Source organism: Eschscholzia californica, unplaced genomic scaffold (genome assembly GCF_041429995.1).
Source record: "Eschscholzia californica isolate CP2 unplaced genomic scaffold, dmEscCali1.0.p SCAF_2, whole genome shotgun sequence".
NCBI lineage: Eukaryota > Viridiplantae > Streptophyta > Magnoliopsida > Ranunculales > Papaveraceae > Eschscholzia > Eschscholzia californica.
This window is the reverse complement of record NW_028238309.1, coordinates 53,266,005-53,410,183: the sequence shown is the minus strand read 5'-3', so window position 1 is coordinate 53,410,183 and position 144,179 is coordinate 53,266,005. Positions and strand designations below refer to the sequence as shown.

Here is a 144,179-nt window from a genome sequence, read left to right as displayed (position 1 = left end):
AATGTTAAAGTCATTAAAGGTTTATTGAAAACTTTGTTGAGTATAACATAGATAAAATGTGCCCTAGCGAGCAATCTTCCTTCTCCTTCAATAGAAGGGGTCTTGCTACCACATGATGAGTGGTGATTTTTCCAACTTTAACAATTTAAATCGAAACTGACATCACTAACAATATGGTTTTAAAATTTCAAATTAAAAAGTAACGTATAAGTTAAAGAGCAGAAGATAGAATATTTAACAAAATAAATGGTGAACTGAGTTGAATATTTAACTCAACGAGTATTTTGGCTAAAGGTGTGAAAACCATAATGTTGTAAGCGGGTTAACCAATTATCCTTAGCAGATTGAATTATATATTATCAACGTTATCTTTTGAAAGAGTTACCAAATATTGGGTGGTTGGTCACAAAAATTATTTTGAAATTTAATGAGAGCATACTTTGTTTCATTATAGCGTTTCACTTGCTTTATATCCCCGTTTGGATTCGAAAACTTTAAGAAAGAACTTTCACTTGCTAAAAAGGAATCTTCCGTGGTAAATAAACTTTATAAAGAAAAACAAGAATTTAAAGTGTGAGTGTACAAATTGTTCTTTCACACGTTGACTTTAATGTGTATTTAGGTTTCTTACGTCTTCTTCGATTCTACCATATACTTATATCCTAGTTGTATTAATTGAATAAAATAACAAACCAAATGGGGCGGGCAACAGCAAAAATTTTAATCCGTGAGTTCAAAAGTCACAACACGATTCATTTCCCTTGCACTTTACATTCGAAGGTTCTGTGTAGAACTTACTTATGTAAATCTCATGTAGTTCTCAGAGGAATAAAAATTCTCATATCATGTAATGTTGTGGATTGTTTTCACTTATGAATGTAATTGTGGTTTTAATTAAAAAAAAAAAACGCAATTTCTTTCCTCGGGACTATCGTGGCCCACAGATGCCCAAAGTCGAAAGGGGAAAGGGGGTAAGCCGACCACCCCGACAAATTAAATGGGCCAAGCTCGAACATTAGTTGGTGCTTATAGTAAAGTTCATATCTTTAGGCCTACAACCCATTACCAAAGGAAGGCGGTGTTTTTGTGTGTATTCAAGACGTGCCCAACTGGCCCCCGAAGCCCCGAGCATGCAATATGACCGGCCCAAAAAATTAAATGGGCTTGGGCTCGGGTACTCGTTGGTGTGTACAGTAAATCCCAAGGAAAAGAACCCTAATAATCGAACGATCGAAAAAAATCTTATCGCAGGATTGATGCGCGATATAAAAAAAAGAAAAGAACCCTAATTTCAATCTGTGAAGAAAAACCTCAGTCTCTCTTTCTCTCTCTAACTCGTTCTTTAGATCTTCGAAAATGGTAAGTCATACTAGTTTTTTGATTGATTTTTCTCTCTCATTCTATCAGTTTAGGGTTTCAGTTAGATCTTGAGATTCTAACTCTGGTTTTTGGTTTTTGTTATAATGAATATAGCCGTTCAAGCGATACGTGGAGATTGGAAGAGTTGCTCTTGTGAATTATGGAAAGGATTATGGTCAGCTTGTTGTGATTGTCGATGTTATCGATCAAAATCGAGTAAGATTTCATAATCTCCCCAACTTTATCACTTAAAGAAGATAGAAATGAAGCAAAAAGGCTTGTTTTTTCTTAGGTTTCTGAAAAAAAATGGAGTAATTTTGATCAGGAAAAGCTTAGGTGAAGGTTAGGTTTTGATAAAAGGTTGTGTCTTGTTGTCGATTAAAATTACTCAAATTTTCTAGGGTTTGATTATCATCTTGATTTGTCTGCTGCATTTTGCCATAGGTAGTGTTTGTTTTTTTTTGTTAAATACAGATCTGACTCGGGTTGATTTTAGATTACTTGTTTTATTGTCTAACTTGTTTGTCTGCCACATCTGAATGGTCTGACTTGGGTTGATTGTAGAATGCTTGTTTCTTTGTCTAACTGTGTGTGGTACGTCTGATTGGTCTGACTGGGGTTCGATTTTAGGATGCCTGTTTTTTGTCTAACTCGTGTATCTGCCACATCTATTGGCTGATTTGGGTCCTGTAATCATCTTGCAATTACAGTTGTACCCCTAACTAAAACAAGTCAGATTCAGACTTATTAGATCCAGATAAGTCAGACGTAGAGAAGGAAACGAACACCACCGTGGTTTATAAGCTTCATTTTCTAAGTGAATCTATATTTACAGGCTCTTGTTGATGCACCTGATATGGTGAGAAGCCAAATGAATTTCAAGAGGCTAACACTTACCGACATCAAGATTGATATTCCCCGAGTTCCGAAGAAGAAAATTCTTAAGGAGGCCATGGAAGCTGCAGGTAGCAAGGGACTCTTTTTTTTTTTTTTTTCTTACTGAAGAATTTAATCTACTTTAACATGATCCGTTATATTTTGTTTATCTGAAACAAATTGTTTTGTTATTACTAGATGTCAAGAACAAGTGGGAGAGTAGTTCTTGGGGCAGAAAGTTGATTGTGCAGAAGAGAAGAGCTGCTCTTAACGACTTCGATAGGTTCAAAATTATGTTAGCAAAAATCAAGGTACGTAATGAAAAGTTTATGTTTTCTGTCAGCGCTGACGTAAACTAACTTGTTTTATAATTCGAACACCTTCACATGTGAGCTAAACTGGTTACTTATTGCAAAGTGCTCCAGGAATGGGTACTTTGCATCTGACTTCGCGAGCTTCCACTTTGGGAGCGTGAGTGCTGGTGTTTTTGTGTAAGAAGTAATGTGATCCTGAGTTCGACACCAACTCGTTAATATTCTATTCTATTGTTTTTTCGGTAGGAATATTTTCATATAGTGGGTCAATTAAAACTCAATTCCTTGTGTTTCTATTCCGAAGTAAAACACAAAACAATCCTTATTCAGTTGATGGCATTTAGTAGCTGAAAATGAAATTATAATGATTCATCTGTTAAGAATTGTTTGCGCCATGAATTGTTCTTGTGACAGATGCTTTTTTTGTCCTACAATACAGAGCCAACTGAATATTCGAGGAAAGCTAGCCCTTGACACCCCATAGAATTTTTGTGCAATATCATAAATACCGCTTATGCATTGTCGTTTTAATATGTCAAATTAGTAGATCATAATTAGAATTTAGGGGTTTTAACTAAGAGGAAAAAATGAAAGGTTATAGACTTAATTGTTTTTTTTGGGAATGGTAAGCTGGCAGGTGGCCCGTGGCCCCTGGCCCAGACCCTAAATTTAACCAAATATCTATAATTCATGGATATTCACTTTCACTGAGAATCTGATCACAGACTTCATTGTTTTGATTGCTCTAAATATCTTGCTAGGAATTTCTTTATCTTGATACTAGTAGTAAAGTTAAAATTTTCACCAGTTAACGAGTTTTGTACTGTTTGGCAGAGAGGTGGAGTGATCAGGCAAGAGCTATCAAAGCTGAAGAAGCAGAGTGCTTAGACATTTAACTTCTCTAAATCTTTTTTTGTTTCGGATATTTTGTCAATTGTTATTTTGACCAGTTTTGAAATTAACTAGAGCAATTCAGTAAAACAGTTGAGAGTTTCTAACAATCTTTTGGATGCTGATTCTTGTAGCTGGGTCTTTGTTAATTACTCTGAGATGTGGTGGTAAATGCGATCTGCAGAGTTTTTGTTGTCATCAATTGCTTTGATTCTGTATTGGTATGCCGAAAACTTAGTCAAGGGACTAGAAAGTATTTGTGGATACTAGGCAAGTCAATTAGTTAAATGTTGCAAGATAGGACTAGAGGTTATTCGTCTATACTCTTTGCAAGTGAATTAGTTAAATGTTACAAGAAACCCTAACATCCGAGGAATCACAATCTTTTCTGAAGTCTCGTGCTTGTTTTGGTGAGGACAAGTTCTGAGTGGCCCTTTACTACTTTTTTTTTTTTGATGAGAGCCCTTTACTTTCTTATATTGATGTCTTTTTAAGTAGTGAAAAGTACATGCCTATTTATTTTTTCGCAAAGCGGCAGTGGACTAGTATTGAGGTTAAGTTTGAACATTGTTGATTTTAAAATAAAGTCTTTGGGTTTATAGTCCAAAAAACGGGTCCTAATAGTAGATATAATCTTCTCTAATCCTATAAAGGGTTTTAAAACCAAAAAATATTATAAATGGATATCTAGTCCATTTGGTCTCATCTAGAGAGAAAACACAAATCTCTAGAATAAATATTATTTCATAATCTCTAATCTAATCTTTCCATATTTTATAACTGATTTATCTTCGAAATCTATGCATATCTTCTTCCATATTTATCTCTCATATTTCTCACCAATCATGTTTCTATTCAAAGTAAGGATATTTTCATTATTATCTCCCATATTTCTCTCCAATCATGTTTCTCTTCAAAGTAAGGATATCTTCATTATTTTCAGTAACGGAAACTCTTTATTTGATCTCTCTAAAATCGATTTAGTTGACAAACCTCCATTAAACTCAGAAAATCTTCTTCTTCTACATTATATTGCTGTCCAAATTCATCATTTATCAGGTTTAATACTTTCGAAATCTTTATAAACACCATTGTTAATATCTAATATTTCTTCTTATAACAAAAACCCTAATTATTTCGCTCTATTATAAAACGTATCAGATTTATGATACATATCTATAAGATCTGTTTACTAATTCATTAACTTCGAATGTATGATGTTTATTTTCTCTCTCTAAAATTTTCATAACTGTTTAAGATCTTTATGTTTATTCCTTATTCAATGATTCCTTCATAGTTAGTATGTTATGTTTGCATCCAGTGATAATATCATATTTCTTTAGATCTATGTTTAATCTTCTGTTGTTTTTGATATTTCGTGAGATCAGATTATCAATCATCAATCGAATGTTTGATGTTTATTTTCTTCTCTTTCTTAAAATTTCATTTATGTTTTTGATCTTCATGTTTAATCCTTCAACGCGAGTTTGACATTATTGCAATCAATCATCATAGCAGATATCTTTAGATTTGTAGTTTAAGCTTAATGATATTCTCATTTTTTTTTTTTTTTTCAGATCTGGTTTTCAATCCGTACGGATTTATGAAACATTTGTTCTTTCGTACGGTTACTCATAACAAAATTTACAGTACATATACTTTATCGTAAATTACCACAATTTATAGTAAATTATGGGTAATTTATAGAACATTACCCGTGCTTTAACACCAAAACAGTACTCATTTCATTAGTAGAAATACTTCGCTTTACTATCAAATCTCGTGTACTTTGCAATAAAGTATATATAATTTACGTATATCTTCATGTTCTTACCATTATGTATATAATTTACGTATAAGTACACATAAATTGTGTATTATTTATTTATCATTACGTGTACTTTTCACTCAAAACAGTAGCCTTGATAAGTTTACCAAACTACTCAAAACCTACAAATGTTGTCAAAATTTGACAAACATTATATATAATTTACGAAACTGTACATGTAGTTTATAATAGAATATATGATTTTTTTTTTCTTTAATGTATGTGTATTTATGTGTGTAGATTTGATATACCAGATGAAATTTCAAAGAGAATCATCAAATCAAAGTGAGTCAACGAAACTAATGGAGAGTACATGGATGGACACCATTTTTGAACCAAAGAAGATTTTGTACTTTTTTTTTTTTGTAACAGAATGTAAAGGATGTGTAATGTAAAAAAAATTATGTGTAATGTAAAAGAAATTATGTGTAATTTATTGAACAAGACCCACGTACATTTGATAAATTATGTTGTATACTTGACAAATGATGATTTCCTCGACATAAATAATACATAATTTACGTATTTGTTTTATAATTTGTATTCTATGTGTATTTATGTATGAGTAAAAACGAAAACATATGTTGCTTTAATGTTCCCAGAAAAATGTACTATTTCCAAAACTGAAAGTTAAGTGAGAGAAAGTGATATATATGTTTTGTATATTAACCTCCAAATCACGCTAAATTGATCCTAGAAAATATACTATTTCCAAATCTGAAAGTTAAGTGAGAGAAAATTGATTTGAATCGAAAAAAATTTACATAGTAAGAGAGAAAAAATTGATTTGGTTTCCAAATCTGTAAAGAGAGAGAAAATTGATTTGGTTACGATTTTTGTTTTGAATTGATTTGGAAATAGATTTGCTTTCAAAACGGTTAGAAGATATAAAAAAATCAATTTCGGATTTATACGTTAGTTGCTTTAAATCCCCTAAATCACGCTCACATTAGAAACATTCCAAATTCACCCTAGAAAATTAAAAATCCCGTGATTTTTGTAGGAGGGACATGGACGGTAGTTCTCTCATAAAGAATGGATCATAAACCTTTTTTGAATATTATTTTGGTCTATATACCCACGGACCCTTTAAAATATAAAAGTTTAAGTGAATATTATAAGCTTTCAACACAAAATATGTAAATTTTATATGATTTTGAGATTAAATTCGTTGATGTAATATTTTTCCAAATTATCTAACGTTACATATTTAAATATCGAATTTTATAATATTGACGAATAAATGATATGAACAAGATATATTTATGTTGAATATAAAAAGTAGTTAAATTTTAACTCCGCCTAAAACATGACAGTGAAAAACTGAAAACGTACAAAGATAAACCTAAAATTTACTCTGGTCAATTGAGAGAGTTAGAAAGTCTCAGGAATTGATTAAGTGTGAAGAAGATTCATAAAAATTTTTATCAATACAAATCAGCATAACGAAATTAACTGTTCATATTGCGTGAAGTTAAATCTAAACATTAAACAGTCATGCTCCTTTCGCAAAACCCGATACTTATTTACCAGCCTTTCACAAAATATCCGAATCTGCCACTAGGGTCTAGGGACAATCAGGATTTTTTTTTGATGAAATAGGGACAATCAGGATTTAATGAGGAAATATTTGGTTTCTATATTCTATATAATTATCCATGCAAATAAGAGGGCACCTTCATCATAAACCAGGAAAATAAAGAAAAAGCAGAAAGCCTTTTACTTAAATTCTGATATTCTGCTCTACTGAATTTTTATATCCACAAGCTTGTTAGTTCAAACACTTCATTAGATTTCTTGTAATACTGATTTGTTAGATAAAAAACCCTAACAAATTGCAGTTAACTTTACCCTAACAAATCAGTAGCTCTGATGGAGATTAACTATAATTAGCCTGCAAAATAAATGTTAAGGCCGAAAAAGAAAACTCTCCCTCAAGAAAGACTTCTTCATTTCCGTCCGTTGAGATTAGAATATAATCGAGCGACTAGATAATTCGATCCTTTCACCCAAAAAAAAAAAAAATCGATTCTATGTCCTCTCCGTAGAGTATTGATCCATAAGACTGTTCAATTCAGGGGTGTCTATGGGACTTTCTCCAAGTTTTCGGTATAGATTCTGCATGAGAGAGCATACCTGTCTTCTTCCATCTTGATTACTCCAGAGGGCTTGGAGTATTTCAACTGGAATTACAGTTGCAGGTTGAGCAATCCACTTTCCGTTGTTTACTACTAGTCCATTTAAACTGTTAAATACATAAACAAAAATAATTAGAAAATCATTCGATAAAAGTTCAAGAACAATACGTATGTATTTTTGTGTTATACCTGTTGAGAATTTTCACCATGTTTGGCCACTCGGCAAGTTTGAATTGCACATCGAAGGTATGATGACCTCTTCGAGTTAATCTTTTGACTTCCCCATGCAAACTGCAAGTCATGTGAACATCTGATTCTTTAGTTTCTGACGTACTATTAGTGATCCTGACGACTGTAGTGAATGGCGTATCAATTCTAAGAAGAGAGATCCCCTTTCCCGATACAATTACAGAAGCTTTCGCTAGTGCTTTCTCCTTTGCATCCTCGGTCTATCAAAGAAACAAATGTGTTAACCTGTTAGTACTTAAAATGAAACTATAAAACCCTAATAAACTATTATCGTGTTCAGGATGTTAATGTTCTATGTCCCAAATAAGATAAGATATATTTGTGAAACCATGTGAGTAGGAAAGATAATATCCGAATGTACTAACTAATAATCGCTTACTTTTTAGCAAATGCAAATGGAACCCAAACCCTGTCAGTTTTAGGCACGCCTTGTATCCTGTCAACTTTTGCAACTATTCACGTCCCTAATTATACCTTGGTGGTGCTTATTTAACTTATCTCAAAATAACAAGAATAACATTATTTTTACTTCACAACCATCAGCGCGTGTAAATGAGTGCATAACAAACACATTGACCGTATACAAGAGAAACAGTATGGAACAAAATCTAAATGATTTAAGTTCATGAGCCCACAATTACTCTAACTACGACCTAAGTTTTAAGTCTTAACTTGAACGAAAACACTACGAAGGTCATACGTAAGCGTACCTCGAATTCAAGATAAGCAACAGAAGACGAAGGATCGACATAAAAGCCAGAAATTTCCCTCCCACAAAAGGAGAAAGTTTCTCTCAACTGGTGTAATGCAATATCAGGAGGTAAGCTTTTGAGAGCAATGGTTCGCGTTGGGTTCCCGAGTAGTGTAATTGGAACTTCAGGATCCCCTACAAGCTCCGGGGCTATGATTTTATTAGCAAAACTTGTCGATGGATCTGGAAAACTCACGGCAACATCTGCATCACCCACAACTACACCAGTTTTATCACGAGCTATTTGGAAGCCTTCCTTGTTCTGCACCCAAAAAAATGGCAGTCAAGCAATTGAACAGAGCCAAACAGAGAGCAATATTGTTAAATTGCAGAGTGCTCACCTTGAAGCATATATAAGCATCCTGAAACTTGCTTTCTTTCTTCGACTGAATAAAGCGAATTTCAGCAATGGGACCGTATCCTTTGAAAGCATTCCGAATCTCTGTTGCATTTACTGATTTTGGCAAGAACCTGACCAATAGATTGGTTTGATCCTTTCTACCCTTTTCTGTAAATAGGACTGGGATTGTGCTCCTCTCTTGTGGTGCTCCCTTATTCAGATCAGGAGTTCTAATACTTAGTTCAGCTTTTCTGCAATCGGGAGCTTCTTTATCCGGTCTACTTGCCTGATCAGAACCACTCAAGGACTCAAAAACGAATGCCTCAAATGGTGTTGGGTCCGCGGGACTTTTTTCATTCACATCCAGTGAGTTAGATACGTTCTGGTTAACAAAATCATCCTTCTTAGTTGAGGTGCCGTTATCCTTCTCTTGTGTTACGTGAGATAAATGAATGTCCTGTGGTTCTGTCTTATGTATTTTGTCCAGGATACGGTTCTTAAGCATGCCAGTTTTATAGGTTTCACCGACTGACTTTTGTTGTTTTTGGGTATCTAACTTTTTCAAACCTCCATGTAGATGTGATTCAATACTATTGTTTCTCACAAAGCCTCCATTTGTTACCTGATTTTTACTTTCAGATCTAATATGTCTCAGAGAGTTGATGTCCGACGTTTCATTGAGTCCCTTGACTCGGTCAAGCAAGCCCTTTATGACATCTTTCCTAGTAACATCTCCTGATGAATCCTTTGAGTTATCGGAAGCCGTGTCATGTGCTATTGATGGTTCCATTTTCTGTTTCACAAAAATATCAACTGACTGCCCAGATTCTACCGTCCCGGAGTTTGATGAGTTTATGTCATTGGGAGTCTGAGAAGTTTTAGCCTTATTTCTCGATGATTTTTCTCCATTTTCAACTAAAGTTCTCTTACCAAAAGGTTCTGCATTAAGTCCCTCGGCTTGGGCCATCAAACCCTTTAGGTCATCCTCTAAAGTAACATCTCTTGATGAATCCTTCGAGACATCTGAAGGCATTTCATGTGTTATTGATGGTTTCCTTTCGTGTTTTGTAAAAAAATTAACTAACTGCACAGGTTTTACCGCCCTCGAATTTGATGTGTACATGTGGTTGGGAGACTGAGAAGCTTTAGCCTTAATTTTGAATGAGTACTCTCTATTTTCAACTAAAGTCCCACCGCGAGAAGGTTCTGCATTGAGTTCCTTGACTCGGTTGAGCAAACCTTTTATGCCATTTTCTGTAGTAACAGCACTTGATGAATCGTTCAAGATATCTGAAGGCGTTTCATGAGTTATTGATTGTTCCATTTCCTGTTTCCTACAAAAATCAACTAACCTCACAGGTTTTACCGCCCCATAATTTGGTGAGGGTATGTTACTGGGAGGTTGAGAAGTTCTAGCATTGCATTTTAATGAGTTTTCTCCACTTTCAGCTGAAGACATCTGACGTAAAGGCGCATATGCTGTAATTTCTTTGCTTGTCTCAAACTCACCAACATCTCCAGACTCAACAAGTTTAACACTATAATCTTCAGATTCAAGTATACTCCTAGAAGATCTATCCTCTGATTTATGAGCAAAAACCGGATTGAGATTTGTCTCATACCCACTTCCATCTCTGGACTCAACTAGCTTTACACAATCTGCTTGATCTTCAGATATAACATTAGACCCAGAAGACTTATCCTCTGCGATATGAGTTAGTGTTGACGAAGTATCTTTTTCAAGGAGAGGTTGGGTTTCACCTTCCAATGGCTGAACTCGACTTTTCAGCTGATCGATATCCGAAGTTTGGACTTCGTTTCTAGTCTTAGAAGCCGGTGTATCTTCCACCACATCTAATTTCTCAAGTGAACTTCGTTCCTGAATCTTGAAACCGCTAAGCACCCTTCCTTTCAGTTCTTTAATGATGTCTTTCAGAAGGTAATATGATACCCCCACTCCGTTTTGGACTTCTGTTGTTTTCGGGAAGACCCCTGGATGTCTTTGCATGTACCTAGGTATATGTAGCAAGGCACACAAAATTGGAATCATTGTTTAACCCAGATATGTGCCTGTTGGTTTATCAAATGATAAGATATTGTAGGAACCCTAACATTAAGTCCTTAATTTACTTCAATTGTACAACTTAACAAAATCAGAGAAATATAAGATAGTTCCTTTAATATAAGTGCACAATGTATAAAAAGCATTTTTCTGCCTCAGCGGTTTCTTTACAAAAAAATAACGAGGCCTAAGATTAACTTCTCACATAACTCTCTCTACATGGCAAGTCCTAAATGGCCTTTCAGGTAAACAACTACATCGATCACTCAAGCTTGACACTTCACCACCTTACAAAATCGTCATTTGAAATGTATAGCTTGGTAACTGAGAGTGTTGTATAGATTATAATATTAGTCTGTAGACTCTGTACTGCTGTATTAGATACAAAACAAAGGATAAAACTGCATACAAAATTTCTGCAGTTTAGAGCATCGGTGCAATTGGTTATTATTAAGTTGATTTTAGGACACTTGTGGGAAGATGTAAGAATGCCCGCGTTCTTCGATTAACCGAAGAGTTTGCCTTCATAACTGGAATGTTTGAAATGACGCCTTGCTACCACAGTTAAGCAATTCGGGGTCAGTCACTTCTATGTGAATGTTTCCAAATATCTCTCGGGAAAAACCTTAGACTTAGGTTTGCAACCTAACATGATCCGATAAAAACTGCAATATACATTGATGGAAATGTTCAAGTAACAACAGTTAAAATGGAAACATAGGCACGTGGTTATGTTGTGAATACAAAAATCGGTAGGAGCAGTGTCACTTTGAAGAATATACATTTTTCTCAACACCTTTTTACTGTATGTGCTTGCGACTTACTAGAAGACAGATATTAAACACTATAGAACAGGCACCGGTATGGGTATCTTATTTGCCACTAGTATAAGTTGCCACATAGGGTGAGTGAAAGAGGCCAATACTGATATAGCCGTACACGTATATCTCTTTCATTGACATTGTTACCAAGTTCATCATTTTTTACTTGTAACCCACCAAACCTCTCAGATTGTACCTATTGAAGGCGCCAACCTAGAGTGTTACTCTTTCTTCCTTACATGCACAAGATGTACATAAAATTACGCGCGTCATACCTACTCAAGTGAAAAGAAAATTGACATTTGACAGGAGTAACATATATTAGTATCCTAGTATCGAAGTACCCGAACAACGATAAGTAGTGACTAATGAAAAGGAGTATCGATGTTTTACAAGGAGCAATTAGATTTACTTCATTGCTACAAAGTAGTAACTGAAACCCTAATTCGAAGAGGGATATGTTCTCCTGCCCAGCCGAGTAGGCTATAAGGAAGCTAAAATGAACTTATTCTTGTTCTTATAAATGAAGTATAAGTTTAGTTGAAGAAGAAGAACTACTTAGTTATTAATGAAGTATAAGTTAATTCCAAATGACTGCAATTAATTTCATTTCATTTCAAACTAACAAAATAAAAATTTCAAAAGTGGAAAATTTCCAAAACTAGAGGAAGGGCATAAACTAAAACCCCAACTCATCATATTTCACAAATTCATCATCAAATTTGTTTGGGTACCCGAGAAAGGAAGTGATGAAACTTGTACAAACTTATTATCTATGAAAAAAAACAAAGTGGGTACAGGATTAAAAGAAACCCTTACTTTTTGACAAAAGATTCAACAGCTGATACTCTCTGTTCCTTTGCTTCTGCTGATTTCTTAGATTTATCTGACTTTCCAGTCTTTGTTGAAGAAGAAGAAAATTTAGTGAAAAACGAAGAGAAAGAAAAGAAATTCCTTCTTTGTTCCAGAAATCCTGTTCAAATTACATAATAAACTCAGTAAGAAGTTGAAGATATAAAGAAGTATAAAAATGGGGAGGAGAATGAAAAGTGAGTTAACAAACCGATTTTGTGAAATTGAATTCTGGGAGATAGAGCCATTTGGTGGGAGTTTTTCCCCCTTTTCTCAGATTGAGCGAGAAAAGGGGGTGTTGGGTTTTAGGGAGGTTTTAGGAAAGGAACCTAGCTAGGTGTGCGAATTCAGCAAGGTTCGGGTACCTGTTTCCTATGTCGGGCCGGGTCGGGTTGAGTCTTAGTTGGGCGTCTAAGACCACCTCCCCTTGGACCCCTTCCACCACCCCATCTTGCAGCTCTCCTTCCTCCACGACCCTTCAACGGTTAGTTGAAGGTACTACGGTAGAACTTGAAGCTACACCATTGCTAGTCTGATAGATGCAGTAGAACTTGAAGTTGCTCTAGATGTAGTTGTAGCTGAGCTTGAAATTGCATGACTTCATGTTGTGACCATAATTCCCACAAGTACTGCAAGAATGTTTATTGCCGCTACTCTCATCGGATTCCCTCCTTTTTTTCTTTCCTAGGTCGACCTTCCAGCCTTGACATGGTTGGGGGCTTAACAACATAAAATGGTTGCAGAAAAGGAGAAATAATGTGTTAAGGGGCCAAATGAGAAAAAACACATAATAAGATTGTTTGATACTGGGGGCAAATGGGAAATTACCTCTCCACAAGCACTTTCATTAGGAATTGGATTCACATGATTCCCATATGTCTTGGAATATACTGCAACACTAAAGAATGGACTACAAAAGCTACAAAAAAAAAAGAAAAAAAAAAAAAGAAAGGGTTAATTCTGTTTGGCCCCCAATTTGTGACCAACTCACCGTTTTTCCAGAAGTGCCCTTGGGGTCCAAAATGGAATTATTTCTCAAAAAAAGTTAAAGGCATAAATGTCACATCACCTTTTTCTTTCTCTTCCACTTCACCCTATCTCTCATTAGTGTAATCTTGTATCTTTGATATTTAGGAATTACCTTTAATCGACGATTCTCGATAGATTCAGTTTTCGAGTTATTAGATCTTTAGGAGATGTTTCCTCCCTTGAAGACTCTTGAAGCCCAAGTTACTTAAATACTCAAGATCTTAACCGACTGAGATCTTTGATCAGATTCGGGATTAAGTCGATAAGCGTTTGGCGCGCTTCTGCCTTCCCATATTCAGGGCTTAAGGCATTGACCTCGCTTACGTGAACTATCCTAGCCTTCTCGCGAATCACAGGACAACCCTGGTTGTATTTGAGTCAGGGTCGAGGCTCTTAAGATGATCATGCCGACCTCCCAATTTTTGGCTTATAAGTTACATTACCCCACGATGCGCCCAAACACATGCCTAAATTACCTTAACCTTCATGTCTTGATTTCGAATGTATTCATGTATGAGTTCTTGAGCTCTTCACCTTTGAGCTAACCATTGGGTTCTTGTCTCTGCATTTGCACAACAAGTATCCAATAAATTGCTTTTTCCAAGTCTTTATGTGTGTTTATCGTTTGTTAGTCCCACATATACATCCCAATCGCATGTGTCGTCTTTACATTTTAATTTCAACCTTCTCTTCTCATCCCTAACTTGTTTGCATGAAAACTTGTTTGAGATGGCATAAGATTGAACGAATGTTCTTGCCTCTTTAAGAGTCACCCACATCATTCCTATCTCGAGATGCTGCTCTAGTTCACGCTCTGCTCCTGCTTCCTCGTCTATGTACACATTATCAGTCTCATCAACAAAGTTCTCAAACTCTTTGAATGTTGGATTATTCATCTAGTTCATCAAAATCATATCCCCTTTCATTATCTGATGAAGTAGAGGTATGATAATTGTCTTTTGGATCAACATCCCCCAGTTCACCATTATCTTCATCATTGTTCACTTCATCTTGCTCGTTAACTGATGTTTGGATCTCAATCAGAACCTCAGGAATACCCACCATGTCTCTTAGTGTAGCGCTCCATGAGACATCATCTTGAGCCATAAATTCATCCCAATCAAATGAAGACCAATCGAACGAAGTAGTTTTCCCTGTAACTCTTGATTGACTCCTTTCATTTGTTGTCGACATCTCAGTATTATTTCCCATTTGACCCCCTTCCACTATTGTTGGCATCTCAGTATCTATTCCCATTTGGCCCGACCCCTTCAAAAGTTGACCCCATCTCTGTCTCTGTTCCCAATTGACCCCTTTCAAAAGTTGACGCCATCTCTGCCGATGTTTCAAATTGGCCCCTTATTCTTCATTCCCCATTAAGCCCCCTTCAAAAGTAGACCCCGCCCCTGTATCGATTCCCAATTCTTACCTTAGTTCTTCATTTCCCAATTGGCCCCCTACAGAAGAACATCCCATCTATGTATTAGTTCCCAATTGGACCCTTGAATCTTCAAATTTCATATCAGTTCCATCTGGACCTCTGAATCTTCAATTCCCATTTGGGGGTTTTAACGGTTGTTCCGATTTCTACATGTGTTCCTGCTTCTTCAAGCCCTAGCATGAGAATTGCACTTTGTTCCACCCTTCTTTTTCATTGTTCTAGAGTAACAACTATGTTCCTCACCCTATCACCCATAATGGTAGAGATATTCTCGATTCTCCTTTGTTGTACCCTATTATCTCGTCTTATTCTTCTTTTCTCCGTCATTTGTCTTTAGTATCTTGAACAATAACCAAACAACTCTGCCCTAGGAAGTTTTCCCTACTCATGATAGAGAATGAGTTGAGGTGAGGGAGGAAGAGAGAACTTAGGATATTAAATTTCCACGAAGAAATGAAGGTATTCCCCTCCGTCTAGATGCACTCTAGCCTTCTAGAACATCATTTCGAATTCAAAATCTCACCATAAAACCCCTTGCTCTGAACAATAGTACCGCTCTCTAGCAAGAATTCTCCTTCTGGTAATTTGAACGCCTCACAAGCAATTTCCAGTATCTTCTTGTAAGATCGTTTGAAATGGTATCGGCAACAAAAATTACAAATTCTTCTCCCTTGAAGTGCTCTCGGCAAGAACATAGAGAAAATTTGTAATTTGCAGCCATTTACCACCACAATGGAGCTTCACATCTATAACTTTTTCGACTGGCCAACCCATAGGGAAGATTTCGAATTGAGAGAAAAAAACAGTCGAAGCAGGCGATTGAAGATAGAGCAAAGAATAAAAAATACAGGAGATATAGAGAAGAGATAGAAACAAAAAGGGATTTGAGGAAAGTTTACTTTTTGAAAATCAACCGGGACTTGGGATCACAACCATTGGATTTGTAAAGGCATTTCTCATAATATTTGGTAATTATTAGCATTGGTAGGGGATGCTACCAAACGAAATGATAACCTGACAAGACGCTTGACAGCGTAAGGGTAAAATAGGAAGTGAAAAAGTGACAGTAACTACTCGTGGACGGAAAGATGGAAAAAGATGTCAGTTCGGCAATTCTAGTACTTTTGGGGACCACGCAGGAATCCGATCACACTTTAGAGGACTAATCGGGAAATAACCCTTATCATTAACCCTCTTCAGTATAGATTGGTGTAAGAAATCTTGATTATTGGCAGGGGCCGCCCAATCCCCGACATACTGGAGGGGCCGCTTGTATAGAGTTTAATAGACTAGTCCGATTCAAATAGATAAAACTAGAACTAAATTTTCAAAAAAAAAAATCAACCTGTAGCTCAGTGGTCAGGGACGTGGATTGGGTGATGATAGTACTAAGTTTGAATCTGCCCTCAAGCAAAATGATTTATTTTGCTTCTACTTTCCATTTGTACCCTAAAAGGGCTGATTCTTAACTTGGTTTGGGGCCTCGAAATTGTTTGGGCCGGTCCTAAATTTTACTGGAAACAAAAATTATTCAAGAATGAAACTACTAAGTACAGATGGTAGTCCTCCCTGAGAACTCTTCTATTTCATAGGTAATGAAAAATCATCATCCATCCAAACTTTTGTCAATGGAGATGGGTAAGTGTCATGGTTTTGTAGTTTTGTTACCCAGAACCTTATCAATAAGGCTAAATGCCATAAACAGTTCAACAGTTTCTGTAACAAAAAATCCAGGATTTTGGAAGTATGTAGTGCCTCAAACTTCATGTTTTCTTTATCTTCTTATCTTCTTCTTTCCAATACTGACTGTATTGTCAAGAGCAATATGTCAGAATTAAGATGTACAACTTATTTACTATAATTTTACCATCATAATAAGTTATAATAAGGGAGATAAAAGTCAAAATTAAAAATTAAAAACAAAAACATTTAGCGTAGTTTAGAAAAAATACATAACAATTCACGCGTGAAATTGTTGAAAAAGAGAATCAAACTATGAATTAGACAAATCAAGGGGCGAAAAAGACATTTATTTTTAATTAGCTAACATGACATTTTGTTCTTCTTCACATTAACAATTAGATGAACCTATTTGCATATTCTATTCTAATACAATATTGAATATCCTCCTCTTGTTGTAGAGTTAAATATTTACATATGTAATGTTAGATATAAAAATGAAGATGTTTATCCCCACTAATTGTGACTATTATTATTTAAAGAGAATAACTATTATTATTTCTCCATTGATTCTTCCTCCAATTATGAAGGATACAAATAGTTATGGAAGTTTGGTGGAAGAATCAATTCAAGATTGTAAGTTACAAATTGACAACTCATAGTATATATTTTTCTCACAAAATTTCATGAAAATACTGTCGAAAAATATGGAAAGTTGTATGATAAACTGTGAGTTTGTTGTATAAAAATTTACAACTCGTTGCAAGAGATTTGCAACTAATTTGCAAAAGAGATGCAACAAATTATAAGAATATTTGCGTTGGTTGCATTTGAATTTTTAACCTAACAAACACAAATATTTAGGTTTTTAACCAAACATGTATAATTTTTTAACGAATTAATATATAAGTTGTTTTTTAACTTTAAAAACTTGAAATTGGATCTTCGACCGAATTTCTTAAAATTTAATTAGCCAACTACGTAGTAAACATATATGTAATTAACAGATACTCAACTATCAACTCTAAAAGAATGACAAAATACTCAATTATCAACCACAGTGTTGTAAAATGATATCTTCGGTTCAAATTTTATTGAAAATATTTCAAAGTGAAATTGTTTGAACATTTGATCTTGATATATACATTTTAACTGCATATGAACAGAGATAACGAATGGAGTCGTAGCAAAGCAAGAGAGAGAGAGATTAATAAGTATGAGTGGTTATAGACCTATAGTCTTTTAGACAATAAAAAGAACTCTTAATCCATGAATGAAAATAGGCAAATTGATTTTTTATTTGAGTTAATTTGGCCCCCTACTTTGTGACCAGCTTCCTTTATGACCCCTATTTTCTGTAAATTCAAATATGGCCCCCTATTTTTATGAAAATGTCCTAACTACCCTTCCTTTAAATATCTTTTCAAAATAAAATTAAAAGAAAATATAAATTCCACCTCACTTCCCTCTCCACCACTTATCTCTCTCCAACTCACCTCTCTCTCCAACTCACCTCTCTCTCTCTCCAACTCACCACTCTCTTCTCCAACTCACCACTCTCTTCTTCGATGAAGGTCGCTAGCCGAAAAATTTCCGGCCGACAACCTTCAAACTAATTTTCTTTTTCTCTCATCTCTCTCTCTCTCTCTAAAAACTCCGGCGAAGGGGGTTCTCTTGGCCGGAGTTCTGGTCTGTTGAAGAACATACCAGATAAGTCTGTTCTTCAACAGACCTGAACTCTGACGAAGGGAACTCCCTTCGCCAGAGTTTATAGAGAGAGATATGAGAGGAAAAAAAAATAGTTTGAGGGTTGCCGGCCAGAAAATTTTCCGGCCGGCGACCTTCATCGGAGAAGAGAGTGGTGAGTTGGAGAGAAAGAGAGGTGAGTTGAAGAGAGAGAGAGAGGTGAGTTGGAGAGAGATAAGTGGTGGAGAGGGAAGTGAGGTGGAATTTATGTTTTCTTTTTAACTTTATTTTGAAAAAATATTTAAAGGAAGGATAGTTAGGACATTTTCATAAAAATAAGGGGTCATATTTGAATTTACAGAAAATAGGAGTCCATAAAGGAAGCTGATCACAAAGAAGGGGGCCAAATAGAAATTAACTCTTTTTATTTAGGGTTATTTTCTGTTTGGCCTCCTAATTTGCCCGTTTCTCATTTGACTCTATAGTTCATCAAAAATGTCAATATAGTCGTCTTCTTGTACTGTCCAATGTTTTTTTTTTACTAAAAGACTATTTTTCTTTTTCTTCTTCTCTTTAAAAGAACCTCTATTAATGGAGATTATTATTTTTTTCTTTTAAATTCAATAATAAGACAATATTAAATTTCAAATTTTTTCTTTTTCTCTAGGAGGACCTCCGTTAATAGAGATACTCCGGAAATTTCAAACAAAATCAGAGAGAAGACGAAGATCGATTGAAATTTGAAGAGATTAAGACAAGGGGCTCAATCGAAAATAAAAAAAAAAGACAAAAGAGATAATTTAGGAGAGATAAAGCTTGATTTTTTTATTAAAACACTGAAAACTACAAAAGAAGCTCATTTTAGCCTTTTCAATAAATTAGGGAGTTAGACAGAGAACTAGTCACAAACTAGAGAGTCTAACGAGAAAAAACCCATTATTTTACATGACCATATCTTACAAAATATCTGCTTAAGGTGTTACATCTCACCCACAAATCAATTAAATCATAATTTATGTAGTGGAATGATCTTTGTGCATAGCATAAATGTATTAAAAGATCAACCCTGAAATTGTAGAAATATAGATGGTGTTAGGGCATCATCATAAACAAACTTATAGAAAAACCAACTAATTTATTTATTGAGATAGTCCCACCTTGGGAGTGAGTCCTACTTTGGGAAAGACTCTCAATTTGAGAGAAAGCCCATAGTCCACACTATAGGTATTAGCTCAAACTTAACAACTGGCCAAGTTTTGTTGGATAAGCTGGGAAAGATTTTGTTAGAAATAAAAATGTGTACTTACAGTTAAGAGTCTGCGTGTGTAAGACGACGATAATATTAATTAATACCGAGACTCTGAGTGTCGCAAAAAGTACTTCTTGTGAAGAACAACTAGGGGATACATTTGATGAGGATGGTGAATCTGATTTGAATGATGCTGATGATGATGTACAATCAGATTTATTTGATGATGATGATGATGAAATTTTCAGATTGGAAGAAGAACAAATTTCAGTTTTTTTGTTCTTGATTCGTAAATCGAGTTTTGAAAAATCTAAAACCCGATATTACAAACTGCGATTGCAAAATAAAACTTGCAAACTGGATTGCAAAATAAAACTTGCAAACTGGATTGCAAAACGTAAATTCCAATCTTGATTTGCAAACTGGATTCTAAATTACAAACTGCGATTGCAAAATAAAACTTGCAAACTGGATTGCAAAATGTAAATCGCAATCTTGATAAGCTAATATCGTTCAGCCTAGCTTGCAAATCAAGATTGCAATTTACATCTTGTAATCCAGTTTGCGAGTTTTATGTTGCAATCGCAGTTTGTAATTTACATTTGCAAACCTTGTTTGCAGAAAAACGGTCAGATTTTTTTTCTTGAAATAGGTATTGAATGTGGATCTTGTAGAAAGCTAATGAAAAACCCTTGCTAAGTATATGAATATCATACCAATCTAACACCTCAAGAAAAAGTTATATAGATTTACAATTTAAAAGAAAAATTAGTTATACAAAATGACAAAAGGGTATTTTAGTCTTTATATATTCTTTGACATTCAATAATAATTATGAAATGTTTTGTGTTTTCCTACTCATTTTCAATATTATTTTAACTATTTAGTTAAAACCTCAAAACAAATTTACATTAGTGTTATTACTGAGAGTTTATGTCAAACACTTTTAACCACTTGGACAACCAAATGTTGACTTGATGATGTATTATAAGAGCAAGTCCAACCTGGGGCGTCTGGGGCTGGAAATTTGAATTTTCAGCCCCCAAGTCCAACCCGAGCCGACCCTTAATCTCTTTCAACCTTTATCTCTTTCAATTTTTTCTCTCCAATGTCTTCCAATTTTTGTTTAAGTTTCTCATTCAATTTTGATTATTTCAGCTACAAATAGCACTTCAAATTTATAAAAATAAAAAATAAAAAATCACACCGGAAAAGACTTTAGATTCCAACATGTGTTACAAAATTTTGATGCCACATAACAAGTGGATGGCAGACATGCCAGGAGGGTCAACATCCGGAAAAAGAGATTCTACTACCAATCTATCGGAGGAAAGACCAATTGACCGTAAACAAGCCAAAGTAAATGCAAGAGTCGGTGAAAATTCCACACATTCTACTGCTAAAACAAAGAAGTCAACAGTTCGTCGATGAAGGAATATAGGGAAAAGAGACACACAAAGAAGTCCAACTGAGAACAACATCAATGGAAGAAGCTATACGGATTCAACAAAAGGTTCTACAATTAGATAAAGAACACAAGAACCGAAAATATGGGATGGACCAAATGAATATTGATGATAGGTCTCTCGACGAAGATGGTGCACGAATGCTTAGGGCAGCGCGAGAAGTTTGGTTGAACGGTCAACCACGAGACCTAAGAAACCCCTTCTAGAAATCTTTATTTCTTTTATTGTTGTTTAGTCGTATTTAAGTAGATTAAAATTTTAAATCAATTATTAGTTATAATTAATGTTGTTTAATCGAACTTACTAAATAAATTAGGAAATTTTAAATTCGAATTTAAGGTCTCAAAAGAGGCTGAGGTTATAGCTGAATTTTTATGTTGAACTCAGACTAAAAAATTTTTCATGAAAAAGTGAATGTTAGGATCTAAAATAGTCTTGAAATTGGACTAAGCTCTAAATCACCCTATCTCTATCTAATCTCTCTCGAACTTCCTAGATTTGTGTGTCCTTTTCTTTCCTTATTATTACTACAAGTCTCATAAATTTTATCTACTTTACAACCAAACAAATTTACGGCTGATATTACATACTTTTTCCACGTGTCACTCACCCAATACTCTATTGCCAACTAATTTTAACTATTTAACATTAAAAAACTAGACCCCAATTCAATCCTACTCCTCTTTGAACTATTTTTGTTGTTTTAAACACCACCATCTCTTGAGATTGCTATTTCTTAATTCTTCTAGTTTTTAGCTTTTTATAATCATCCTCGTTTTTCTCTCTCTCTATACAACTAAATATTATCTTATTCAGGGTCCAACCCACTTACCCACCTCTCTCTCTCTCTCTCTCTCTCTCTCTAGTCTCTCTGTTTATGTACTTATATAGACCAATCAATGATATCTCAATTTGATATCTGAAAAGGAAGAAGACCCATAACTAATACTCCAACAATGGATGAAGAGAAAGTAGTAAGAAGAAGAGAACCTCATCCACTATTAAGAGGAGGGAAGAGAAAAACTTCTTACAATCATGGGTTTTCTTCATCTGAGATTCAATCATTAACTTCAATCTGTGAAACTTTAATTCCTCCCCTTCCATTAGAATCCCAAAAATTGTCAAAACCCATTGGAAAAGATCAACCAAGCTTAGAATCTCTTCAATCCTTTTACCTTTCTTCTGGTTCTAAACAACCCATTCCTGATGAGGTACTAATTCTGTTTTCTAAAGTTCAAATTTTTTATTTCTTTTGGTTCAATAATGAATACTGTAAGTTATCTTCTAATTGTTTGATGTTTTGCTTGAGAGAGAAAAATAGGTTGCAGAAGTATTGGTGAAGAGAGGACTAAAAGAAGCTGTTTTTATAGTGAGATTGGTTTTGAAGTTACTTTCAACTAGATTGGGGACTTTACTTTTATGTGGGTCTGTTTGTTTTGGTTGGGATTTTCCTTTCATTCACCATTTCTCTGAAATTTCATTAGAAAATAGAGAGAAGATTTTGCAAAGATGGACACAAGGAAAGTGTTTGAAACCTCTAAGGATTGTCTTTGTCTTGATAAAACTATTGAGCTTCTTGACTTTTCTCTCTATGGTATGTCTCTCTTTACTCCTCAAATTTTAATTATCATAACTTCTAATCTTTTTTGCTTGAAAGTCAACATAATTTGGTTTACTTCTTTTGCTTTATTTACTAGTTTTCATGTGAAATTGGGAATTAAAGACTTGAAGTAGGTAGCTTTTTAGATAATCATGAACTCTTTAGTGGAAGTTAGTTTATGAATTATTACTAATATATTGCTAATTGTGATACTTTAGTGGGTAATTTTGCTTTTTGTTTTCCTGGTTGTAGTTTATTCTTGAGTTCTTGCTCCTCCCTCAATGCTTAATTTATAATGGATTCTAGAGCCTCTTTAAGAATATCAAAAGCCCATTTATAGTATTGGTTAAATTTCGAAAAATCACGAGTTCTATTTACGTTATTTTTAATTTCGAGATAAGAAGGATTCTTATCATTGACCAAATACTCTAACCAACAGTGGAATAACTTACAATTATGGTATTGTTGATGATAACATCATGAGTAATTCGAACGCAATTTTTCAAAAGATGGAAGTAGGAATTTCTACTTTTAGGTGTTAATTTCTTCTATGTGGCATTTTCTCGAAAGTTGTTTGCGTGACGTGTTAAGTTTCGGTCTCATTAAGAAATTAAGTGTAGTTAGAAATTGAAAATTTTGGTTGAAATATTTTGGTGTGGAAATAGTATAACTTCATCCGCAATTTTGTGTGGATGGTCTATTTGCAAGAAGAAAGTATCCTCCTAAAAGAAATCATACTTTGGGTCCATTTCATGTGGGTTTTACATGTAAGTTTGCAATAGAAGTCTAAGACACGACATACTTTTGTATTATGAAGAAAACATGGGTTGTCTCTTTAATAGGGAGAGTGTCTACCAATCTTCTTTGTAATATGATAACCAAATTGGGGTTCTTCTATTAAGACTTCATTAGAATATCGTTAGGACTTAGGAATATGATAAAATAGCAGAAGGTTTACACGTGCTTCGAACCTACAAGGTTTGAAGTGATTTGACCCCTGATATCCCCAGTGGAGTTTGGATATTCTTGAAACTGTTTCCGGATGGAACAAGATTTGAACCCTGGTATCGCCTGTGGAGAAACATATTACATTATTACCACCCAACCAAAGTGGGTTTCGCTGATATTTTACAAATAAATTTTGTGTTTGTGTATATATATTTATCATGGTACTTTTGTACACTATTAGGTGAATTACAAGTTTCTGAATTAATTTTTTTTCTTTCTTCAACAGACTGATGAAAATTCAAAGAACCCAGCATGGGAGGCAATGGGATATAAAGTAGATAACAATGAGAACATATCAGAACCCAAAAAGGAGAGACCTCTTGAGAAGGGAATCGTAGAAACTTCAAATGAATCAAATGATACCCTTATCCAATCTCTTAACAAAAAAGGCCTCAAAGTTACAGAAGACAGAAAAAACTACAAGATTGAATGTGATGTCGTTATTGTTGGTTCTGGTTGTGGTGGAGGAGTTGCAGCTGCAGTTCTTGCAAGTTCCGGACGGAAAGTAGTTGTTCTTGAGAAAGGGGACTACTTTTCTCCCGAAGAATATTCATCCTTGGAAGGTCCTTCCTTGACTCAACTATACGAATCAGGAGGAGTCTTATCGACCGTCGATGGTAAATTTATGGTATTGGCTGGATCAACAGTGGGTGGTGGATCAGCTGTGAATTGGTCTGCTTCCATTAAAACACCGAGATCAGTGCTCAATGAGTGGGCTTTGGATCATAAGATTCCACTCTTTGGAAGCTCAGACTACCTTTCTGCCATGGATACTGTCTGTAAAAGAATTGGTGTAACAAATGACTGTAAATCAGAAAGTTTTCAGAACCAAATTCTAAGGAAAGGGTGTGAGAATCTTGGATTGGATGTTGAGTCAGTGGCCAGAAATTCCTCGGCGGATCATTACTGTGGATCTTGTTGTTATGGTTGTAGAACAGGTAACAAACAGGGAACTCACTCTACTTGGTTAGTCGACGCTGTCGAAAATGGTGCAGTTATCATAACTGGATGCAAAGCTGAGAAATTCATATTTGGAAGCAACAAATCTAGCAATAAAAAGAAAAAATGCTTAGGAGTGACAGCAAAGGCATTGAATACAAACATCACAAAAAAACTTCAAATTCAAGCGAAGGTAACGATTTCAGCATGTGGGTCTCTCTTAACACCACCATTGATGATATCAAGTGGATTGAAGAATCCGAACATCGGAAAAAACCTTCATCTTCATCCAGTTCTTTTAACGTGGGGATATTTCCCAGAATCCCCGACAAGCTTACAAGGAAAAAGTTTCGAAGGAGGAATAATCACATCACTACATAAAGTTTTATCCGAAGACTCCAATCTTCAAGCCATTATTGAAACTCCTGCACTTGGGCCGGCATCATTTTCTACATTAGTTCCATGGGTTTCAGGTCTAGATATGAAGGAAAGACTCGCTAAGTACTCAAGAACTGCTCATTTATTTGCTCTTGTAAGAGATATAGGATCAGGGGAAGTTAAAGAAGAAGGAAGAATAAGTTATAGAGTAAACCAAACTGATAAAGAGAATTTAACAAAAGGTTTACGACGAGCATTAAGGATCTTGGTAAGTGCAGGAGCAGTTGAAGTCGGAACTTATCAGAGCGACGGGCAAAGAATTAAATGCGAAGGAATTAAGGAAGAAGATTTAGAGGAGTTTCTTGATAAGGTAATGGCTGTGGGTGGACCGAGTTCGAGAGGAGAAAACTGGACCATTTACTGTACTGCCCATCAGATGAGTAGTTGCAGAATGGGATCTAAAGAGGAAGACGGAGGAGTTGACGAAAATGGTGAGAGTTGGGAAGCAGAAAGTTTATATGTTTGTGATGGAAGTGTTTTACCAACTGCAGTTGGAGTTAATCCTATGATCACTATTCAGTCTACCGCTTACTGCATTTCCAAGACGATAGCCGAATCTTTCAACCAGGAGTAACTCAAGTAATATAACTTCTCTTTTATTTTTGTATTTTATTTTGTGATTAAAGTTTATGTTCTTATTTATCTATAAATAAAAGCTTGCTGCTGAACTATTGTATGGTTGTTTATTTCTTCAATGTGGGCTTCGACTAGCATCGAGTTGTTTGTCTTCAAATAAACAAGCGACGTTTCATTTTTGTGTACCTCTAGGTCTGTTATCTCAAAACTCAATCTGGTGTCCCCAATTTAGCAAAGCTCCTCTCAGACTTAGGTGGAGTTTGTTTTCTGTATCATCTGAATCTGACTTGTCTGAGCCTAATTTGTTTTGGTAACGGCTACAATAGTTAGTTTATGTTATTTCAGATAATGAACTCATTATTCGGACTTATGTTAATTTGTTATGTCTGACTCTAATGAACCCAAAAATCCAGCTCGAGTCAATCATTCAGACGAGTCAAACGAGTTTGTATTTAACTCATCATAGTATAGAAACTTGTTATCATAATGAAACCTATTAAAGTTTAGAACTTCATTACTAAAGACGAAGATTACAAAAATAAAGTTTGCTAATTATAGATAACTTAAAAATTTCTATATCTTTTGATCCATGGATCTTAGGGTCACACTAAACTTAATATTTTCATAGATAAGGCAAATAAGGGAACACATACAAACATTACGATTATTTCGGGCAAGAACTCAATGCTGTTACATTGATCGAAGAAATGTTAATGTCGACATACTGGATCCGCTGATAATGATAATATAACTAATCAAATTGCTTTAAGGAATGACTGACTTTACAAATGATTTTCATTTGGCTTGCCTTTTCGATCCATTGATTTGTATTTTGATGAGTGAACTTATGTCAGAACTAGTGCTACTTCATATCCATTCATTGACATTCTGTCATTTACTCTCTCTATTAGACTAGCTAGATTGGATCAAACATCGAAAATACACAAGAATTGCAGCTTCATTTCCTTATATCTGATCGCTTAATGGTGTTAGTCGTCTGAGTCGATATCACGAAACGGTAATGGAACTGTCTTAACAGCTCTAAACTTTCCGACATTGTTCAAGTGTTCATTCTCCAACCTATTTTCACAATAACAAGTAGAATAAGTACTCAAACCAACTTGGAACTACTACATTATGAACTCATTTTCATAAAAATAACAAGTTCGAGTTTGAAGTGAGTACCTGTAAAAATTCCAGTGCCCACGACGGATTATCTCTAACGAAGCAAACGAAAAGTCTATAAACCGGGATTGCATAGGTTTAAGACTGAAACGCATAATGCTTTCAACCCAAACTAGTCTTAGTACTAGATTCAAAACCTGTAATCCATATTCAAATGTTAATATAGTTATATGTAGAATTGAAAGATGAAACTTTAGGTCTTGATGAGAAATATATATACCATCGATGCGTAGTAAGTATTCTTGCTTTTTAAAATAAGCTCGTCTCGGAGCCATGGGTTTTTGGAGTTTGGGTTGAGAAATCCCCAATCTTTGACGAAATCCCAATACAACTGATAAACAGTTGCTACTGAAGAAGTAACAACAACGATGAATAGCCATAAGGTGCTAGTTGGCTGCATAGCGAATGTTAATCTCGCACCCGCTGCTAACATTGCCGAAACATACTTCCCTAAGTTAGCCAAATGGTTAATATCTCCCTCATCGAACCATCTTCTTGCACACTTTGCTCGTTTCAATAAACAAAAAACTCATGTTAGTACTTGTCAAATATCGGGTTCATGTGACTCAAACATAAAATAAGCCTGAATTAAGCAGTCGTTGTTCGAAATAACGTGAAATGACTATTGTGTCCCTGACTAAGAGAAGTCATATTCAGACGATTTAGATATAGAAAAAGTGGTAACTGGTGCATCTATAAATACCTGCATTGCACGCCAATAGTACGGCATGAACGAGATAACATAAGCAAGTTCTTTGTAAAGCTTGCTAGAATGGCAGACTTCAAACTGGTGAGTTTTGAAGCTTCCTGCTAGGAAGTAACATGCTGTAGTTTCCATGTGTCTCATCAATGGAATCTGAATTGAACCAATTGACATCATCAACAAGTTTAAGTGAGAAACAGATATAGGTCGATCGGAAAAATTGGTAATTTTAGCCTGAAAGTTCAAATTCAAATTTTGTAAGAACAGATTGATCTTAACCTGGCTAGTTAGCTGGTCAGCCATGAAAAAGTCTACCATCAGAACCTGAGTGATACAGTAAATTACTTGTCAGATAAAAACACTACAGGATTAAGAATGGAGACGTAACTAATGACTTAGATCTGAGAAGATATCTTGATTTTTACCTTATAAAATGGGGAGAAAACGATATTTCGAATAACTCGAAGGAAACAGTAACGACTCGACCGGTAAAAAATGTTGAAAGGACAAACGAGCAATCCTATGAAAATCTGAAAATTGATAGGATATAAAAGATTAGGTAGATTCAAAGTAATGAGGTCTAGAATGAAATGGAAAGATGATATGAAAGAGTTCACTTACAAGAAGGAGAATGCCCGGGATGGCGTCAACGTTTTCTGGTGGGACGAGACTTGACCTAAGGATGAGGTGGATAACCATGGCACCGACAACGACGCTCATGAAAGAAGTGCATATCAAGAACACATCTCTATACTTGAGGGTTGTAGAAGGAGAGAATTCAAATATGAAGGTGTAGTTGATCCTACTACTCTTCCACCAGAATAGGTTGCACCCATACAAAAATAAGTGCAAACTGAGCAATGCAAACATGCTGGTTGCACACAAAAAAAAATGCAAGTTAGTTAGTTACTATCATGTCAACATTGAAATCAACCAAATGCCGTATCGGTATATACACGAGGAATTGTAGATTGTAATCCTTGCGCTCATGGTTTGTTAATAAGAAAGGTTGAGATCGACCGACGAGAAGAAGTCACTGTTACCGTCTGAATAACTAAACATGCCTCAAGGCGTATTGGCTTTTGAGATCTCATTCTAGCAGGCCCATGATATAAAATTAGGCCCATCAACCCTATACCCTTAAACTATTATTGTGTCACTAATTTACTAGTTCATATAAGTTCTTATGATCCAACTCTTAGTATGTAGATGTTGTCTCTGATTAATCGCTATTCTTTTGTCCGCGATTTTGTTTATGGCATGACCCCTCAAGCCTACCTAGAGGCTTTGACATCCCAAGATACTTGTTTTCCACCTATACCCCCCCAAGGTTTGAACACTTGCCTAAGCGATGTGGGATTAAGTGCGGTCTCTTTCACGAAAGTAAGACAAGAGGGCTTAACAATTTGACATAATTCAAATGGCGTCTTTATGTGACATGTAAAAAACAACTAAGGACAACACTGGCATACATATCGAGCGAGATCGACATAACTAGCGACGACCAACGTCGATCATACAATCAAACATTGTAGTAGTAAGTTTGAAGGGATTATATGTATACCTGAAAACAGGGTAAACAGTCTCCATATAACTAGATTGGTTGTTAGCAGAGAACATGCCAGAAATATGTGCCAATATTGCGTACACACTAAACAGAGACAAGAAACTCCCTGTAAATAACCCTGAAAATAAACAAAAAAGGTTACTTAAGAAAAGATTTTTCATTTTCTTCCTTTCAAAGTTAACTATTAAAATCTAACAATTGAGAAATGTTTCTTTTCTTTACTTGGTTAATTTAGGCCAGTTTACGTATACCTCGATCAATCTACAAAATCTTAATGAATAAACATCTAATTAAAAAGTACTAGTGATGGTAAAAGGAGTCGACTCGTGTTATGAGGAACAAATTTACAATCTCATAGTAAAATCAACTTAGATATCTCGTAGTATTATTATGTCTAATCATACATCTTATGATATGCTAATTACTTTCTTTTAATAGCCCAAACCAACCACCTTCTAGTGGTTAGCTTCATGCCTTCTTATAGACCAGTAGTGGGGATACAATGTCAATGCGCCCGTGTTTTCCTAACGTCATCCTGATCAACTACTTTTACGAGAATTATCTGAAAGTGTCTCTCTTGAAATTCTCTGTATAATTCGAGTCAAAGTGATTCATATACCTATAGAAGTTAAACATGGTAACCGAAAGTAAATAGCACTCACATTCCACTAACTTTTTTTCTTTCTTATTTGATGAAGGCATTCCACTAACTCTTACTATGTTAAAAAGAAAAAAATATGTTTCTTTTTTACTTACAAATTGCTTGTTATATAATTTACATGTGGGCCCCACATGCACTAGCATTTTAGGGTTTTTTTTTTCTTATAGGACATGTCATGGTGGATAGGCAAGAGTGAAGAGTGACTCATGTATTGTACTACAACAATGCAAATCTTGTTCCTTTAGTTTGATCTTAAATAATTAGATTCTAAATGAGTACAATAGAATAAGAAATTAATGAAATGCTTACCGACGAAGAAGGTGATCATGTGAGAGGCTTTCTGTTCTTGGGGTTTCAAGAACTTCATCGCCTTTTTTCGATCGTCATTTGTGAAGTTCTTTGTGAAAATTGATTCCACTTCGTCACAGAGTCTAACCGCCTATGTTTGATTATCAATTAATTAATTATCACTGGATTAGTTAGGTTAGATAATTAATGATGAATGTAAGTATACACTATGGATCATGCAATCTACATTGATAAAACTTCCACCCAGGGGTCAAGGGTTACAAACGCTGAAGAATTAAAAAAAACATTGGTATAACTATAATAAATAAATAATATAAAATCAGATACAATATAACAAATTCATATTTTAGAGAAGATACACATTTTCACACTCTTAATTTATCAAAAAATTTCTTAATCCATTTTACCAAAAATAAATCTATTCAAGATAATCGGGTCTAGTTATCAAGACTGAGTCTGTCAGAATATACATAAGAATACTACATGACACGATCTCATTACGTATAATAGTTTTGCATCGAGTTAAATATGGTGAAATTTTGAGAACTAAGTAGATTTTGTCTAACATTTTCATTATTTTATAGAAATAACTATAGTAGTTATCAAGACCATGTCTGTCGGAAAATATACTTAGGATTACTACATGACACAATCTGATTGCGTATAATAGCTTTGCATCAAGTTAAATATGGTGAAATTCCGTAAACTAAATAGATTCCGTCTAACATTTTTATTATTTTATAGAAATAACTATAGTACGTGCGTGACTTAGAATATTTAGAGCTACTTGACCTTTGCGAGTAGAGTACTAATTATTCGTTTATAAATATTTTATAGAAACATAAGTATTTACTAATCTAGAGAATTTTAAAAGTAGAATTTTAAAATTAAAGCATGAATGGATTATAATAAGTGAAAATTTTGAAAGAAAATAGTTGATCAATGGGAGACAAAATGAAAGGAAACAGATTGAGAACTTTGGTATGTAGTTAGTAGATTCTCCTAAATAGAAATATATTTACTCATCTAGAGGAAAGTTTTTTTTTATGAAGACATCTAGAGGAAAGTTAGAATTTCAAAATCAAAGTATGAAATGATTATAGTTAAGTAATTGAGAAGTCGGCTATGTAGTCGACAGTACTTTTTTTTTTTGTTGAACTATGTAGTCGACAGTACTTACATATTATAACCCTAAGGGCGAGATATGTGCATATTGCCCACGTTTGTACTTTGTAGTGGGAAAGCAACCGGTATTACTTTATTTTATTTTATTTTGAACGAAGGGAAATAACTATTATTAATTAGAACCGAATAGATTACGATACTTGGCTGACTATGAGAGAGAATCTAGAAGCTAAAATCCAAAGCCCGAATATGTACGGTCTATGCGTGTGATCGCTTAGGTGACCTTCCCTGTTTAGTTCAAGACGTGATTTTGCCCATGTCCTTCTACATGACCATTACCTAGGCTCATATGGTGGTGCGGAAATCATTTTCTAAATTATTTTTCCTTAAAATAAGGTATGCAATTTTCAACAACAAAAAACATACATAATATACCTTATCAGAGCTGATGAAATGAGATCTTTTCACCACTTTCAAATAACTTCCCGATGCTCTTTGGTTTGCCACCTGTTTATATTACACCATTTATTATTATTATTATTATTATTGTTATTATTATTATTATTATTATTATTATTATTGTTATTATTATTATTATTATTATTATTATTATTATTATTATTATTATTCAATTTCTATTGAAAATACTTGCTTGAACGTTCCAAAAAGGGAGATGCTAGGGTGCCCAGTAAATTGCCCACTAAAATGCCCAGCTGACGTGAATCACTAAAAGACAAAGTTTTTTCAAAGTTTGACCAAGTGGGGACCGCTTTTGTTTCTAAATAAGGAAATTTAGGCAATTTACTGGGCATTGTAACTGGGCTCTCTATCATTTCCCTTCCAAAAAAGAGGTAGACTCGTGGACAGAGGGTTGACCCTAACGCGATTCTATTTTCAAGAGATGGAGAGGATAAAAGAGAGGGAGAGAGAAAGGAATGGAGACGAGAGAGTTTTGAAAGAAAGGGTAACGAACGAATTCTAAGTTAAAAGTTAACTAACAAAAAAATCACAAAATAATTTCACTTTCTATCAAAATATAGGGTTCAAAATAGATAATTGATTGCAAATCAAGGACTAAATTTTAATTAAAAAACGAAGCACATAATTATAATGACGAAAATACCCTTGTCATAAAAATACCTTGTCAAACTTCTTTAGTATTTTTGTGAAGGCCATCATGTTGAGCGAGCTACAACCAGAAGCAAAAGATGATGACAATATCAGTACTTGAGACACAGATTCGAATTTTGCTCTCTCGAAAAATTTACCGAAACTAAAAACAAATATGTTTAAATGTTTATTTCTATAAAGTAAGAAAGATACACTTGGTAAAAAAAAAATGGTTGTTGCATGGGTTATTTCTAGAGGGAAATGAAGAAAGAAAAACCTGTAAGTCTTGAGAAGGCCAAGGCCTCTATAAAGCTCAACAAAAGCTCCCCTAATCATCTTTTCAGCACACTGAATCTTCTTCCTGTTAATGGAATCTCCTGTTCCTTCTTTCTTTGGATTTTTTATTTCATCCCATAACATTGCTGTAACTGCTTTTATTGTTCTTGATGGTGTTGTTGCTGGTATATCAATTCTTGTTGATATCAATTTTGGTTTCGATTTCTTATTAGTTTTCGTACGTATTGTTGATCCAATAAATCCATTCTCAATTGAATCTTCTCCGGCCGGAGAACCAGAACTCGAATTGTTATCGTCTGCTTCTGTTCCACTTTCTACATAAAAGAAGTAAATTTCACGACTATATCAAAAAAATGTACTATGTAAGAATAAAAGTAAGTCTAAAATGAAAACCCATTATCTATAATAAGTTATAATGACTATTTTCGTCTGACAGACACATTAAATTCATTCAGATAAGTTAGATTTAGACGACTCGAAGTCTGCAGGTAAGAAAAAAAATCTACCTACCACATGCTCGTAAAATATTTCATTTGTATGCAAAACTTAGTTTTCAAAAACAATTTTAGCATGAAACTAACATGTACTTTTGTGACATTAAAAACTATTTTAGGACGAATATAAAATCAATTTTGTCTAACAAATTAAGAAAACGTAATAAAATAGTAAACAAGTACACGGGATATATACGATATTTCACTTCAGAAGTAATATTTCGTAACTTGCTTTTTAGAAGAGATCCAAAATTTTGGTATTATATGGTAAACTCATTATCAAATTAAGAAAAAAAAAAATATATTTACATATTAAAATATTAATACAAATAATAAAAATGGAAAAATTATAGTATTAATCTTAATAAAAATATTAGTTTTTTTTTCAAAAAATAAATTGAAAAGGGAAAGTGGGTATCAATGTATCACACAAATATGAAATATGTAGAGTAGTTGATGAAGGTGACATGTATATTTAATGAACCACAAAAATAACATGCAAAATAAAAAAGAATAAGAATTAAAGAACCAAACCAGAAAAATCAGATCCTCTTAGTGAGGAGGAATTCGATCGAGGTAGAGTAACATCGTCGGATCTTGATTGATGGTTTTTCCTCCGTCGATCACTTAGAATCTGCTTGAGCTCTAATAGAGTCTGTAATTGTTTCTTCAAATCATTCCCTCTCTCTAAAAATTCCCTCTCTTTTATAACATAGAATTGATTCACTTTGTTTAGTTCTTCATCTAGTCTCTCAAAAAATTCCTTCACCTTTAATTTCAAATCACACAAATTAATTAATTAATTAAAATATTAATTATCTTATTAAATAAATCAATAAAAAAGTTACTAAAATTATAAATAAGTTTTTAACTATGGGTTTTGCTTAGATTTTCAAATTTCCTAAAAACGGGAACACTTAAAGAGTCATATAATATATAGTTACTTCATCTTCTTCAGAAAATAAGTGAAGAAGCTCAGTTTGATAAAGCGTTTCTTCATCTCCTTCTCCATTTCGGTTCACCTGCAATAAAAAAATTAAACAAAGTTCATTAAATTAAACCAAAATTGATTTATATTTTTCAAAAAATTTTATTTTATTTATTTTTCAAAAAACAATAACAAATAAAACAAAATATTTTATCTTTTTGGGTTTGTTTCCCACTCACGATGGTTTCGTGATGGAAACAACCAACGGTTTCATTGCTTTCGTGTCATCCACCTATAAAGATTTTCCTAACATACTGGCCGGAATCTGACACATCCCACTTTTCCGGCAACTTTTTCCCTTTTAAAACGTTAAGACCCTAATATTGAGAAAGAAGATGACAAAGAAAAGATTGCATGAAAGTGAAGTTAACATATCTTTCTCATGAAAATTAGACCTAATTCACAACTGAAAAAAATCAAAAAGAAAAGAAAAAGTTTTCTATTAAGAAACAGACAAGATAGAACAACTCTGCCCTAAAAAAAACAGAGCTTTGGCCGGAAAACTGACACCCATTACCTGAAAATCATACTAAAGTTTGAAAAAATTGAAATTTGATTAAGACCCAAAGATCAAATGAGAAATTTAGTTAGATGGGTGTCTTTATTTCACCTGGATAATTTCCTTTTGGTCTGTAGAATTGTGAAATTTGGAAGTAAGTTTCTTGTAAACATAACGAAATGGGTCAAAAATTGAGACCCCAAATTGAGAAATTTCTTGATGATGATGGTGATGATGAGAATTTGTTGACTTTCTTGAAAGTTTAACTTTCTTGACATTTTTCTTCAATTGCCAGTAATTTACAAAAGCATCTTTCCATTCTGGTATTAATTGAGCTTCTAGCTCTTTTGAGAACTTAACCATTTTCCTTCAATCACTCTTGTGTTTTTGAAGAAAATGAAAATCAAGAACCAAATGAAGATGAAGTACAAGAGCAGAGAGAGAGAGAGAAAGAGAGATAGAGATGGTCTAGTGAGGTTGGTTATATATAGGAGAAACAATACTATAGCTTAGAAAGAGAAAGAAGAGTTTTAGAGGGAAAGAAAAGTTTGTAACATAATTGGTCCATTAAAAAAAAAAGTTTGAAACAAATTATTAATAAATTACTTAATTGGTTACTAGTATGATATTTAATGTTGTGTTTTGATATTTCCTAAATAATAGAGACATACTGGACCTCCTTTTATAGGATTTTGGACTTTCCTAAATAGACTCAAACTGGACTTCCCTAAATATTAGAAATACTAGAATAAGAGAACTTCCTAAACCTGTATTCATTATGATTCTTATTAAACTAAGGCTTTCGTAAAACTAATCATTACCAAACTAGGACTTTCCTAAAACTAATGGTATGGCCGACTAGCCTATTTGGTCGAGATGCTTGCAGTTAACTGGCCCGGCCCGGGTGCTCCTGCATCAGCTTCCTTTTCTCCCACGAGGTTCGTCCAGAAATGTTTGTGAAGTGTGTTTAAATTCTTCAGAACCTTCTTCAATCGGCAATAATGTCACAATCTTCTTATTTCATAGAAATTCATAAACGTTCAAACGTCCACAATAAATAGCATCCACATCCGACTGCCATAGTCGTCCTAAAATAATGTGGCATAAATCCATATTTGTAACATCACAAGTAACTTCAGACAAGTATGTTGAACCAATAGAAAGAGTAATAGTACACATGCGATCCACTCATGTAGTAGTACCAGATTTAATCCATGCAGTTCGATAGGGGTTAGGCTTTGGTACCATTGGAATACCCAAGTAATCGACAAGTTTAGAAAAAATAAGATTCTTCACACAACCGTTATCGACAACAATAGTACAAACCTTATCTAGTATCGTACCTCGTGTAACAAACAAGTTCTTTCGTTGAGATTTTTCCTACTCAAAAGGTGTGAAAAGAACTTTTCGAGTAACCAACATAACACGATCGTCGTTGTCAGGTTTGAGGCTTACATGTTCTATCTGCTCGTCGTCGGAATCGGAATCCGATTTCTTTTCCACAATATTTGCTTTACCGCGAGAAAGGCAAGCATTAAAATAGTGCCCCGTTTCATAACAACGATAACACTTAACCGAAGGAGGTCTCTTATATGGGTTTTCGGCCACGGATTTGGTCCTTCATCTGTAGACTTCGCGTGATCCGGTTCACCCAGTGCCGTTCGAATTGATTGACCACGAGTGTTGTGTCCCCGATAAAGGGATCGAAAATCCGAGTCAAAAGATCGAGCCACATTGATACATTCAAAGATTTATGAAAAGGATCTGAGATCGACGAGGTCTTTAATATCTTTTCGAAGACCGTCTTTGAATTTTTCCAATTTCATAGATTCTGAATCGGGTAGATTAAGTCGAGTACTAAGTCGATGAAATTCTGAAGCGTACTCTTCAACTGATCGTCTTCCTTGTCGACAACGAAGATATTCAGAACATAGTTGATTCTCATAGTCAGAAGGGAGGAATTTAGCCAACATGAGTGGTTTTAGTTCAGACCAAGAAGAAAGAGGTGGAAGGCTCAATAAACGTCGACGTTCGGATTCCAGTTTCCACCAAGTAAGAGCAGTTTTCGGTAAATAACCTGTAACACAACATACATGTTTTTGGCCCTCAACCTGCATGACGTAAAAAAATCTCTAGACGGGAGACATAATCTAGGAAATCCTCAATATTGATTGACCCGTCATAAGAGGGAAGGTCCATTCAAATACGATAAGAAGAACATGATTGTGTAATATCGTTCTCTGCGGAGGTAGGTTGCTGTTTGGTTTTGGTTTGTTGGTGGGGGTTTATGGATGAGGATCGGGTGCTTGTTTGTCGTGTGTTGGGTCGGTTATATGGTTGCTCGGTTTCACGGTGTTGTGGTGCGGTGGTGTGCTCGAGTTGGTGGTTGTAGGTGGGAATGATGGGGTCAGCTTCGTTGTTGCGTGAGAAGTTCTGGTTCTCTAATGGACGGGTGTGGGTGTTAACTACGGATTCTGCTAAACGAGTTCGGGTGAAAGGTGTGCTCTCGGGTGCACGGTTCTGTCGGGTGGTTAGGTTGAAGTGATCACGTAGTGGTTGGGTTGGACCGATGGAGTAGGATGTATATGTGGGTATTGGTTCCTGGGAGTATTAGGATCGGTTTATTAGGTTATCAGTTTGCCGAAAGTGGAATGTACTAGTGGTGTAGTGCATGCGAGTCCGGGTAGGTTGGTGTTGTTAGGGAACGGATGTACTCTAGCTGTTGGGTGTCGGTCTTAGTCATGGGTTGTCGGTGATTGTTACTGGTTTGGGTATGAGTGGGTGGTTCGAACGGTGTTTCGATTAATGCCGAACTAGGATGTTGTTGGTCGGCCCAAGAGTGGTGAGGTTGTGTGTGTGGACCGACTACAGTAGGATTTGTGGATTATGCGAAGAGTATGAGTGTTGTGGTTGAGTGGTTCGGTTCGGTGGTGTTGTATGATTAGCGAAAGGAAAGTGGTATGGGTGTATGATGTAGTGGAGGTAGGCTTGTGTGCGTCATGTGGGATGGTGTAGGTGTAACGGGGCATGGCTTTGTGAAGGTGTGACCGAAAAGGTGGGTTGTATGAGCCTCGAGTGGTGAACTTTGAGGGGGAAACCGTGTAGGTCGTTGTATGGGCTTGTGTTCACTGGGAGTGGTGTAGTTGGTGGTTGTTGTGAAGAAGGGTGATTGATGACAGTGGAAATCTGATTAGAGTTTCGGAGAGTATTATAAGCAATCGTGTTTCTTGTTGTCATATTTTTTATCTTTCTGTTTCGTTAGTGCCTTCTCGTTCTAAGTTCGACTTTACTAGCTCGTTTACCTTTTTTTCTAATTTTATTTAAATAACCTTCACTTGGTATACATTTACAAAAAATTAATTCTTTTTTGTTGTGTCTTTTGATGTAGTCATAGAGGAATTTAAAGAAGATAATAAAAGTAAACGAAGAACGGTTAAATAACTCGAAATAACTATAAACTTGATCAAAATCAATTGGTTTTTCTCTTCAATATTAATAATAAAGACATAGTGGACCTCCTTTTATAGGATTTTGGACTTTTCTGGATAGACTCAAACTGGACTTACCTAAATAATAGAAATACTAGAATAGGGAACTTCCTAAACCTATATTCATTATGAATCTTACTAAACTAGGACTTTCCTAAAACTTAATCATTACCAAACTAGGACTTTCCTAAAACTAATGGTATGACCGACTAGCCTATATGGTCGAGATGCTTGCGGTTAACGGGCCCGTCCCGGGTGCTCCTGCATCATCTTTGTTTTGGGTTATTTGATTATTTATTTATTTTGTATGTTATTACATAAGAGTAAATTGAGTCGGACTACTTAGGCCTCGACTGGACTTAGTTACTTGGACTAGGCTCTGGTTGTGTAGCTATGTCCAGCTTGTTTGTTTGTTTCATGCCTGAGTAGGCAAGTAGACCCATTGTCTGTCTCAGCTCCGCCTAATTAACTACGGTGTTGTTTGTTTTTTAATATGCGTCTGAATCTGAATTGGCTGAGCTAAATTAAATGAATCTGGATTAATTGAATTAATTTTTTCAATTAGATGTTTGTTTTGTAATCTGAATCATTGGGTCTGAATTGAAATTTTGAAAATTTTACCCCGGTTACCAAACAAACCCTAATCATTAGTCTAAATAAAATGATAGAAACCCTGGGGTTTTTATCTTTCTCCTCGCAGACAATCCACAAATCCATCTCTCACCCGATGAAATCTCTCGCCGGAACTATATTTCGCCGGAATTATTTCTTTCTGGTCGATAATTCTCTCTCTCTAACCAATGATAAAATCTCGTCAGATCTCTCTCGATCTCCCCGACTCTTTCTCTCTCACTTTCTCTCTGACTCTCTCTCTCTCTCTCTCTCTCTGAAGGTTTTAGAGAAATGGCTAGATGACCCTATCAGATCTAACGAGGGTCCGATGAAGATAACCCTCGCCAGATGGTTCATGGTTGTGGTGTTTGTTATGGTTATAGTCGCAGTGTATGGTGTTCGTCTTATTCTTGATGTGGTAGTAGCGGTGGTGTGACTCTCGTTTGTGATGGTGGTACGGTCTGGCTGGGGTGATGTGGCCTTTGGTGGTGGTGGTGTTGTGATTTGAGATGGTGGTTTGGTCCATGGTGGTGGTCGTCTATTTTGTGGAATGAGGTGGTGGTTTTGTGGTTAGGTGTGGCTGTCGGTTGGTGTTGGAGGTGGTTTTGTGGTTTGGTGGCGGTGGTTATGGTGTTTTTGTTCTGGTGGCAGTGGTGGTGCCCTTGTTTGGAGTGGTGGGTGAAATATTTTAATAAAAAAAATTCTAAATGTAGGGGGTATAAGCGTCATTTGTCACTTTTCAACATTTGAACCCTTATTTTAGACTTGTTTTGAAGTCTGAAATTTGTGAGTTATTTTTCAACCAAATTCAGATATGACCGAATTCAGATTGAGTTTCAGATTTCTTTAAATTATAAAACAAACATCTTAAATTTGAATTGGATCTCAATTAAGAACCAATTCAAATTTCAGATCTGAAAAAATTAAAAAAAAAAAAAAAACATCCCCTGCGTTTATAGGCTATTGAGTAAAAACCTTTGGTGGTTCTATGCTTCATCTCCTAATTTCACTTTATTTTCATCATCTCCATCGTGCACGGTTCCATTTTAATTAGTGAGTGTTTGAGTCCTTGGTACATGTGCATGTATGTTAGAGAAAACCCTAAGTTACCCTTTGAATAAGGCAGCTCTTGGTGCTAATTGGGAGACACCCTTTTACTCATTGGTTCACAGTCTCGTTACAGACAATAATCCAGTAGTTTGTTTTAACAATCCAATGGTTCATACATATTGATTTTAAAACAATAATTATCTTTGGTCACGACTCTATAAGATGGCTCGTTTTATTTTCTCAACTTGGGTAATGAGTATGGATTCTAGATCAGAAGATTGTACTAGTATGGATTCTACTCTATTATCTATGTTTATGACATTTTACTAAACTCTATAAATATTTTGTATACAAATAGAGGGCCTTTATTTTGCCACTTCGAGAAAAAATCAATCAAATTATCATTATCTATTTCATTTTTTTTGTCTATTTGCGTGTAATTTATAGGTACAACAATTTCACGACCTCTATAATTTTTTTTCATACCCTTTTAAACTATTGGTATAATCCCGGTAGAAATTTTTTTGGCTAGAGAATTCTCCGTCTAAAAGAGGCTTTTATCATTATTCCTCGCTTAAAGGCTATCGGCTCTTGTGTCTTGAAATAACATGTTTTTTCTTCTTTAGTTTGCTTATAGTTTCAAAGGATTAAATATAGACAAAAGAAAAACTCTTTTTCAATTTGTTTGCAAAGAGAAGTTAGTTCAAATGAAAATGTATGTATATATCCGCATAAATTGTTACAAGAAAAAAAAACGTTTCACTTGAAAAGTATTAAAATTATATCTCCTCCGTCGGCCAAATTAAAGTGAAAAATGAAATATCTTCCTCCTTCCAAAAGATCTAAATATTTGGCCTTTTGGAAATATCTATGAGCTTAGGAAGATTGAGTTGCTCAATCTAACTAAAAAAAAGGCCCAATCATTACCAGAAATACCAACAGAAGACCAAAAAAATGGGCTAAGGGAGATTAGGAAAACAGATCACTTACTGTGTTAGGAAGAGATTTAATTTGGTGGAAAAGAACACCCAACTTGTTTCAAATAGGTATATGTGGTACATTTACTTGCTTAATTTTTATATTTTCACATATTTAATTGGTGGGCTTGGACAATTTTTGTAAACATGTAATAATAAATGTCTCCCTGACTATCGACGAGGTCGCTCATCAAGTATAGTATAGCGTCACCTACAATTGTGTTCATACCACATACGTACGTAGAAAATTCCCATTTGGATATCTAGCATAAACGACTGGAAGTAATGGGGAATGTAAATTGAGAATTTTTGTCTTAAAATTTCATATTTTGTTTTATTTAATGAAAAATGATCACTCAATTTTTTCTAGTCTTCAACTCTCTAGGTATTTTCGCAATTTGCAACAGGTTGGAAGAGGGTTGCAAAAATAATTTGCATTGCACTTGAGGTTTTAACCAAACAAAATACAAATAGTTGAGGTTTTAATCAAATAAAATATTAATCTGTGGGTTTTCTTGAAATTGGGTCTTCGGCCAAATTATAGCGTTTGGAGTTAGTCTCACGTTGGTTGTTGGAGAAGTTGTTGGTCAATTTATAAGTATGAGGAAAGCCTAACGTCTTGAACTAGTTTTTCGAGTGAAAAAAGACGTAAGACCATTTGATATTTAGAGGGCAAGAACGACCGAAGACCACACGTTCGACAACCACACACTGTGATCCTCTAACTCTACAAAACTGATAATCAATTCATAATGAAATATTTTTCGAATTCCATACTCACTACCAAGACCTTATTCGACTTGGATAGATACATAGTCATGAAAATATTCAAGCTCACTATATACTCATCAAAATGGATAAAATTGAATATATACCTAGTATAAGTATAATTAAAGTAGTGGTTGTTGATCTATCATAACTTTTAACTGAAAGCTCTTCCTCCTCCTAGATCATTAGAGACAGGGTATCTGACCTAATATTATTCCAGTCAATATCGAATTTTCATGTTTCCTCTCTAATCTCCCTGTCATACTATATATTCCCCATCTATTTCTAGGGTTCATTTGATAATAGAATCTGGTACTCCTGTACTTACAAAGTTGCAAACTCTTTGGAGGTCCCTGCTGGAACCGGATTTTGTTCTGATTTTCTTCCCTTTAAATTCATTTTCTTCAACTTCACTTAAAATGTGCCCAATTCATCATAAAGAAGTGCTACAATCACTAGAGGGTTTGATTCGAAGTCTCACTCTACCATTTGTTTAAGAATAATTTGTACCTTCTTTTCTAAATTAGTGCAATTCTTAAAAAATAATTGATAAAGTATGTGGTCTGAAACATGTTACATCTATTACTCATTCAAACTATGAGACAGACTCGAAGGGATAGAACACATTAATACGATCGTTTGTACGTTTTTTTTGCACTGGAAGCACATATTTGTGAATGAACATAGAACTCCAATTAATATACCCTTTTTCTAAGTGGAGGGTTCGATTTTTTTTATTGGTTATCGTTTAAAGAAATTGACGATAAAGTGCTATGCCCTATTATGACATTATGAGTTTTTGATAATTTTGACGATAAAAATGAAAGGAAAGAATAGGATAAAATTATTTAATCTCATCTTTCTACTTTATTCAATAAAAAGAATTTGATTTGTGCTCCCACCATCTTGTTCTACTAGTGGTACAAAATGTTCATTATATGTTGTAAAGAATATTCCTAAAATTAGATACCTTATTCTACCACTAGTTAATCATGATAGTTGATTTTTTTTTTTTCGAAAGAATCATGATAGTTGATGGCATTGTACAAATGAAAAGAAAATTATTAATCACCATTTCTCCTAAAAAAAGAAAAGATGTTTTGGTCAATCATAACATTAGAAGACCCGCTCTGAATGTCCATACAATAGAAATTAGACAATTTAAAACTTTAAGGAACGAACTAAACAGAACAATTGTATAGCATAAAAGAAATGTTAGACGATAACAACCTAAGTTGGTATGACTAGAAAGTAACTAATCTTAGAGATTTAGGTGTACTAGTAAGAAGGATTTTTAGATTACAAAACAGTTTTTGGGAGTTCCATTGAAAATATATCATAGGGACCTTAAGGCATTGATAATATTTATTTCATCAAGTGTTTGTGAGCGACAGCCCATGATCTCTCATGACAAAATGATATAGGGAAATGTTAAAGTTACAAAAGATTTTGATAAAAAATAGTTCCCAGCTGATGTGGCAGTTGTGGTTTGAAACTTTGACCAAATCTAGGCCGTTGAGAGATGAATATCACAACCGCCACATCAGCTAGAAACTTTCTTTTGTCAAAATCCTTTGTAACTTTAGCATCTCCCAATGATATATTCTCTATTTTTATGTCCTCCAACTTAGTAGGTCATTAGGATTTCTAGAACTTACTTATTCACGAGCCAAACACACCACTAGAAGTACGAATGCCTGTACGGATTCTTATAACCATTAAGTTATTTATTTAGGCCAGCGCTTTGGGGAAAGCTAAATAGTTTCCGGGGTGTGAAATTTTAAAGGGAATATGCAAAATTTCGAAAAGTTTCCGGGGAAACATATTTTATGGGGAATATGGCTCAAAATAAAAAAATTTCCCCCTCACCTCCCTCCACCTCACCTCACCTCCCTCCACCTCATCTCACCTCCCTCCACCTCATCTTCTCTCTCTCTTCTCCGATAGGTCGCCGGCCGGAATTTTCCGGCCGGCGACCTTGAAAAAAAAAAAAAAAAAAATTTTTTTCTCACACCTCTCTCTCTCTAAACTCCGGCGAAGGGGGTTTCCCTTCGCCGGAGTTCCGGTCTGTTGAAGAACAGACCAGTTCCGGTCTGTTCTTCAACAGACCGGAACTCCGGCGAAGGGAAACCCCCTTCGCCGGAGTTTAGAGAGAGAGAGAGAGAGAGAGAGATGTGAGAAATTTTTTTTTTTTTTTCATGGTCGCTATCGGAGAAGAGAGAGAGAAGATGAGGTGGAGAGAGAAGATGAGGTGGAGGGAGAGAAGTGAGGTGGAGGGAAAGAGCTGAGGTGGAGAAGCTATTTTGCTTTCCCCCTACATAAAATTGTCAAACAAAATTGACCAATTTTTGACCAAATCTTCACACCCCGGAAACTATTTAGCTTTCCCCAAAGCGCTGGCCTTTATTTATCCTAACATACCACTTGATTTCTTTTCATTTTAGTGTTAATTAATTAGAAACAATATTAAAAATGCCTAAAAAGTAATGGTGTTTGCTTAAGTATGAATGTCCACTTTACTTTTAAAAAGGAAGGATGGACTAATTAAACTTCTTAAACTTTGAAACTATATGTGTAAAAGTGTATATACAAAATGAATCTATCTAGCTCACCTTTTTCCATTAAAGTGTGCCTAATTCAGTTTTGTAGTAAAAGCTACATATACTTTGATGCATTCTTCACTAAGTGGTGTTCGTTTGTTATTCTTTTCCAACTTAGTTTTTTCAGATATATTTTATTAAGTGCACAACGTTGGTATTTTTAGAGAAAAAGAAAAAAGTGTCTTAATTACCAGTTGTCGTGTAAGCTTTACTTGAACTCAGAATTTTATTCCAATCATTAAACTTTCATGTTTTTACAAACTCTTATTTATAGAAAAGAAATAACAACAATAACAAACAATGTGATATCAAGAAAGTTAGTTACTAATCCTAACTAACTTTCCTTTCTCAGGTGATTCTGTTGAGAGTGCCTTTAGCAGAAGCAATAGCATTGTAGTTGACTGTTTGACTTGAGTAGAAGACCAAGACTTGACTCTTGACCGAGACTTCACCAAAGCTTGACCAAGACTTCTGTTGACTATATAAGTACCAAATGAAAACCCTAAATCACTTTACCTTCTCTCTTGTAAACCCTAGTTCTCACAGCCCCCCTCAAACCGATGAGGAAGAGAGACGATGGATCATCAGTTTGTGTCGAAGATTTTGAAAAATATCAAGTGGTAAACCCTTAGTGAAGATGTCTGCTAATTGCTCTTTCGTTGGAACATGATGAACAGTGATGGTTTCATCTAAAACGAGATCACGAACATAGTGAAAATCCACCTCGATGTGCTTTGTTCGTGCGTGAAAGACCGGATTTGATGCTAGATATTTTGCACTAAGGTTATCACAGTAGAGATCGAAGGGTTTTTGCAACTTACAGTGGCGTTCCTCCATCAGGTATGATATCCATACTACTTCTGTTGCCATATTCGATAATGCTTTGTATTCAGCTTCAGTAGATGACCTAGCTACTGTGGCTTGTTTCTTAGAACTCCATGATACTAGATTCGACCCTAAGAAAATGCAATACCCTTCAGTAGATTTTCGAGAATCTGGACAGCCTGCCCAATCTGAGTCTGAGTAGGCAGTAAGAGTTGATAGACTACTTGAAGTAAGTCTAATACCAGAACCCATAGTACCTTTGAGGTATCTCAAAATCTTTTTGACCACCATTAAATGAGTTGAAGTTGGTTGATGCATAAACTGAGCTGTATAATTTACAGCAAAAGATATATCTGGTCTTGTTAATGTCAGATACTGTAAAGCACCTACAAGGCTTCTGTACTCTGTTGGGTTATCAAGTATATCACCATCATTGATGGAAACTCTCTTTCCACTGCTTACAGGAACCTTAGAAGGTTTAGAATCAAGTAGATTTGCCTTGTTTAGTAATTGAAGTTTATACTTGTTTTGTGATAGAACCATAGCAGTAGAATTTGGTTCATACTTTACTTCAATACCCAGAAAGTAGGCTAAGGGACCCAACTCCTTCATTTTGAATTTATTGCTCATATCACTAATAAGTGTAGATAATTGGGCATCTGAATCTCCAGTCAGAATAATGTCATCAACATACAATAAGAGAATCATAGTTGATGAAGGAGAATGTAATACAAACATTGATTGATCACACCTGCTCTTATGAAACCCATAATCATATAGAAAGTTGGCAAATTTTGTGAACCAGGCCCTTGGTGCCTGCTTAAGACCATAAAGAGCTTTATGTAAAGCACAGACATGGGTTTCTTTTCCTTTTTCTATAAACCCTGGTGGTTGGATCATATAAACTGCCTCAGATAAAGTCCCATGCAAGAAAGCATTAGAGACATCCAACTGTTTGATATGCCAAGACCTAGTAATGGCAATAGAGAGAACTATTCTGATGGTGTTTGCTTTGACAACAGGACTAAAGGTTTCATCATAGTCCACCCCCTCTTTTTGATGAAAACCTTTAGCTACTAATCTTGCTTTATATCTCTCTATGGTTCCATCACTTTTCTGCTTTAATTTGTACACCCACTTGCACCCAAGTACATTCATGGTACTATGAAAAGGTACAAGAGACCATGTTTCATTATTTTGAAGAGTTGTATATTCCTCATTCATAGCCTGAACCCATTCACTGTGTTTTGCTGCCTCTTTATAAGATGTGGGTTCAGTGGGCAATTGAAGTATGGATAAGTAGGCTACATTTAAACTGTGAGGTGATGAAAAATGAGCAACAAAATCAGCTGGAAGCTGTTTTGGTTTGATTATACCATTTCTAGCTCTAGTAGTAATAGTCTCTGTCTGATCATGGTGTATAGGAACTATTGGGGCTGCTGGTGTACTAGTAGGATTACTAGAAATGCCCTCCTCATGTGAAGCCAGACACCTAGACACTGAATTAGTTGGTGGGTTGGTGATTACACTAGATGTCCCTAATTCAGTAGAATGAGAGTGAGAACTGTCTACTGCTGGAAATGGCAATGATATAGACTGCTCATTTGTCTGATCACTACCAGACTGTACTTGAGTGATGTTGGCATAAGGAAAATGGCCTTCATCAAAAGTGACATGTCTGGAAATATAAATTCTCTTAGATGCTGAATCATAACACTTATAACCCTTGTGCTCATTACTGTATCCTAGAAATATGCACTGAATACTCTTAGGACTAAGTTTATCCTTTCTCAATTCTCCTAAGTGTGGATAACAAGCACACCCAAAGGTTTTGAGTGTAGTGTAGTCAGGAGAAACATGGAAAAGGGTTTCAAAAGGTGTAGAACCTTGTAGTGTTGGAGTGGGTAATCTATTTATGATATAAACAGCTGTATTGAAAGCATCAAACCATAGGAATTTAGGTAAGGAACAATGAAAAGAAATTGTGTTACCTAATTCAGTGATATGCCTATGCTTCCTCTCAGCCTTGCCATTTTGCTGAGGTGTATAGGGGCAGGAACATCTGAATAGAATCCCATTTGTATCTAAAAAACTTCTGAAAACCCCTTGCTTGAGTTCTGGAGCTCCATCAGATTGAAAATAAACAATCTTCTCTTTTAGTAAGTTTTCACATGTAGCTTTGAAATGTGTAAAACACTTCAAACTATCAGATCTGACTTTCATGGGATAGATCCAACTGAATTTACTGAAATCATCCAAAAAGAGAATATAATACCTAGCACCATTAGGTGTAGGTGTGGGAGCAGGACCCCAAATATCACAATGGACTAGATATAGGGCAGTATTGGTAGTTGAGGAAGAGTTAGCAAAAGGTAGACATTTGCTTTTGCCTAACTCACATGACTTGCAGAACTTTTGAGCATTTATATTTGATACTGCTATCTTATTTTCAGAATGTAACTGTTTTATAACACCATGATGAGAATGCCCTAGTCTAGCATGCCAAGTATCATAGGAAGACACTGTTTGAGACACATTAGCTTCAATGTTTCTATCTTGTAGAGAATTAGTATGTACTTCTATTGGATAGAGATTATTCTTGACAGGACCCTCAGCTAAGACCTTCTTTGACCATATATCCTTTATATTGTATCCCCAAGGTAAGAACTCAACAGAACAAGAGTTGTCCTTGGTAAACTTTGAAATGGAAAGAAGATTTCTCTTTAAGTGGGGAACACACAGTACCTTATTGAGATTAAAATCATGATTAGATGTTGATAATGTTGAAGAACCTGTACTAGTGATTGATAGAAACTTTCCACTTCCTACCATTACAGCCTCTGTACCTTGATAAGGAGTAATGGCTCTTAAGTTGTCTGGAGAGTGAGTCATATGACTGCTGGCTCCTGTATCTGCTAACCAAGACTTGTCCTTGTTTCCCTCAGTGACAGAGTTAGATGCCATATAACATGTATTACTATCATCACCATCATCTGATAAGCAATCTAGAAATATATCAGCATCATCATCAATACCATTTTGACTTATGATAGCAGTGTGACACTCATGGAACTCATCTTCATTAGAATCCTCATAAACATAGTCATATAGAACAGCATTATTACATTCTAAAAGAGTTTCATCTTCATAGAGATATGATTTTGGCTCAATGGGTGATGTTTTTGAATCTGTCCCTTGTTCTTCTACTTGAGGTTTGGAGTCTGTGAAATAACCTGAGTGAGGTTTGTTTGGTTTGTATCTGAAATAGCACACTCCAGCTGAATGACCCCATCTCTTACATATGCCACAGGGTACAGTAGAAAAATCAAACTCATCTGCCTTCTGATTTTTGTGTTTAATCTCTATATTGGTAGAATTTTGAGAATTTGATGTTGACCCATCTTTTCTATATGCCTGATTTCTATAATAGGATGGAGAAGGCTTGTTGTACTGATTTGAGTTTGTTCTTTTAACATAATATACTTCTTCATCTTGCTGTTTTGATAATAACCATTGTTCATGCATAACAAGTCTTGACTTTAGTTGTGCTAGGGTAAGATGTTCATTATTTGCTCTTAAAGCAATAGTGAACTGATCATAATCAGAATTTAGACCTTGAATAGCAATCCTAACTATTTCAGTATCACTAATCCTATCATGAACAGAGATAAGAGAATCTGCTAGCATCTTTAATTCTCTTAAGTACTCAGTTATAGAAGCAGTACCCTTTTTGATAGATTGAATTTTCTTCCTAAGTTGGTCTTTCCTAGATTCAAGACCTTCATTATAGGTAAGGTTTATACAGTCCCAAATTTCTTTTGCAGAATTTAGACCATAAGTGTCATAATAGACAGATTTAGAAAGAGTACTTTTAAGATAGGATTTCACAAAACTTTCTTTACTTCTCCATATTTGGAAGTCAGGGTTAACTTGTTCAACCCCATGAATGATCTTTAGTTGTGGTGGAATATCAATAGACCCATTGACAAAACCTAAAAGATCATAAGTGCTCAAAAGTGTCTCCACTTGGTCTTTCCACATCAAGAAATTGGTATCATCAAGTTTCTCAGTTATAAAACTAGTTACAGCAGAAATTGGTGGAAGATTACCTATATTAGAAGCTGCCATGATAGTTGCAGACAGAGAATGCTGGTGGATTGCTCGAAAAAACAGTAAGTAACTTCTTGAAACCTAAAAATTCTTATATTTGATCAATTTGTTGAATGAAGATGATCAATCTTCTGAATTTTAACTCTATTCCTTCTGAATTTTAACTATCTCTTTGATTTTAATGAATTTTGCGAGATGATGATGCTTGATTGTTGTTGGAGTTCATAGAAAAAGCCCTAATATCTTGGATCTAAGCTGAATCTGATACCATGTAAGCTTTACTTGAACTCAGAATTTTATTCCAATCATTAAACTTTCATGTTTTTACAAACTCTTATTTATAGAAAAGAAATAACAACAATAACAAACAATGTGATATCAAGAAAGTTAGTTACTAATCCTAACTAACTTTCCTTTCTCAGGTGATTCTGTTGAGAGTGCCTTTAGCAGAAACAATAGCATTGTAGTTGACTGTTTGACTTGAGTAGAAGACCAAGACTTGACTCTTGACCGAGACTTCACCAAAGCTTGACCAAGACTTCTGTTGACTATATAAGTACCAAATGAAAACCCTAAATCACTTTACCTTCTCTCTTGTAAACCCTAGTTCTCACATGTCGTATGTCAACAGTTGGTAGCCCAAGTGGTTCCAAGGTGTTGACATAAACTCTAGAAAGTCCTGGAGGTCCTAGGTTCGAATCCTAGAGAAGGTGGAATCTTTGGTTATTTGAATTGGGATTATTAGGGTGTAAATAATGTTGTTGGGCTATAGGCCCGGTTCTGTTAGTGTTTGAGTGGGGCAGTTATCGAGCTTATCACATCTATGATGTATCAAGTGTCAAATGTAACGACATACTTCGGTTACCCCTCGCCTTAATGTGACCAACTCAACAATATTCAAGCCTCCCTATGGCTATCTAACGTTGGCTTTATGACCCTTTGCTATCGGTTTTGTTTAACAAAGACTGATTACATTTTGACCTTTAATCTTTTGATACTCATAATTCCCCGAAACTGTGATATTTAAAGATTTTTCGCATCACTAGTACGTGCAACTCATTTGGATGATAACTAACCATTTCTTGGTGGGTTTTTTCTTGGCATTTGACAATATTTGGGCCATATTCATCATACTTAAAGAGTTTGAATAGTAATTTCTTGCATAGTTGGAGTCTTTTTGGTGGATATATACGCCGAAAACCCGAACTCCTTGAATGTAGTGTAAATGTAAAACATGAGGGCCTCCATGAGATTAACCTAAAAGAACACGTTCCATGTGAAAGTGAGTCAATCCACAGCTTGAAATACTCAATGTTTTCATGTTCATCTAAAGAAAAAATAAGTAATATGGAAGTGTTGGAGTTATATACATTATTCTAAAATACTTCTTTCTTTTCGTAACTCATTTAACTACGTCAACTAATACCTAGCTAGCTACTATTAGTTCATGGTTTTCATGCATATCTCTTCGGCCAAGAATTTTATAGTGGAATGAATTGGATTCCCATTTCGAACACTATTTAATTTGTTTTATATTATTATGACTTCATGCGTTCCCACTAATTTAATAAAAACTTACTTACTGTATAAGTTAAGTAAAACGTTAATTGTCAACCTAATTATTGTTATTATTGACATATAAATCTACGTAATAAACTCTAGCTTACGAATGGTTGGTGTATTAATAAAACATCTTATCTTTAGCTTATGAGTGTCGCAGTTGGGAACCATAAAATTGTGAAAGCTAGATTCTTATCGTATATCATACAATATAAATAAATCAAATTCTATACATAGATATATAAATATATATCTATTATATAAAACAGAAGGGAAAACGATGACTGGGACAAACATCCTTATTTAATTATGTATATTGTCTAGAAGCCCTTCTCAAAATTTCAAATATAGTCCTTCGTAGAGATAAAGTTACCTATTTAAAAAATAACAATCATTTCCTTCTTAGAAATAAAAATTCTAATTTAACAAGAAAAGAAACAAAATAATTTTCAAGGGTTAAAAAAAGAAATTAAAATCTCTCTCTCTCTCAAAAAAAGAATAACTAATTTAAGAGAAAAGAAACAAAAAAAATAATACAAAAAGCCCTTCTCAAAGTTTAAATGACTGGGATAAACATCCTTTTTTAATAAAGGATATGGTCTAAAAGCCCTTCTCAAAATTTAAAATATAGTCCTTCGTAGAAATAAAGTTACCTATTTAAAAAACAATAATCGTTTCCTTCTTAGAAATAAAATAACGAATTTAAGAAAAAATGTAACAAATAAATTTCAAGGGTTAAAAAAAGAAATTAAAATCTATCTCTCTCTCAATAAAATAATAACTAATTTAAGAGAAAAGAAACAAAAAAATAATAACTAATAAAAATATCTTTATCTCAAAAAAAATATAACAATAAATTTCGTAACATTTGATTGATACAAGTGTCCGTGCCCTAGGGCACGGGATATACCCTAGTATATATATATATAAGATTTTTAATTTAGTTTGGATAAATCTGTTTATCAATGTATTAATCTATAATTAAGATGGGGCATATCAATGGACTTAATCGTTTGGCGTCTACGAGTTTGCCACCTTTTATAATGAGGAGAAAAATGAATGTGCACAATTAAAAAATAATTAACCCTCTTCCTAATTATAATAATTTTTTGTGAGATTGCCACAAACTTAACGTGATATAAGAGTTGGTCTCACACGTGACAAAGTCCAATAGCTGCACGTACTTATATCAGACAAAAAACACGTACTAGGATTGAAAAACGTCACACGTGAAGAGGCGTGTAAGTATAGTTTGGCATAAAAAAAAATGATTCTAGTAACAAAAATATAACACCGGCATATGTCTTCTCATTGTCAATTGTCCTTCTATTTGGTGGCTACAAACTCTTAACAACTAGGGCAATCAAGATGAAGAACCATGTTTTCGACGAAATAAAAATTTAAAAACCATGAGACATAAACTAGTTTCATAACCATGTTCTCATGTATAGCTTGAGACTAATAGATTGTTTAGCTAGGTGAGCCAACATTCACCAATTACCTATGAAGTCGTACACAAAGATATGTTCACATATGATTTCCTTTGGATGATAGAGAGGACAAAATGTATATGAGAGTGCAAACATATTGCTGGTAGTATAGTGTAATTGTAATATTTTTATCTATACTATAGATACAACTCTATACTTTAGGGTATCTTGAATCCAACAAATTACATCACTAGGGTTATTCTTTTGACTTTGTGTACCTCTCATCTTCTTCCTTTCATTGTTGTCTTGTCTTCTTGGTCTCCTCAATCTTACTCTTTCATTCATGGTTGACTCAACAGTTTAATCATCTGATCGTTTCTACTATTTTGTCTTCCCATACTAATGGCCACCACCATTACTGTGTCAACTTTACCTTCTCTAGCCAACATTGCCAATCTTGTGAACCTAAGACCTCCCAATTCACTCTTAAGATTTGTACAAGTTCCTCAATGGCACTTTCCCACCTTTCTCTGAGTTTCATCGTCCTCCTTCTTCTGATTCCTCTTCTCCCCTCCTAAATTCAGACTTCGTATTTTGATAGCGTGTTGACTAGATGCTCTTTTCATGGTTAAATGTCACTCACACTTAATCAGTTTTTACTCATGTTCCAGGACTAATTGTTAAAGTATGTGAGAGATGTGTTAGAGGTATAGTCCCACATGAGAGAATAGGTATCTAGCAACCAAGAATATAATGTGTAGGTCCTCTCCACTCATTGTCAATTTTTTTTGAATTAGATGACCACACACTTAACACTAACCTACTCTCACCTCCTAGTGCTGAGTTACAAAAATACCAACCAACGGTTACATTATTTTTTTGTTGAAAAGCTAATGTCTAGTTATCCCGCCTAAAGAGAACGACAAGAATACAACTTTTAGCTATTCCAAAGAGCAAATTGCTTGATTGAAAAGGTCATCATGTGTATGAAACTATTTTTTTTTTTTTGTGTGGCAAAGGTCAATGAAACTATTGATTAATATTTGGAGTAGCCCATTCAAATGTTTGTTTGTTGCAAAGCCCATTCAAATATGTCAAGGATTTTCATTAGTTAGTTATGTTCAATTTTTTGGGAGGCCATAGCTCAGTCGCTCTTGGGCCTGCCTCTTCACGTATGAAATCACAAGGGTCTTTCTCTTTCAATCAATTAGTATACTGTTTCATTATCAATATGAGCTCAAGCATCACTAAGTATAAAAGTTTTTCAACTATACTATCTAATCCACCCTCATAATTGCCTATTTTCCTTCAAAACTCTCTCTCTAGCAAACAATAAATACAAAAGATTATTTCTCCAATTGTTGCAATCAATCAAAATAGCTTCTCTTTGGGGAAAATAAGTGGTTCTTATTGAATATTTTTCTAGCCTTACCTTACCCGATTATATTGTGCATTGATGAAAGATTATATACTTTTATGGATGTACTTTATGCTGTGACACGTATTTTGTTTCAATACATTAAAGTTAACATTTCTTAGACCAATATTTTGAATTGACATCAAAATACGTCTAAAAATTCAACATATAGTGTTAACTTTTATTAGGGCCTTTAACAAGATGATAACAAGGAAAAGTAAAATTTGTTACTCATGACATACTAGTGAAATTCCTAAGTTTATTTATCACTACGTTGAGAAAACTATAAACAAAAAAGTGTCGATATGTTGTGTGGTTGTGTGAGCCAAGTTGCAAAAAAAGTAAACCTGATAGGCAAATCTGCGAATTATACCTTTACCAAAAATTGACATTATTTATGTTCTAATTGATCGAAATTCAAATGAAAAGTCACTTTTTATATATTTCATGGCTTTGTACTAGATTATCTTATGAAAGTAATCTCATCTGTTTCACTTGAATCTTCACAAAAATATGCAATCTTCCTAAGGTAATTAAGCACAAATGAATTTTTTATAGTGTCTAGAAGTGAATATACCCAAAAAAAAAAGTGATATTCAAGCCTTTCCAATTTATCCTCTTAGATAAGACAGGTTGAATCAATGTTAAGAGCAATATCAACTCTATTGAGTAATTACTTCAATGTTAGGGTGATGGTCACAATAAATTTGGCAGCTTTTGTAACACAATTCATATATCATCATCGAGGACTTTTGAAATAGCACAAAAACAAGTCGAACCCAACCATTTATCGAACTTTATAAAAGGGAGCAAGCTATAATTCTACCTAACATTTTTCTTTAACCATTTGAGACCATGCTTACATCTTTGTCACTAATAAGATCAAAATTATCTTCTCTCTTTAAATATATATAAGTAGAAACACTTTTCTACTAGTCCAGACAAGAGGGTCTCCACCAAAGGAGAAAAAAAAATTAAGAAAGAGACATTAGAGAGGTCGAGAGATTTTTAGTGGGGAGCACTAATGTTTTAAATGCAACAAATATACATTTTTATTTAAATCGAAATTAATAAGGGAGAAGGTAATGGCCACTTAGTATTTAGTGGAAGCATCATTTAAGCCATGGAAATGGAAAATGAGTCAACCCTAAAAAGAAAATTTAAGTACCTAAAAACATATACTAGTTATAAGTTATCATAAAGTGGTATAAACCTTTTAGAGTCGGCATGGATATGGGCTAGACCGTGTGGGGCAAGGTAATGGTATATGTGGCCACAATCTTACGCCCCGAAAAGTGTCTTGAACATAGTTTGCTCTCGAATAATCAGAAGTGTGATCCAGAGATCGGCTCCCCAAATAATGTTATGATCCAATACAATTACTTTGTGGTGTCCTAGTCTTATAATATTGATTCTTAACTACAGAACACGTAATCTTTTATAATTCTCTCAATTAAGTTTCTATTGTTTTGATGTAGAACGCAGCGGAAATAAAGAAGACAATAAATAAACGAAGAACAATTAAAAGAAAGATTAAAATAACTCTAAAACTTGATAAACTTTATTAAACTCAAGAGAATTTTCTCTTCAACATGAGAATAATGGACAGACTAGATATCCTTTTATAGGATTTTGGACTTTCCTAGATAGACTTGAATTAGACTTTCCTAAATAATTAAAAGACTGCAACTTCCTAAATAGCTAAACTCAAATCTGGACCTTTCCAATTATTGGAAATACTAAAATAGCATAAATTCCTAAACCTAAATTCTCTAATAATCATACTAAAATTGGGACTTCCTAAAAACTACTCTTCATGGCCGGATGGCCTATGGCCCGGTTTGGTCATGGAAAAAGCCTCCACGCCGGGTGCCCCTGCATCAGCATCCCCTTCCCTCAAGAGGTTCGTCCCGAACCGTTTCGATGAAGAAAATAATTGGATGCACTCGCATACGATGAATGTCGTCATGGCGATCCTTAATTCCCACTTTGCACGAAAAGTGCATGAAACCCGACGAATAGAGAAAGGGACCAAGTTACGAACGATAAACTGAAACCCATAATGTGAAGAATATCGCGAAATCGATTGTAGTGAATAAACGTCCAATAAATTTCTACACCTGCCATCATCTTGTAGTTTGATGAAGAAGATTGTAATGACTATATTCTTCTTTGTGAAAAAATTGATTTTGAAATTCATCTTCCAACCCATCACCTTTCTTGCCTCTTTTCTCTCAATAATAACTAGAATACTTTTCGCGAGGTTTTGATCGTCATATGAAGAATGAAACTGTAGAGAATGAATAAAGACAAACGAACCACCTGGTTCCCAAATAAAAGTATGTAAATTTTCAGAAATTGCAATAATCTGAGTATTGTTTTGAGTATCCTCTTGTAATGTTGTATAGTACTCAACTAAGTTTTTCGTAACCATTGCTTGTACACTTCTCCCATAATTCTGCAATTCGATGTTTCGTTGGTTCTTTTCACTTCCTTGAAGAATCTCTTCCACATTAAGGGTACCACCAAGGAAGAATCCTAACGTTTGGGTTCTAATATTGGGATCATTCTCAATGGACTTGGAACCCAATTTTTCATTAAGTTTGTTCTTGCGTAATCTGTCTTCGAATTCTTTATGTACTTGAACCTCAGTTTCCTCCATGTACATATCTTCAATCACTGGCTTCCATAACCGAACTTGATCATTGATGAACCAGTTAGATACCTGACTCTTAGTAAGACGTGTTTGTGTAGCAAGCATAAGAATAAAATCTGTGTATGTTTTTGCAGAACCAAGCCCAACTGCTGGTTCAATTGATGAAACTACAATCTGCATTTGCTGGTAATATCGTCGGTACCCATATACTCTAGTATCAGATGAAGAAGCTGTTGGGTTTTGCACCCTTCTACTAGTGTTTATAGCGGAATAAGACATCTAATGTCTACACTAGTATTCCCAGGATCACATGCATAAGCCTATGATAATCATTAATTAAAACTAGAAAGATAAATACCTTATTCGCTAGTTTTCCCTCGAACCTTTCCAATTGCTTATGAGAAGATCAAGAGCTTCAAGTGTAGCTCCTCTACTTGGGACACGAGCAATCAATTTGATCTCCCACCTTGTTGTATAGCTAGCACACCAATGGTGGTTGGAAGAAGAACTCCTTTCTTCTTGACTAGATAGATAGTTAATGGGAATTAGCTCACTTTCTCTTCTCTACTTGATGTGGTAGAGTAAGAAAGCTTAGAGAGAAATTCCACACCTTATTCTCTGCCCTAAGAGTGTTTATATAGAACCCTAATAAGAATCCACCTCCTTTTAGGTTTCCCAAAACACCCTTTAGAATAAGATTTAGGGAAATAGTCGAAAATAGCAACTATTGGTATTTTCTCAATTCCCTAAGGAGATGACGTCCAAACCCAGCCAAAATTGGCAGATTTAATGTTCATAACATAAGGAAACGTCCCTCCAAAAATCAGCCCAATCCGAGCCCTAAAAGTGCCCGAATCGGCCTAGGCCCAAAAACCCTGCTTTTGGCCTTTTTGTACTATCTTTGCCTAATTCCTTTTTAGGCCTATGAGATATGTTTATGGGACACTCCCATGATTATATCTCACTCCCACTAGTCATATCCTAGATCAATTTGTCACTCTTATGTGTAACCCGTTGTAGGATCCGATCGAAGTTAGCCGCGAATTACTTCGTAATTCGACGATCGTAGTTGGTCTCTAGCTACAACTCTACGATCCCTAAATCAATCGGACTTGATGATCTTCCACATCAATTGTCCTATCCGACAAATTGTTCGCATTGTCACCTTGGTCGAAGGACATCTCCTTCAACTCCTTCAGACTCCCACTTGGACTTAGAACAAGTACAATGCTCGATTCCCATGTCACTTAGTATCCCATCTGATACGTCACGTCATTCAGACTTTCTTGATCTCGAGTACAACTGTCAAAACAAATGATTAACTTTTAATCCATTTGAGCACGGCCATGCATTTTCAGTTGCTGCTCGTCAAGTGGCCCGAGGACACTGCATCCTAACATGGTTAGGAGGACATAATCCATTCTTGCGCTCCCACTCAACTTCATGTCTATCCTGTCCTTCCCAGTATCCGCCTTTATAACCTCCTTTTACGGCGCGGCGTTTAACGGAACCAAAGTCAGACATTCCTTACATAAGATGAGCTGAGCACTCATGTTTTGAGGAATCTCTTCAATCTTGTCTTTATGAGAAGTTTGACGATTTCATCATTCTTTGGATGAACTTCTCATGTTGAGGGTTATTCCAGCGCATAATCTCTATTATGCACTCACGTAGTCGAATCGAATACACTATTCCTATAGCCCATGAAACTGCGCTATCCCATCGACTCCCGTACTAGTCTTCGTGAGTCATTGTTGTCCATGCAATGACCTGGACTAGGGAATTGATAATGAATCACTCCAAGTTCACTTAGTAGGGTTTCATTCATCAGATCACGTATCTGACAAGCCTACTCGGAGCGTTTTCTTTATCGTGTGGACTGTCTCTTAAAATACCAAACCAAATTCTAAGGACAAAATAAAATTTCTTTTATTTTATTTATCGAATGTAAGTAATTAGGCACATAAACTCTTTTATGAATCCAAATTACATTTGTTGCCATTCCCCAATGCGCTTTATACCAATGTCCCTCATGTGTGAATCATGTTTGGACTGAGGTAACGGTTTGGTCAACGGATCTGCAACGTTATCATCCGTATGAACCTTGCAAATTACCACATCTTTTCTTTCTATGATTTCTCTAATCAAGTGGTACTTCCTTTGGATATGTTTGGATTTTTGGTGCGCTCTTGGTTCCTTGGCTTGGGCTATTGCTCCGTTGTTGTCACAATAGAGAGTCACGCCCTCTTCCATGCCAGGTACGACACCAAGTTCTATCATGAACTTCTTGATCCAAACTCCTTCCTTTGCAGCTTCCGAGGCCGCTAGGTATTCTGCTTCAGTGGTAGAGTCTGCAACTGTGCTCTGCTTGGAACTTTTCCAACATACCGCTCCTCCATTCAGACAGTAGACGAACCCAGATTGTGATTTGAAGTCGTCTCTATCAGTTTGAAAGCTTGCATCCACATGGCCTACAACTTTTAGTGTATCTTCCCCGCCATATACCAGGAAATGATCCTTAGTCCTTTTCAGGTACTTTAGGATATTCTTGGCGGCGTGCCAGTGCGCTTGGCCTGGATTTGATTGGTAACGGCTACACATGCTCAAAGCATATGAGACGTCTGGGCGAGTGCAGATCATGGCGTACATGATTGATCCTATTGCCGAAGCATAGGGTACTTTCATCATGTGTGCTAGCTCATCAGGACTCTTAGGACACTGATCTTTGCTAAGCACCATACCATGTGACATGGGAAGGAATCCTCTTTTGGAGTTTGTCATCTCGAACCGTTGAAGAATCTTATCTATATAAGTTTCTTGACTAAGTCCGATCATCCTCTTTGATCTATCTCTATAGATCTTGATTCCCAATATGTATTCTGCTTCCCCTAGGTCCTTCATAGAGAAGCATTTCCGAAGCCAGTCTTTAACTGATTCCAACATCGGAATCTTGTTTCCTATGATTAATATGTCATCGACATAAAGGACTAAGAAAACTAGGTCGCTCCCACTAACCTTCTTGTAAACACAAGATTCTTCTGCATTCTTGAGAAATCCAAATTCTTTGATTTTCTCGTCGAATCGAAGATTCCAACTCCGGCTTGCTTGCTTGAGTCCATAAATGGATTTCTTAAGCTTGCAAACTTTTCCAGCATTTTTGGAATCTACAAAACCTTCGGGTTGTGTCATGTACACATCCTCTTCCAAGTGTCCGTTTAGGAAGGCGGTTTTGACATCCATTTGCCAAATCTCATAATCATAATGAGCTGCAATTGCTAGAATGATCCGAATGGATTTAAGCATTGCGACAGGTGAAAAGGTTTCATCATAGTCTATACCATGAATCTGTTTGTATCCTTTCGCCACGAGTCTAGCTTTGAAAACGCTAACGTTTCCATCCTTGTCAGTTTTTACTTTGAAAACCCATTTGCATCCGATTGGTTTTGCTCCATCGGGCAAATCGATCAAGTTCCATACTTGATTTTCTGACATGGAATCCATTTCCGACCTCATGGCTTTTAGCCATTTTTCGGAGTCGGGGCTCGCCATAGCTTGGTTGTAGGTACTCGGCTCATTATCTTCTAACAGTAGGATATCTGTTTTCTGAGATAATTCCTGGAGCCTTTGAGATCTACGAGGGGCCTGAGCAACTTTTGGAGTGTTCTCAACTAGTTGAGATGTCTCCTGCGAATTTAATTCGACTTGAGCGGGAGGTACTCTCTCGACCTCATTTTCCTCTTCCATACTTTGTGTATAGATAGGAGCCGCTAAACCTCTTGATATCTCTATATCTGTGTTTATTTGTTGCTCATATCGAATTTCATCGATATCTACATTTCTCCCACTTGTCTGTTTGGAAAGGAATTCCTTTTCAAGGAAGACACCATCTCGAGCAACAAACACTTTGTTCTCAGATTCGTGGTAGAAGTAGTAACCCCTTGTCTCTTTTGGATAGCCCACAAAGAGACATTTGTCTGATTTAGGTGCGAGTTTGTCTCCTTGTAAACGTTTTACATAAACTTCGCATCCCCAGACTTTGAGAAAAGACAGCTTTGGAACCTTTCCAAACCATAACTCATATGGCGTCTTTTCTACAGCTTTTGACGGAGCTCGGTTAAGTGTGAAAGCAGCCGTTTCTAGAGCATACCCCCAGAACGTGTTTGGAAGATTTGCTAAACTCATCATAGATCGAACCATGTCTAACAAGGTGCGATTTCTCCTTTCAGAAACACCATTCATCTGGGGTGTTCCTGGCGGAGTGAGTTGAGATACTATACCACAACTCCTAAGATGATCGTCAAATTCTTGACTCAAATATTCACCACCTCGATCGGATCGAATGGCTTTTATTTTCTTGCCAAGTTGATTCTCTACTTCGTTCTGAAATTGTTTGAACATGTCAAACGATTCGGACTTATGCCTCATCAAGTATATGTAACCATAACGAGTGAAGTCATCCGTGAACGTGATGAAGTAGCCATAGTTACCTCTCGCCGGAGTACTCATTGGTCCGCATACATCCGTATGTATGAGTTCCAAGGGTTCTTTGGCTCGGTCTCCTTTTCCTTTAAAAGAAGACCTCGTCATTTTACCCATTAAACATGATTCGCATGTGTCATATGATTCTAAATTATACGAACCTAGAAGTCCATGCTCATGGAGCTTCTTCATGCGTGTCATGTTAATGTGACCCAAACGACAATGCCAAAGGTAACTTGGATTTGAATCATCTGACCGTAGCCTATTGGTTTCTATGTTGAAGACTTCGTTCTCAATATTCGTAATATAGAGACCGTTGTATAGCTTAGCACTGGTATAAAACATTTCACCTTTGTATAAAGAACAACGCTGGTTTTTAATTAATAGGTGATATCCCTCTTTGTCTAATTCTGAGACAGAGATAATGTTTCTAGAAATAGAGGGTACATAATAGCAATTATGAAGTTCTAAAACTAGACCAGTTTCTAAAGGTAGACTGAATGTTCCTACAGCTTTTGCAGCAACCGTTGCTCTATTTGCTACTCGTAGGACAAGCTCCCTTCCAGATAAATACTTGATTCCCTTAAGGCCCTGCACATCATAAATGATATGAGCACCACATCCGGTATCGAATACCCAGGATTGAGAATCAAATGTATTTGCTAAGTTAACTTCGATAACATAGATACCTTGGTCGGAATCGCGAGTTCCTTCCTTTTTCCTTTTGTTCTTCTGAATCAGTTGAAGTTCTTTCTTTGATTCAGACATTCCAATGCCTCTCCGGATTGCCTTGGAAGTCCCGTACTTCCTCAACCGTGATTTGTTTCGGGACATGTCCCTTAATCGACGGATGATTGTGTGCGCATCCATTTTCCTGAATCTCTTTTGAAGATTAGGTTCCATGGTTGCCAACATAAGGCAAGTTACTGAAATTGATTTCATCCGGATACTTTTGGCCTGCTTTTGTTCCTCAACCTTTGAGTTCGCAGTTATTCTTGGAATAGGGGTATCCAGTACGCTTTCTTTGTTTGTAGACTTGAGAACACTTCTCAATCTCTTTTCCCAATCAAGGAAGTTATCCATGTTCAATTTGTCCTCATCAAGGATTGAACATAGGTTGAAAAGATTGATTTTTGCCATAGTAAAACTACATGAAACAGAAAAAGGATTTTGCTAAGTATTACATTCGATAATTTTTGCAAAAAAGTTCTACGTTTTTGCCACATTATTCAAGATAAAACATGTCCCTAGATGAATAATGCGATTCCGAGATCCCATCTCTCAAGGATTAAGCGGACTAGGGCCCTGCCCTTAATTCCCATTGATTTAGGTGAGTGAACACTTTCACTGATCATACCGTATGATTCTCGGTTGATGGATTACATGTTAAGTGTAAAATCCATCCTTTTGCCTCGAGTATCCAAGACTCTCTTGCTGATCTCGTTGAGTAGAACCATTTAGACATGTAGGCCTCTTCTATAGGCCTACCCGCAATGTCCCAAGGTAGAGGAGGTACTCTGCGAAGGCCGACCCACCTTCCTCGAACAAGGGCGCAAGGAGTGTCTTAATTTGGATAGGCACTGTACTCAAAATTACTTTTAGGGACTTTTACGCTAGTCTGGCGTTCGTTTCAGTGAACTAATTAGCCTAACTAACATCCACGACATAAAGCGTAAATAAGTAAGTAAATGCGCGCGAGAAAGTAAATCAAGCACATATGGATCCTAGTATGGCCTCTAACCTAGAAGATCTAATCTCCTTTGGTTTGCTTCTTGTTTCGTCTTTTGGTTCGTCTAGATCTCCATCTTTGAACCTCCATTGATTTCTCCCACTCACCTTAGGACTCCTTCCTTGAGCTTCTTCAATGGACTCATAAACCCTAAACTCTAATTACAAGACTCAAACGATTCGCAGATCGTGTAAACTTGAAAATTAAAATTATTACAAATTAGGCACCCATCCGTGCTCAAAACAAAAATAAGAAACACTTTCTATGGCCATACTAGTTTCCGCATTCACATCACATGCAATCATATAATATATTTCAAGGCTAACAATTATATATGCATGTATATCCGGGAGATACTTTTGTCGACATCTATATGTCATGTACGTACCTTAAGTCTACATCAAAGGATTAGACTAATGGTGCGTCTTGGTTTGATTTTAAAATCTGATTTTAAAGAGAAATTCCGTTTAGGCTTTGAATGGCCCGGGTTTATTTCGGAAATATTTGGATTGGAATTTTGGAGAAAATTTGGATAAAACTCCCACTCGAATAGTGGTCCCTTTTCGTGGTCCGAAAAGCCTTGAAAAGACCCGGGACAAGTCCTAGACAAGTCCCGGCCCAAGCCCAAAAAGGGGCCCGGACAAGGTCCGGACATGGCACGGCCCATAGGGCCGGCATGTCCGAGCCGAGGCCAATAGGCCTGATCTCGTCCTGGCCGGAGCCAGGACGCTAGTCCAAGCACCAGACGCGTCCTAGACGCATCTGATGCTGGACCGGACCAGCACTAGGTGTCTCGGACTTAGTCCGAGACACCCAGGACCCCAGACGCGTCTCCAAGACGCGTCTGATGGTAGCTACTGGACGCGTCCCAGACGCGTCCTGGTTAAGCTACTGGTCGCGTCTGGAAGACGCGACCTGGAGTACCCGGACGCGTCCCCAGACGCATCCACCAGTAGTCTGGGACGCGTCTCCCAGACGCGTCCTCCAGACTACTGGTCCGGCCAGGAAGCTTCCTGGCCGGACCTATTGAGTTTCTAAAAAACTCAATAGTCTTTCCCCTTTTTTTTTTGTGTTGCAATTCTAAATTGCTATTTCCAAAATTTGAAACACTTCTAAAATATTTCAAATTCTTTTAGAACAATTCTAAATTTCCAAATTTTGTTTTTCACAAGTTTCCAAAAACTAAAAAAAAACAACTCTTACTCAAACTATTTTGGATCAAAATTTCAGGTTTTGAAACTCTTTTCAAGAACAAATTTTGAAATCTTTTGACAAATACTTGAATCTTATTCAAAATTAATCAAAATTTTGTGTTCAAAACACTTTTAAACACAATATTCTATCTAGAAAAGCATGGAATTGGTCCAAAACTTAGATAAGATAGGCTAATTGCAAGAGGCTCTGACGCCACTGTTGGGTTTTGCACCCTTCTACTAGTGTTTATAGCGGAATAAGACATCTAATGTCTACACTAGTATTCCCAGGATCACATGCATAAGCCTATGATAATCATTAATTAAAACTAGAAAGATAAATACCTTATTCGCTAGTTTTCCCTCGAACCTTTCCAATTGCTTATGAGAAGATCAAGAGCTTCAAGTGTAGCTCCTCTACTTGGGACACGAGCAATCAATTTGATCTCCCACCTTGTTGTATAGCTAGCACACCAATGGTGGTTGGAAGAAGAACTCCTTTCTTCTTGACTAGATAGATAGTTAATGGGAATTAGCTCACTTTCTCTTCTCTACTTGATGTGGTAGAGTAAGAAAGCTTAGAGAGAAATTCCACACCTTATTCTCTGCCCTAAGAGTGTTTATATAGAACCCTAATAAGAATCCACCTCCTTTTAGGTTTCCCAAAACACCCTTTAGAATAAGATTTAGGGAAATAGTCGAAAATAGCAACTATTGGTATTTTCTCAATTCCCTAAGGAGATGACGTCCAAACCCAGCCAAAATTGGCAGATTTAATGTTCATAACATAAGGAAACGTCCCTCCAAAAATCAGCCCAATCCGAGCCCTAAAAGTGCCCGAATCGGCCTAGGCCCAAAAACCCTGCTTTTGGCCTTTTTGTACTATCTTTGCCTAATTCCTTTTTAGGCCTATGAGATATGTTTATGGGACACTCCCATGATTATATCTCACTCCCACTAGTCATATCCTAGATCAATTTGTCACTCTTATGTGTAACCCGTTGTAGGATCCGATCGAAGTTAGCCGCGAATTACTTCGTAATTCGACGATCGTAGTTGGTCTCTAGCTACAACTCTACGATCCCTAAATCAATCGGACTTGATGATCTTCCACATCAATTGTCCTATCCGACAAATTGTTCGCATTGTCACCTTGGTCGAAGGACATCTCCTTCAACTCCTTCAGAAGCGACATCTCTAAAAGCAACTGAGCCCATTGAAGAAACATCTTTAGAAGCGAAATCCATTTTCTCCTCATCAACCTCAATCATTCTATCTGTTACAATACGAACTTTGGACAGTTCACTGACCTCATAACCGAGATGTCTATGATCCTTCTCCATGGAAGTAAATTCTGGTATTGGTTCAACACTTTCAATAGATCTCGCTGTATCTGATCTATATGTTGTCCATGTCTTAAAAAGTGATAAAAGGGGGAAGGGTTGAAATCTGCAATCCTTGTGGTATATCATTAATGTATCTGGAAGATATCCATAATGATGCCACGAAATTATTTCTGCAAGAGAATGTGGACCGCGTTTCCTTCCCTCGATATCATCGAGCACCCAACATGATTCTTCATATGACAGTGGCATGTCAGATGAGGTCCAATTGACAGCATCATATTTCGAACTAGTTTGTTCAATACCAGTACTACTATTATTCAATTGCGGTTTCGTAGACGTCGCTGGTCCAAAGGAAGTAGTAACTCCACTAGTTGGCTTACATGCTAATGTAATTGGAAAGTTTGCATTCAAGTAAGCAAAACCCGTGGCAACATGCTCCGGATACTGCGTAAAATACTTCAATGGCACAGAGTTGATTAGACTCCCGTTAATGACAGGATACACAAGAAGTTCTTCGGGCAAAAATCCAGTGTACAAACCCTCAAATAACTGTTCTTGAATATACGGACCACACATCTGCCTAGATTGACTCACGTACATCCACTCACTAACATATACCGGTTGGTGGAATTGGGGTAAGATGTGTTGAATGTGTGGGGATGGAGTTTGGGCGGTGCTTGTAGTTGGGACAGCAATATTGGGTATGTGTAAACCCGGGGTGCCTAAAAAATTTGTGGTATTGAATACATGGCTAGGGTTTTCATATGGGTGGTATAGCGGGCTAGGATTTTCTTCACGTTTCAGGGTATGAATTGGTGTCACATAATGAGGTGAATACGATGGTGGCGGTGGATATGGTGGAGGAGAATACGGTGGTGGTGGTGAATATGGTGTGGTCGGCACGGGATTTCCAAAAGACTGGTTATGATTTGGTTGGTCTATAGAATGATAGTAATATGGAGGGGAATGAAAAAAATATGACTTACTTGGCTTGTTGCCGGGTTCCCAATCATACGAACATGTCGAATTCTTCTTTTGATGATTTTCTTCAACTTGGATTTTGTCTTCATTGTTATGTTTTGAATAGTCCCATTCGTCTTCGGGTTCCCAATCATACGAACATGTCGAATGCTTCTTTTGGTTATGATGATTTTCTTCAATTGGAATTTTTTCTTCATAGTTATGTTTTGAATAGTCCCATTCGTATCCAAAATCATCCATATTCGACTCATCGAATTTTTCTGCCTCATAGTAGGAGAAGTTATCTTCTTGCCGATCATTGAAATAAATATAATCATCTTCCTCGCAATTCGATCTTTCTTCAAAAAAACTTTCATCACTATAAGACGAAGAATCCATTGATATACAAAAACTAACCTTCACGAAAGAAAAAAAAATCCAGAATTTTGATGGCTCTGAATACCACTTGATGTAGAACGCAGCGGAAATAAAGAAGACAATAAATAAACGAAGAACAATTAAAAGAAAGATTAAAATAACTCTAAAACTTGATAAACTTTATTAAACTCAAGGGAATTTTCTCTTCAACATGAGAATAATGGACAGACTAGATATCCTTTTATAGGATTTTGGACTTTCCTAGATAGACTTGAATTAGACTTTCCTAAATAATTAAAAGACTGCAACTTCCTAAATAGCTAAACTCAAATCTGGACCTTTCCAATTATTGGAAATACTAAAATAGCATAAATTTCTAAACCTAAATTCTCTAATAATCATACTAAAATTGGGACTTCCTAAAAACTACTCTTCATGGCCGGATGGCCTATGGCCCGGTTTGGTCATGGAAAAAGCCTCCACGCCGGGTGCCCCTGCATCATGTTTCTTCTCTGATTTCATGTGATCCGTTCGTAAAAAGAGTTGTGTGCATAGGCTAGATTTGGTCGGGCATGTATTAAACCTCGATTTCACATGACTTTTTTCGGGTTAAGATGTTAATTAAGTGGCCACCAATTTATGATTAAATGAAGAAAACATTCTTGTTTGACCATATGGTAGTTGTGGTGGTTTTTGTTAGGAGATGAATAAGTACAAAATATTAGGCCAATGCAAAAGATAATTTCAACTTTAAGACAGCATATAATGGGAAATGATCACAATTTTTAGAAGACCAATTAAGAAGCTGCAAAAAAAGAAAAGAAAATCAGACCACAAAAGAATTCCACCCACTAAAAATTGATATGAAAATTCACAAGTTTCTTCTACTATATAGTCTATTGGGGGAAACAAGTATTAAGATCCAATCTTCATAAAGTGATAGTGCTCAATTGTTGATTATAATCTTGGTTTAGTTGTCCTATGAAGTAGTTGAAGAGTCATTCTTATTTCTTAGAGAACCAGCTGATAATTGTTCATAGGAAAATACCTTTTCTTCCCTTCCTATGCTGAAACTAGTGGCGTAAACTGGTCCGAGCTATCCGAGCCCCGTCCAGAGAGGCCCACCTAAGGGGATCCGGGCTAAACGAGACAGGCCTGACTACGGGCCCTGGCCCATGTTAAGATGGGTATGCTGATCCGGGCCCTATACATCACACACACACCCACAACACAATGGTGAGTAGTTGTGAATAAATGTTAACAGTCAATGAATTGCTTGCCCATTGGTTGAGACAGAGGCAGGGACGGATCTACATGCAGGCCAAAGGGGGCCATGGTCCCCCTTGACTTCCCGTAAATTGTTTTAGAAATGCTGATTGCTCTCTGGTTTTTCGTATAAATAAAGTTCGAGTCATACTCATTACATATATGTAGCGTGGGTGAGATGGTAGAGGTCCGAGTTTCAGACGTGAGACACCTGGGTTCGAGCACTGGTACACTTAGATCCTAATGATGAGACCAAAGTTCGTGTCTTATCATTTCACAAAAAAAAAATCCAAACTTAGAACAAGAGGGGAATGCGTCCTAATCATATCTCTCCACTGATGAGCATAGTCTTTATTCTCAACAAAAGTGGTCTTAAATCCTAATCATCCTTGAAATTTTGGTTTTGGCATTGAAGCCCATGCCTAATTAACATGTAGTTTCCTGTGATTTAAATTAGAAGAGGGGAATGCGTCCCACCAGAAATCTCTTTGTAGAGATGTCATGCTAGTCTTGATCTTCGGACGGTGATCAAAACTAGTCATCTGGAATTTGGAACCTTGATGATTGTCTAATATGAACCGAATTGATGCAATTTTAGACTTTTTTATGAATAATTTTGAACTCAAATATTTGTCTTTAATCTTCATTATTTTTAGGGTGGACTACGAGTCATATTGAATTCCTCCATATAAGTATGTCATCCATTCATATAAATTTTGCCATGCATCTTCTACTTTTCACAAGGTGTGGGGCAGCTTAAGAATGAAAGTTGGAAGAAAACTTCGGTTGTGCCTATAAAACTGAGGTTGCCTATAAACAAATTGATTATTTGGACGAGAATTCTAAATGACCATGTTAGGACTAGAAGTGTGAGGCAAAACGAAAAAGTAAGTCGGCCCACGTCTTTTGAGGCACAACAGAGAACAACATAAACAGAAATATTTAAGGACACATTACTACACATCCATTTGGTGGATGCTCATTGGCCAAATTTGAACAAGAGGAAATTTTTTGGTAAAAAACAAGTTATATTTTATTGGTAAAAAATACAAATATTGGTATTTGTTTGGTTAAAATCTCAATTTTGTTGTAAAGGCGTAGCAAAGTTGTCGCAAGGTGTTGCAAATTAAAAGAGTACCTGTGGAGCTGAAGACTAAAAAAATTGATTGATCCTTGTTCACTAAAAGAAATTATTGAGAGTTTTGACCAAATTTTCCTTTGAACAACCCTTTTTCGCTCTTCTTTGTCCTTGCAAATAGATCGAACTTTGTTGTTCTACTTCAATTTCAACAGTTTCTCTATTTGTCTCTAAAGACTCGTTCATGCTTCGTCCATGCCCAAATTTTGATTTTAAGTTAGGTCAATCTCCAAACAGAAGTGATTTTTAAGGAATTAAGCTACAGTTCCTTAAAGTTTAACGACATTAGTGAATAATATGAAGAAGGAGACGGAAGAAATTTTTTGTTGCGTTCTCGAGTAAGATTTTGTATGTAATATAGGAAGATCGAGACTGTTTTATCTACTTTATGGGTACGACAACTACGGATAGAAACCCTCGAGAGCCTGAGAGGTTTTGGTTACAAAAACAGGAACAAGTCCCTGATGGTTTCTTGGACATTGACTCCCAGCTATTTAGTGATATTAGGACTATACCCATAAAACCAAAACATGTATTGGGGTTGACCCCCATTCTCGATATTTCTGTCAAATATCAGTTAAGTGGAACACGTTTCAACTACATGCGTCAGTTTTGACAAAAATATTGTTCACAAAATATTTAGGTTTATTTAGGCATTGACCCCAATGGTTTAGCAATATTAATACTTCACTCCCAAATGAAAATATGCTTGAGGTTGATCCTAATTCTCGATTTCTCTGTCAAATATAAATTAAGTGGGCAGTGTGCCGACTCACACATGTGGCTGACACTCGAACCACTTAACTGATATTAGACGGCAAAATCATGAATAAGAGTCAACCTCAAATATATTTTTAGTTTGGAATGTAGTCCAATATAACTAAATAATTAGAAGTTAATGTCTAGACAACCGTCTAAAAAAACACACCTCGACAACCCACGGTACACGTTGAAATTTGGTTTGGACTAACCGACTTTGTATTTTCATATGTTTTAGTCACAACCTTTCTACTCGACTAAAATGTTGGTTTCTTCCCTAGATATTAATGTTGTGTGTTCTAATAGCAAATCTTCAGCTGTCAATCCACTATCACATTTAAGGATACTACTTGGGTACTATTGTTTAGTGTGAAGCAAAGAAAAAAGGTCATATGAACAATAAATTCTCGCCTACTACCCACATGGAGAGGTTTTCAAGTACCCTACATTTTTTCAACAAAAACAAAGAGTACCCTACATATTTTTGTTTTCTTATAAATGAAATTGAATTTGGTGGTGGAAGTTTTTGTCTTTCTAATTTGTGCATGGTACTACAAACCCCACGACATGCCCTACAATTTGTCTATACATTAAATGGGCAGCCATCACACTCGATAACCGATTATTCTGCCTAACTGCACTCAATACATATAAGAGCATCTCCAATGCAAAACTCAAAAAAATCTCTATTCGTCCTATTTGTCAAGTTTCAATTGAAATTCTCACTCCTAGGTGTCGAAAATAGAAATCCTCAATTCTTGTATGTCTCCAATGCAACACTCTAAACTCTTTTATTTTACTTACGTGTTATTTTGGAAATATACGAAGAATTGATTTCTATTGGTTGAAATTTAAATATTGATGAGTTGGACAATTAGAGATATCTCAAGAGGACACTCTGAAAATAGAGTGTCCTCTTGAGATATCTCTATTCCACTCTCGACACATCATCTTTGAGATCTTAGTTGAGTTTTGCATTGGAGATGATTTTTTAAGAAAAACTCAGAAAATCCTATGTGGCACTCCGAATTTCTAAGATTGAGTTTTGCATTGGAGATGCTCTAATATCAACAGATTTTCCATCATTTAAACAACACTTAAATTCTTTTGACAATTCAAAAAAAAAAAACATTTAAACTAATACAAAACTATTTATCTAGACAAAAAGATGGTTGCATCATATGTTGATTATATGACACTCTAACAAGGCTAAACTTATGAAATTAAGCTAATTAATATTAAGATATAATCTCGAAGGTTGGAAGAAGATGTAAGAATAGTCTCGTATGAATAAATGATATCCACGTGAAAGAATTTAATATCTAGATCATCTTTTACGATTGTAGAGAGTTTTGAATTAGATGTGTTAACAACAGTTTAACATAGTATCAGATCTAAGATCAGACGTAATAGGTGCATGTATACCATGCTATTGAACATAAAAAAAAACACGTGTTAAAAAAATGTCACATGTGAGGGGTGGTGCGAGTATAGTCCCACGTGGACAGAGGATACCCACATAACAAAATTGTACTTAGGCCATCTCTACTCGTTGACGATCAGTTTTGATTTGGACGTCTACAAACTTAATAAAAGAAAGTGGTATATGTGTTCTACTTAAGCCTTAGAGCATCTCCAATGCAACCCTTAATCTTAGAAAATCTGAGTGTCGCATAAGCTTTGTAGAGTTCTTTTTTTTTACTTTTTAGAGTTCTTTTTTTAAAACTCTGTCCAATACGAATTTAAATTTGGATCTCTAAGATGATATCTCGATTGTTAATTTTAGATATATACTCTATTACTATAGTATCTTATTGAAATATCTTTAAATTTTCAATTCAACATTTTTAATGTTTAAACAAATAGAAACACTATTTCCCATCTTCAAATAACTAATCATATTTGATACACAATCATCATGGTTATTGACTTGTGAAAGATTATGAAGGTACCCAATGTCACATGAGTAAATAAATTAGCTTCACAGATTTTCATCCGGCGGACAAAATTTAGATGATATCTATTTTGCTGCATAAGATAAAATCAAGTAGAGAGCCAACGTAAAAAAGCTTGACATGTAACACTTTAGAATTACCCCTAAGCTTTTTTGCCATTGTTGTTTGCCAAACAGATAGGGATGGTATGAAATTCTTGTCTCATGATTAAAAATGCATTCCCCTACAACTTAGTACAGACGGCCATATCATAAATGCTTCCATTTATGGCGGATGGGGTGATAGTGTAGTAGACAGTTGTGATCTTATTCATTGCCCAAACCCCACACAAATTGCAGTAGATTTCTTTGCATATATATAGCTAGCCCTCCTCATTCTAGCATCCTCATTACAAATCCCTCAAACAAAGATGAGAAGTGGAAGTTCTTGTGTTGTTTTACTATCTCTAGTCTTTTTTAATGTTTTTGTGGTGAATGTAGTTGTTGCTAGAAATCTTAAGAATGAGGAGGATGAAAATTTCCTTATTGGTAAAGGTGGAGGATTTGGTGGTGGAGGTGGATTCGGTGGAGGATTTGGTGGCGGAGGTGGATTTGGTGGAGGTGGAGGTGCTGGAGGAGGCGGCAGCCACGGTATAGGTAGTGGAGTTGGGGGTGGGTTTGGTGGCGGCCACGGCATAGGTGGTGCCACTGGTGGGGGTGGCGGAGCTGGTGGTGGTTTTGGCAAGGGTGGTGGTCTCGGTGGTGGGATCGGTAAAGGTGGTGGTTTTGGCAAAGGTGGTGGAATTGGTGGTGGAGTTGGTAAAGGTGGTGGCGTTGGTGGTGGAATTGGAAAGGGTGGTGGAGTTGGTGGCGGAGTTGGTAAGGGAGGCGGTGTTGGTGGTGGGATAGGTAAGGGTAGCGGTGTAGGAGGTGGGTTCGGTAAAGGTGGCGGGGTTGGTGGTGGAATTAGTAAGGGTGGCGGACTTGGCGGCGGGATAGGTAAGGGCGGTGGAATTGGCAAGGGAGGTGGTGTGGGTGGTGGATTCGGTAAGGGTGGGGGATTAGGTGGTGGAACTGGTAATGGAGGTGGGGTTGGTGGTGGAATTGGTAAGGGTGGCGGACTAGGGGGCGGGGTTGGTAAGGGTGGCGGACTTGGTGGTGGAATTGGCAAGGGAGGTGGTGTGGGTGGTGGATTTGGTAAGGGTGGAGGATTAGGTGGTGGAACTGGTAGTGGAGGTGGTGTAGGTGGTGGGATTGGTAAGGGTGGAGGACTTGGTGGTGGAATTGGCAAGGGAGGTGGTGTAGGTGGTGGAATCGGTAATGGAGGTGGGGTAGGTGGTGGGATTGGTGAGGGTGGAGGACTTGGTGGTGGAATAGGCAAGGGTGGTGGTCTAGGTGGTGGAATCGGTAAGGGTGGTGGATTAGGTGGTGGAATTGGCAAGGGTGGTGGTTTAGGTGGTGGAATCGGTAAAGGTGGTGGTGGAGGCATAGGTGGAGGCTTTGGCAGTGGTGGTGGCATTGGTGGGGGATTCGGAAAGGGAGGAGGGTTTGGTGGGGGCATAGGTGGAGGAGCAGGAGGTGGATTCGGTGGTGGCTTTGGTGGTGGTGGTGGTGGTGGTGGAGGAGGAGGAGGTGGCGGCGGGGGCGGTTTTGGTGGTGGAGGGGGCGGAATCGGACACCATTAAGATCTGCCAAGGTTGTATGGAGACTTTCACGATTGGTGCAGCTGCACGGTGACATTGGGCAATAATAGCAACCTTGTGGTCCCTTTAGGAGTATAGAATTTGGGGCTCATCCTAAGTTCTTTAAGCTATTAATGATCAAGTATTACCATTTTATATGGCCAATGAGTTCAACTAGGTTCATTAAACTATTAATGATAAAAGTATTGTCATTTTATATGATGAATGAGTTCAACTATGTTCTTTGTAATGTTCTCTTACTTTACACCTTTAAGTATTTTATTCAAGATAGCCATATCTTTGCTTCTAAAGTCACTATATGTCGAAGATTATGTTATTTGGATTTGATGATGTTTGTTTTTCTTTTGTCGTCTGAATCTAACTCCTTCAAACTTGATTAGTTAGTCTCATCTCAATCTAATTGTCATACTCACATATACCAAAGATCAACACAAACCATTTATTCAGACCAATCGACCATCAGACATAAAACAATAATAGTCATCTAGAATCAAAATATGGTTATGGCATTATCATCCGAGTATCTCACATTACAAACTAGAGTTTTTGTGGGGAAAATATTCAGTCTTAGAGTCCCATAATTTCACCCCAAAACATGAAGACTAACATCTCTCATTTACAAATACAGAATATTAGCAATCAACTGGTTGACACTTACAAGCTGCTATTGACTCCAAAATCCATGTATGATCAATAACCCAAGATCCTGTCTCTTCTCCAAGAGCTTCCGCTTCTTTACGCCTTTTCTCGATAACTAATTTCTTCTCTTCTTCTTCGCAATCAGGTGTGGTTTCAAGACTATAAACAACCAAATTTGACGAAAGGAATTCACTATCGTTAGAGCTCTTCGCAACTAAAGCATCCTTCGTCACAACTCGACCTTCGGCAGCTTGGATGAGATTTTCGAGAGATTCTTTGTACGATTGAACAAAATCGCCAGTGAAATAGAAGTTGACACCATTAAAGAGCTTCGGTAACTGTAGAAAAGTTGGCCGGTTAGTCACTATGCTCGAAGATAGAACAAGTGTGAGCATTTTGATTACCCAATTTGAGTGATTAGGGTTACAAAAGAGAACAAAATGATTCTACTGATATTTCAAGTCACTAGCATGTCTAAAGTTTAACAACTTGGGTGAACAAGATGGGGCTAAGTTAGTAAAGGCAAAGAAGAAGAATTGCTTTGATCATAGAAGTAAGAAAAACTACCTCATCAATGACCCTTAGTCTTCCATTTTTAGGCCCATCCTGGCATCCATGAATATCCACAGTAACTTCATAAGGTTCTTCATTGACAAGATTCATTGCTTCGATGCAAGCTTTTACCCCTGGTTTCAGCAATTCACAAATACAAATTCTATCAAAAATGGATTATGTAATCAAGAGTGACATGAAATAGAATAGTAAAGGCATAACTAGAGACATAATGATGGTTTCCTGATGGAACCTATCATGGACCGGTAATTGACTCTGTATAACATGCTAAGCAAATAGAGGTAATAGTTGGATCATATAAACGAAAGAGCACCTAATACTTGAGGATGAGATGGAGAACTTACAGTCAATTTTCACAACCCATTTTCCATTCAAGATAGCCATAAGGTATTTTAGAGTTCGGCTACAAGCACCCGTCTCGTCAGTAGATGCAATCACATGGGTGACATTTGGTTTCCAAACTTTAGAGATAGTTATACCAGATAATTTTGCGAACTTCACCATTAGATTCTGAAATAACATATAAGAAACTAATGAGGCAAAAGCTAAATTATAACTTTCGAACAGTCTCAGATTGAAAGTAACTATTGAAAAAAAAGTTGGGATATACTTTCTCTTCGGCATTAAGGGCAGATCCACAAAGAACCAATTCACTAGTAGCACCAACCGATGCTGCCCAAACCTTGGTTTCTTGATCAACCCTGAGAAGAGCGATCGAAGCAAGATATTAGTGGGTGGCAACAACAAATTTCTCAAAGTTCTACTTATCTAGTGATTGGAAATAAGAAACTCAGCAACAAGCAGATAGACAAGTAAAACAAATGAACAAGGATAAAATAAAGCATAATGAGAACAAAATGTTATTTTACATTTGAGGTGTGGAAGGAACAGAATGGTTCTTCACTAGCTTTTTTTCAATCTTGCCTCTTTCACTTGGAAAACGTACTTTAGTGTGAGACGGACATAGCATATGATATTCTTCCTGTACAAGCAAATTGAGAAAAAGTTAGTTCGGGGGCATACGGCTAGGCAACATTTAAACTCATTCTATGTCAAAACTAAGGTAGTGATTGAGTTTTTTCTCATTTTATGATCTAACATCAACAGAATCAAATGGACTCAAAACCATCCAGACTCAACCACTCAGACAATCACCAATCGAACAAAATTAACAGTGAATTCTAACTCGAGCCAGATACCAGATCTGATTTAGAGAAAAAACAAACACTACCTAAATAACATTATTCAAATATAAGAAGAAACATCAAAAGATGCAACAATTAACTTACAGTATCCCATCGGCATCCTGAAATTTTTAATGCACAAGGAGCATGATAAGTCCGTTTGCAAGATTGCAAGTAACAACCGAGAGCTGCACCCTTCAACCCACAAACACTGCATTTGAGCTTAGCACCTCTTGCCACCTCTGACTTCAAGTTCTTGACAGTATCAGATTTTTCATCGAAATAAGCCTTCGGCGCCCTGTAATCACAAACATTGCGATGTGTTCATATCAATTAAGCAATCTACCAGAATAGAAGTTCATAAACAAGTGTCTAGAATAACATACCAATCGACACAATTCCTGTGAACATGGAGCACATTTGGTTTCAATATGTCTTCTCCAGATACTGATTTTCCATTGACATAATGCATCATCGGTCCAGACCCCTATAATGCATATCATATAAAAGTTAATGTTAACTGAATAATGCAGATATATGAATTACAATTAAGCAAAGTGCAAGCATTATCTACTCAAAGTAAAACTGAAGCTAGGGTCACTAAAGATATATTACCTCAGATGGTTTAGAGGTTTGACAAAAAGCACAGATGAAAGCTGGACTGTCTGCACCAAATTGGGGTACAATTGGCTGAACTGTAACGCCATTTACAGCGACATCTTGAGACCCAAAATCCAATTTTTGCCTCTTGATTTCCCTTGAGCAATTATCCTCCCCTTGGAGAACAAATCCTTCAAACGATCTTTTGTTTGTCGCATCTTCTGGTACCTTCGTCGTTACACCCTTTGCAGAAAACCTCTCACCAATCTGCAAATACATATAAATTAATCTCAAACGATCAATATGAACTTACTGGAGTATGTTTTCTCATTGTCTGCCTTGTTCGACTCCTCTAAATCAGACTTGTCTGTCTCATCTAACTCTAAATGGACCCAAAATCATTCCAATTCAACCAGTTGAACAATTAGATGTCACAAGCCAGACAAAAAAATAACATTCCAAAAACCGATTCAAGACAATTCATATTTGGAATCAGAATTTAGATCTGACTTGGAAATATGGCAAATGAAGGAATTAGGTCGAAATTACTCAGCAGACAGCACATACCCTTCGTTGATCACCAGTACCACTGCTAGCTTCATCTGAATCCTTCATTTCCCCAAACGATGGAGGACTATCAGGCAATGTTTGTGTCATATGATTCTGAAAAGTACCCTTAAGACCAGTTTGGGTTCCTCCATTTTCCTTCTTCAATAAAGATTCCACGGGGCATTTTCTTTCAGCAATATTTGGAGAACCTTGAACTGGTTCATCATTAAGGGTTTCAATTTTCACTTTCCCTGATCTATCAACTGTGTTTGAACTGAAAATTGCATCCATACTTCTATAGATAGCTACCAGGTTTTCCATATGAGAAGCTGGCCTTAGATCTAAAACAACCCAGAAACTCAAATCAATTGAAATGTACATAGTAATCATAAGAAACCAAGTTTAGGGTTTTTAAAGTAAAACTCAGATGAAATTATAGAGTTACCTTGATCTGAATAAGGTGATTTGCAAACAAAACAATCATGGCCGAACTGGGAGGAGTTTGTAAGGCAAGAACTGCATATTAATTCAAGATCTAGATAAGTAAACAACAATAAAAGGGGAAACTTGAAAAACCAAAACCAGAAACTGAACAAGAAGATGGTGAAGATGAAATAGAGAACTAAACTAGGGTAAGCATCAAACCTGCAGAAAATGTGATTGCACGAAAGTAAAATTGGTTGATTCAGAAGATCCAAGCTGCATAAACACATTGATAAGTGAGAAAAAAACCCTAGAATAGAGATAAAAGGAAGAAGAAAGGGGGGAAACAGAATCGTACCATAATGGGCATTTTAGTTCTAAACCCATTTTCTGAAAGTGAAGAACCCATGGATTAAGAAACTTATTATAACATCCATAACTAGAATCCGCCATTGCCAATATGGTTTTGCAGATTTGAAGTTAAGAGTAGAGAGAGAGAGAGAGAAGAAATGGGTGATGTCTTTTCAGATTCCAGGTGGGATTCGAGTGATAAAATTAGGGTTTTTAATGTAGTGAGACCATTTTTTCATAAGGGCGGGAACGAGAAAACTTGGATTGGGAATTTGTCCATTTTGGGAACAAAAATGGAGGGAGATGAAAATGAGGAACGTGGACGATAATTGTGCGTTGATTAATGTAACGTGGCGGTTGAGATTCTTCCACGTAGGTTGCTAAATGAAATGTTTTGGATGTTGGCGCCTATTGGTTTTCAAAATTACGCGCGGTTTCACAGACTTTCCCGCCCTAGTTTTGTTGTCAGTGACTTGGATCCTTGTGGATTCGAGTAATTATTAAGGAATCTAGTTTTATCGTTAATTCTAGTTTGGGCACTCCAAATGACGTGACTGGCTTGTTTGGTCTCCCAATAGACAGTTTAGGGCTTTAGGCTCCTATTAATTTTCTTTTTTTGCCTCTTGGAGAATAAAAAAAAATTTCAAGAGAATAAAAATTTAGTTAATAAAAATTGACTTAAGAATGATTCTCTTTTGGGCCCAAGTGACTTATTAGTCAAATATTGCTCCTTAATCTTCATCCTCGCTCTCTATAAAAAAAAAATTGGATTATCATGAAGAAACTTTAGAACCTAAGTAAGATCACTAGTTGTTGTGTCTTTAGCAGCAAAAAGTACAATTGGTTTCCCTATCCTTGATCGAGTTCTTGCTGGTGGAATCCCTTGTAACTCCATTACTGAAATCGTTTCGGAAAATGGTTGTGGAAAAACCCAAATCTGCCTTCAACTTCTCCTCTCCTCTCAACTTCCCATCCCTCATGGTGGTTTTCATCCACTTTCTCTTTCTTCCTATTCTTCTTACCCACTTCTTTTCAGCTCTACGACCCTTGTGATCGAATCTACGTTCGTGGGGTTCAATCCGCTAATGAATTACTTGGGTTATTAGATTGAATCGATTCTTTAATCACTAAACCTTTCTCAATTACCTGTAAAATTAATTATAATGGATTCAATTGCTGCCCTTCTTTGTTCTGAATTTGAAAACACCACAAGTGACCTAAAAAAAAGATCTTCTTTATCGTTTCAGATTTCTGGGAAATTTAAGTTGCAAGCAAATAAATTTGTGTTAGCATACGTGATACTAACCAAGTTGCGGATTTAATTAATAATGATGGGATTTGTGGTGTGAGAAATAGGGGTTTAGGGTTTTTTCACTTGTGGAAGAAGGGGTTGCCAGCTTTAGGTTTGGCATGGTCTAATTGTATTAATTCAAGATGTTCTTATCGAGACACGGAGAGAAGAGGTGGAAATGGTTGCCAGAATAGTGGTGGTGGGAAGTTTTTGGCAGTGAAAGTGATAGAGAAGATAAAGTTTACGGGGCAATGTTTGATCAAGTGAATTTTTTGACTAAAATAAAATATTCCTCTGAGAATGTACAAAAACACATGTATTCCCTAGAGAATTTATTCCCCAGAGATTAATCTTTATGCCCCAAAGCCGCGACCTTTTTTTTTTGCGATGATATAGGCTCCTATCAATTGATGAATTTTGAAACTATAATTTTTTGGACACAAGAATTTAAAGAGAAATTATCGATTTTATCAAAATGCTCAATGAATTTTTTTTTTTTACTTTAGTACTTTTTTAAAAACGAAAAACAATTTAGTTTAAACAGATCATTGGTTTTTTCCTTTTCTCTTCTTTCATGGTTCTTCCTCCAACTTTTTTATTACACAGTCTCTTCTTTTACTTGTCATCATCTACTCCGTGACTTCGTTTATTCCTTCCAATATCTTCTAATTTTCTCTAATTCCCCTCTCAAACTTACTTTGTCATCTTCTTCATTTACTCTCTTTACTCCATCGCCTCTCTCCACTCGATTTGGTTGAAGAGCATTAGAGCAAGAACTTTGGAGAGAAAGAAAACCTTCTTAAAAATATGAAATTCAGACTGTATCGTACAAGTCAAGCATATGCGCACAACAATCCTTCCCAAAAAAGAGCTAATTATCTCAAGTTACAAAACATTATGAGATTTACCTTTTCCACCTCATTAACTTGTTTTTCTTCGTTATCTAAAATACTAATTTTTTTGTCATTTTCTAACGTAGTGCTTAGAGTTGGTCCATTTTTTGTGACTCGACACTATGTGATGTTTATGGATGCATTTAAATGAATTTCGGATAATTTATTTTGATACGTATTCAGAGTTTAGGATCGAAGTTAATAAGCAAACACAATTTCCTTGAGATGCAATCCTTTAAAGAACCAAGATGAATTTCGTGGGTTGCATCCCACGAGATAACTCGTGCCCCTGTATTCACGAACCATTCATGAGTGTTTGGCACGAGAAGTTTTGCAAGACTCAAGCACAAAAAGTCTATTGTTATGCAATTCGTGAAAATGAACAAAAGCAAAGATAAATTGTTTTATTTCGTTTTCATTCCTATATGTTACGAATACTAACTATCGAACATTTTGTTATGATAAAATACAAAAAGTTTGTGAACCAACTCAACTACCCCACCCACCACCCCACATGTGAGGTGGTACATACCAGGAGAAAACCCTTCACCATGCCTGAACGTGTTAGGCACCAGAAGTTACGCTTTAAGGCCAATGTCGAGAAACTGTTAGAAGTGACTCGAATATGGATTGGTATCGAACCCGGTTTACGACCCGCCAAATTTTGGACCCGTTAGTAGAGCTGATTACTTTGGTATGCGAAGCAAGGCTGTGAGACAGAGCTGGACTCCGAGACAGAGCTGGGATGCGGAAGCTAGGCTTATGTCGGTGATTAGTGTTATCTGTGTATAATGTCGGTTGTAGAGAGAGTCGGTTGTAGAGAGTCAGTGAGGCGGTGGGATTAGGGTTTAGTGGCTATATAAACTAAACCGTAAGGAGATATCAGTAAGACACAATCTCACGAATCTCATGTGTAAACTTGTTTGCTTATCATAGTGGAAATCATCGCGCCGTTGTCGCCGTGGAGTAGGTCTCACCAACCGAACCACGTAAATCTCTGTGTTTGTTCTTGATTGTTCTTTACTGTTCCTATTGCTTGTCTTGGATTACTCGTATTGTTCACTTTAACCCCGATTGGGCATAACATAAACTCGTGGTAAGACACCAACTTGGTGGTAGTCACATGGTATGGTCGTTAGAGAATAATCATTGGTCACGATCGATATATCTGACATTAGTGTATCTTTTAACAATAGCGACTTAATTTTGGAAAGCATAACTCTTACGTTATTTAGAGGAGAGAGAAAAGAGGATAAAAAAGAAGAGAGAAAGAAATAATAATAATAAAAGTAGTTTGAAGGTTTATGGCGAAAGTAACCGGCAACCTTCGCTAGAGAAGAAATGCACCCCTTCTTTATACACTTAGACCATCCTCCACTGTTACCACTCCAATGGACTTGGGCCCCATGGATTCTCAGACTGGACCTGATCAGCGTCGGGTTTGAACAATATACATCCAGGTTAACCCAAGAGCTCACAAATTGTCTCGTTCGTAGGCCTCACTACTCAGTTCGAAGTCCAGATAGTTCCTAAGAGAGGGGGTGGTAGAAAAGTAAAAAAGAAGGATACCTATAGACGCATTATTTTATTTTATTCTTTTTGTATATGAAATACAATTTACGAAGCATTGATTTGTCACCAAGATGTGATAAACACGATAACTGTTTAATTTAAACCCTTAAAGGTTAACATAAAAGGGCTTAAAGCTTAACTAATTTACTTTATTTAGACATAAATTCAATAAATCATGACTTTACATTTTTATGGGATCGAACTTGGGACTTCTAAATCAGTGTTCATCGACTACACGGGTGGACCCTGTTATTGAACTTTACTCTCTTCCAAAATAAATTCCAAAAGTATCTACAACAATTGCTTTGATTATCTAAAAGGAAAACCATAGTAATGGAAAGGCAATTTTTTAAGGGTCCGTTTGATACGTTAGAGGGTCTGAGTAAGAAAACCATTTTTTTTCTGATGAGAAAGAAAACCAATTTTTTTCTTATGAAATGAAACTTTAACTGTTTGATTGAGTTGTTGGGAAAATAGGAGTGCCTTTAGAAAATAGTTTAAATTGGATTTTGGTCTTGGGATTTGTTTGGTCATCGGACCTCATAAATGGGTGCCCACAGAAGAAGACAATCTGCTAGCCCTAATGCCAATCCAAAAATTGATAATCTTTTTTTTTTTAATTCAATTCCATAATGAAAGAAACGTCCTTACAACCAAACAAACACAAGGACTAAAAGATAACAATTACAAGTAAGAAATCACAACAACACTCATTGCTACGGTAAAAGAGAAGCCGCCAAGCATTGTGGGGCTAAATCACATTCACCGTAATGTCAGCAACATCGTTCGTAGTTAGTGCGGCAAAATGTTGGAGAAATTGATTTAACCCGTGGTTCAACCATGAATCTTCAAGGTCAATCCCCTCCAAATAGCCCAGTACCAATATAATTTCCATTGCTTAAACTCAGACTTCAGTTGGGAATACTGTCAAACACTTGATAGGCATGACCATGTATGCACATTAAAATAGCAAAATGTTGAGTATGATAGGAGGATCTTTAGAGGACACCTCTCTCTCCCACTCTGGGATTTCATACCCCAAAAATTGATAATCTAACCCCCAAGATCCTGATAATTCACAAAACCAAAATTGACACCATCATCTGGTAGAGAGAGAAAATCCAAAATTGAGAAGGAAAACTACCAAGATTGAATCAAATTGATAACTATATCAACAGGTATGTGTATGTGTTTCTTAATGAGTGTTCGTAATTTGATCAAAGAAATTATATTCTACTTCTATAGGATTCTAGGGTTTGTTCAACCGAACAACCATAGCTCTTAGACCGAATCGCTGGAACTCAGGTTCGACAAAACCGCTAACGATGCCGATGAGAAAAGAAGAAGAGAAGAACATGATTGAGATCCAAAACATGATTGAGATTTCATCAAATTGGGGAGATACCAATTTTATCAAGCTTCAATAGATTTCATCAAGCTTCAAGAAGAAGAAGAAAATCATCTTTCTCCATTACCAATAAACCTATTAACAAATTTACCATTACTTTTTGAAGAAGACCCTAGTTTTCGATTTCTGTTACTCTCCTTCCGTAACTGTTCTAGGAAAGATGGTTTATGTGATTTTTTTCCTTCATGAATTGAAGATAGAGAATAATCAAAATATCCAATTGTTGGTGATGATATATGTAAATGACTTCTATTTTCTTCAATGGGGTTAGGTTTCTTCAAAGGTTGGATCAATTTGAGAGAGAGAGAGAGAGAGAGAGAGAGAGAGAGAGGAAGAGTTACGGGATGGCGATAAGAGAGGAGAGAGAGCGCGTCATAGTAAGTAAGAAATCAGTTTTCCCAGGTAAAAGGTGGGAAAAAATTCAAGGCCATTTTCACACTTTCATTTTCTTAAGAAATCAATTTTCACACTCCAAGATGGCCAATCAAACAGCGGAAAATCGATTTTCTTACGAAAATCGATTTTCCCACTATATTTTCCTATGTAACAAACGGACACTAAGCTACAAATTCATTATCTCAAAACTGCAAAAAACAACAAATAAAAAAAAAAAAACACAAAAAGGCTTAAGAAAACAAAAATCCAAACCAAGCTACCCACGAGAATATCTTCAACGAATGGCATTCCAATTCACTCAAAAACTTCCATTTCTCCCACTCCCAATTTCCCCCAAATTCCAAAACCCTAAAACCAGAACTCACCACTCAAGGAAGAACAAAACAATTACTCCCTCATCATCTTCTTCCTCAACGAACACAACTGAAGAATCCTTACTAGCTAAAAGTGATCTTCTAGGTCTAATTTCAGATCAAGAAAGAGGAATTAAAACCCTAGGAAACACTTCAAAAAGATCAAAAATAATCAAAGCAATAGAAGCCCTAGAAATTCTTGGTAAAAATTCAGTAACTACAGATTCTTCATTATTATCAGATACATGGAGAATGATTTGGACAACAGAGAAAGAACAATTATTCATTGCAAAGAATGCTTACCTATTTGGAACTCAAACTGGAGATATTTTACAAGTTATTGATGTTGATTCTGGTGTTCTTAATAATGTCATTACTTTTCCACCATCTGGTGTTTTCTTTGTTCGATCTGATATCGAAATTGTTTCTTCTCAACGTGTCAATTTCAGGTAGTTTCTAAGTTTATCTGTTTTATTATTTGAAATTAATATTCGTTTTGGCTGAATTCTTCCTTTCTAGGGTTTTGATTGTTTGTTTGGTTTTTTCGGGTTGATAGATTTACGAGTGCTGTTCTACGAGGCGAGAATTGGGAATTTCCTTTGCCGCCATTTGGGCAAGGGTGGTGAGTAATTAATTTTCTGTTCCAACTGCAGTAGGCTGTTATTAATACTGTCCGCTTTGGCAGTTCAGTTCAGGTCTCTTTATTTTATGTCACGGGGGAATGTGTTTAAATCTCTTATAAAGGACACCACACTTCGTCTGCCAGTGATATGAGACTATTTTATAATATAAGTGGTTTTTAGGTTTGACACAAGACACGTTTATTGGGTAAGACTTGTACGAGGTCGAAAAAGTTAAACGTAGATTTGCATAGTTTGCACAAAGAACTCAAATAAAGTAAATATCATTTTAATCAAGACAGATAACCAAATTTCCTCTAGATGTATCTAGATGGCAATGCTTTCTGGCTTCCAATCCTTGTGCGAACCCAATAAATTTTTATGCGTGAACCATGGAGTAAGAGATCTTTTCATTTTTGTAGGTTTGAATCTGTATACATAGACGATGAGATTCGAGTGGCAAAGGACATCCGAGGAGATTATTTAGTTGTTGACCGCGCTCCTTACAGTTGGAAAGAATGATGTCTAACTAATAGGCTAATAGCATCCGTGATCGATCACATACTTAGAAATATACATACTTAATGGAGCTTCTGTACCACTATATTTATATATTTTTCGTTTCATTTGTCGAGTTTGATTCAACTAATGGCTGACATGAGTTGGTTTTAAGTGGCATATGATTCAGACAAATTGTTGTCATAGAATGTAACAAATTAACAGTGGTACTCAGGACAGTGGCTGTACTGGGGTCATTTTTGGAGAAATATTGCCACCTAAACCACTTCCAACGGGAACGTGAGATGGCTTGAGTAAACCATACAAACAAGCTTGAGTGAATAATGACTATGTCAATCACATTTTCGGATATGCTATAGTAGAGGGAACTATTTGAAGATCGACTTGGTGTCACCATCTCTTAATTTGGAGAAGCTAAATAGCTAATGCCGTGATGTTGTGTTAGGATAACACATACAAGTTAATAGGCCAGCGGATTAAGACGGGTTCATGAAGACCGATTTCATAGGCCAGTGGACTAAGACGGGGTCATGAGGACGGGCACAATTGCTTTCATTTGGCTGGTTTGAACAAGTATGTCCTATCGAAATAATGATGGTTTCTTGTAGAAATAACCAATCCATGAACTTGGCATATAGGAGGGAGTAGTCTCCCTTCCTTCATATGCCTTGAGCATATGGATGGGGGGCATTCCTCCATTTTAGCTATTAGTCAAAGTGAATGATATTCTAAGATGCAGTCCTGACCTAACACATCTCAGAAGGCATGTTGCCTAGATTAACAACCTACCGGATTTCATTGGGCCCAATTGGGTTTCACTGGATGATATAATATAAAATATACACACACATTTCAAGTCCAACATGGATTAGGCCCAGTTCGAGTGCCCTTCGACTGGCCCAATTCGTGGGGCATGAAGAGAGAGGGAGACTGAAGTCCAAAATGAAGGGGCTCTTATACGCAACACTAAAAATTTCACCCGTTGTACCTTGCAAATCTTTTTTTATTTGAATTGGCAGCGGGAATAAAAGACCCGAGCCCAAACAAAAGGACTAGAAAAAACTAGAGAAAAAAGAAAAATACATCAAAATGTCAAGAGAGAAACAAATAAACGAATAAACGATAAAGAATAGAGCAAATGTTGTCTTGCTAACTAGCTATGTCGAACTCTGATAACTCCTCTTTTGTCGTCATCTACAATCTTCTGAAGGTCAACCGGTAGATTATGTGGTAACATCTCTATATATCCTGATACTGGCTTCATTTTCAATAGGTAATCTGCTGCTTGGTTTATTTCTCGACAAACATGTTGAATAGAGCATTCATCCATTTGCCTCCATAACTCCCGTTTTCTCGGACTACACGGGTAAGTTGCCAGGAAGGCTTCATCCCCTCATAAGACAAAATGGAGACAATAAGGGAGGAGTCCGTAGAGATCTTCACTCGTCTTTTACCAAATTTTGCTGCTAGCTTTAACCCTAGGCAAATTCCCTGCATCTCATGCATAATTATCGACCTCTTCTTTGACCATGCTGCCGCTGCTATTATTGGCTCACCTCGTGAGGTTCTCAAGATCGCTCCATAACCACCCGATACATCATCAAAGGCCCCATCGGTACTGATTGGAGTCTGATCCGTACTAGGGCTTGCCCATTTACAAGTTTTCGATACTTGAATTGATAGTGGTAAAGTCAGATTCTACCGTTCTAAGATCTGGTGAACACCATCCAACCCATTCGGTTTACGTTTCCACGTCATTACCTTTGTTTTATGTCGCTGACTATTTGTCTGAATAGGATTTGTTCTGCTTTTTCTCCTTCTGAAAGACTCAGTTATTACGTTTGATCCAAATATGATAGAAGAATCCGACAAATTCCATGATACCAAGTCGTCCTATAATGGAATTTTCTTTCAAAGTGTTAATGCACCATTCAATTCCGTGAAAGACTAAACTAATAGAAGCTTGAAAATTGCAATGTACATCTTTTGTGGAGTGAAAAAATGAGAAAGAGAAAATGAAAGGGGATTGGTTTGTCGTTTGCCAAATTCTTTTTTTATCTCTTTTGTTGTAGAAGACTGTAGAGTGAGAATTAGACTGTAGTGCAAAAGCATGAGTAAATTGTGCAGAGGTAAGAAAGGAGGACAAAGGACAATAATCTATTATATAAAACAGAAGGGAAAATGACGATTGAGACAAACATTCTTGTTTAATAAGAGATATTGTCTAGAAGCCCTTCCCAAAATTTAAGATATAGTCCTTCGTAGAAATAAAATAACCTATTTAAAAAATCTTTCTTAGAAATAAAATATCTAATTTGAGAAAAAAAGGAAACAAAAGATATTGCAAGGGTTAAAAAAAGAAATTGAAATCTTATCATAAAATAACTAATTTAAAGAAAAATTAAATAAAAGAAAATAAATAATAAGTAGAATACCAAAAAATTATGGTATCCACTACATAACAATAATAAATATTGAAAGTCGTCAAATTTAATTGATACGACTTTCTGTGCTCTAAGACACGGAATATACCCTAGTTTTATTATGAAAAATGAGTATCCAACAAGGTCATGAAGACATTGCCCCCTATACGTGACAAATAAGACATGAGGTACACATATTGAGAAGTACAAAAAGAGAATAATGCCCTTTGTCTTAATTCTAAAATAGTGACCAAGGGTTATTTTGATTATATTTCACAAATTTAAGAAATTTTCTTTTTTCAATCTTTTTTGGATTTTTTTTGATACTATTAAATTTAAGAACTTCTTATTTTGGATTCATAAGCTAGATTAAAGAGCCAGACCCGAAACACGACAAAAACAGGAAAACAATAAGAACAACAAAGTAATCAAAGCAAAAAAACATGATGGAGGTTTCCTCTTTATTCTAACTTTCTCATGAGCATCATCAAACGCAATCTGCAACAGGTCTCGCGGGAACTGCAAAACATCGAATTTCAGGAAGTTGATGTCTGATTTCAATTTGGAGAGAATATCGGCCGCTTCAATCAACTTCCTCACCACATGTTTGATCCTACACTCTTCAAAATCATACCGTAGTCTTTTAATTCTCGTGTAGGTCCACCATAAACTCAGAGGATCTATACTAGCACTTAAGAGAGTGCATACTGAAGTGGAGTCGGTGGCCACAATGACTCTCCCAGTTGTATGACCACAATGACTATTAAATCTTTATTTTCATGAACTGAAACTACATTCCCAAGTTGAAGAAAAAAATTTCCATAGTTCAACAAAAAAAAAAAAAAAAAGAAAAAAATTTCCAGAATTTTTCTATTAAATTTAAGAACTTATGTCAAACTAACTTGTATAATAGACTATTAAATCTTCATTTTCATGAACCAAAAACTACATTCTTGAATTTAAGAAATATTTTTTTTACTAATTATTTTTTGATACTATTGAAGTTAAGAACTTATGTTAACCGACTATTATCTTCATCTTCATGAACCAAAACTACATTCTCAATTCTAAGAATTTTTTTTTTTTTCCAATTTTTTTTTGATACTATTAAATTTAAGAACTTATGTCTAGCTAACTTGTATAGTAACGGACTATTATATATTTATATCTTCATTTTCATGAATCAAAACTAAATTCTCAAATTTAGGATTTTTTTGTCCAAAATTTTGATATTATTTAATTATAATAAGTATGCTTGGACATTCCTCTTAAGGCCATGAGGTCGTGAGATCAAGTCTCGGTAAATAATATAATAATTTGTCGGGCTTTAGGCCTCTTTCATTATGGTTTAAATTAGGCGTATCAATGCCTTGTAACGACTAACGTAGATCACAATTGATTTCTCAAAAAAAAAAGTATATTTGGCAAAATGTTACTCAGAAGTAAAAAAAAACTAAAAATTACTTCGGTAAAGTAATTTATTTTTTTTTATTTTTATTTTTTTCCTTTTGTCATAGAGATACTTGATTCTAGTTGACTTCATTTATAATTTTCACGATTATTCTTGTGGAAGAAGTGGTTGTGATATTGGTGGTGGATCCTTGGAGGTGTGGTGATCGGAGCGTAGTTGTGGTTAGTGGTGTTCGAAAGGTCAGGGCCTAGTGCCGGTTCTGGGCTGGGCCTCCAATTTGGGCCCGACTCAAAGAAAGCTCGGTTCGCCCCTCCCCCCACCCCCCGCCTTTTGATTTTTTTATATCGTTCAATAAATTATATTTGTTATTTAATAAGTTTTATTATCGGTACCTTTATGTTTTAGATTTTTAATTCATACTTTCTAAGTAAGTTGTCATAAACAATTTTAGGTAAGTTGTTCCATACAAAAATTTAAGTTAATTCTTAGGCAAGTTTTTCAGAATCAATTTCTAGGTAATGTTAGTATTTAAGTCTATATCAATTTAGGTAGGTTGTTCCACACAAAATGACTTTTGGTATAGGAAAAACACTATTTAGTAAGGACAGTGCGTTAGAAATTAGTTTAAGGAGGGCGTTATAAGGATCATTTAATAAATAGTGCCAAAATGGAAGGACTTAGATAAAAATTAATAATAAATCTAATATTTTATTCACTTGTAGTTTCTCTCCCATAGATAACCAAAACCCTAATATCGTCACTACTATCAACAATGGGGCGAGGCCACATAGGGGCCTGTGGGGTCACGTGACCCCACAGACCCAAATGTGAACTCCATTAGTTTCTAAAGTGGTGCCTTTAGTGTCCCCTTTTTAAGTACCCAAATGAAGCTTACCAACCCAACCTAAGGGCATCTCCAATGGGACACTCAATCTCTAACACTTAGAGTGACACATATGACTTTCTGAAGTTTTTGTTAAAAAACCATCTCCAATGGAACACTTTGCTCGACACTCTAATATGAGGTGGACACATATATTATAGAGTGTCTCGAGAGAGAAACTCTAAAATGAGAGTGTCTACTTGAGACTCTAAGTGTTACTTTAAAATTCCAACCAATAGAAAACTTTGCTTTTCAACTACTTTTTATCTATTGGGTTGAAGAGGGACATGTGTATTAAGTGTAAAGACTTTAGAGGTCACCATTGGAGACCAACAAAAATTAGAGTGTCTCTATATCAACATTTAGGAAAGAGAATCTCTATTGACACTTGACAATTAGGATTTATAGAGTGTTTGTTAGAGTGTCCCATTAGAGATGCTCTTAGTATTAAATTCACTCAATCCAATTACTAATAATTGTCCATGTACCCAAAAAAAAAAACCACCCATCTACCTTGGAAAACCCCAACTACTAAAAAGTTCCTAAATCAAATTACTTTAGTTCTTAATTGCTTGTATTTTATTCAAAATTAAATCTTCTATCCACCATCATAAAACAAATGGAGTAAGAAATAAATTCTTAATTATTCAAACTAGTTCTAATTGAAACTCATCACTTAATTGTTTCTATTTAAATCCAATTTCGACTCAATAAGAAACAAACAAGAAACAAAGATTATAGAGTTTGGTAGTAAATTTTTTTTACAAAGTCGTGGATAGATATTTTAAACGAAAAGTTATGGACAAAATGTTTCACAATTTAAGAATCTTAGTAATAAATCACAAGACCAGAACAAAGACGAGAATTGAAAGAAAATCGTGATAATATTTTATGAATACGTAAATAGGTAAAAACTCATCGAGTACACCTCCAAATATGTAAATAGGTAAAATTTTATGAAACAATAAAAGTCAATCTCTTATAACGTATGAATTTTTATTTCATTTGACTAATATGTGCCACCACATCAAAAAAATCCTGACCTCGCCACTGATCAACATTACCATTAGTATTAAAAAACTTGCAAAGTTTACCATCACTATAGTCTTAGCTTAAAGCTTTGAATGATGTCCCAAGATCTCATGGCAGAGGAACCACCGTTAATGAAGGAGGCACTCTACATCAAGAAAGAAGATTTCTTTGATTTAAATGTAGACATCAACTTAAACGAAACCATCGACTTAAACAAGGACATCGACTTAAACGAAGTTATCAACTTAAACAAAGACATTTATAATGAAGATAATATGTCTCAGGTAAAGAAATGTCATTTTCTTGTCTTCTTCTATGGTTGAACAAACGTTTTAGGGTTTTAGGTCATTTTTTTTCGTAAAGAATTTTCGGTTGGATCGACTGAAAAAGACAACAAATTTCGGTAGGGTCGACTGAAAAAGACAACAAATTTCGATCCTAACGGCTGAAAAAGATGACAAATTTCGGTTGGGTCGATTGAAAAGGATAACAAATTTCGGCCGGTCCCACTGAAAATAGTAATAAATTTCGTCTGAGATGGCTGAAATTAGTCTCTTTTTTCAACCGATCTGGCCGATTTTTTTTAAAATTTTCAGTTGGTATTCATGAATTTTTATTTATGCTAAGCGAAATTTCTTTTATGTAAATGTCGCTTATATATTTTTCGAGTTACATCCTTGTTTGTATTCTTCATTGCAATATTGATACTTGAAATCTTCAAAAGTTACTTTTGTTAGTGTTAAAACCCTAAAAATCTATGGAGAAATCAATCTATAACAAGAATTACAAACTCTCTATGGAGATGAGTGTTGTGTTAGTCATATAGGGTTTAGGTTTCTATCTCTATATCTCTATATCTCTGTTTTTGATAGAATCAAACAGATTTAGGGCTTTTATCATTTTCAAGATGTTTATCCCTCTTCTCTCTTTTTGATTTGATTGAAGGTTTTAGATCGAACAAGATTCTCTCTTCTCTCTCGAAGGTTTTTAGTCGAACAGGAGGACACTCTCTTCTCTCTCTTTGTCCAAAATAGTTTGATGGGAGGGACCAAAGTATAAATTTAGGATATTTAAAGAAAAAGTTTATCCCTCCATATTCTAAAAAGAGTACTCTCCCTATCTAATGCACTGCCTTTGCTAAAAAATGCTCTCCCTATACCAAAACGCACACAAAATTTAGATGAGTTTTTGAAAATTTAATCCATAATGCAATATTTTCCATAATACGGATTTCAATTGATAAGGAGTAATTCTGACCAATGATTTGTAATCTTTTAGGATATTTCATATTATAGACCATAATGGAATACTTTCCATAATATAAATTTCAACTTATAGAAATATAACTCTTACCCATATTTTTTCTCAATTTGTAGGAACAACGAACGAAAGATGTTTGACATAAAAATTGTAAAAGATATCTATAAATGATATCATGTAGGTAAGTTTTTTAATTGTCATTATATACTTGAGTAAGTTTTTAGTTTTTCTTTATAAAAATTTAATTAATATTTAAAACAATTATTAAAAGACGGGTTGACCAACCTGGCCTAGGTCTACTCCCGGTCCCGGGCTGGTCCAGGGCATAACCAACCCATGTTGAGGTCCGACCCGAGACTATTCCAACCCGATTTGACTAGGCCCAACCTGACCTTTTGGGCACTACTAGTTGTGGTGATGGAGCCTTGGAGGTGGTGCAGGTGTAGTGGTGGTTGAGAACTTGAGATGTAATTGAGGTGTGCTGGTTCTGGACATACCGGTGGTGGAGGTATGATGGTGGTGGTGGAGGTGAGTTGGTGGTGATTGAGGTGTGTTGGTGGTGGTGGAGTATGATGGTGGTAGTGGTGGTGATGGAGGTGAGATGGTGGTAGTATGGAGGTGGTGGTATGGAGGTACGATGGTGGTGGTGGTGGAGGTACAATGGTGGTGGTGTTGAGATACGATAGTGGTCGTGGTTGAGATACAGTCGAGGTACAGAGGTTGTAGTGATGGAGATATGAGGTATGGTGGTAGTGGCGGAGGTATGGAGGTGGTAGTATTAATGGAGCTATGGTGGTGGTTAAGGTGTGATAGAAGTTTAATTGTGGTGGTGGAGCAGAGATAGGCAGAGAAAAAAATTTAGGTAAAATAAAATTTATACATATGTTGCACATAAATTACTTTATTTTAAAGTCAAAAGCTAGAATCTTACACTTTAAAAGAAAGTCAAATTTTAACTCAAGTGAAGTAGAAAATTTGTGTGTGCTACGAAAACAATTTCTTTTTTTACTTTTCTACTAAATTAAGTAAAAAAGTAACTTATTTTTACGATGCCAAACCACACCTTAACCCACTATTAAATTCTTCAAATTAAAAAACCCCACTATTTAATCTTCATTTTCATGAACCAAAACTACATTCCCATTTTGTTCGTTCTCCTATTAGTTAATAGATTACCCTTCCAATCCAAGTGTCATAATTTTGGTGGGTAAGCATATTTTTGGTGAAAGAAGTATTAAAATTATGGTCCTCTAGCTGTCCTCCTTTCTAACCTCCTCACAATTTACCATTCTTTCCTCTTTATTCGCTTCACAATTAAAAAAAAGAGTTGGCAAACAAACTCCCATTCATTTTCTCTCTTTCTCATTCCCTTCTGTCTTTCTCTCTCTCTCTCTGTCCTCTGTCTATGCATGAGAAAAACAATGCCCATGACATTTTCAATTCTTCTTCTCCTCAGACAGAGGATATCTGAAACAAATTCCTCACTCATCAGGCCATAATCAAAAACCAATATGGGATGCCATTCCCGACGAGAATCATTCGTCGGAACTACGTTTTCCCAATCCGATTTCGAAAAGATTGAAACTGATTTAGTTTGGCCATTTGGTAAAATTGAAGGAGTTGATAAAGATGATCTTAGAGAAACTGCTTATGAAGTTTTCTTTACGTCTTGTCGATCTTCCCCTGGTTTCGGTGGGAGGAATGCTTTATCCTATTACTCCACCACCTCCACCCATGATAACAATGGATCAGATGGTGGTGGCATTGGTGGTGGTGGAAGTGGTGGTGGTGGTGGTGGTGGTGGGAGAATGAATGGGGTTGGTTTGGTTCCTACAAGTAGATTAAAACGGACACTCGGGTTAAAATCAAATAAACGTATGTCGCCAAAGAGGACTTCTTCCAACCCTTCATCCCCAAGATCACCACATTCTAACAACCTTAATAGTCCGGGAGCGGCAGGTCATCCAACATTTTCGACGTTGCCAGTCAGATTTAAGCGACCTTTAACCTCAGCGGAAATCATGAGGCAACAAATGAGAGTATCCGAGCAAGGAGATAGTAGGCTTAGGAAAACTCTCATGAGGACACTCGTTGGTCAGGTATGTTTTTTTTTTTACATATATAGTAGTACTTTAATATGGACAGGGGCGTGGCTGAGAATTTAAGGTCTCATATTAAATTCTCAGGCCATGCAGGGGCGTGGGAATGGAATGTGGTTAATAGGAATAACAACCCAGTAATGTGATTCCTGATAAACACATTACCTTTCTTTAAAGTTTGGTTTGTGGAATATGAATTTTCTGTCGCGAGAGGACCACGGAAAAGTACTTTATCTAAGTTCGAGTTTGGGTCATCGAGTATAGAAGACTAGTTAAGTTCTAACAACGTTTGTAACATTTTTCCAAATGACACTACACTTTCTATTTTGTGGTTTGTGGTTTGAGATTTTAACATGAAATTCACACTAATCAACTCATTAGTACTTTTCAATTTGAACAGATGGGTAGGAGAGCAGAAACCATCATTCTTCCTCTCGAACTTCTTCGTCATCTAAAACCATCGGAATTCAACAACCCACATGAGTATCATTTATGGCAAAAACGCCAACTTAAAGTCCTTGAAGCAGGTCTTCTCCATCACCCGTCGATCCCAGTAGACCGATCAAACTCCTCTATAATGAAGCTCAGAGAAATCATTGATGGGTCTGAGACAAAGCCCGTCGATACTGGCAAGAATTCGGAAGTAATGCCAATTCTATGCAATTGTGTAGTTACATTAGCATGGAGAAGTAGTAATGGCTCTCCCTCTGATATATGTCATTGGGCCGACGGGTACCCATTAAACATTCATCTCTATCTATTTCTCCTATACGCAATTTTCGACATTAAAGATGAAACTTCAGTTCTTGATGAGATCGACGAGTTATTAGAACTTATGAAGAAGACATGGTCCACACTAGGTCTAAACAGGATGATACATAATGTTTGTTTTATGTGGGTACTCTTTCAACAGTATGTGGCAACATCTCAAGTAGAACAAGATCTTCTATGTGCTTCTATTGCTATGTTAGCCGAAGTTGAGAACGATATACGAAGAGCTAATCGAGATGTTATGTATATTAAGATATTATCGTCTGTTTTGGGTTCGATTCTAGTTTGGACAGAGAAGAGATTAGTTGATTATCATGAGAACTTTCAGAAAGGACTTCCCAGTTTAATGGAAAACCTTCTAACATTAGCTTTATCGGCTTCGAAAATCATGGATGAAGATATATCAAACCTTAATGTAGCACAACAAGATAGAGGAGATACGACAGTTGATTCAACTGGAAGTAGAGTCGATTTTTTCATAAGATCGTCTTTAAGAAACGCATTTGCAAAGGTTTGTTATTCATGTTTCTCTTCATCTATTAGGTAAACTGTTTATCTTTTTCATTTATCATAATTTTCGAATCTGTTCCTAAATTTGGATGTTAAATAGATGTTAGAAAGTGGAGCTAATAGAGTGACAGTCGAAGAAGAAGATGATGCAAGTGAGGCTCTTCTTCAGTTAGCTAAAGAAACAGAAGAATTAGCGACGAAAGAGAAGGAAACTTTTAGTCCCACATTGAAAAAATGGCATCCGATTGCATCAGGAGTTGCTGCTGTGACCCTTCATAGTTGTTATGGAGCTGTGTTAAAACAATACTTAACGGGAGTATCGACGTTGGCAAATGAAGTTATTGGAGTTTTACAAAGAGCTGGAAAGCTAGAGAAACTTTTAGTTCAAATGGTAGTTGAAGACTCGGTTGATTGTGAAGATGGAGGTAAAACAGTTGTGAGAGAGATGGTTCCTTATGAAGTTGACTCCATTATCATGAACTTATTAAAAACATGGATTGATGAGAGGCTAAAACGAGGACGAGATTGTGTTGAAAGAGCTAAAGAAACCGAAGTAAGTTAACTTTATCTTGAATTTATAACCGATAACTTTGATTTATAAAGCTTAGGAATGTTTAAATTTGAACTTTGTTTTTTCAGACATGGAACCCGAAATCGAAAACAGATCCATATGCTCAATCAGCTGTAGAGCTAATGCGATTAGGCAGAGAAACTGTCGACGATTTCTTCGAAATACCTATTGGGTGTTCCGAAGATATAGTTCATGATCTTGCAGATGGCTTAGAACTCCTTTTCGAAGATTACGTTACTTTCATTTCATCATGTGGTAAGACTTTACTTTTCAAATTAACCGAACTCTAGCGTAGTTCTTTTCTTGCATTAACCACAACGAAAATTCAAATTCAAGTTGAAAATGGAATCTGAATCGTCTGAATGAAAATAAGCAATTCAGACGAGTCGGACAAAACAAACAATCTGAAATCTGACTTGAGTCAATCCAGACCTCGAGTCAGATTTCAGATCTGACTTACAGAAAAAACTTGTACTACCTTACTTGATTAACTTCTTCTTGATGAAATTAGACTACTTAAACACTTTTCGTGTTTGTTCCATTTTTTCCTTAGGCTCCAAACAGAGCTACATTCCTACTCTTCCTCCTCTAACACGATGCAATCGAGATTCAAGATTCCTCAAGCTATGGAGAAGAGCAAGTCCTTGTAAAATGGTTCCAGAAGATCTACACCGATGTGGGATAACAGAAGGTCACCATCCCCGTCCATCTACAAGTCGTGGGACACAACGGCTATACATCCGCCTCAATACTCTCCATTACCTTCTCACTGAACTACATTCACTTGATAAGTTACTTTCTCATTCTCCTCGTCACCAAGTTGCGTCTCATCGTTCACGGGCACCCAACCATCGGAGACACCTTTCCTCTTCACCTTCTTACTTCAACATTGCTCGATCTTCCATTCTGGCAGCCTCTCAAAATGTTTCTGAAGTTGCAGCTTACCGACTTATCTTCCTTGACTCAAATTCAGTTTTTTATGATAGTCTCTATGTGGGTGATGTTGTGAATGCTAGAATACGGCCTGCAGTGAGAATTCTTAAGCAGAATTTGACACTTTTAGCGGCAATGGTGACAGACCGAGCTCAACCATTAGCTGTAAAAGAAGTAATGAGGGCAACATTTGAGTCTTATCTTATGGTATTACTTGCAGGAGGAAGTAGTAGAATTTTTACTAGGTCTGATCACGAAATGATCGAGGAAGATTTTGAGAGTTTAAAACGCGTATTTTGCACTTGCGGGGAGGGATTGGTCGCGGAAGAGGTGGTTGAGAAAGAAGCAGAGACAGTTGAAGGTGTAGTAGGGTTAATGGGTCAATCTACAGATCAACTAATAGAAGATTTCAGCATTGTGGCTTGTGAAACAAGTGGGATGGGTTCCATTAGTCCAGGGCAGAAGTTGCCAATGCCTCCGACGACAGGACGGTGGAATAGAGCCGACCCAAATACTATCTTAAGAGTTTTGTGCCATAGAAACGATGGCATCGCTAATCGGTTTCTAAAAGTAACTTTTCAATTAGCCAAGAGGTGTTAAAAGTATGAAAGAATTTGGTTTTGATCATTTGTATAGCTAAAATGGTTATGAAGAGGTGATCCTATCTATAATGCAAGAAACAAAGGTCTTTGTGTTGTAGTCTATTCATTCATTGTTTTACCCCAACACTCATGTCTATTGCTTTTATTCATTATTTATAGCTTTCCCTCAGTGTAAAAGATCCATAAGAAGAAAGGAAAAGTGAAGCAGATTTCTTTATGAACTCAAATGGCATCGTAATAGTCCCTCATCACTTAACTAAGCATTTAGAGCCTAGGGTTACAAGTGCATGCTTCATCTTAGTAAGTATCGATTGGGTGGGCTTGTGGAGCCAAGAATAAAACCTTATCCGGTGGAGTTGGGTCTCCGTGTCAAAACCTGAGAGAATATCTACAACTGCTAAGGCTTGAGGCAGGTGTTATGGGATCTTACTGGTTTAATGGAAAACCGACTATAAGTCAGTAACATGTGCAGCTAGACTTTCCCATATGTGTCCACACGGGTAACCACTCTATAAAATGGGCCATGACAACCTACCACAGCCAAATGGGCTCTAGCAGGTAAGATGGCTAATACCACTGGCGTGTTATGGTCCAATTTGGGCGCAAGAGTTGGCCCGCCACAGTCAGTGATCCACCAAGTCCCCTGACACAAGAAGTGTCCATCACAAGCACAATCTGCGAGTGGGCCGCTATGGCAAACTTTTTCTAGTTGGAAATATGAATTTTATTGATGTAAAGTTGATTATATGTCAAAACTTGGTTGCCCAAGTGGTTGATAGTGTTGACATAAACTTCAAAATCCTGGAGGTCCCAGGTTCGATTCTCAGCAGAAGTGGAATCCATGGTTATTGAATTTGGATTATTAAAGGTATAAATAATAGGCTTGTCGGGCTTTAGATCTCTTTAGTATGTTGTTAGAATTTAGTCCCCTTTCATTCGTAGTTTAAATTAGGCGGTTATCGTGCTTATCACATCTTGATGATGTATCAATAACATGTAATGACTAGCATTATAGATCGTAGTCGATTTCTCAAAGAAAAATTTGATTATATACACATAGTGGTGCAACTAAGATTTTCCTTTGCTTTAAGTGGTAAAGACAAAAGACTGCGTTAAAAGGGTAAAGATAAAGTGAAAGTATTAATGAGCTGTCATGTCTCCAGGATGACTTTAAGGATTTTTATATGACTTTTAGGGCTTAAAATGTCTTTGACCAATAGTAGTTCTCAGACTTCTTCAATGTTTATTCATTGATATACCCATATCATATTTAAGTAATGTAGGTTGGAGTCCTTGTTCCAAAAAGAAGTGGTGCATATAAAATTTCCCTTATTTACGAGAGACGGATTGGCCACATGGATTCAGGGCTTGGCATGAAAGGAGCATCCTAGAAGGGACTGAGAATTTTTGGCAGCTCTTCCATTTTTCAATTTCAATGTCAGGCTCCCAAACGAGAAGCTTCCAATCTAATTTTTCAATTTTAAAGTATTGTCTCAAAAACTACCTCATTTTTTGTCATTTCCAACCATTGCATCTTTTGTAATGTGTAAATAGCCGTTTCCGAACACACCATCATCAAATTGACTATAACACTTAGCAGTAACAGATGAATTCAACGTTTAGAAAAATCAAACGTTTCTTCGACCTCATCATTCGCTAAATCAATTCGAGGAGTCATATTTAACATATCAAAAAATTATCATCATCGATAAAAATCGATGTTTAGATTAGTCAATGAATATAAACAAACTTTGAAGGATAAAGAAGAGATGAAGAAGGATAAAAAATGGGGTGGATCCCATTTAAATAGATGATCCACCCCAAAATGACCCGTTTGGGGTCCCAAACTAGCCGTTGAGGACCCCATGGACTATAATTGGGGCTGTGAGCCTCTCCCCTCCCGTCTCCCAACTCCTAGACTCCCAGTTGGGATCCCAACTTGAAGGGTGGAGACTCTCAAAATTTGAAACCAATATTATATAGTAGTTGGTCCAATAGCTACCAACTACTATACAATATATATCTACTTGTTATTTACCACTCTAATCAACTTATGAAATAGACAAATGTGGGGTGAATTAGGATGCCTTAGTGTGAAATTGACATGATTTAGAGCTAGTAAAGACATAAACAGAATCACTCCCATTTGATCTGGTGATATTTTGAAACAATTTGGGTTTACACCCATATCACTCTTCATATATATATATATATATATATATGAAACAATTAAGATTTGCATTAAAACAAGACTTTCAACTAATTACATATTTCAATTTCTCAAATGCTTACATATCTTGTTACATTGTTGTATCCACCATCTCTGTGGTATTTAACTTCTCCTCCTTTTTTTGATCCATTATATCAATGTTATAAACATAGTATTTGGCAGCAACCAAAAACACTATTAAGTTGAGAACATTTAGTACAACAAAAAACAGATAATAGTAATCCAAGTGAGAGACATTTAAATTATTAAGAATCCACCCTTTGTGACCATTCCTCTGAGTGATATTAGCCACAGTTGATAGAAGAAAACTACTAAGGAAATTTCCAAGTCCAAGACTAGTAGTAAAATATGATGTACCAAGGCTTTTCATACCCTCAGGTGCTTGATCGTAGAAGAATTCTAACTGCGAGACTAGCACACAAGCGTCCGCAATTCCCATCAATACGAATTGAGGTAGAAGTACGAAAATAGTTAAAGGAACTATATCTTCTTTGGCAACAATCTCATGATCTCTTGCTATACTTAATCTCTTCCTTTCGGCTAAGGAAGCAGAAATCATGACAAGGACATGAAATACGTAACCTAATCCCATTCTTTGCAACAATGATATTCCTCTAGGATTTTTTGTAAATCGTTTAGCTAATGGTACGAAGTAACGGTCATGAATTACTAGGCTAATCAACATGGATAGAGTTACGAATGCCGTAAGACTTGCAGGAGGAATTTTGAAATGAGGACCCATGCTTCTATCTAGGGTTGTACCTTGTTTAACAAAAAGTGTGTTGATCTGTGCATACATAGCACTTGGTATAATTGTTGTGATAAAAATCGGAATCATTTTCATCATTTGTTTTGTTTCCTCCACTTGGGTGACAGAGCAAAGCCTCCATGGACCGGTTGGCCCCGTCTTTACTGCAGCTTTATCAAGAACACTGCGCACATTCACCAAAGAACTCTAGTAAGTATGTTTTCTAGCATACTAAGATTTGAACCCTGATCTCCACAGTTTAAGAGATATGAAATGAAGAAGTATTACCTTAATGAAGGAGTGTGGTCAATTCTGAACTTTCCATTTGTATAATGATCCAAGCTTAACTCATGGAGCTCTTTAGGGTCATTAGAGACAGGGACATTCCATTTCTTCAAGGAAGCAACTAGCACCTTAGTTATCTTGGTAAAGGGACTTCCAGATGGGACTTTGTGTCTATAAAAAGGGGTTCCAACTAAGAAGATCAAGATTGAAATACCTAGACCAATTGTAGGAAGGCCATAACCTAGTGCCCAACCAACATTGTCTTGTATGTATACAACAAAAGTGTTTGCACCAAGAGTTCCAAAGAAGATACTAAAATTCCACCAGTTAAAGAAAGATAACTTTTGGGTTCTTTCTTTAGGTTGAAAGTCGTCGAATTGGTCAGCACCCATTGTCGAGATATTGGGCTTTGTTCCACCCGTGCCTACCGCAATCACGTAGAGTGCAAAGTAAAACATACCAATTTGAAACCTAGAAGCTTGTTTTGTACAATCGATATCAGGTATCCCGTTTCCACAAGTTGGTGGCTTTAATCCAGGCACTGAAACTGTTAGAGTCAGTAAACACATTCCCTGCCATGGTAGAATATCTTGCATGAGAATTTGAAACACATTTTGATTTATTGTAAAAATAGAAGAGATATGCTACAATAACATAATAAAACTTTTGGGCCTTAGGTTGTAGGTTTTTTTCCCATTGTAATCTCATATAGCTAATAGCTTAGAGCAGTGTTCAAAGCTTGGGCTAGGTGCAAGCTCAAACTTAGCAAGTGTTTCAGTAATTTGTTGTGGAGCTTTTACGAAGAACAAAATCTTGACGAATTGGGCTTAGGATTGGGCCTGGGCCTGAATTACAAAAGGCGAGGACAATATCCAAGACATTTGAAGCTTGGGTCCAAAATAGCTTGATGTCTGTAACTTGACCCAAAGTCAAATTTGAAACACTTATATTTCCTTATTCCCTCTTAGTGTTTGTCTTGTAAAAAATTATTCAGCCATGTTGAAAATAGGTAGATACTTCAACACGAGTTAGACTTGAATGAATCAGAACCGGAACCAGCCAAGTCTGTACCCATATTACTGATTCATTGATCTATTTCTCAAATGTCAATGGGGAAATGAGATTACAAGAATAATGGAGGTTTTACCGTAAGATAAATGGCAGCAGAAATGATAAAAGTCCAATATCGGCCGAGACGTGCATCTGCAATGTATGCGCCTATTATAGGAGTCATCCACACGGTACCAACCCAGTTGGTCACATTATTCGATGACTTAACAGTTCCTTCGTGCAATTTTCTCGTTAAATACAACACCAAATTGGATGAAATTCCGTAGTATGCCATCCTCTCAAATACCTCATAAGCTACATATATTCATAAAGAAAAAAAAAAGTTTAGAATAAGGCAGATGATTCAAAGTATAGCATACAGGGCAATTTAATTTTTCTACCTTTGAATTGGTTTGATATTACCCATGAAAGTTTATTGGAGAAAATAACTATTTGAAGCAATTAGTTGTCCAAAGCAAAACAATACTAAAAAATCACCAAAAAATGGTTACCATAATTAGTAACTTGACCCTATTTCTTGTTGTCTTAAGTTAAAAGTACAAGACAATATATTTTAAGACTTGAGTTTATTCTTGAGCAAACTCTGCAAATTTTTGCAAATATGTGTAAACTTTTGAAACCCGTCCCAATTTGTACTATCTCACGTAATATATGAGAACTTGTGGAAACCGGTGATCTCCGCATAAATTTATGCAAACGGGTACAAACATTAAGGAGCTGAAATCTCAAAAAGTTGATGGACAAAAAAGTCTTTCCTCGGACGAAGTTTTTGTTCAACTTTCCCGAAAGTAAGTGTAAATTAATTTATCGTCTCCAATACATATTAGGCACAAAAAGAGTGTAACTATAGAGAGAGGTGTGTGTGGATGGGCTAAAACACACTTGAGAGGTAAGGTACCTTACCTACAATATAAGAACAAGCTTTCCATCTCCCTCCTTTTGATCTAAGGATTGGTCTACCCTTTAAATCAACACTTCCATCTTGTGTATAATCCTCATCTTTTCCATGACCCATTCCCCTCTCTTCTACCTCTCCCATCTCCTCTTTCTTGAATAATCTATGAAAGTGAGTGAGAGAGATAGAGAGAGATGAGAAACTCCTAGTTTGGAGATATCAATGTGTGGAAACAATGCTTTTTATAATGTGAAGAACAAGCACTCAAGACAAAGAAGACTTTCGATAGGCGACTCAATAATTACGTCTGTTTATTTGTCAATCAATATTTCTACAACCTTACAAGTGTATTATTTGATTTTTCATTGACTTTTTATAAATTAAAGGATTATCTATTTGATTCCCAAGGAGGAATCTCGAGAGATTCATTAATGAGTTTCTTTCAATTTGCCCACTCTCATGTCATCAACTAGTCTAATGTGTACAGACTTCTAGAGGTCATATTCACATCCACTTGGTTTCTCACCCGCCGTCCGATCATTTCATCTTATAAATCTCAGTGTTCATAAAAACCCGAAGAACTATTTTGGGTTCGATCCAAATGTTCTCGTACCGTCACGTAAGAATGTACACAGATCATTTTATTTGATCTTCTGTACATTTATAATTTTTTTTTATCATGTAGAGCGTGAGAGTAGCAATCTTGGACGATCTTTTCAGTCAGATTCAATCTTTTAGTATCCCTAACGATATGATCTCATCTTTACCTGTAGATATTTGTTTTTATATTCGAAATGCTTATGGCACGACTCATTAAAATATAGTAACCTACTCGTTGGGCAATCTTATTTATTGTATCTTTTCCCTTGACTATTTCGTTTGGTTGAATTTAATTTATTTAACCATTGTAGACACAACAGCCGAGGAAAATATGTATATACCATCAACTAAAATATTGGTTTTTCAACAAAAAGAAAAAAACTAAAATATTGGTTACTATATTTTAATAAAAAAGAAAAACTAAAATATAGGTAATTCGGAAAACAAAAATGATTTGGAGACTCCCTCATGTACTCCGTGATATACCTCATTACTGCGTGCCTAATAAACTGAGGAGTATTTTAGATTTTTTCACAATCTGAAAATGCTGTAAAAAAACTAAAATATCTCTTATCTTATTAGAAGGAGTACATCAGAAAGCGTACAGGGAAATCCCCTATCAACAAAAAACACTTCAATATGGACCAAAGACCTCGATTTGGTGGAAATAAATGAAGTGAGCACGAGTTTCGTTTTCGTTGAAACTTTTACAATTTGAACGCTTGAGAGGTACTACTATAAGGTTTCTTAGTCAAATTAAGGGTATCCACTTGCACTTCTCTTGACTATGATTGTTTGACTTATCCAAGTATTAATAAATTTTGGGTGAGATTGATTTGAACCACATGTTGGACTCTTTGGTAGCAAAACAAGTCATTGGGATAGTATTAACTGACTGACTTCTGAAGTTATGAGATGCTGTCACTTTGTATGGGTATTGATATACATTAACTTATTGTGTTACTTTTGTTTTGGATCTCAAGTTGTGACCAACTACAAATTCAGTCCTCAATTGTGTTCAATAGTTTGTTTTTACTCCCAAGACTGTTTTTGAGTCACTAGAATTGTCCGTCATTACTAGTTTTTCTTTCTTGCAGTTTCGTCCTTATGTTATTTACTTTATCTTACTCTCTAGCTTGATGATCATTCAAAATTTCATATGAGTCAAAACGTTCTTACTTTTGAATTTATAATTTCAAAGTTAAGTTGTTCAAAAACTATATAAAATTAAGATTTCAAGTGATAAATGAAATTTACTAAACTGATTTGTTCACATGGACAAATGTAATCGGTTTATTTTTGTCCCGCCTTCACAAATCAGCAAACATTATATTAGAGGTATATGACAATTGTTTGTGGACGCATTGAGTTTGCAATATGTTGTATTAGGGTTGCATTGCATTAGTGGTATAATAGTCAATTTAAAAAATACGAGCATCGCATTGAGTTTGCAATTACTTGGAGTGGAGGACATTTTTTAAATATTGCTAGCTTTTTCTGGTTATCTTTGAAACTAAAAATACTTGACAAATTTTAAGATTTCAATAGTTTTTATCTTTTGAATTTTTTTTAGATTTCAAGTAATATTCGAATCTGATTAAACCGAATTGTTAGGGTTGCTGAAAGTAATATATGGGTTTATATTTGTCCTGCTATGACAAATCACTTGACATTTAAAGGGGAGTTTTATAGGGGTCTTCTGTTCTTGTTAAAAGAGTCCCTTTTTGTGAATTCTATACGAGCGTGCTGAATTCGTAAGAGGCCATTCAGTACGAACTCACTGAATTTACAAGAGACCGTTCGTTACGAGTCCACCGAAATTCACTCCAACAGTCTATTTTGTTGAATTCAGTGGACACGTATTGAATTGCGATTTGGTGAACTCGTACACAAAAAATAGGGCCTATAAAGCTTTCCATCTTATTTTAAATATTTGTTTATACGAATAGGTTAGTAAACCAAATCAGAAATCTAAAATTGACTTCTTTTCTTACCAAAATACCTATCCGCTTGTGAAATTAAATCTGGCGAGTTCCTCTGAATTCCATATTGCATTATGATTGTTCATGATGTATTATGAAGGGTCATATTGCATTATGATAAAATGTTCTTCAACTTGAATACACAATCATTTTTTTTCTTAAATCAATTTTTCGTTTTTCGTCATAATACGTTATGAACGGAAATAATACGTTATGAACAAACACAACACAATATGGTTGTTCATAATGCGTAACGAGCCGAAAACAAATTGGACTAGCTAGTAAATATGTCTTCTTTTATTTTCGTTTAACAAACTTTCAATACTTCGCTTATCCATTAAAGGTAAGATTTTATCATTAGTTCATCATAAATGTACTTTCAGCCAGAGAGAGATTGAACGAGAAAGAAATCAAGCATATCATCCTTTGATTAAGCTCCATTTAAAATTTCTCTCTCTTGAACAATAACTGCTACGTGTATCAATACAAATTTTATTTTCGCTTGACATATATATAGTTCATTTGTAGTACATATAGACAATCTTTGGAAGACTCTTTGATATACAATTTCATAAAATTTTATTTATCTCCTAATCGAATATTATATTATTATATAACGTAACATAAGAATTAATATATTGATAAATAGAATGATATATGATACCAAAACGATCACTTTTTTAGCGTTTTATTTATCTCTTCTGAAATCCCGTAATTTTCATAACACATTATGAATTATCATACTACTTAAAGTTTGTTCATAATACATTATTTCCTAGCTCGTCATTTTGCCGTGTGTCATGAAGAAATGACGGATGGTCAAAAATGCCATTTCTACTACTATGGATAAATGAGTGAAAAACCCAAAAATCTAGACCCTAATTAGGAAAAAAACCCACTCAAAAATAATAATGTCAAAAAAACCCATTTTTTGAATATTTTTCAAAATGTTGACAACATATGTAATTATGTTGTTAACAAGACAACATATTTTTTTTCATAATTCCATGTTTACCCTTATATGTTGACAACATATATCATTGTGTTGTTATAAAATGTTGACAATATCTATAATAATGTCCCGACTTATTATAAAATGTTAGCGTCATATATAATTATGTTCTTAACAACATATATAATGTATTAGTCAAAATATTATTTGTTCGTTAACGGATTTGTTAAATACAAAAGATAATATGCATAACATTTTAATTTTTATAAAGGACAAATAAAAAAATGCTTTAGTCTTAATATTTATGTCGAAAGCAAAACAAAAAATGCGGAAACCATTTATTTTTTCACAAGACAAATAGAAAAATGTTGTAGCCAAAATGTTTGTGTCAGTTTGTCTATGTGATATGCAAAAGAAAAAAATGCGAAATATTTTGGCAAAACAATGTCTAAGCAAAACCGAATTTGTTCAGAAATTTACAAATTGTTGAGACAAACTAGGATTTGTTTAGAAATTTACAAAATTATTGAGAGCAAACCAAGAATTGTTCAGAAATGTTCAAAATTGTTTGTGATGTTGATTTGGACGGAAATTTCATCTTCAAGGGTAAAATTGTATTTTTACCTACTGGGTTTTTTCGCATATTATCATACCACTCCCACATACTTTCCGAAAATTTCTTTAAATATTAATTACTATAATTTATAGAAACAAAACTAAACCCAATCATTTTCTAGCTTATAGGCTTCTTTTACTTTAATTGATTGTATAACTCTTCGTTCTCCTTTATTCTCAGTATGTAAACATCTGAAACTTTTCACGGAGTACTAGAATACGAAGCCAAAACTGTTAGAATCGGAGCCGATTTTGGCTTGATCCAACTCTTCAAAATCAGAAACCGAACGTGTCATTTCGTTTGTCTTGTCGAGCTCTTTAAGCGAAGAATCACTTGATTTCAATTCCGGATGAATGAGAAATTCAATTTTAAAGTTCGGACAAAAATCAATTAACTTAGGGACTAAAACGTCAAAAAAGACAAGTTAATTTGGGGGCCGGTTAGGCGAATCGAGCACGTCCAGATCTGGATAGCTCACGTTCAACCCGAGCGCATCTAATGGACGTGCGCTGATCCTTTTGGGATCACGTTAGGACACTACAGAAGCGTCGAGTCCACAAGGATCTAACGACGAGCGTCCCCTTCGCTCCTGGTAGAAGGTGGGATAACCCAAATTATTCACCTAACGGTCGTTTTTATCATCTGTTGGGCATGTTTCGGTATCCATCTAATGGTTGCCGATCTCTCTCCGCGAATTCATCCAAATTCGATGGATCAGAGCGGTCGATAAGATCAGATTATAACTAACTCTTTGTGAAGAGTTGTGTCCCTAAAAACCAAGGGGTATGTCCCAAACAATCAATGGAAGGTATGTAATGAAGTTCCTATTCAATTTCTATACAAACAAGCCCAAAATTATTCCATTGTTGATCCAATTCATTGTGTTCTTCTCTTCTCTTCTAAAATCAGTATTCCAAGTGTGTCTGAAATATAATTCTGATTTCAGAAATATTCTAGTATATCAAGAATTCTGAAGAAATAAACACCTGAGTGATTTTTGTCTGTTCTCTTCTGAAATCAGTACTTCAAGCGTGTTTAGAATATAATTTTAATTTCAGAAATATTTTATTATATCTAGAATTTTGAAGAAAGAAGCATTCGAGTGAATTCCGTCTATTCTCTTCTTCTTCTCTTTTGAACTCATTCCAAGTGTGTCTGGAATATAATTCTAATTTCAGAAATAGTCATAAGCATTCAAGATCAAGTCGCATCAATCAAGGAGCTCATATTATTTGGGAAGGTTCATCCGATTTCAGAACATTGAAGTACCATCAAAACTCTGAAAGGATAGTCGTTGCATCTTGAAGGCATACATCCTAACTGTTAGTATTGTTATAATGGCGTAACATGTCTTAAGGAAAGAGAAAATATTCTCGTCTTAACTAAAATATTCTTCTTCTTATCCTCTGATTTTCTTTTTATTTTTGTCTAACTCGCTTGATCCCGACCTACTGATAATTCAATACTCACTTATTATCTATCTCTCTATAAATAAGAGAAAGAAAGTTTTTTAATTCACTCTGTCTAAATCTAGACAAGATAGAGAGAGAACGTAAAGTTCACTCGTAACCAAAGGAACAACAAAAAATGTCCTCTGTGACTATGATTCCTTGTATAAAAAAGGGGAAGACAATGAAGAAGAATTAGAAAAGGGAGATGCTAGAGTTACAAAGGATTTTGACAAAAGACAGTTCCCAGCTGATGTGGCGGTTGTGATATTCATCTCTCAGCGACCTAGATTTGGTCAAAGTTTCAAATCACAACCGCCACATCAGCTGGAACTTTCTTTTGTCAAAATCTTTTGTAACTTTAGCATTTCCCATCACAAAAAAACAATCTCAAACACTCAAAACAATCAATCTCAAACATCCAAAAAACACAAAATAAAAAGGATTTAACAATAAAAGTGTGTCTTTAGAAACAAAACAACCGACCCTTGATCGAGGAATTTTATCCACCAAATAAAAACAACAAATTAGAACAAGAACATCATTTTTTAATGATTATCTTAAGTTTGAGCAGTGTTATAACAATCTCTTCATTTTTATTCACCTTCAAAATGTTATAGTAATCGACACAAAAACTTGGAGCTATGGTCCAAATTTCAAAATCTAATCTTTGTTTATATCTCTTTTGATTTGAAACTCCATTCAGACATGAAGAACTCCAAATTCTTCTTTGCCCTTCTTAAATATCTCATGAACTCTCCAAATCTCACACGCCCAATGAGTAGAAATTTCTCAAATTAAAATCATGTATGAAGTTAGTATTTATTAATAAAATTCCGTGCGAAATTTGTCCTTTGTCCAAATTTACACGTTTACCTTTTCCTTTAAGTCATACCTCATCTTCTCGTTCTTTTGAACTTATACACACCGATTTATGGGGACCCTTCTCGGTCCCTTCCCATTCCGGTTGTCGTTATTTTCTCACTTTGTTAGACGATTTTACTCGTAGTACTTGGATATTTTTAATGTCAAACAAATCCGACACCTTTAGACTAATAAATTTTTTTTCAAATTATATATCCACTCAATTCAATTCGTCCATCTCTCACTTAAAATCCGGACAAGGAACGATTCTGGTTCCCAAAATTCAAACCATTCGCGCTGACAATGACCGAATTCATGAACAACGAAATCCAATCATGGTTCCGCAAGAAAGGAATTCTCCATCAAACTAGTTGTCCTCATACTCCACAACAGAATGGAATCGTCCAAAGAAAACATCGACACATTCTAGAAGTCGCCCGTTCTCTTCGCCTTTAGGCTCATCTTCCGCTTTTCTTTTGGGGTGAGTGTGTACTAACGGAAGTTTACCTCATTAATAAATTGCCTACACCCACTTTAAAAGGCCTTTCTCCTCATGAAAAGTTATTGGGATCTTCTCCCAAATTTGATCATCTTCGGGTTTTCGGTTGTCTATGTTTAGATTCCCGTGCTTCTCCGGGTATTTTCGTTGGTTACCCCAACAGTCAAAAAGGTTATCGCGTTTTTTATCTCAATTCTCGAAAAATCATAACTTCCCGTGATGTTATCTTCCATGAAAACAAATTTCCCATGCTCACTTCCAATCGGGTCCCTCCTTTGGTTCACACGCATCCGATGATCTTCATTCCGGATGATGGCTCATTCATCTTTCCCCCTTATCTCCTTCACACTCAACCGGTCTGCCTATAGGCACACTAACTAGGATCACTTATTCAGCTCATGCCCTTTCCGGCACTCCCGATCCGCTCTCTCCTTCTCGCCCTACGAGCACTCCCGGGCCTCATCAATCTCGGCCCACAAGCCCACCGAGATCCTCTTTCGATCACCAATCGGTTCCTCTAGAGGCACCCTCGTCCCTACCTCTAGAGGCACCCTCATCTCCACCTCCTTCTCTTCGGCCTTCACGCCTCCGTCGTCCTCCGGCGCACCTAGACGATTATGTTTGTCACTTCTATCCTTCTTCTACTGTTGACTATCCACTCACTAACTATCTTCACTTAAATCAATTTTTAGCCTCTCACCAGGTTTTCCTTAACTCTGTAATCTCTACAGTTGAGCATACTGAAGGAGTTGAAGGAGATGTCCTTCGACCAAGGTGACAATGCGAACAATTTGTCGGATAGGACAATTGATGTGGAAGATCATCAAGTCCGATTGATTTAGGGATCGTAGAGTTGTAGCTAGAGACCAACTACGATCGTCGAATTACGAAGTAATTCGCGGCTAACTTCGATCGGATCCTACAACGGGTTACACATAAGAGTGACAAATTGATCTAGGATATGACTAGTGGGAGTGAGATATAATCATGGGAGTGTCCCATAAACATATCTCATAGGCCTAAAAAGGAATTAGGCAAAGATAGTACAAAAAGGCCAAAAACAGGGTTTTTGGGCCTAGACCGGTTCGGGTACTTCTAGGACTCGAATTGGGCTGAATTTTGGAGGGTTAGTTGCTGATATAATAAACATTATATCTACCAATTTTCGTGGTGTTTGGGCACCTCCTCCTTAGGGAATTGAGAAAATACCAATAGTTGCTATTTTCGACTATTTCCCTAAATCTTATTCTAAAGGGTGTTTTAGGAAACCTAAAAGGAGGTGGATTCTTATTAGGGTTCTATATAAACACTCTTAGGGCAGAGAATAAGGTGTGGAATTTCTCACTAAGCTTTCTTACTCTACCACATCAAGTAGAGAGGAGAAAGTGAGCTAATTCCCATTAACTATCTATCTAGTCAAGAAGAAAGGAGTTCTTCTTTTCCAACCACCATTGGTGTGCTAGCTATACAACAAGGTGGGAGATCAAATTGATTGCTCGTGTCCCAAGTAGAGGAGCTACACTTGAAGCTCTTGGTCTTCTTCAATCAATTCAACTAGTTCGAGGGAAAAGCGATTAAGGTAATCTACTATCTCCATTAGATTAATTACTAGTTTTGCATGTGATCCTGAGAATACTAGTGTAGACATTAGATGTCATATTTCCGCTATAAACACTAGTAGAAGGGTATAAATCCCTACAGTGGCGTCAGAGCCTCTTGCCATTAACTAGTTTTTGCTAAGAATCGAACTAATTAATATGCTTAATAGTTTGAAAATTGAGTTTATAAAAGTATTTTAAAAGATGTTTTTAAAAGTATTTTAAACTCATAATTTGATGGGATTCAATAAATTTTCAAATTGAGAATCAAATTGATGATTGAAAGTGTTTTGAAAGACTCAATTTCATTGAATTTCAAACTAATCCATGCTTGATTATGTTGATAGTTATATTTAAAAAGGTTTTAAACATAAAATTTGATTAATTATGAATTGGATTCAAAGATTTTTCAAATTGATTTCAAAATTGTTCTTTGAAAAATTTCAAAAACCTAGATTTTGATCCAAAATTGGTTTGATTAAGAGTTGTTTTTTAAATTTTGGAAACTTTTGAAAAACAAAGATTTGGAATTTTAGAAGTGTTCTAAAAGAGTAGTTTTGAGTTTGGGAAACTCTCAAAACAAATTTGGAAAAATTTAAAAGTTTCTAAAAGTTTTGAAAAATTTTAGAAGTGTTCTAAAAGGAATTTCAAAATTTTAAGAAAAGTTTTAAAATTGGAAAATAGCAACTTAAAGTTGCATAAGAAATTTTTTTTTTTTTTTTTTTGGAAACTAGGGTTTTGAAAAACCCTAGTGTCCGGCCAGGAAGCTTCCTGGCCGGACCAGAAGCTCCTGGATGCGTCCTCTGGACGCGTCCAGAGCAATTGCTGAGACGCGTCTTGAAGACGCGTCCAGAGCAGCTACTAAGGACGCGTCTTGAAGACGCGTCCAGGTCGCGTCTAAGACGCGACCAGCAGCTGCGAAGGAGCTTCCTGGACGCGTCTAGGACGCGTCCAGAGCACTCGACCAGACGCGTCTTGAAGACGCGTCTGGGAGGTTCTGGGTGTCTCGGACTAGTCCGAGACACCTAGTGCTGGTCCGGTCCAGTACCAGACACGTCTAGGACGCGTCTGGTACATGGACTAGCGTCCTGGCTCCGGCCAGGACGAGACCAGGCCTTGATAGGCCTCGGCCAGGACATGCCGGCCCTATGGGCCGTGCTATGTCCGGACCTTGTCCGAGCCCTTTTTGGGCTTGGGCCGGGACTTGTCTAGGACTTGTCCCGGGTTTTTTTGAGGCTTTTCGGACCACGAAAAGGGACCATCATTCGAGTGGGAGTTTTTGCCAAAATTTTTTCCGATTCCAACCAAATAATTCCAAAATCAATCCGGGCCATCCAAGAGCCCAAAACGGATTTCTCTTTAAATTGATTTATGAAATCATTGAGAATCGAACCAATATTTTTTCCGAAATTAACCCGGGCTTTCTCGAGCCCAAAACGGAGTTTTTCTAAAAGATGATTTTAATCATAAAACATAAAACCGGAAAGCACCATTAGTTGAATTCTTCGAATTTAGACTTAAGGTCCGCAATGTGACATGTGATGTCAACAAAAGTATCTCCCAAGATAATCATGCATATATAATTCTTAGCCTTGATATATTATATGATTGCATGTGATGTGAATGCGGGAAACTAGTATGGCCATAGATTTATTTCCTTATTCTTGTTTTAAGCACGGATGGGTGCATGCTTTGTAATTAATTTTAATTTCAAGTTTATACGATCTGCGAATCGTTAGAGTCTTGTACTTAGAGTTTAGGGTCTATGAGTCCATTGAAGAAACTCGAGGATGAAATCCAAAGGCGAGTGGGAGAAATCAATGGAGGTTCAAAGATGGCGATCTAAGACGAACCAAAAGGCGAAACAAGAAGAAAACCAAGGGAGATTAGATCTTCTAGGTTAGGGGCCATACTAAGATCCATGTCTGCTTGATTTACTTTCTCGCGCGCATTTACTTACTTATTTACGCTTTATGTCGTGGATGTTAAGTTAGGCTAAATAGTTCACTATAACAAACGCCAGACTAGCGTAAAAGTCCCCAAAAGTAATCTTGAGTAATCGCCTATCCAGATTAAGACACTCGTTGCGCCCTTGTTCGAGGAAGGTGGGTCGGCCTTCGCAGAGTACCTCCTCTACCTTGGGACAATGCGGGTAGGCCTATAGAAGAGGCCTACACGTCTAAATGGTTCTACTCAACGAGATCAGCAAGAGAGTCTTGGATACTCGAGGCAAAAGGATAGATTAGTCATTCATTAATGAAATCTATCAACCAAGAGTCATAAGGTATGATCAGTGAAGTAGTTCACTCACCCGGAACGACAAAGTCAAAGGGTAGGGCCTTCGTCCGCTTTACTTCGAAGAACTGGGGTCTTGGAATCACTTATTCAATCGGGGACGATTTTTATTGAATAATGTGGGAAAACTAATGTTTTTCAAAAACGATAACGAGTTTTTGAAACTTTGCCATTTCTTTTATGTAGTTCAAAGATGACAAAAGATATTTTCAACTTCCGCTCACTTCTCGACAATGAGAAGCTGAATGAGCACAACTTCCTTGACTGGGAAAGGAACCTAGGAATAGTTCTCAGGATGGAAGGAAAGCAACATGTACTGGAAACTCCAATTCCTGTATTGGATGATAATTCGACTAAAGAAGAGATAGATGAAGAAAGGAGTGTGCGGAAAAAGGCAGAGCCCGTAACTTGCTTAATGCTAGCAACCATGGAACCGACTCTGCAAGAGCAGTTCATAGACATGGATGCTTACTCCATGATGCGACAACTTCGGGAAATGTTCCAGAAACAGTCGAGATTGGAGAGGTTTGAAACCTCTAAAGCAATTATGGACATGCGCCTTGAAAAGGGAAAACCAGTTGGGCCTCATGTTCGCCAAATGATCAGGCTCATAGGCAAGCTGGCTAAACTAGGTTTCCCTTATAGCCAACAAACGGCTACCGACACTATCCTTCACTCCCTCCATAGTGGTTTTAATCAGTTTAAGATGAACTACAACATGAATGGATGGGATAAAACGTTGGAGGAACTTCATTCTATGCTTCTAACAGCCGAAAAGGACGTCGCTATAGTGGAGACTAAGAAGGACGTTCTTATGGTACAAAAGGACAAAGGGTTCAAGAAAGGTGGAAAACAGAAGAAGAAAACCGCGTCAAAAGGTAAAAGCAAACGAATTGCCAAACCTAAAGACAAAGGTCCTCCTCCTGACACCAAATGTTTCTACTGTGATGGCAAGGGCCACTGGAAAAGAAACTGCCCTAAGTTCTTGGAGGACAAAAAGAATGGAACAGTAGCTTCCAATTCAGGTATAAACAGTTAACTTATCAAATACTGTAAAATTCCCAAATTATGGTATGTAATACCTAAAATTGCCCTTTCATTGTGAATGTACAGGCGCAGCTGGGAACTGAGTATTTGGCTAAGGAAGACAAGATCCAAGAGGGAGCAGAAGCCTCGACTGCTAAGGATGCTGAAAGGGATCGAAGTCTACTTTAGGCACTATTCTAGATTAATCGTTTTTCTAGTTTTTTAACATCATCTCTGTACTAAGTATTATGGAGAATCAATAAAGAATTTTATTTCTAAATTGAGATGTTAATAAGTGCTAAGTTTAACAAACTATACCAAAAGATTCTAAACTTGGTCAAAAACCTATAAGATAGGTTCATCCCAATCGAAAGGGATGAGGACAACAAGTCCACTATAACCAAAACATGAATCAAACTGACAAGAAAGAAAGCCTTGAGTCAAAAACAGAGATTGATCTTCAAACGTACTTCTAACCTATCCATATTTGGAGTGTCCAAAAGGATTAAGATGAAGAACACGAATCAAACTCTATCCTCCAAAATCCATTTAGTCTAGACATAGCTTCTCACAAAACTACCAAAATTCCGTCTAACAGCTAAGCTTGTAAAAGCATTACAAAACTAGCTAATATCTGACGCAATTTCTTTTAAAAGAAATTTGGGCTTCTTCCATAACTAATCAAGAGAACAAAGTGTTTGTTGCTCATGATAGTATTCTTCTAATAATTAGCACACCTAGTAGTCTGGGAGAAAACACTAATTATTAAAAGAATAAGTGGGAGAAAAGTACAAGTCGATTTAATTCGATCATGAGAAAAATCATGGAGGGTCATGAAGAACAATCATGAAACTTGTACAAGTCGATTAAATTCGACCAAGAGCAACAAACTGCGACTCCTTGGAAAAGGAAAGGTTAAAGATATGATCTTATAAACCCACCGCACAAAAGCGAATGTCATTCGCCGGAGAACTCTCAAAACAAGTGAAAGTGTCTCTAAAGGAATATCTTAAAGTAATTGAGAAAATTCCAAATTGTTGTTCAAAAGCCCTAAAAGGTCAAATCTCAAAGACACAGAAAATAAAGGTTATTTCTGAAGAGATAAAAGACCTGCGCAAAAACGGAAACTGACTCTAGATTTTGGCTAGAACCCAAAATCATCGTGGAATCCATATCTCGTCAAGACATGAAGCTTGATAATTTAAGTCAACAAAAGACCTAAATTGGTTTTCCAAAATAGAAAACTGAGAAGGATGGAAACATTCGTCTTTCCCGAAACGAGACAAGAAGAATAAAGATTCTTCCAATCAAGTTATGTCCACAAGCATGCTTCAGAAATCTATCGACGGATTAAAAGCACGCAAGAGTTAGAATCTTCGATTCAAAAGGCAATCAGAGAAATTTGATTCCTGGAGAATGAAGAAAATCTTGAATCACGAGTTTCAAGAAGGTAAGTGGGAGTAAACAAACCTTCCGGGTCCGTATGCAGAGTACATACAAAAGATTGAGTACGACATAAGGTGTTGTATAACAGTAACGAACTGACTCAATAAAGGACCACACACAAAAGGATAAAATGCCATTTTGGGCATCTGAAGATCTATAAGCATAGATCAAAAGGATGATAGTATTAGAGAGACTCAGTACGCTGAGATGCTTGAGATCCGAAACAGAAAATCTAAGACTCGGAAAGTCTAAAAGACTTTCGACCCAAAAACTCATGACAGAGGGCGTTGCAAAACTCGGAGTCTAAAAGACACCGATGAGCTAGCACGCATGAGAGAGACATTTATGTTCGAAAACATAAAGTCAATCATGTTGGACATGATTAGCATTTAAACATCCGAATTCGGATTGGAAAACCGAAACACTACTTAGTACATCCTAGAAGGCTAAAGGATGAAGTAGTACAAAGTTGAACATGTCATCGTAGCAAACTTCCAGACATGGAAGGAAAGTAGGCTAAAAGTGTTTTAAGCCGGGAACTGTTGCAAATACTACACAAAGAATTAAAGGCCTTAACTCTAGTAAAGATTACTAGATATTATCAAGGTTGAAGATAGTAATCTTCAAATTAATTGATAATAAGCAAAGTTTAAAACCGACTACCACGGTAGTCAAACTAAACTGTCACCTTAGACATAGTATGAGATTCATACACAGTCTAAGGCATGAGGTATAATTTTAAACCTCGACAAGTAAAACTGAGTGGGTAAAAGGAGTTTTACGGAAGAGGCTCAGATTTACAACTCTCGTTATCAGAAATAATAAGAATTATTTCACCAGTCGTCTAAACTTGGTTTAGTGTTTAAACGACAGTCCATCGATAATAAAACGTTCCGAATAGGTTTGTCAGATACGTGATCTGATGAATGAAACCCTATTAAGTGAACTTGGAATAATTATTATCAAAAATCCCTGGTCCAGGTCATTGCATGGACAACAATGACTCACGAAGACTAGCACGGGAGTCGATGGGATAGCGCAGTTTCATGGGCTATATGAATAGTATATTCTATTCGACTACGTGGGTGTGTAAAAGGTTTATACACTGGATAACCCTCAAATGAGAAGTACATCACTCGTGATGAACGTCAATACTTCTCATAAAGACAATTGGAGAGATTCCTCAAAACATGAGTGCTCCACTCATCTTATGTAAGGAATGCCCGACTTTGGTTCCGTTAAACGCCGCGCCGTAAAAGGAGGTTATAAAGACGGATACTGGGAAGGACAGGATAGACATGAAGTTAAGTGGGAGTGCAAGAATGGATTGTGTCACCCTAATCACATTAGGTACAAAGTGTCTCAAGGCCACTTGATGAGTAGCAACTGAAAATGCGTGGCCGCGCTCAAACGAATTAAAGTTAATCGTTTGTCTTTTACAGTTGTACTCGGATATCAAGAAAGTCTGAATGATGTGACGTATCAGATGGGATACTAAATTGACACGGGAATCGAGGCATTGCACTTGTTCTAAGTCCAAGTGGGAGTCTGAAGGAGTTGAAGGAGATGTCCTTCGACCAAGGTGACAATGCGAACAATTTGTCGGATAGGACAATTGATGTAAAAGATCATCAAGTCCGATTGATTTAGGGATCGTAGAGTTGTAGCTAGAGACCAACTACGATCGTCGAATTACGAAGTAATTCGCGGCTAACTTCGATCGGATCCTACAACGGGTTACACATAAGAGTGACAAATTGATCTAGGATATGACTAGTGGGAGTGAGATATAATCATGGGAGTGTCCCATAAACATATCTCATAGGCCTAAAAAGGAATTAGGCAAAGATAGTACAAAAAGGCCAAAAACAGGGTTTTTGGGCCTAGACCGGTTCGGGTACTTCTAGGACTCGAATTGGGCTGAATTTTGGAGGGTTAGTTGCTGATATAATAAACATTATATCTGCCAATTTTCGTGGTGTTTGGGCACCTCCTCCTTAGGGAATTGAGAAAATACCAATAGTTGCTATTTTCGACTATTTCCCTAAATCTTATTCTAAAGGGTGTTTTAGGAAACCTAAAAGGAGGTGGATTCTTATTAGGGTTCTATATAAACACTCTTAGGGCAGAGAATAAGGTGTGGAATTTCTCTCTAAGCTTTCTTACTCTACCACATCAAGTAGAGAGGAGAAAGTGAGCTAATTCCCATTAACTATCTATCTAGTCAAGAAGAAAGGAGTTCTTCTTTTCCAACCACCATTGGTGTGCTAGCTATACAACAAGGTGGGAGATCAAATTGATTGCTCGTGTCCCAAGTAGAGGAGCTACACTTGAAGCTCTTGGTCTTCTTCAATCAATTCAACTAGTTCGAGGGAAAAGCGATTAAGGTAATCTACTATCTCCATTAGATTAATTACTAGTTTTGCATGTGATCCTGGGAATACTAGTGTAGACATTAGATGTCATATTTCTGCTATAAACACTAGTAGAAGGGTATAAATCCCTACACATACTTCATTCTCTCAGGCGGTCAAATCCCCTCACTGGCGTGAGGCAATGGAAAAAAGAGATCGCAACCTTGGAGGCTAATCAAACATGGACCATTACAGACCTCCCTTCCGGAAAAAGGGCAATTGGTTGTAACTGCGTTTACAAAATCAAATTCAGAGTTGATGGCTCTATTGAACGTTACAAGGCTCGTCTTGTCGCAAAGGTATACACAAATCGAGGGCCTTGATTTCCATGACACCTTTGCTCCTGTCGCCAAATTAGTTACAGTTCGCGTCCTGCTATTCATTGCAGCTGTTAAAAAATGGTCCCTACATCAATTAGATGTCAACAATGCCTTTCTCCAAGGCGACCTCGACGAAAAGGTCTTCATGAAACTACCTCCCCGTTTTTCAAAACAGGGGGAGTCTAAAGTTTGTCGTTTACAAAAGTCTCTATATGGCCTAAAACAGGCCTCCCGTCAATGGTTCTCTAAATTCTCTTCAGTCCTTATCAGAAAGGGCTTCACACAGTCCCTTTCCGACTACTCGTTATTTTCCCTCTGCACAGATTCTGTCCGTCTCTACGTATTAGTTTATGTAGATGACATCGTTATTACTGGAAATGACGAAATCGCCATTTCTCAACTAAAATCTTTTTTTCGCACCACTTTTTCTCTAAAAGATTTAGGTCCTCTTAAATACTTTCTAGGAATCGAGGTCTCTCGCTCCTCTAAAGGCATCTTCTTGTGTCAGCGCAAATATGCCCTTGACATTATTACAGGTTCAGGTCTTTCTGCCTGCCATCCCTCTCCATTTCCAATGGAACAGAAACTTCGTCGAAGTCCTTCTGAAGGTGACCCTCTTCCAGATCCCACCATCTACAGACGACTGATTGGTCGTCTCCTCTATCTCACTGTCACCCGATCTGACATCAGTTATGCAGTGAATAATCTTAGTCAATTTCTTCAAAAACCTAGTACCACTCATCTCGATGCTGCTCATCGTGTTCTGCGATATCTCAAAGGGTCCATTGGTCATAGCCTACTCCTATCTTCCACCAGTTCTTTACACATATCTGGACATTGTGACTTGGACTGGGCTGACTGTCCATCCACCCGTCGTTCTACAACGGGATATTTCACTATGTTGGGTTCTAGCCCACTCTCTTGGAAATCTAAAAAGCAACCTATCATTGCTAAGTCTTCTGCTGAAGCAGAATATCGTGCCCTAGCACATTTAACTAGTGAACTTCAATGGTTGAAGTATCTACTTCGCGATCTTGGTATCAACCACTCTTCTCCTATGTCAGTTTACTGTGATAATAAAGCAGCAGTCCACATAGCTGATAACCCAGTTTTCGATGAACGTACAAAGCATATTGAGATTGATTGTCACTTCGTTCGAGAAAAGATTAAAGGCAACGTCATTGCTCCCCGTTTTACACCTACTTCTGAGCAACTCGCGGATATTTTCACGAAGCCACTTGAAGCAGATGCGTTCGAAAATATTATTGGCAAGTTGGGTATCACGTCTCTTTCTGCTCCAACTTGAGGGGGAGTGTTAAGGTATATCACCAGACCCAAGAACGCACAAGCCCACCAACGTCATGAGGATGACCGGCCGACTAAGAAGAGCAAGCCCAAGCCGGCTATAATTAGGGTTTCCTAATTATTAATAGTTTCCTAACTTTAATAGTTTCCTAACTATTAATTGTTACTTTATGTAATAAGGAAGTTTCCATGTTTCCTAGATTTACTTCTATATGTAACTTACATGTAAACCTATAAATACTCATGTAAACTATATGAATAAACACACAGAGAAGTCTTTCTCATATCTCTATCTCTCTCTTTCCCACACGATTTCTCTCCCTCTCTCTTTGTGTTCAAGTTAACTATTATCTCAATTATTCAAGAGGTGTTTTACCTCTTCACAAAAAGAACTATTCCCTTTTCGGCACCCTAATTTTATAAATCCTAAATTGATCTCATGTTTAGGCAATTGCATTCAACTGTTGTTATTTACTTATACGCACGTTTTGGTCTAAGGCCGAAAAATGGGCTTTAATGACACCATAAGTCAAATGTTAACATAGAATCCTAAAGTCCACCACCCTTTGGTGTAGTGGTATGACATCCCTCTTAAACCCATGAGGTATTAAGATCGAGTCTCGGTGGAAGCAGTTTATCACCAAGATTTATCCCATGTAATTTAGGCACTTTATAAAGTAGGTGTTGTCGGACTAATTCATGATTTAACTTATGCGGTTATCGTGCTCATCACATCTCATTGATGTATCCATGCCTTGTAACGACTAACGTAGATCGTAGTCGATTTCTAAAAAAAAAACATAGAATCCTCAAAAAATTCAAACTTTGACAAATTTTGGAATTCACCAAACAGATCAATTTTTTTTCATGACATTGTTATCTTACTCCATTAGACAAAACATAAATGATCTTACGTCTTTTATTGGTTAATTTCATACAACTTAATTTGTGATGCCTAAAAAATGACCATGTTCTTAGAGCATCTCCAATGCAAAACTAAAAAAAAACTCTAAATGGCTTATGTCTCGAGTCTCAATTGAGATTTTATTTCCTATGTGGCTAACTTGAGTGTCTCTAATTCAAGTCATTCTCCAATGCAACACTCTAAAAATCTCTAATAGATACACATGTCACACATATATTTAATAGGAAAAAATGGTTGAGAAAGAAAGACTTTTGATTGGTCCAAATATTAAATTTGATGACTAGGACACTTAAGACTCTCAAATGATATCTCAAGAATAGAGTTTCTAGTTGAGACATCTTAAAACTTAATGCTTCCACATCATCTTAAGATCTCAATTGAGTTTTGCATTGGAGATGTTTTTTCTCAAAAAAAAACTCTAAAATCCTTAAATGGCACTTAGGATTTTAAGATTGAGTCTTGCATTGGAGATGCTCTTACACATATGTAACTTTTACTAAACAATTAACACGTTACTACATTAGTGAATAGTGATGCATTTGTAGGCTTGCACGAAGAAAAAGTAGAGATTCAAAAAAATGGAATTACCACCTGCTTTTTTTATTAAGCTTGGACTTTAAACCTATTATATTGTTTATCTTGGGGCTATCCCCCACCAACCCTTTCGATTCTACCATTTCTTTCTTAATTTAAACTCCTTCCATGTCTCGTTGTCCTAGTTATTCCTATGATACAAAATAATTTTCATTGGCTGAAATATTTTGGAAAGAAATGAACATAAAATAACACGAGTTATAATTATATATATATATATATATATATATATATATATATATATATATATATATTTCATGCATAAATCAAAGTTAAACATGATTATTAATATTGTTATATACTTATATAGTCTCACGTTGTGCAATTGCGAAAACTTCTCTCTTGTAAAACTCTTTATAAAGATCTTATGTAATAGTTAGGAATATCAATTTAATCAATACAGTTCTCTTTTCTTACATGGTATAAGAGCTTAGGTTTCTTTTTTGGGAATAGTTAGTCAATTGTAGTTTTTCGCTTAGCCGGCGGCGGTAGTCACATTAATGGGTACCGTCCGCCGTATTTTCGCCGCTTTTTAACTTTTACTTCAAGTTTAGTGTTTTTTTTTTCAAATAAAAGTAGTTCTCTTCTATAATTCAAATCTAGTCATTATTCAACACTGTCTCAATAGTATTTGATAATGATGAAAACTAACAAGAAGAAAGATCAAAACAAGAGTGATTTGTTGGAGAAATCAAAAGATAAGCTCTTAAATGATTAAAACATTTCAAATGCCTCAAATTCTCCACGACATGAAACCTATGTGTTTCAAGGGTCATTTAAATGAAGTTTTGGGAAGCTATTAGAGAGGAGAAAGAATTCTTGAGTTTATTATTAAAACTATATTTACCCCATTTTTATATAGAAACTAGAGTTCTAGTGTTCCCAATTTTTTATTTACTCAAGGATGCACACCAAGTGCTCAATATAATGCGTGAAAAAATGATGGTATTCTCAAAGAGGGTTTGCTTTGATGTTTTGTAAACATATTTGTGGGTTCGTTAATGGCAAACAAATTCATCCTCTTGCTTGATTTACTCATACTTATATCCGAGATGAGAACTCTCAAATGTTTATTCCTTTAGTAAGCTACTTTGTTTCATTAGTTTGTTCCATAAGATCAAATGAAGAGGAGATAAGAGAAAGAGTATAAAGAAGAATATAAATGAGAAAACTCAAAAATGGTGATCGCTAGTGTTTGAAAAAGGATAAAATAAACAAGATCAAGAGCTTGAATTTTATTGAGATGATGTTGGAATAATAATCACGTGTGAGAGCTATTAAAAACCAAGGGAGGAAGAACTCCAAACAAAACCGGACAATGGTTAGTAATTGTCAAAACCTGACAATGGTGTCAACTTCTCTTCAAATAGAGAAGAACAACAACAACAACAAAATCTAGCAAGCCAACTTCTCTTCAAATAGAGAAGAAGAACAACAACAAAACCTGGCAATGGTGCCAACTTTTCTTCAAATAGAGAAAAGACAACAACACAACAACAACATCAACAACAACATCAACAACAACATAACAACCTCACAATGATGTCTCCATATCAATAACAAGTCAAAATCTACAATTTGTTTTTAGCAAACTAATGAATTTTTCACTCGCAAAAGTCATTCGTTTGATGGGAAATGTTAGAATAGTTATATAGTCCCACATTGTGCAATATATATTGTTAAAACCTCTCTCTTGTAAACCTCTTTATAAAGATCTCATGTAATAGCTAAGAATATCAAGTCAATCAATACAATTCTCTTTTCTTACAATGATACACATGACACTTTTGGTTATCTCAAAAAACCGCTTGCAGTTTGCTTATTACATCTAATATTTTGTTCCGCATAATTATTTATTGTTTCTAAATGCAATTTTAATTGATTGGCCCCAACCATCAGGTGATGGCAAACATGGAACAATTTTTTAAAATTGCAAGAAGATTCCCCACCCACCACACACACAAATGTCTGCCAAGCTAGCATATGAGATAGGAAGACATCCATTTATAGGTCAACCGTTGTTTAAGTGGGTCGGTAAGAGGCACTCTGGAAATTGAACTCATTGCTAATTATTAGAAAAAATTTACGGCCACTTAGATCTATTATTGTTGAACATGCAGATTAATATAAAAAAAAATATCGAAGATACCTTCCCCTAAGTGGATGTTCTGAGAATTTAGCAATCCAAAATGAGATTGAAAGACATATCAATTACTTAAAGATCAACTCTTGTTTAGTTGTTTAAGGTCGTAAAGAGCCACTCCGAAACTTGAACTTATCGTTAATTATAGGAAATATCTACCGGCACTCTATTATTGCTAGACATGTATGTCAAACATACAATAAAATATTGAAGACACCTTCCCATAAATAGATGTTCCGCGAATTTAGCAATCCAAAATGAGATTGGACCACATAATTATTTTAAGGTCAACGGCCGTTTAAGGGAATCACTAAGAAAATCGAACTCATTATTAATAGGAATAAATTTCTCCGAGCACTCTATTATTGCTAAACATGCCACTTTACGCATGAACGAATCCCCACCCGCTAAAGGGAGTGTCTATTGAAAATTTAAAACAATGGGAACGTCTATAAGACTCTTATGAGTATGCAAATGTTTGAGGTATTAGGTTGAGATACTAGGGCCTTGAAAATGTCTAATGCATTAGTGGGATATTTTGAGAGTCCTCAATGCCCAAGATGTACAGAACATTTTTGGAGTCCAATCCATTGAATCAAACCAGTTTAGGAGTTTGTGGCTGGTCAGACACATTAGATTGAGAGATGAAATGTATGTACTTCTTAAATTGACTTTTTGTGGTACATTTAGCGGTTGTTTGACAACCAAAAGTATAAGTACTTTTACTTGTAGTAGAGATGCAGTTTAAAAATCAAGTTGCACCAGTGTTCGGAGAAACCGAAGTTCCTCATAACTTCCATAAAAAAGACCATTCAATTCTATCGAAAGCTTTGGACATATCTAATTTAAGTCCGAAGTAACCCGTCGCCCCTTTTATCTTTTTGAACGATTGAATAAGTCCTTCACAAATGATAATGTTGTCTGAAATCTGTCTGTCCCGGACATAAGCAGCTTGGAAAGGAGATATGATGGGGTTGAGACTGAGTTTCAGACGTTCTGCGAGAATTTTTGTGATGATTTTGTAAGTTGTGTTAAGGAGACTGATTGGGCGGTAGTCCGCAAGGGTTTGGGGCATAGGCGTTTTAGGAATAAGATAGATATGGATAGTGTCGGGAGGACGGACAGCCGAGTGAAAGAAATTCTGGACACGAGTCGAGTGTATAGGGACATCGACTGTATATGGACATGTTTTAGTAAGTAGACATATTTTTGCAAATAACCCCAAAACTTGGTATTGGTTTTAAGGACACCCCCCTCCATTAAAATCCTTAACCTAAAATTATTGTTGGCAAGCAATCTTCCTCACGACATTCAATCTAATCCTCATCTTGAGCAAACACTCATTGGGTTCAGTTTGTTCGTTTAAAAATCCCAGGGTTTTCATCTCCATTGTAACTGATTCTGCTAGAAGAAAAGTTGGGAATCGAAGTGTTTTCAATTCTTTACCGAAAACCTCAATTCTCATGTGGGAGAAAACCCATAATCCAAGAGAATTTTTCTCATTGATTCAATTCCATTGTAATATTGATGAAGGAACAAAGAGTAAATAAAAATGGAAATAAATTTTATGTCTTGGATTCGGTTTCTTGTAAAATAGAGAAAATGTCAGAATTTCGAAAATTTATCTCACTATCTCAAGTAGCAAGTTAGTTTTTGGAAAGATGGCTCCCATTGTTTCTAGAAACTTTCTCAAACAATTATGTTGATTTCTAAATTGAGGTTATTCTTTACTTACTCTCTCAAGGATTTGTCTTTAAATCTTCAATTTCGTTCTTTGGTTATTCTAACTGTTCGGAATTTATTTTTGCAGTAACTGCATTAAAATTTTTCTATTCTGATTTTTCCTCAGTCAGAAAGGTGGAGCTTTTGACAAGAGGTATAACTTTCTCTCTCTACTTTCTCTTTTATATTGGCGTTGTAGGGTTCTTATTTATATGAATTCATTAAGTTTCTTATTATATGCATGTTAGTCATCATTTTGGAATATCTTATTCATCGGGTTAGATGATCTTCATCATTTACTGACCTAAAAAACGTTGAAGAAACCAATTAGCGTTTCCTGACCTATAGATTCTCAGAGAGTAATTGGTTGATAAATTTGTCAATTAATCTTACTTACTATAGGAATTTAGATCTAGAATCAAGTTTAGTTTGTGGGATGTTATTGCAATTGCTATATGTTCATGCCAAGTAAACTAGTGTCCATTTTTAAGTTAGAATGATGGAATCCACAAGGAATAAGAATTCCAAACCCCACACAACCCATGATTTTGGCACGGTCTTAAAATTTATTGTCAATGTTTAAGCTGTTTCAATTGTTGATGATTAATGAAGATAGAAGATATTTATCCTTCCTATCTATGTGTAGTTAGTGGTGAAGTTCTATTAGAACCAATAGCTGATTGTTTCTTCTGAAAAATGCATCCTGCCATCTGTGACCTTGACAAGAATTTCATAATGAGTGGAAAGTAGGAACGTGCTAGGTATTTGACACGATATAATCATCCAGTTCCTATAAGACTTCTCTATTGAAAAAGTGTGGAAAATTAAAGTTCTTATAAAGTTTGGAGAAAATGAAGCAAAAAAGATTCTCAATAAAATAGAAAAAAAAGTTCAACCCATTATGAAGAAACATAAATGCAGGGTGAAACTTCTTTTTGAGTTCTGATAAACCTTTCCTCTGTTGACATGTTCTGAACTTTAGTTGCAAATAAAAATGAGCCAACATGCATCTATAAATCCAGCTATTATTACTATTATTCGCGCAAGCACTGGTGGACATGGTGTATCGCCGCTAGAAACTCCAAAGTTGTGTTAATGGATTATCCAATTAAGCTTTTGGTTACTCCGTAGTCCCACTCCAGAAAGAAAAGTATCAAAAACAATTATGGTAAAACCCGACATTTAGTGAACGGGTTTTACAATAATTTCCGTTCGGTTTAGTTTATATTTTTGATATCTTATGTTTTGTTGGTCATCACCCAGGGAGAGATACAAGAAGAAGCTGTTGTTTTGATTCTTCAGTGTCAATGAAATCTGGAAGTGATTAAGAAAAAAAAATGGAAAGTCTTTTATTTCGGTACTGTCATTTCTACAGTTCTCTTAAACCTATATTTATTTGATGGTTATTGAAATGTTGTTTGTTGCTTCTACAGGAAATGCAAATGGGGTATTTTGGAGATCAAGTTTACGAGTGTTACGAAGAGAAAAAACCACCTTTTCTTGGATATTGAAAAAGTTGTGCAAAAGAACTGAAATTGTATAAGTTTTTCTTATTTGCTTAATGTTCCATGTTTAATGTATTTACGTTTCGTTTATCTAAATTTCAACTTATATATTCTTTCTTAATGTACAAGAATCTGTTACAAGATTGTTGGTTTATCTTTATATTAATATTTTGTACCGAATATTACATTTCTGGTTAAGATAAGTTTATGACAATTTGCTTGATTTCACAACCAATTTCGTTAATTTTGATTGATACTACAATCCATGTCCTAGGGCACGGGCTATACCCTAATATATATTATAATTTAGATGTTGAAGGGAGAAAACGAGTTTCTTCAGAGCTTATTCTATGAAAGGATCTAACCATCTCGTATGTAGAACCATCTTCATTGACTAAGTCATTCTATGGGCATAAAAGCTCATCCTAGGAGCACAAAAAAAATAAAATTTAAATAGCAAGGATCCTTAAAAAAAGAACTTGCCTATATCACATATGAAGGATAATTCCAAAGAGGAATCCTAATATCACATAGCTACAAAATAGTAGTCGGCTAAAGAAGCCTATAAAAGGTAAAGTTTCGCCCTAAACTGGGCAACCAACGAATAAGTCAAAGCTCCTAAACTTGGAAACATTCAATAATTTATATATTAACTATAAAGACAAACAGTCTGGCTTGAGCGTTAGAGAGGTTTCCTAGTTCTTTGCAGATTTCGCGTACCCAATTCGTGAGTAGTAGTTCAAGATTCAACGTAGCAGTCTCAACATCTTGAATGATAGCAGAAGTACAAATTTCGACATCATTAGAAATCATTCAACGACGACAAAGTAATTAATTTCATACAAAAAAGAGAATTTACATACAAACGAAATAAACAAAAGAAACAACGACTATCGCTTTTCTTCTAAAAATCGGGGGAAGAAGAACAAGAGGAAGGAGATGGGGGGCCCTCAAAGTATCTCTGGCAGATACAAACGAAGTGTCGTTTGCAATTAATTTGCTCTGAGAAATATTTATGTTAACAGAGAATTTTATTTGTTCAACGGAGAAAGCTAAAAGAAGACGACAAATTCACCGCAACTCCGAACTATCCCTTCAAGAAAAATTAAATGCAAAAAGAAGACAGTCAGAGTAGAAGATTCACATTGTAATTAGAAGGAGGAAAGTTAAGAATTTCCCCCATCAACCCTTGGTTCGGGTCCTTCCGAGGCGGAAGAAGGGTCATCCCGGACTGGCTCTCCCGTTGAACAAGTATAAATTTTCATTTAATTTAGACATAGCCAAAACCCATTGCCTTTGAACAAGAAACCCTTCTCATCAACCGAAAAAGTATAAATGTAATTCTAACAGATAGACATAGTCAAAACCCATTACCATTGAACAAGTATAAATTTTCATTTAATTTACACAATAAAACTATGAGATAAAAAACCTTTCTTTTGTCAAAATCTCTTGTGATTTTAACATTTCCCTATTAAAAGTACATATGATCCAAGCATGGAGGAATTGAGATTGATAGTTCTCAAGATTAGAACCATGTTACAACTTTTTCGCCTCCTAAGAGACAAGAGTGAGTGAAAAGCTCTTGAACGTAAGATGATCTTTTACGAGTTTGTACTGATCTTCTGACCCGAAAAGGAGAGACTGTATGTATTGATTGACAGACCTCTTATAAGCATTTGCTCATGATCAAGTGGCAATGTACCCTCCCTACCAGTTTCCAGTTCTATCACAAATTCAGTACAATGACACGTTTACCTCCCCGTATCCTGCTTTGTCAGGACGGAACCAACATTCCATCCTTGTCCTGTATCGACATCAAAGGTAAGCTCAATGTTAGGAATCTCGCTAATAATGGTTGGTATATGTGATTAGCTTCGTTTTTCTTGACTAAACATCCTGCAAAGATAGTGAGCAAATAATCCTAACCCTACTTCTAATGTCTAAAATACTAATAATGCATGGGTAAAAATGGTAGTCATGATAAAGGAACCGATTCAGAAAAAACATATTTGGATTAAGAAAGATCCATATGAGGACTACATAATAATATTTAATACAAATTATTTACATATTTTACGTACCAGTTTGCTGCTTTCGGATATCTTCGTTTTCGCCCTTTTAGTGTACGCACCCTCTGGCACTTCCTCAATTCTCTTGTATTTTTCTCTTGAGACTATTCTCCTTGGTGTCACTTGTGCCAATGGTGCTGGCATCATAGTTAGACCATTATTCAGTCTTGATTTGAAGCACGAAGGATTTACGTCAACAGAGCTAAGTTATATGGGTTGAAAGTAATGATGAAAATTTTCCGAAACAATTCGTTTTATTTTGTGCTCTAGAGATGGAGCACTGAAAACTCGAGGAAGAACAAAAAAATTATTGTACAACAAAAGTAGAACAAGATTAGTTTTCTGTGGGCACTAATTTTCCAAATAAGTTTCATGGATTAGTTTTCAAAATAGTATAGCATTTTTAGAATAAGAAGCTGGTTTAGAATTTGTTGTATAAAGTGCTACAAGATTTAGATTTTTGAAAAGATCTCAAGAACAACAAAAAAATGAACAAAAAAAAGATAAGAAAACATTACCTTTTTTAAGTGTTTCTCTCCACACGACGTCGAGAGCTTGAATTGCTTCATTTGGTGCGCTATAAAGGTAAATCAAGTTCTTGAGGCCAATGCATGAGAGGATGCACATGAGAGTGAAAGTCATAATGATAAATAATGTACTCCTGCAAAGTAAGACGTTGTGTTGAATTAACTTTCGTACAAGAATAACATAGAGAACAATAGAAGAATCGCGTGTGTATATATATATATATATATATATATATGAACCTATGTTTCTGTTTTAAAGTAAAAGAGAAGAAAATCTACAATACCAAATAGTTTTGCACCAGTGGAGAATCCTATCATCTTTCAACTTGCGGAAGTTCACAAGTTTTATTTGAGCCGAGTTGTCGCGTTTATAACAAAAACGGCATGATTCAACATATTTGTTGATCATCTGATTAGCCAAGTGCTCCTTCACAGATTACCCTTAGTAATTATGAGACCAAAACAAAAGAAGAGCTAAAAGAAAAGTTAAACAACTACTTGTACCAAGTACTCAGACATTGGATACAATATCAGAGAAAATTCTGCAAATGATACCATGGAGTGAGTAGATTTAGGTTTCATTTATTTATAGGCTAAGATATCAAGTTGATTTCTCTCATTTGACGGGTAATTATGAAGGCTCCAAGCAAAAATGGTAATGGAATATTCTACATTTCTATCATAATTATTTTGTAATTTAAATAAAAGGAAATCTTACCCTCTTATGGTATAGTTTAGACCAATTTGAAAATATAGTTGAGATTTGCTAATATGATAAGCAAAAATTATACCGGTAGGAGTAAATGTTGATTCACCTTGACAGGCTTACTCGATAAAGAATTATTAACTTATACCCTATTTTAGAATTCAAAGATGTTATTTGGGGTGTTTATTGGGACAAAGATTAACTCTTTTGATTTCGAAATCTACCTTTTCGATTATGCCATAATTTTATTCCAAAATATTTTTAGAATTGAATGCATTTCTTTAATACTAAAATCTTAAGAGTTATCTGGAATTTAGGGATTTGGTTGGTGGAACAATACGCAATAGAAATTTAAACTCTTCTTCTAAAGCTACAAATATTTTGAATTATTATTTATCCTGATGAGAGTTTAGAAGTTAGATTTATTGAACTCGTAATTTACTACCGTACGTTGTGCGTAAATGGAATATCGTGACAAATTTCCTTATAATCATATGAGATATCTTATGGGTGGTGTGTATACATGAGTTCGTATGTACATCTTGTTGTTCTGTGCTTTCATTATACCAAAAGAGTCGCCGTTTGATGAACTATGCCATTCTTGGCGTATATCTTGGCGAACGGAGATTCATACTCTCCATCTCAACCGTTTCTCAAATCCTCAATCTTTTTATAAAGTTGAGTTTCTACTTTGATTTTATAAAGCTCGAACTTTTCGATTTCTTACACTTTAGTAAGTAATATAACAGAAACAAGTGGAGTCATCGATAAAGGTAATGAATTACCTTTTTCCACCTCATGTTTGAACCGTTTTTAGGTTACAGAGTTCATTGTGAATTCAGTCTAAAGACTTGAACAACGTTTTAGTCATTTTTGACTATATACATGTTTGACATGTACGTCTTTGAGTAAATTTCGAGTTTCGGAATTTAACTCCAAGCTCATTAATTTCTTTGATGACTTATTATTCACATGTCCTAATCTTTCGTGACAAATATTGGAAGACTCAACAATATACGCATAATTATTAATTTTATTAATAATAGGTGCCTTCGGCATTACATGGGTAACATTTAATTGAAATAACCCCCCACATAAGTGGCCCTTTCCAATATACATCGTTTTCTTAAATATGATAACGATATCTGACAGAAAGATTAGTCTGAACCCGTTCTCACTTAAAAGGGAACCAGAAATCAAGTTCTTTTGATTGTCTGGAGCATGGAGTACGTCGGCCAAAGTCACCTCTATTTCGGAAGTGAATTTTAAGACGATCTTTCCCCTTCCTTTGACTTGGGTGATCGAGCCGTTTTCCTTGAATAAGGTCTCTCCTTCGGCTACCTCTGTATAGGAAGAGAATAGGCTTTTGTCACTACAAACGTGATGATTTGTCTTAGAATCGACCCACCATCTCTGGTTGTTAACCAGGTTATCTTCATGTGCCTCTGCACAGAGGTTCATCTTATGAAGTATATCAAACGCCTTTTCGAATTCAGTAATCATTAGACGGTGATTCCGATTTTCGGTGTCTTTTGCTAATAAAGCTTGGTTATCGGCTTTTTCCCTTTGACTGTCATATGTGGAGTGACAATCTTTGGCTAGGTGGCCTCGCTTTCTACATTTGTAGCATTCGACAGGCCTTTGCCTTTTCCTCGACTTGCCTCGCTTCTGCTTCAGAGCGAAGTCAGTTCCCTTGAACATCTCTGGGTTTTCCACATATGTGGTGTTAGGCTGAACAACCCGTAGGGTGGTTCTTGTTCGTGCCATTTCCTTTTCTGAAACACACAGAAAGTAAGCCAAATTAATATCTTATAACCAGAGAAATAATTGCTATGTAAATTGTCTTAAGATTGTTGTTCTCTGGTTATTAATCGATTAGTCGATTTCTCTCTGTCTTGGCTTGATTCAGACAGAGTTTCCTTTCTCTAACTTTATAGAGAGATAAACTATTAAAGAATAAAGATAAGTCAATATTCCTTCTTTCGGGCTAACCGAGATAGGTATCTAATGTAGTCGAGGCAAGAATAAATTCTCTTTCCTTAAGACATTTTACACCCCCGTAACAGTACCAAACGTTAGGGTGAATGCCTTCGGGATACAACGACTAACCTTTCAGAATTTTAAGATGGTACTTCTATATTCTGAAAGCGGGCGAACCTTTGTCAGTATTATGAGCTCTGTGACTGATGCGGATGATCTTCTAGATGCTTTGGAAATTCAGATTTCACTCGAGACTTCTTTCTTCCTTTTCCAGATATTCTAGTCTATCCAGAACCTCTAGAAAATACTTCTTTAATTAGATATTCTAGGCTAACCAGAACCTCTAATTGTTAGAAGGGAAGAGAAGAAGAGAATGAATTGAATTGATGTTCTAGACGACCTATGAAGAACTTCTTTCTTCCTTTTCTAGATATTCTAGTCTTATCCAGAACCTCTAGAAAATACTTCTTTAATTAGATATTCTAGGCTAACCAGAACCTCTAATTGTTAGAAGGGAAGAGAAGAAGAGAAGAGAATGAATTGATTGAAAAATGAAGTGAGTTTGGGTGGTATTTATAGGAATTGAATAGGTATAAACTTTTGGGACACATCTCTAGAGTTTTGGGGACAAAACTCTTGGTTTTTAGGGACACAACTCTTTGAGGAGAGTTGGTTATATAACTGGGAATTTCGGGTGGGTTTTAGACCGTTGGATCTGCCTTCACAACTCGGGTGAAACAGCAGCCTTTAGATGATCGTGATCTGTCCCGAAACTGTCCCACAGTTGATCAAACGACCGTTAGATCGTAGCCCGGAGCGTGCCCGAACGCGGAAGGAACGCCTGACGTCAGATCGCGTGACATCCCGCGCGATGAACGCTGACCGTCCAGATTGGCGCGCGTCCTCTTCGCGCAAATGCCCCTCAACTTGACTTGTCCTCTTTGACGCTTTAGTACCTATTTCAACCGATTTTTCGTTCAAACTTTAACCTTGAATTTCTCATTCATCCGGAATCGGATTTGAGTGATTCTTGGCTCTAAATCGTAGAGCTCGGCGAGACGAACGCAATGGCACATTCCGTTTCTGAGTTTGACGAGTCGGCTCGAGCCAAAATTGGCTCCGATTCCAACACATCTCGTGTGTACTTGTAATCAATAGTGTTAGGACTAGAGATAATAAAGTGTTGTTTTTGGTGAGAGCAATGTTAGAATAGGTTACAAATGAAATTCTACTTCAGATCTACACGATAACAGCCTCTATTATTTTTCTCTCTCTTGATGAACTTATTTGCTTTCAATGGGCGGTTGATTCATATTTAGGTATGGGATACGCCAATTTTTGTAGCTTCTTCTCTCATATTTATTTAAGTTAAGGTCGTTTCATATGAAGATAATTGTGGTTCATAAAGAAGTTAAATTTGCAAGTGACAAAATAGGGAACCTAATAATGAAGAATTGAAGAAATTAAGGTAAATATATACGTAAACGCTCGTAATCCACGGTACTTTGTTCAAATTAAGCAGTAAATGTGCAACTATAATAAGTTATATTCGTTTCTGCGAGGAAATTATGCTATTAAGTCTAACTTTTTATTTTATTAGTTTACTAGGCATAAACCGTGCTTCCGACACTGCCAATTCTGTTAAGCATTTCATACGTCATAAAGTGGTTGGGCTACCCCTTACGAAAATGAATAACCTTCAATTTACAAAAATAAACCTTCTGCTATCAGAATTATTAGATCTTTTACCGGGGACAAACCACTCTAAATCTTTGAGAATGTAAATCTTCAAAAACAAATTGGTGTACAATTTCTTTTAACTGTCTCCCTCGTCGAACCCTAAAAATCTCGACTTTATTCGAATCTTCCATAACTTGAAGAACCCAGACAGATGAAGCCATCTTCACAAAAGCTTGACAATGGAGTCTTGATGTCCACCATCAACATTAATGGTTATTTATAACCAAAATTGTTGTCCTTATACTTGAATTAATAATCAATAAATACTTTGTGCTGATGTCAAAAAATGGTTTTCCGTTATATCAGCATGAAATAAGGACTTGATGCATGACAACGTAATTATGAAGTTGATTTAGGTTTCATTTATTTATAGGCTAAGATATCAGAGAAAATTCTGCAAATGATACAATGGAGTAAGTAGATTTAGGTTTCATTTATTTATAGGCTAAGATATCAAGTTGATTTCTCTCATTTGACGGGTAATTATGAAGGCTCCAAGCAAAAATGGTAACGAAATATTCTACATTTCTATCATTATTATTTTATAATTTAAATAAAAGGAAATCTTACCCTCTTATGGTACAGTTTAGACCAATTCGAAAATATAGTTGAGATTTGCTAATATGATAAGCAAAAATTATACCGGTAGGAGTAAATGTTGGTTCACCTTTACAGGCTTACTCGATAAAGAATTATTAACTTCTACCCTATTTTAGAATTCAAAGATGTTATTTGGGGTGTTTATTGGGACAAAGATTAACTCTTTTGATTTCGAAATCTACCTTTTCAATTATGCCATCATTTGTTCTAAAATCTTTTAGAATTGAGTGCATTTCTTCAATACTACCGGGGATTTTGGTGAAATGCCCCGATTGGAGGGTGTTTTCCTTTTTTTTGCCCCACCTCAAGAAATGTTTAGTAAAATGTCCTCTTTCAAATTTGCTGTTTTTTTGTTTCCCACCTTACCCTCCTATAAATAACATATCTAGAATTTCTTGATATGTTCAGATTATACCCAAATCAGAGAAAGAAAAGGGGGAAAACGATTTCTTCATCTCTCTCCTCTTGAATCTCACTAGTAGCTCGATTTCACTGAACCATCCGTTCAAATTTCTTGCTCCAACCAATCTGTCACTCGAAGTAACTCGATTTTGATCTCTTTTTCATCTCTTCAAGATACCTAAGGTTGAATCATAAGCTTGAGAAGCTCCCATACTTTCTCTCTAGGTCGAAATCTATAAAGACTATTCTCTATCTATCTCAAACAGGTATTTCATCTCTAAATTTACACAATGTTATATGTTTACGTTTTATTTTATGTTGTATCAATGGATTGAAATCTAGGGTTTGATTATTTACCAAAACCTATGGTTTATACTACAAAAAATTTATGGTTTTTATTGTGTGTTTTATTTTGTGGTTCGATTGATTGTGTGTTTGATATTGAATGATTATCGATGACCCTTTTGTTATAGTAGTTGTCTTGCAGTTTGTAGTCGCATCTTCTCGTTACTTGTGGATGAATTTTTTCATTATGGGTGTATTATCCATGAAAGTTACCAAAATTAGCTGGTATTGATAAATGTGATTGTGCTAATATGGTTATTATGCGATATCAGAATATGTTAGATTTTGAGATGGTTGAATAGTTGCCTCTGCGAGAGCTAAATAGTTTTCGTAGAGATGAAATAGTTTTCGTAGAGATGAAATAGTTTTCATAGAGATGAAATAGTTTCACATGTCTTGTTGTTTCCTTTGCTACATTAAGTTAACCAGTTGCAACAACATGACCTTGTTATGAACAACAGAAGATGTTACAATGTGCTAAGAGATGATTCACCTTCGACTCTCGGCAATCTGGTGTTCCACTTCTTATGTGTCTTACTTGATCCGTTGCACGTATTGTTTGCTCTCGGAGAATGTCAATGTCAAGCTCTTCTTCTTTAAGTGAGATTATGGAGGTGAGTTATTATAGATTTTCTTTGAGTTTCTTCTTACAAAGTATTTGTGAAGTGGATTTTGCTAGGAATTTGAGTAGATTAAGTATCCCCCCATTTCCTTTATTTTACTTTGTCTATATATTGCTGGGATAGACTCTCTAGAAAACAATATGGGAAGTGAAAATAACACACATGAACTTAGGAGGTGGAAACAGAAGTAGGAAAGATAACTATGCAATTGCAACGGGTGGTTTATTCTTAATATCTTAGCATGCGACACAAAAATATCAACGACTGCAGAACTTAGGTTTGATATAAGTTGCAGGTTCTAGAATTGCATAGTGAAACCCAGGATGCTAGAAAGAGAAGATATGAATAGAAGTGTTTGATGAGATCAAATCCATTTTACTAAAATGGAAGCTGGAACGGGATAATCAGTACTGAAAATAAGTTGTAATGGGTAGCATTCTATGCTAGTCGAAGAGTGGGTAATTAAGTTAACGAGACACTCTTTTGATTGAAAGGGGAAGAATAGTAAGAGAACGAGAACTTATTAGATAGTCCATGTCTGTTAATTTTGTAAAACAAGATAACCACGGCTTTGTGATTGAATCTCATAGGATTTTGGTTTCTTTGTATGAAAAAAAGTTAGAGCTTAGAAAAGCAGTTGGGTGTTTATTTGCCATGTTTGCAGGTTACCCCTTTGTGCCTCATACATGAACTCGTTACTCCATGACCACCATTGAAATCATAGTTCAATATGTAATTGTATGCAAAAGTGTTCATGGTGTTGTTTGGTTTTAATGATTTTAATGGAGTTTTTGTAATAGATTAATCTTAATCGGTACTCTGTAAACTAATTATAAATTGTAATGCTTTTGTTTGTGGGTAAAGAGTTCAGGTATAAGGCACAAAGGGAAGGGATAGAGCATGAATTCCGAGAATAGAAGAGCTCCAAAAACTTGAAGCAAAGGAAGGAACAAAGGCTTGAACCAACACTGCTCGAGAAGTATAAACATTCACGTATTATTGTTGTTTCACTTTTACGTTATTGTGTTGAGGAAAACAAAGATTTTTTAGTTTATGAATTTATGTCTAATAAGAGCTTGATATTTTTAAATCTCTTTCAGTTCTTTATCGTGAATTTGATCCACCAATTATTTAATCAAGTAAAGATCGGTGGCTTCATATCGATCCCCTTTAAGTGAGTTTTACATGAAGTCACCGATATGCACTCCAGTAGCTTGCGTGGGTTACTTTAATTGGGTTGGAGTTCAAATCGGTTGGCTCATGTCGAATCCGCTTAAAGGGAATCGACACAAAGCCACCGATTTGAACTCCAAAAGCTTAGCAAAGCTACTAGAGTTGAGTTCGACACGAAACCGCCGATTGTCTTTGGGTGAGTTCGACATGGAGCTATCGATTTTAATTGAAACCATGATTTAGGTAGTTGTTTCAAATCGGTGACTTCGTGTCGATTCCCTTTAAGCGGATTCGACATGCGCCAACCGATTTGAATTCCAGTAGCCTAGGAAAGCTGTTGGAGGGATATCGGTGACTTCATGTCGAACTCATTTGAAGAGGATCGACATGAAGCCACCGATTAGGACTGAAATAACTCTAGATTAAGCCACTGTTCAAATCGGTGGCTTAGTGTCGATTCCCTTCAGGGATTTCGATATGAAACTACCGATTTGTATTGAAACTATGATATAGATAGTCGTTACATAGAAACACCAAGAACGTGTTCTTCTCTTTGCATTTTACAAAATTAATGTTCAAATTTAACGGAAAACAATAAGAGTACAAAACATTCAACAATATATGATTGAAAAATTGATATCAGCCAATGGAATGGACAACAACATAAGTCAACTCGTATGACATAATGGCCTCTCCTTGGAATTTCATCAAACACTTGATTGACTAAGGAAGAGACCCACACTTTGCATACTTGTGTTTCCATTACATGATGACATAATAACCTCTCTTAGTCATTTCATCAAACACTTAATTGGCAAGGTAAGACACCTACATTTTACATATTTGTGTTCCTACTACACTATAACATAATAACTCCTCTTAGTCATTTCATCAAACACTTGATTGGCAAAGTAAGAGACTCGCATTTGCATACTTGTATTTCTATTACATTGTAACATAATAACCTCTCTTAGTCATTTCATCAAACCCTTTATGGTCATACATTTCATCTGGATTTTTGCTAATTGTTTTATTGATGAAGATTATGATTTTGGAGGGACTTCAACCTTCGATTGATGAAGAAGAGAGACAAATTTACTTCATAAGGTCGATCGATTTGATGATTTTGAAAATTTTGACCTAGAGAGAGAGTGAGAGCTTTCAAAGGTTTCTTAGGATCCACTTTAGCTTAATGAGGAGTTGAAAGAGAAATCAACTGAGATATTTGAGAACTAAGACTAGATTGAGATAGAAATTTGAAGTGATAGTTGATTCAAATAGTGATTTCGAGCTTTGGTTGAGAGGAAATCAAGAGAGAGATGAAGAACACCCGTTTTACTCTCTGATTTGGGGATAATTTGAACATATCTAGAAATTCTAGATATGTTATTTATTGGAAGGTAGGGTGGGAAACAAAAAAATAAAAAAGTGGAAAAAGGGCATTTTTTTTTTTGCTGACAGAAAACAAAAACAAAAACTCAAACTAAGTGCAGGCTCAGGTCCGCGGTCATCACCTCTTTGGAGTTCCAGATTCGCCTTTCGGTAGTTCTTCTCCCCCATTTGGCCAATAGGTCCGCCTGTGTATTGATCGTACGTGGACCATAGTGGAAAGTGAGATTCACGAAGGTTCCCGCAAGAGATAGTATTTGATCCATGTAATCCTTCGATTGCCAATTGATATTGTCATGCTGCTTCTTTAGGTAGTTGATAATGTTGCAGTTATCACTTTCAATCTGGAGATGGGTAATGTTGAGTTCGGACGCCCATTTGATTGCCTCCAGAATCGCTATACTTTCGCACTCCTCTGCAGTTTGTCCTCGGATGGAGCCCGCCCTGGCGATTATGAAATCTCCCCGGTCATCATGAATTATACTTCCAAATCCCGCCGGTTCCGCATAGTTGGTAAATGATGCATCCACATTAATCTTGAGGAACGGTTGTTCCGGAGGTTGCCATCTTGGTTTATTCACCTCTGGTTTCTTTGGTTTGTGGACCCGCCAGCTTGTCTCGAAGCCTTGAATTCTGTGAATGGTCTGTTGAGGTGTACCGTCCTCCCTGCCGAAGCTTTTCTCGCATCGTGCTTTCCAAATGAACCACATTATTTTTGCCATCCTCGCCATACCTTCTTCATCCATCGTTTGCCAAAACATTATCCACTCAATAACTGTTCGAAAATTACCTGTTCTGATACCGAAGTAGTGCCAAATAGCTCTCGCATAGTTACAGTGTAGCAGTATATGAGAGATCGTTTCTCTTTCCGTGCAGAAGGAGCACACATAGTTATTACCAATGTATTTACCAATTTTTTTTTTTTTTTTTTTTTTTTTTTTCAGTCTCCCAGTTTGGAAAAAGGGCATTATACCAAACTTTTCTTGAGTTGGGGCAAAAAAAGGAAGTGCCCCTTGGATCGGGGCATTTCACCAAAATCCCCAATACTAAAATGTTAAGAGTTATCCGGAATTCAGGGATTTGGTTGGTGGAATAATACGCATTAGAAATTTAAACTCTTCTTCTAAAGCTACAAATATTTTCAATTATTATTTATCCTGATGAGAGTTTAGAAGTTAGATTTATTGAACTCGTAATTTATTGTCGTACGTGGTGCCTAAATGGAATATCGTGAAAAATTTCCTTATAATCATATGAGATATCTTATGGGTGGTGTGTATACATGAGTTTGTATGTACATCTCGTGTGTACTTGTAATCAATAGTTAGGACTTTTTTTTGTTGTTGTTGAGAATAGTGTTAAGACTTGAGATAGTAAAGTGGTGTTTTTTGTGAGAGTAATGCTAGAATAGGTTACAAATCAAAGCCTACTTCAGGCCTACACAATAACGACCTCTATTATTTTTCTCTCTTGATGAACTTATTTGCTTTCAATAGGTGGTTGATTCTTATTTAGGTATGGGAGACACCCATTTTTGTAGCTTCTTCTCCCATTTTCTTTAAGTTAACGTCGTTTTATATTAAGATAATTGTGGTTCGTAAAGAAGATCAATTTTCAAGTGACAAAATAGGGAACCTAATAATGAAGAATTGAAGAAATTAAGGTACGTATATACGTAAATGCTCGTAATCCACGGTACTTTGTTTAATTAAGCAGTAAATGTGCAACTATAATAAGTTAGATTCGTTTCTACAAGAAAATTATGCTATTAAGTTTCACTTTTTATTTTATTAGTTTACTAGGCATTATTTCTGCTGGCAACCAATTCTGTAAAGCATTTCATACGTCATAAAGTGGTTGGGTTACCTGTTATGAAAATGAATAACCTTCAATTTACAAAAATAAACCTTCTACTATCGGAATTATTAGATCTTTTACCAATGACAAACCACTCTAAATCTTTGAGAATGTAAATCTTCAAAAACAAATTGGTGTACAATTTTTTTTCGTCGACTCCCTAGTTGAACCCTGAAAATCTCAACTTTATTCAAATCTTCCATAACTTGAAGAACCCAGACAGATGAAGCCATCTTCACAAAAGCTTAACAATGGAGTCTTGATGTCCACCATTCAGTATTAATACTTATTTATACCCAAAATTGTTGTCCTTATACTTGAATGAACAATCGATAAGTACTTTGTGCTGATGTCAAAAATGACCTTCCGTTATATCAGCATGAAACAGAGACTTGATGCATGACAACATCCGTTATGATCGAATATTCTGGTAAGTTGATCGTGATTCTTTTCGTCTGCTTCTTGCTCCAACTCAGATTCCTTGCTCCTGCTCCTTGATTCCTGAGGGAAAACCTGCAAAGGGTCCGAAAACTGCTTCGACGCCCAAGACAATTAGGATGCTCTTTGTAGTAAAAAAATTGAATATTGATTGAACCTTTTTTGGGGGCGAGTTATGGGAACTCTGTGTGAGGGGCGATCTTTCTGGTTGAGAGATCGTATTAAAGCTTATCAAGAGTATCAAAAGCTTGTCTAGTAGAGGACGATGGGAGGCCCTTATATAGGCTGAAGTTGACCGACGGTGTTTAGGTGATCTAGATTAGGCGGTCGTGATCCATCGTTTACGGAAGTTTCCCACTGTTCGTGGTTAGGGTTTCCCTTGTAGTTATCTAGTATCTAGTATAAATAGAAGTTCCTAAGTTCAAGGATCCTTCGTAGATATCCTGCCGAGGTGATAGATTATCTAGGAGATGTTCCTCCTTTGGGATTCTTGAAGTCCAAACTTGCTTCAAGAAAAATTAAATGCAAAAAGAAGATAGACAGAGTAGAAGATTCACATTGTAATTAGAAAAATAATACAATTGATCTGACTGAGAAGGAGGAAAGTTAAGAATGTCCCCCATCAACCCTTGGTTCGGGTCCTTACGAGGCGGAAAAAGGGTCATTCTAGACTGGCTCTCCCGTTGAACAAGTATAAATTTTCATTTAATTTAGACATAGCCAAAACCCATTGCCTTTGAACAAGAAACCCTTCTCATCAACCGAAAAGTATAAATGTAATTCTAATAGATAGACATGGCCAAAACCCATTACCATTGAACAAGTATAAATTTTCATTTAATTTACACAATAAAACTATGAGATAAAAAACCTTTCTTTCTTCTGATATTAAAAGTGGAAGTGTTAGAATCGCAAAAGATTTTGACAAAAAAAATTAACCAGCTGATGTGGCGGTTGTGATATTCATCTCTCAACGGTCCAGATTTGGTTAAACTTTCAAACCACAACTGCCACATCAGTTGGACAACTACTTATGTCAAAATCTGTAGTGATTTTAACATTTCCCTATTAAAAGTACATATAATCCAAGCATGGAGGAACTGAGATTGATAGTTCTCGAGATTAGAACCATGTTACAACTTTGTCGCCTCCTAAGAGACGAGAGTGAGTGAAAAGCTCTTGAACGTAAGATGATCTTTTACGAGTTTGTACTGATCTTCTGACCTGAATCCTCGTTGTTGTCATCGTTGTTGGACCCGAAAAGGAGAGACTGTATCTATTGATTGATAGACCTCTGATAAGCATTTGCTCAATATCAATGTTACTCAGATCAAGTGACAATGTACCCTCCCTACCAGTTTCCAGTTCTATCACAAATTCACTACAATGACACGTTTACCTCCCCGTATCCTGCTTTGTCAGGGCGGCACCAACATTCCATCCTTGTCCTGTATCGACATCAAAGGTAAGCTCAATGTTAGAACATAATATATATATATATATATATATATATATATATATATATATATAGAATCGATATTTCAAAAGGAATCTCGCTAATAATGGTTCATGGTTGGTATACGTAATTAGTTTCGTTTTTCTTGACTAAACATCCTCCAAAGATAGTGAGCAAATAATCCTGACCCTACTTCTAATGTCTAAAATACTAATAATGCATGGGTAAAAATGGTAGTCATGATAAAGGAACCGTCGAACCGATTAAGAAAAAAACATATTGGGATTAAGAAAGATCCATATGAGGACTATATAATAATATTTAGTACAAATTATTTACATATTTTACATACCAGTTTGCTGCTTTCGAATATCTTCCTTTTCCTCCTTTAGTGTACATACCCTCTGGCACTTCCACATTTCTCTTGTAGTTTTCTCTCGAGACTATTCTCGTTGGTGTCACTTGTGCCCAATGGTGCCTTGTGTACTTCTGGCATCATATTTAGACAATTATTCAGTCTTGATTTGAAGCACGAAGGATTTAAGCCAACAGAGCTAAGTTATATGGGTTGAAAGTAATGATGAGAAATTTTCCGAAACAATTCGTTTTATTTTGTGCTCTAGAGATGGAGCACTGAAAACTTGAGGAAGAACAAAAAAAAACTAATTGTACAACAAAATTGGAACAAGATTAGTTTTTGTGGGCACTATTTTTCCAAATAAGTTTCATGGATTAGTTTTCAAAATAGTATAGCATTTTTAGAATAAGAAGCTGGTTTAGAATTTGTTGTATAAAGTGCTAAAAGATTTAGATTTTTGAAAAGATCTCAAGAACAACAAAAAAAATGAACAAAATAAAGATAAGAAAACATTACTTTTTTTAAGTGTTTCTCTCCACACGACGTCAAGAGCTTGAATTGCTTCCTCTGGTACGCTATAAAGGTAAATCAAGTTCTCGAGGCCAATGCATGAGAGGATGCACATGAGAGTGAAAGTCATAATGATAAATAATGTACTCCTGCAAAGTAAGACGTTGTGTTGAATTAACTTTCGTACAAGAATAACATAGAGAACAATAGAAGAATCGCGCGCGTGTGTATATATATATATATTATGTTTCTGTTTGAAAGTAAAAGAGAAGAAAATCTACAATACCAAATAGTTTTGCACCAGTGGAGGATCTTATCATCTTTCAACTTGCGGAAGTTCACAAGTTTTATTTGAGCCCAGTTGTCGCCTTTATAACAAAAACGGCATGATTCAACATATTTGTTGATCATCTGATTAGCCAAGTGCTCCTTCACAGATTACCCTTAGTAATTGTGAGACCAAAACAAAAGAAGAGCTAAAAGAAAAGTTAAACAACTACTTGTACCAAATACTCAGACATTGGATACAATATCAGAGAAAATTCTGCAAATGATACAATGGAGTGAGTAGATTTAGGTTTCATTTATTTATAGGCTAAGATATCAAGTTGATTTCTCTCATTTGACGGGTAATTATGAAGGCTCCAAGCAAAAATGGTAACGGAATATTCTACATTTCTATCATAATTATTTTGTAATTTAAATAAAAGGAAATCTTACCCTCTTATGGTATAGTTTAGACCATCGAAAATATAGTTGAGATCTGCTAATATGATAAGCAAAAAAAATTATAGCGGTAGGAGTAAATGTTGGTTCACCTTTACAGGCTCACTCGATACAGAATTATTAACTTTTACCCTATTATTCAAAGATGTTATTTGGGGTGATTATTGGGACAAAGATTAACTCTTTTGATTTCGGAATCTACCTTTTCAATTATGCCATCATTTTATTCCAAAATATATTTAGAATTGAATGCATTTCTTTTATACTAAAATATTAAGAGTTATCCTGAATTTAGGGCTTTGGTTGGTGGAATAATATGCAATGGAAATTTATACTCTTCTTCTAAAGTTACAAATATTTTCAATTATTATTTATCCTGATGAGAGTTTAGAAGTTAGATTTATTGAACTCGTAATTTACTGTCGTACGTTGTGCGTAAATGGAATATCGTGACAAATTTCCTAATCATATAAGATATCTTATGGGTGGTGTGTATACATGAGTTCATATGTACATCTCGTGTGTACTTGTAATCAGTAGTGTTAGGACTTTTTTTGTTGTTGTTGAGATTAGTGTTAGGACTTTTTTTTTTGTTAAACATAGTGTTAGGACTTGAGATAGTAAAGTGTTTTTTTGGGTGAGAGTAATGTTAGAATAGGTTACAAATGAAAGCCTACTTCAGACCTACACGATAACGACCTCTATTATTTTTCTCTCTCTTGATGAACTTATTTGCTTTCAATAGGCAGTTGATTCATATTTAGGTATGGGATACGCCCATTTTTGTAGCTTCTTCTCTCATATTTATGTAAGTTAACGTCGTATCATATTAAGATAATTGTGGTTCATAAAGAAGTTAAATTTGCAAGTGACAAAATAGGGAACCTAATAATGAAGAATTGAAGAAATTAAGGTAAATATATACGTAAACGCTCGTAATCCACGGTACTTTGTTCAATTAAGTAGAAAATGTGCAACTATAATAAGTTATATTCGTTTCTGCGAGGAAATTATGCTATT

The 144,179-nt window shown here is 35.9% G+C and overlaps 10 protein-coding genes and 1 pseudogene across 11 annotated transcripts; 6 read left to right on the top strand and 5 right to left on the bottom strand.

Annotated features, from left to right (window-relative positions):
* The first annotated feature begins 1,165 nt into the window (after positions 1-1,165).
* LOC147559006 (large ribosomal subunit protein eL14z-like) lies at positions 1,166-3,638 on the top strand. The gene is made up of 5 exons (XM_086660765.1): positions 1,166-1,359; positions 1,474-1,575; positions 2,195-2,324; positions 2,434-2,546; positions 3,384-3,638. The coding sequence occupies exons 1-5, from the start codon at positions 1,357-1,359 to the stop codon at positions 3,435-3,437; spliced, it is 402 nt and encodes a 133-aa protein (XP_086516891.1). The 5' UTR covers positions 1,166-1,356; the 3' UTR covers positions 3,438-3,638.
* Positions 3,639-6,985: 3,347 nt separating this feature from the next.
* Positions 6,986-13,018, bottom strand: LOC147559005 (RNA-binding (RRM/RBD/RNP motifs) family protein). Its single transcript, XM_086660764.1, has 6 exons — positions 12,693-13,018; positions 12,449-12,602; positions 8,748-10,758; positions 8,366-8,668; positions 7,596-7,855; positions 6,986-7,513 (listed from the first exon to the last, which is right to left on the bottom strand). The coding sequence occupies exons 1-6, from the start codon at positions 12,727-12,729 to the stop codon at positions 7,300-7,302; spliced, it is 2,979 nt and encodes a 992-aa protein (XP_086516890.1). The 5' UTR covers positions 12,730-13,018; the 3' UTR covers positions 6,986-7,299.
* An 8,595-nt stretch (positions 13,019-21,613) lies between these two features.
* Positions 21,614-25,772, top strand: LOC147559004 (long-chain-alcohol oxidase FAO2-like). The gene is made up of 3 exons (XM_086660763.1): positions 21,614-22,243; positions 22,354-22,626; positions 23,867-25,772. The coding sequence occupies exons 1-3, from the start codon at positions 21,989-21,991 to the stop codon at positions 25,589-25,591; spliced, it is 2,253 nt and encodes a 750-aa protein (XP_086516889.1). The 5' UTR covers positions 21,614-21,988; the 3' UTR covers positions 25,592-25,772.
* Positions 25,773-26,260: 488 nt separating this feature from the next.
* On the bottom strand, positions 26,261-35,211 carry PHO1 (phosphate 1). Its single transcript, XM_086660762.1, has 15 exons — positions 34,643-35,211; positions 33,989-34,066; positions 33,579-33,813; positions 32,531-32,864; positions 32,284-32,332; positions 31,579-31,650; positions 30,019-30,148; positions 29,046-29,166; positions 28,103-28,352; positions 27,907-28,011; positions 27,761-27,805; positions 27,482-27,634; positions 26,999-27,280; positions 26,779-26,915; positions 26,261-26,673 (listed from the first exon to the last, which is right to left on the bottom strand). Exons 1-15 carry the CDS (start codon positions 34,892-34,894, stop codon positions 26,583-26,585), a joined length of 2,334 nt encoding a protein of 777 aa, XP_086516888.1. The 5' UTR covers positions 34,895-35,211; the 3' UTR covers positions 26,261-26,582.
* A 36,323-nt stretch (positions 35,212-71,534) lies between these two features.
* Positions 71,535-73,198, top strand: LOC147559002 (uncharacterized). 2 transcript variants are annotated; one of them, XM_086660761.1, is made up of 2 exons: positions 71,535-72,381; positions 72,511-73,198. In XM_086660761.1, the coding sequence occupies exons 1-2, from the start codon at positions 71,637-71,639 to the stop codon at positions 72,888-72,890; spliced, it is 1,125 nt and encodes a 374-aa protein (XP_086516887.1). In that variant the 5' UTR covers positions 71,535-71,636; the 3' UTR covers positions 72,891-73,198. The 2 variants fall into 2 exon arrangements, with proteins under 2 accessions (XP_086516887.1, XP_086516886.1); XM_086660760.1 differs by having other exon boundaries at positions 71,535-73,198.
* Positions 73,199-73,393: 195 nt separating this feature from the next.
* On the bottom strand, positions 73,394-77,814 carry BARD1 (breast cancer associated RING 1). Its single transcript, XM_086660759.1, has 12 exons — positions 77,235-77,814; positions 77,099-77,152; positions 76,899-76,969; positions 76,472-76,794; positions 75,920-76,171; positions 75,691-75,791; positions 75,410-75,602; positions 74,990-75,102; positions 74,731-74,821; positions 74,465-74,630; positions 74,115-74,233; positions 73,394-73,885 (listed from the first exon to the last, which is right to left on the bottom strand). The coding sequence occupies exons 1-12, from the start codon at positions 77,327-77,329 to the stop codon at positions 73,541-73,543; spliced, it is 1,923 nt and encodes a 640-aa protein (XP_086516885.1). The 5' UTR covers positions 77,330-77,814; the 3' UTR covers positions 73,394-73,540.
* Positions 77,537-78,785, top strand: LOC147559000 (DNA repair protein XRCC3 homolog pseudogene; annotated as a pseudogene).
* Positions 78,786-82,955: 4,170 nt separating this feature from the next.
* Positions 82,956-84,453, top strand: LOC147558999 (Plastid-lipid associated protein PAP / fibrillin family protein). Its single transcript, XM_086660758.1, has 3 exons — positions 82,956-83,589; positions 83,697-83,762; positions 84,183-84,453. The coding sequence occupies exons 1-3, from the start codon at positions 83,069-83,071 to the stop codon at positions 84,280-84,282; spliced, it is 687 nt and encodes a 228-aa protein (XP_086516884.1). The 5' UTR covers positions 82,956-83,068; the 3' UTR covers positions 84,283-84,453.
* A 7,956-nt stretch (positions 84,454-92,409) lies between these two features.
* Positions 92,410-97,001, top strand: LOC147558998 (protein unc-13 homolog). The gene is made up of 5 exons (XM_086660757.1): positions 92,410-93,387; positions 93,788-94,669; positions 94,769-95,221; positions 95,308-95,494; positions 95,793-97,001. Exons 1-5 carry the CDS (start codon positions 92,800-92,802, stop codon positions 96,770-96,772), a joined length of 3,090 nt encoding a protein of 1,029 aa, XP_086516883.1. The 5' UTR covers positions 92,410-92,799; the 3' UTR covers positions 96,773-97,001.
* Positions 97,002-98,991: 1,990 nt separating this feature from the next.
* LOC147558997 (protein NRT1/ PTR FAMILY 5.2-like) lies at positions 98,992-102,261 on the bottom strand. Its single transcript, XM_086657697.1, has 4 exons — positions 102,012-102,261; positions 101,185-101,402; positions 100,041-100,609; positions 98,992-99,936 (listed from the first exon to the last, which is right to left on the bottom strand). The coding sequence occupies exons 1-4, from the start codon at positions 102,145-102,147 to the stop codon at positions 99,075-99,077; spliced, it is 1,785 nt and encodes a 594-aa protein (XP_086513823.1). The 5' UTR covers positions 102,148-102,261; the 3' UTR covers positions 98,992-99,074.
* A 35,642-nt stretch (positions 102,262-137,903) lies between these two features.
* Positions 137,904-138,560, bottom strand: LOC147558996 (uncharacterized). Its single transcript, XM_086659134.1, has one exon. It carries the CDS (start codon positions 138,558-138,560, stop codon positions 137,904-137,906), a length of 657 nt encoding a protein of 218 aa, XP_086515260.1.
* Between the last annotated feature and the right edge of the window lie 5,619 nt (positions 138,561-144,179).

Excerpts from the sequence above, each read along its gene's own strand:
- LOC147559006 (XM_086660765.1), top strand. Across the intron at positions 1,576-2,194 it reads ATGTTATCGATCAAAATCGA|GCTCTTGTTGATGCACCTGA; the intron begins GTAAGATTTCAT and ends CTATATTTACAG. Across the intron at positions 2,547-3,383 it reads TTATGTTAGCAAAAATCAAG|AGAGGTGGAGTGATCAGGCA; the intron begins GTACGTAATGAA and ends ACTGTTTGGCAG.
- LOC147559005 (XM_086660764.1), bottom strand. The coding sequence starts at position 12,729 with ATGGCTCTATCTCCCAGAATTCAATTTCACAAAATCG. Across the intron at positions 7,856-8,365 it reads TTGCTTATCTTGAATTCGAG|ACCGAGGATGCAAAGGAGAA; the intron begins GTACGCTTACGT and ends TTTCTTTGATAG. Across the intron at positions 7,514-7,595 it reads ATGGTGAAAATTCTCAACAG|TTTAAATGGACTAGTAGTAA; the intron begins GTATAACACAAA and ends TGTATTTAACAG.
- LOC147559004 (XM_086660763.1), top strand. The coding sequence starts at position 21,989 with ATGGATGAAGAGAAAGTAGTAAGAAGAAGAGAACCTCATCCACTATTA. Across the intron at positions 22,244-22,353 it reads AACAACCCATTCCTGATGAG|GTTGCAGAAGTATTGGTGAA; the intron begins GTACTAATTCTG and ends AGAGAAAAATAG. Across the intron at positions 22,627-23,866 it reads TCTTGACTTTTCTCTCTATG|ACTGATGAAAATTCAAAGAA; the intron begins GTATGTCTCTCT and ends TTTCTTCAACAG.
- PHO1 (XM_086660762.1), bottom strand. The coding sequence starts at position 34,894 with ATGGTTAAGTTCTCAAAAGAGCTAGAAGCTCAATTAATACCAGAATGG. Across the intron at positions 27,635-27,760 it reads CTGACCAGCTAACTAGCCAG|ATTCCATTGATGAGACACAT; the intron begins GTTAAGATCAAT and ends GGTTCAATTCAG. Across the intron at positions 26,916-26,998 it reads ATACTTACTACGCATCGATG|GTTTTGAATCTAGTACTAAG; the intron begins GTATATATATTT and ends TATGGATTACAG.
- LOC147559002 (XM_086660760.1), top strand. The coding sequence starts at position 71,637 with ATGAGAAGTGGAAGTTCTTGTGTTGTTTTACTATCTCTAGTCTTTTTT.
- BARD1 (XM_086660759.1), bottom strand. The coding sequence starts at position 77,329 with ATGGCGGATTCTAGTTATGGATGTTATAATAAGTTTCTTAATCCATGG. Across the intron at positions 77,153-77,234 it reads GAACTAAAATGCCCATTATG|CTTGGATCTTCTGAATCAAC; the intron begins GTACGATTCTGT and ends GTGTTTATGCAG. Across the intron at positions 73,886-74,114 it reads GACTAAGGGTCATTGATGAG|TTACCGAAGCTCTTTAATGG; the intron begins GTAGTTTTTCTT and ends ACTTTTCTACAG.
- LOC147558999 (XM_086660758.1), top strand. The coding sequence starts at position 83,069 with ATGGCATTCCAATTCACTCAAAAACTTCCATTTCTCCCACTCCCAATT. Across the intron at positions 83,590-83,696 it reads TCTCAACGTGTCAATTTCAG|ATTTACGAGTGCTGTTCTAC; the intron begins GTAGTTTCTAAG and ends TCGGGTTGATAG. Across the intron at positions 83,763-84,182 it reads CCGCCATTTGGGCAAGGGTG|GTTTGAATCTGTATACATAG; the intron begins GTGAGTAATTAA and ends TCATTTTTGTAG.
- LOC147558998 (XM_086660757.1), top strand. The coding sequence starts at position 92,800 with ATGGGATGCCATTCCCGACGAGAATCATTCGTCGGAACTACGTTTTCC. Across the intron at positions 94,670-94,768 it reads TAAGAAACGCATTTGCAAAG|ATGTTAGAAAGTGGAGCTAA; the intron begins GTTTGTTATTCA and ends GATGTTAAATAG. Across the intron at positions 95,222-95,307 it reads AAAGAGCTAAAGAAACCGAA|ACATGGAACCCGAAATCGAA; the intron begins GTAAGTTAACTT and ends TTGTTTTTTCAG.
- LOC147558997 (XM_086657697.1), bottom strand. The coding sequence starts at position 102,147 with ATGGGAGAGGTAGAAGAGAGGGGAATGGGTCATGGAAAAGATGAGGAT. Across the intron at positions 101,403-102,011 it reads AGCTTGTTCTTATATTGTAG|CTTATGAGGTATTTGAGAGG; the intron begins GTAAGGTACCTT and ends GAATATATGTAG. Across the intron at positions 100,610-101,184 it reads CTGCTGCCATTTATCTTACG|GGAATGTGTTTACTGACTCT; the intron begins GTAAAACCTCCA and ends CTACCATGGCAG.
- LOC147558996 (XM_086659134.1), bottom strand. The coding sequence starts at position 138,560 with ATGGATGAAGAAGGTATGGCGAGGATGGCAAAAATAATGTGGTTCATT.